General features: G+C 45.7%; 1 protein-coding gene across 3 annotated transcripts; it reads left to right on the top strand.

The window, feature by feature from the left end:
- Positions 1 to 28,605: 28,605 nt before the first annotated feature.
- TSPAN17 (tetraspanin 17) lies at positions 28,606 to 88,903 on the top strand. Of its 3 annotated transcripts, XM_069244557.1 has the most exons (9): positions 28,606 to 28,757; positions 29,491 to 30,688; positions 65,343 to 65,393; positions 68,895 to 69,041; positions 74,156 to 74,326; positions 81,345 to 81,470; positions 85,621 to 85,668; positions 86,019 to 86,135; positions 87,824 to 88,903. In XM_069244557.1, the coding sequence occupies exons 2-9, from the start codon at positions 30,536 to 30,538 to the stop codon at positions 87,887 to 87,889; spliced, it is 879 nt and encodes a 292-aa protein (XP_069100658.1). In that variant the 5' UTR covers positions 28,606 to 28,757; positions 29,491 to 30,535; the 3' UTR covers positions 87,890 to 88,903. The 3 variants fall into 3 exon arrangements, with proteins under 3 accessions (XP_069100658.1, XP_069100660.1, XP_069100659.1); XM_069244559.1 differs by lacking the exon at positions 86,019 to 86,135 and having other exon boundaries at positions 87,824 to 88,037; XM_069244558.1 differs by lacking the exon at positions 65,343 to 65,393 and having other exon boundaries at positions 28,618 to 28,757.
- The last annotated feature ends 55,276 nt before the right edge of the window (positions 88,904 to 144,179 follow it).

Here is a 144,179-nt window from a genome sequence, read left to right as displayed (position 1 = left end):
GCATTGCCCTTGGACTCCAATGGAATGAATGCATCTGCACCAACTTCAAATGGGAAGCCTTTTTACACCATATGCTGCTTTTCATACATCTCTCTGAATCCAACCTGCTGCTAATCATCCAGAGACTGCGATATCTTTCTGATTTTCATTCGCTTCAGAAGAAAAGGTCAGGAGAAGAGTCCCCACTCATCTTGCCCACAGAGAAAAGGCCATCAATTTCTGGAGGTATCCACCCAGACCTGACAACTGAGACTGTTGAACTATCACATTTACTCTTAGTGATATTTAGAAGGACACTGCTTCACCGACATTTGTGCTGTATTTGCCCATTTTGTTATGGAGTCTCACTTGTTGCAGGTAGCCCATTATAACTTTCCCTTGATGGTGTGCATATCATTGTACTTATTACCTGTGACGTCTTCATGTGAAGTCTGAAACAGATTATTAAGGGGGTGCATAGTTTTATTGGGTCGCACCATAATAACGTTTTTGCCTAGTGTCCTTGTGAATTAAGGTATAAGGGGTTTATGATGGACCTCAGATATTCAAGGGACTGTTACAGGTTTGTTCCCCTCTGAGAACTGTGACGATTACTCTTGTTGTAGGTGTCTTGTATCACCCATATTTAAAATGTATGCCGTCCCAGTGAAAAGGAGTGTAACTGTTGGACTTGGCCATTTTTTGCAGGGTTATACCCAAACTTTTTGCCCTCTTTCTTATTGATAAATGGTTTATCCATGATTGGCATATTTGATTTACTAGTAAATCCCTAGTAAAGTTCACTGTGTGTGCCCAATGCCTGTAAATCAAATGCAACTAGTGGGCCTGCAGCACTGATTTTGCCACCCACATGAGTAGCCCTGTAAATGTGTCCCAGATCTGCCACAGCGGTATCTGTGAGTGCAGTTTTAAAGTGCCATTTCGACTTTGCAAGTGCACCCACTGGCCAGGCCCAAACCTTCACTTTTACTACATGTAAATCACACCTAAAGTAGGCCCAAGTCAGCCCCATGGGCAGGATACAATGTATTTAAAAGGTAGGGCATGTACTGGGGTGTTTTACACATCCTGATAAAGAAATACTGCTAAATTTGTTTTTCACTATTGCAAGGCCTATCTATTCCATAGGGTAACATGGGGATTGCCTTGAAATATCTTTCACATATAGTTTCACATAGGGAGCAGATAAAGACAGAGTTTTGCATCTCTGACTCTCACAATTTAAAAATACAATTCAAAAATCAACTTCACCAAAAGATGTAAGTTTGAAAATGCCACTTTTAGAAAGTGGGCATTTTCTTACTTAACCATTCCATGCCTCTGCCTGGCTGTTGAATACAAGTCTGGGTCAGGGTGACGGGCTGTTTGTGTATTCACTCTAGAAAGTCACACAAAGGGAGCTGAGGTGTGCTCTGCATAACCTAATGGTCCATCACCAAGCTGAGCTAGAGTGGTGGGAGGAGCTCACATCTGCACCTGAATAGGGCTGTGCCTGTCCTTACCCAAAACAGTCCTGGACCCCCTGAAGTGTCTCTGGGGCCAGGGCAGGGAAAGGCAGGGTCTTGTGTACTACAAAGACTTCTCTTTGAAATTATCCCACTTCAGAGACTGAAATGGGTATAAGTACTGGACCTCTGACACCACACAGAACACTTCTGGATTAATGTTCTGCCAGGAAGAAGAGCTAGGTGCTATAGGAGGGAATGGCACTCTGTTGCTTTGTTGTGCTGGCCTGCTGCTTGCTACTTCTGTCCTGAGAATTAATGACTGAACTTTGAATCCTAGATCCTGCTTTCCAAGTTCTCAAAGGGTTTGAACTGAGCTTGCCTGCTGTTAAGAAGTCTCAGAGCCACAAACGACTTCACCTGCCAGTGCCTGGGTTCTCTTGCTGAGAGTTCTGGCTTGCCAAGTGGTGCTAAATCCAGTTCTTTGGCCCTTGGCAGTGAGCTCTGGTGCAACTAAGGAAAAACAAAGCAAATCGACTTCAGAGTGACTTCGGGACCTGTTCCGTTCTCTGACTCCGTGCTGCTGGCTTCCCCAGAGCCGGGGTCCTTGCTGAGTACAGCGACCGCAATCTCCAGCACAGGCTTGACGCTGCCAGGGTGCCTCCTAAGTCTTGCCACAGTGTAAGTCCCGAGTGCCGTGTCGCCAACATTCAGGACATCGGACTCCACCTACGGACCTGTGGCCCGAGGTGTGATCACGACACCACAAAGTCAATGCCTCGCATCTTGACCTGCTGGATTCATTGACCCTGCTTGGTCATAAGGAACCAACGCCTTGCCACTGACTCCGCAACACCTCCTCTGCAACCGTAAGGAACCGACGATACACCTCCCTTGCCTAGCAGTAAGGAACTGATGCCTCACCTCCCCAGTAGCAGAAAGGAACCAATGCCGCACTGGCTCCAGCTACGCCTCACAGCCCGACACCACACAATGTCTTAGTTTCTTTATAGTTTTCCACGGTTCTCTACCTGCTATCCGTGCGACTTCATGACCATCAAGAAGCTGTGATAGCCCCGGTTGGAGCTGTTGCATTTCTAAGCTCTTTACTAAGATTTCATCTTTGAAAATTTGTATCTTTACTTCTGTGTGTGGGATTTTTGTCATTTGCATTGTGTTTTACTCAGATAAATATTGGCTATTTTTCTAAACTGGTGTGGAGTACTTTTGTGGTGTTTTCACTGTTACTGTGTGTGTCTACAAATACATTACACATTGCCTCTGGGATAAGCTTGACTGCTCGTTCCAAGCTACCAAGAGGGTGATCAGGGGTTATCTCAGCTGTGTGAATCCCTTGCCCTGACAAGAGTGAGGGTCCCTACTTGGACAGGGCGCAAATCACTGCCAACTAGAGACCCAATTTCTAACAGTAACCAATGCTGCATAGTTTTTGTAACTACTATATCAATAAGCTTACATTTATAACTGCAGTGCAAATATCAACTTCTATGTTGTAATCATAGTACAGTAGGTTTAATAAATCTGTTTACACATGAAAACAATGTGACCAGGCTCACAAGGCAAATTTAATGAGGATTTCTCTCCCTGCAAACGTTTAAATAATGTGTTCTGGTTGAGTACTTTTGTTTATGGCTTAGCCGCAAGAAACAAAATCCACCATGGCATCAATCGTGCATATCTGCTCACTATAATATGCAATCGGTTGAGGGAGGAGAGAGAGGCATCACGACGCACTTGAGGCTTCGCATCTCCTGAATCATGCGCCCTCCCGACACTCAACACATGACATGTTAAACACAGAATATATACACTGAACCCAATTTTCAAAGGCGTTTCGGAGTACATAAAGTAAGACTTCTCTGGTGCTCTTTAACATACTTATACCTGTGTTTGTGAATTCGCTCCAAAACATCTAAAATGGGAAATCTGAGAAAATATTCATATACGGTTAGTACAAATAGAAAGAAAGATGTCCTCTTCGCACTTTGATTAACAGGGAGTCCGATAATTCTGGGCCTATTTACAGAGCCATGTATGAGTACTTAGTAGAATACGTAAAAGAATACTCCTGTAGTACTACTTCCCATACTCGTGAATGTTATCGTGAATTAGTCTCCAAATCATTATGAGAAAAAAATCCAGAAAAAGATATACAGAAATCAAACATAATATAAATGCTATTGCTGTAAAACGATGATGTACAAAGTGAGACTACATCATTTAGCGCAGAGAACAGTAAGCTCTTCTGAACAGAACCATGTGGTAAGTGCAACAAATTATATATTCAAGCAAAAACCAAGGTAATGAAATTAAGAGTTTTACCAACTACAGCAATACTGAAGGGAAAGTAATAAAGAGATAAGCCGCTGTATTGAGTTTCAACTTGATTCTAAAAAATTACAAACCTACTAGGGTGTAAATTCATTAGAATTGTTTGTGCTAAAAGAACATTTGGACAAAACATGTAAAAATACATGCTAAATAAAGGACTATAAAGATACTTGAAATACTTTGACACATGGGTCATTTAGGGGTCGCAGCTGTGACCCCCCGCCCCCTAGCTTGCCCCCTAGGAACCCCTTGCACTTCCTTTGGGATTCATGGGCCCCAAGGTGGCAAAATAAGTGCCCAGAATAGGGGCGCTCCACATTCCTCATTTTCAGCCCGTTTTCCTTTATATTAATAGTGAATAATATGGTATTATTCACTATTAGTGTAAATGAAATGGAGCTCACTTCGCTGGAATGGGACCTTTGGTGGCAGCTGTGGCAAGTACACGTTTGTAAATGTATGTTGTATGAGAGAGAGAGAGAGAGAGAGAGAGAGAGAGAGAGAGAGAGAGAGAGAGAGAGAGAGAGAGAGAGAGAGAGAGAGAGAGAGAGAGAGAGAGAGAGAGAGAGAGAGAGAGAGAGAGAGAGAGAGAGAGAGAGAGAGAGAGAGAGAGAGAGAGAGAGAGAGAGAGAGAGAGAGAGAGAGAGAGAGAGAGAGAGAGAGAGAGAGAGAGAGAGAGAGAGAGAGAGAGAGAGAGAGAGAGAGAGAGAGAGAGAGAGAGAGAGAGAGAGAGAGAAAAAAAAAAAAAAAAGAAAAGAAAAGAAAGAAAGCATGTGTGTGATAGAAACCTGAGTGAGAGTCTGTTGTGGATGCTTTGGAATGTTGATCACTGTCTGGAATCCACATGTCATCCAAGTTCCAGATGAGGTCACTGGACAGTTGGTGAGAGTGGACGTGTTTGTATTTGCTGTGGGTTGGTGGTATTCAATAAAGCTCATCTCGCAAAACCATTTGTCTGAGCTTAACACTGGCGACGAGGCGTCACCACCAACCCAGAACCCACGAATTTCCTACCTGAAACATCTTCTGTTACTCGAGATCGGCTGATCTGTGATTCCTGGCTTGAAGATTTGGGATTGGAGAACCGGAGTGGTGGAGTCCTGGCGGCGCCTGCAGCAGATATTAAAGAAAAGCAGCACCCTGCCACAGTGGAGCCTTGGCATACTGGCATTCTGGCTGGCATGCGCTGGAGGAGTACAGTGCTATCGTGTATCCGGCGCTGGTGATATCCTTTTGGGGATCTGTTTTATCAAGTTGTTTTTTTTTTTATCCCTGTTACATTTTTTTTTTCCCTCCTTGGCTCGCGAGCCTTTTAACGGCTCCTCCGACAGCTTCGCCCTGCGCGAGGAGCTGGTAGCCTTAGCGACGCGTCTCCTCTCCCTGGCAACGGGAGACGCGTGCGTGTAAACCTCGAGAAGCCAACAGTTTTGTTCTGTGTGCGAGGAGCGCAGATAGCGGCACAAGCGGCACACGCAGCCTTAGCGACGCGTCTCCTCTCCCTGGAAACGGGAGGCGCGTAGGCTCCGTGTGGTGCGGTTTTTGGAACACTAGACCGCTAACTGTATTTAAGTTATATCCTGTATGCAATTTTCTTATGTAATCTTCACTTTCATGAGGAGTTAAAATACCGAAGATGTTTTGAACATTGCACTTCTATTCATCTGATATTCATTTCCAGTTACCTTCAAATACTGAATTTTGTTCTTCTTTCAAGCCGAAGTGAACACGTTCAAGTACACCAGGATACTTACTTTTATTTTTGCTAGTGTTTTGTTTCATATCTTGCCGTTACCCACATTTATTTACCTGTTTTTGGTATTTATTGTTAATTGTGCTGTATAGTGAGCTCAGGATGGCTACCCCCATGTTGTCTCAACCGCCCCCCCTTTTTATCTGATAAAGGAGACCCCATTCTTCCTTGGAAACGTTGGAAGAATCTTTTTGACTCTTACCTTCTAGCTATTGGGGGGGAAAAATTCTCCCCAGCCAGAAAACAGGCTATTTTATTGCACAATTTAGGAATCGAAGGTAGAAGCATTTATGATAGCCTTGAAACCCTACCGGTAGGGGGAGGTGAAGGGGAGCCCAGAGATGTTTATGAAATGTCAGTAGCGATGTTGGTTTCACATTTTGAATCCAAGCTCAATGTTGTTTTGGAAAGGCACAAATTTTTTGCAAGATCCCAAGGGAAATCTGAGAGTGTGGGAAACTTTGTTGCTGCATTACGCACATTAGCACATACTTGTGACTTTGGCGATATCACAGATTCCCTCATTCGCGACCAATTAGTGCGCTGTACAAACAATAAGAGGGTTCAAGAAAAGTTGTTGACGAAGAACCCTGATTTGAAAGAAGCCATTGCAATTGTTGAGGGAATGGAAAGTACTAGCAATTGGATTAAGGAGATGAATGACCATGAGGAGGACAAGTTGTCCATGATACAAGCGCCCTTGACACGGGAAGAAGTTTCAAGGGTCAGCAGCGACAGCAAAACACCAATACCCACTCGGGAGAAAAGGAAAGAAGCCAAATTTCAGCATTGTTACCGCTGTGGCAACTCTGGACACACGGCGAACAGTTCAAATTGTTTTGCAAGGAATTCTTTATGTAGGAAGTGCGGGGAAAAAAGGCCACTATGCTAGGGTCTGCAATAGTGACAAGTGTAACGTAGATTCTATCGCTGATAACATTAACAAAATGATTTTGTGTATTGAACCTGAGGTTAAACATGTTGAGAACAATGGTGGTGTAGTGGATGTTGGGCCAGTCGTCATGCCTGAGTGTGCTATTAGACTTGACGGCAGAATAGTTACAGTTTTAGCAGACTCAGGATCTCCGTACACCATGGTGGGGGGACAGGAATTGGCGAGCAATTTTTGGGGAAGACCTCCATTCTTTAATTAAGCCTGATATCAATCCGATCGGTTATGGTGGTGTTAAGATAGAAGTAATTGGGTACAAGGTTATGAAGATCCAATTTTAGGACAAAACCACTGGGGGGAAAGTTTATGTAGCGAGGCGTGGAAATAATCTGCTAGGTTGGCGTCATCAGCGTGACATGGGGATTAAGTTAGACCCCAACTCTGAGTGCCAAGTTATGGTGGTGAATGTTGAGAATAACGACTTTGGGATTCTTAGGGAGTTCCCCCAAGTGTTTAGTGACAAATTAGGATGTTTAACTAATTTTGAACACAAAATTATCTTGAAGAAAGGTGCTATTCCTTCTGTGCACAAGGTGAGAAGAGTTCCTAAATTGATGATAGAACCACTCAGAGCAGAGTTGAATAAGCTTCTGTGCGCTGGTGTAATTGAAGAGATAGAATCGTCTGAGTGGTTGGCTCCCTTTGTCCTAGCACCGAAAGACAATGGGAGACAGATTTGCATGTGTGTGGATCTTAGAGATCTCAACAGGCATATATGGGTTGATTGTCAACCTTTACCCAATATTTCTGAAGACTTGTCTGGTTTGGGTGGCTCAAAGGTGTTTAGTGTATTAGATCTATCCTCAGCCTATCACCAAATCGTGTTACATCCCGATTCCAGACACCTCCCGTTGTTTGTGACACCTGTGGGAGCCTACCGATTTTTAAGAATGCCCTTTGGGTTGGCTTCCGCGGCTGCCTGTTTCCAACGGATCATGAAGAAGATCTTAGGTGAGGTCTCTGGCGTGTTATTTTTCCAAGACGATATCTTAGTCCATGGCAGTACTGTAGAGGAACATGACAGGGTTCTTAAGGAAGTATTGAGTAAGCTAGCCTGTTCAGGTCTTACTGTGAAGAAGGAGAAGTGCAAGTTTAGGGTCTCTTCGGTAACATACCTGGGCCATACTATTTCCAATGAAGGAATCAAGCCCAAGTTAGAATTGGTTGATTCCATTATACGAGCACCTCAACCTAGAGACAGAGATGGAGTAAGATCCTTTCTAGGTCTAGCAGAGTATTACTCTAAATTTATTGCCAACTTTTCGAGTGTAACCCAACCCCTGAGATCTCTCTTGAAGAAAGGGTGTGAATTTATTTGGACAGATGAATGTGCAGCGGCTTTCACTTTTGTGAAGGATTGTATTGGGAAGATGCGCACTTTAGGTCATTTTGATACACATGCCAAGACCTTCTTGTACACAGATGCCAGTATCAAGGGGCTGGGAGCGGTTTTGATCCAAAGAGTTAACCAAGAGGAAAAGGTAATTGCCTTTGCATCTCGATCTCTCAAAGGGGCTGAACAACAGTATTCTGTTATTGAAAGAGAGGCACTCACTTGCATGTGGGCAGTTAAGCATTTCAGATTTTACTTGTGGGGCTTACCTTTTATTGTGAGAATGGATCATAGGCCTCTTGTTCAAATATTTTCTTCTAAGAAAGGGGAAGAATTGACACCAAGGATAAAAAGGTGGGTTGAAGGATTAATGGAATATAATTTCTCTGTTGAATATGTGCCTGGGCCAAAGAATATGGTGGCAGATTTCTTGTCTTGAACGTCGATTGATGGTGACGACGAGTCTGAAGTGGAGGGAGAAGTTAACTGGGTGAGAGAGATGGCTGTTAGTGAAGATGAATGGAAGGCAGCAACCACCCAGGAATCTGACAGACATGATCTTGCCGAGTTCGTTGTGAGAGGATGGCCTGAGTACAAAAATGTTTCTGATTCTTTAAAGGGGTACTGGAATGTGAGAGATGAACTGTCTTTGAGTGGAGGTGAATTATTCCGTGGTACTAAGTCCATACCTCCTATTAGTTTGAGAAGTAAAATTGTCAATTTGGCTCATGAAGATAACTTAGGCAGGAATTTGACTAAATCAAGGTTAAGAACAGTATATTGGTGGCCAGGTTTAGACCGGGACGTTGAAGCGGTGGTGAAGGATTGTTTGACCTGTGCACGGAATGACAAAAGCAACGTTGTGGTGAAAGCTCCACTTTCCCCTGTTGCGGTTCCAGAAAAAACATGGGTGAAGTTAGGACTTGACTTTATGGGTCCATTCCATCTTCTACCTGCTAATGAGCGTTATGTCATGCTCTTAGTTGATTATACCTCGAAGTAGGTGGTGACTAAGTGTGTGAATTTTGTAGACACCAGAACTGTGATTGAGTTCTTAAAGGAAGAATTTTCCCGGGAAGGTGTGCCTAGTCACTTAATCACAGATAACGGCGTGCAGCTAACTTCTCAAGAAATGAAGTTTTTTTGGGATTCCCTAGCTGTTGTGCATTTGAGGGCAGCCTTATATTCTCCTCAAGCAAATGGCCTTGCTGAGCGCATGAACAGATTGGTAAAATCCTGTGTCCAAGAAGCAATTGAAACCAAAGTTTCTCTGGCGGATCTTCTAAGGGACCAGTGGTGGGCATATCGTAATACCCCAAATAGTATCTCTGGCATCGCCCCTTTTGAGTTTGAGGGGGAGGTCTGGGTGTACCAAAATGTCCCCTGCTTGGTTTAGAAATAAGTTTAGTCAAGGAGATTTTGACCAAGAGAAACTTAGTAAGGCATCTGATCGTAGGCAAAGTTATCAGTCTAAGTACAAATTGCGATATGATCACAAATATGGTGTTTCTGATGTTAAATGGAAGGTTGGTGACAAGGTGTTGCTGAAGGATCCTGGGTTCAGGACCAAGGGTAAGTCAAGCTTCAAAGGCCCTTTCTGCATCAGGGAAGTTAGGAAGAATGTGGTTGTCCTTGGTAATGGAGATGCGTGGAGCATGTCTAGATTAGTGAAATGGAATAACCGGGTGGCAGATTCCTCAGACTCTGAGGAAGATCATCTTTTAAGTAGATCTAAGGCAACACCATGCATCAAAGCCCCTTCCAGGTTTCGCTCCAAACCAGCGTGGTTGAAAGATTATGTAACCTGCTAATTTGTAACTTTTGTTATTATACACCTCTGTATATTGCGGGTACTTTTGATTTTCTTCACACTGTTTTGTTATGTTATTATACTTTTACCTTTCTGTTCTTTATTGTTCCCTTTCCTTTGTTTCTGTGTAATATTTTAATGTATGTAAAGGGGATGTGTTGGGGATGCTTTGGAATGTTGATCACTGTCTGGAATCCACATGTCATCCAAGTTCCAGATGAGGTCACTGGATCTGTGAGAGAGTCTGGACAGTTGGTGAGAGTGGACGTGTTTGTATTTGCTATGGGTTGGTGGTATTCAATAAAGCTCATCTCGCAAAACCATTTGTCGGAGCTTAACAGAGTCAGTGACAAGTAGTGAGTGAGATTGTGTGAGACTAGTTTTTGGCACAAGGCAATGCTTCACCAAACATGATGCACTGCCGGGCTGCAACGGAAATGAGAAAAATGCACCATATATACTATCTATGGTATATTATTTCCCTTCCTATGTGCTGGTGCACTTTTGGTAGCCATGCGCCAACACACAAACCCTTGCGGGATAGTGCAAGGGTGTGTGCGTTCTCCGAAGCATAGATTTTGTACTGGAAAAGTTTCCTTCCAGTACAAAAACTATGCTTTGGGGGCTTTTACCACATTGTATGTGCGCCGTGCAATGTAGCACATGTGCAAAGATGGAAAACAAAGAGAAAGTAAGCCATTTCTACTCATTACGCCTGCCTCCAAGAAAGATTTTGCCACAAATTCCTCTCTATCGAAGTTTGTAGACAGGGATTCGGGTCAAAACACATAGGAAGTTGCATGAGAATGCCCATGCACTACCCATGGAACGGCCACTTGACGCAAAATAACACAAAGCAGTGTATCCGGATTTTCTTTGGATATTAAATCCCATCCTAACACAAAAGTGACATTGTGCAAAGCATTAGCAAACCTGGGACTGAGTGTCAGTATTTTTAAAGTGAGATTGAGTGAATGCATGAGTGAGAATGATTATGAATGACTGCAATTGGTCCAAGGGGGTGCAAGAATGTGTGTAATGTGACACTCGCTCCTGGGAAAAAAAAAAAAAATCATGGTCAACGGTCATATGATGTCACTTCCTTTGATATCATTAAGGTCAAAGGGCATGTGGTGTCACTTTCTACCTCTGGCATTTTCATGAATCGACGCTCATGCTCCCACATATGGAAAATGCTGAAATCTATTCGAAAGCTATTGCGAACCCTTCGGATATATATATGTCCCATTCAAATAGAAATAAAGAATGCAAAAGACCTGCTAATGTATGTACGTCTCATCGCAAAAAATCTGAAACAAGGCATGACATTTTGGGGGAAATGTGGTGGAATCGAAAGCCGGCCATTATGTCCAGGAAAGTGGCTGAAATTAACTTGAGGGTCACTGTTAACACTATATACAGTGCACCTGGTACTATTTTCATGAAATGGGCTTAAAACCAAAAAACAGACGTTTTGCTTACATTACACGTGCCATTATAGTTGTATCGACACAAAATGAAAGTACTACATATGTGGAACTGTTCCTCCATCACTTCAGGGCCGTGGAATTATAGTGCATGTGGAATGTTTCTTTTAAAAATAGAAATTATTTAAATATCTTTTCGCCTGAAATTTAAGGAACGTATTTGAGCTTTCCACGTTGAAAAATGCTTTTAAACGTTGCGATTAGACATGTGTTTCAGGGCAATTTTTGATCAAATTACCTGATACCGTGCGTTTGTATAACTGTTTGTTTCCATGACACCGAGGATGCTCTGCTGAATGCTCAATGACAGGGATATACAGTTTAAGATGGAGGCTGTTATGAGTACATATGACATATATTTGCACTGACGCGTGTGCAAATTGTGCACATCTGATAAGAATCATACAGTAATACAATTTATTTTCACCATCATCACTAAGTGGGATATGACAAACATAAGGTTGGAAAATCATCCTTCGGTATTCGGTAAAGTTAACTTGAGGATATTGACATACAGATAATTTTTAACAACAGAAAAAAATGATATATGAAACGAAGTCCAGTTTGATGCATCCAGTTGTTAAGGAATTCCAATTCCATGAGTCAGACAATAATGAATGAACCCGCCCCCGGATGTGGACTTGCGGGATCCGATCAGTGCACCACGTATAACCGGATCCGCAGAGTAATTGTTAGGGTGCAGTGATGGGAGGATCAAAATAAAACATCCATGTTTTGGGCATTCTGTGTGAGGTAATGGACAGATATTTGGGCAATCAACAAAGATTTAACAATGTGTTCGGCGTGCAGTCCTTAATTTGACCAGGTGGTTGCAGGAGAGGCCCACCAGCACTTAATTTTAGGGACTGTTGCCTATTTTTCCTCAACAGACTTTCACCCAGAGCAAGAGAGAGAAAAAGAAACGAGTGGGAAAGGAGGGAGACAAATGGAATAACAGTGACATAGGGGAAACACAGAGATGAAAAGAACCCTGAAAAGTGGGATAAAGAGAGAGGCAGTGGCGTAAAGAAACTGGAGGGGTGCCCCCCACCCCTTGCACAGATCACGGAGTCTCACGGACCACTCTGGAGTCACTCAGGCCAGGAGCTGTGCTGAGGCGGGACCCCTGGAGCTCGGAGGCCCTCCTGCACTGCAGGGACCTTTGTTACCCCACTGGAGAGAGGGGGGTGCCTAATGATGGATTAAAAAGCCATGAGGTAGAATCAAGTCTATGCAGCCTTGGTATCCGGCAACCCGACCTTCGATAGCGCTGACAAATGGCTTTAAAAAAAAACTTTGGGCACTGCCACTTATATTACAAATTAGGCACTGTCTGTGTGGTCGTTTCTCCCGGTCCTGGGACAGCCACTGCTTACTGCACAGTTATGCGACTGGTAGTGTGGTATTTGTTTCTCAGGAGCTCAGATACTATTGCTACCTCACTGAATAGCAAAGTTACTCCTCCAGCCTAAGTAAGGATGAGCCGACAAGGTTTACTTCAAGAGGTGCTAGACTCATGATCAAGCCAGGGCTATATCTTTCAAACGCTACTGCTACCAAGATAGGATAGATCTCAAGATGAAGCACTCTAGCTTGGTTGCGGTAGTCTTTGAAAGAGATAGCTGTGGCTGGAACATGAGTTTCATGAATGTAACTACTCGTGTTGTGCAGGATCTAAGTTTCAGCTCTCTGCTGTCTCTTGAAGTAAGACTTGTTTGCTTGTCTAGCTCCCTATGCTGAGTTACTATGCATTGTAATTAATTTCTTATTTGTGGCTTCTAGATTACACCCCGAAATATTTCAATAAACCTTCAAGATTTATATTTTACTTCTGACTCTTGAGGATTTATTTCCCTAAAATGCTACTTATTGAATTTGGGTTGGGTGCTGTTTAGGGACACACTACCTCATGTATGTTTAAGATTTAACAACATCCGCGATCCTGCGTAGGAGTTTTATCTGGCAGGACAGCGTCAACAAAACTGTCTGTAAGGCAGAGAAGATAAGTCATCGGTCGTCAAGCTAACTAAATTAGCTTGTAACCAAACCAGACTTTCTCACTTGATATCTCCTCATTGATATGCAACACTCACCTTAAAGCAAAGGGAGAGGGTAACTCACGGACTGTGGCAAGCAGAACAGGACTGGCAGCAAATTAGATGTATGTTCCTCTAGACCACTAAACAACTAGAAGGTCCCTGGGGCACACTGCCAAGGGCAGTAGCCACACACCATAGGAAAGCACAAAGGCAACTGCATTTGTGATGTCAGTGAAATGATGTGCTGTGTGGCTCTTCAGTGTGTGCTGTCGGAGACCGAGCTTGCGCCATATGTTGCTGTGCGTGTGGCATCAGTAATAGGTTGTGTTGTCTGGACTCTTATGAGAGAGAACGAACTCTCAACTCTAATGGGCCTAGGCTTGGCATCTAGGGTCATTACCTATTTGAGCCCATATCGATCATTTTTCCCCTCCATCTGCAAATTCTTGGACACCTTTCCCAAATACATAATCCCATTTTCATCCACCAAGGAAACACTGTCTGTTTTTTTTGCCTATGATGAACTGAATGGTGGCACTCGACCTTGAGTGCTCAGGAACTTAAGAACATGAAAAAATGCAGAAACCGACGCCCAGATTCAAACAGGTGCCCTGTACCTGCATAATAACAGTATAAAGACACTAATGCTATGCACAAGTACAGCTCTGTTTTGGAACATATTTCTTCATGGCATACCCAGGAGCAAATGAAGCCACTACATACCTCGATGCAGAACAATACTTTACAAGTAGCGCCCCGATGCAAGAATAAACATCTTGCAGGTGACACCCACAGGTAAATGACAACATAACTATTGCTCCCTTATTGACTCTATGCCTTTTGTTTCCAGAGGCATAAGAGGAAACTATTTGAAGGTAGGGCCCGCTTGCATTGACACTTTACTCACAGCACCAAGGTGTGGAATTTAAAGATTATAGGAGGCATTAGGTGTAGTAGTGTTGGGGTTTACAGGCAGGTCTATATTTGCAATTGCACTGCACAGGGGTAGCACAGCCGCGGCAGTTATCACTGCGGAGGTAGCATAGTGATGTGGAGATATTGGACTTCCAAGCAGCACTCAGTGGCAGAACTGTTCTGAGGTGGTGTTAAATATTATTGGTTTGGAAAGATCCTTGAGGCTTCAAAGCAGCAAGGTACCCGTGCATAGCTACACTGGCAGCTGTGGCAGACACTATTTTGAGCAACACTCCAGTGACAACTGTCTCACTCATACTAGACAGTGAGCCTGGGGGATGGGATTCTCCCTAGTTCCCTCACCAGACAATGAACTAGAGACTTCCTGATACATCCAGTGTCCTCTGTCCCTGAAGCCCCCAACTCCAGCTTAAAGAGTTTTCAATGCCTGTAGAGTCAAAGAATCAAAATATGTTTGACCTCGACCAATGCCCCAAAGATATTAACCATTGAAGTTTCCTAGGTAGCCCTAATTAGCCAGGCTTCTGGAAGTGCAAGACCCCACAGCACTGAAACGATTTGACCGTGACCAGCCCATTCTGAGATAAGGTCATGTAAAACTGTGTACAATCAGACCACTCACCTTTGTACTTTACCCATACACAATATGGGGGGGAAACCCAAATCCGAACCTGCAGAATTAGAGCAGATGTTTTTCACAAAAGCAAATTTAATTTAATCTACGAGATGAACAGACTCATTTTGATCTATGAGAGCCACTAAATGGGAGGCGATGAAAAATGTAACCGGGTATTATGTATACTTGAAGTATTTGAGACAAGCAGGCAGCTGCAAAGGGAGATAGTAGAACTTGAACAGACGTTTGCTGGGATGTAGACCTAGGAGATAGGACTACAGGTTCTGACTTTGGAAATTACTGAACCACAAAGTAGGTAGGGCAGCTGTGGACCAAACAATAAACATATTTGTACACTTTGTGCTGACAGGCTACACAGAGAAGATAAGTCTGGGAAAATGTTTGCCAGGTTATTACAAAAAAGGAAAACGCTCAGACAGTTCTACAGATAATGCATGAAAGCAGAGAGACGCAATGACTCAAGGGAATATAAAAGCAATGTTTATGGATGACTTCCATTGTTAGTCTTTCCGGGACCTAGAACGGGTTAGAATTGGTAGCATAGTTAGAGTTGTAGGACCTTTTCCCTGAGATGAGAGAGGAGATGGACATGCTGCTTACTAGAGATAAAAGACCCCCTGCACTGATGGACTGGCCGCCGAACTTCATCAAATTGTGTCGTCCCCACTGCTGGAAAAGTGGATGGAGTTATAGGATGAAGCTTTAGATGTTAGGTGCTCAACAAATAGGATGTGTGAGGCTGTGATTGCAATGGCTGCTTATCAGGGCAGGATCTCACAGAATACAAGTTAAGGAGACCCTTCTCTATGACAAATCCATATGTGGGAATAATCAGTAAAACCATAGCGGCTAGACTGATGGGAATAATCAGGTCACTGGCACCTCACACAGCCGGAGGCTGCCAGGTTGCAGCAGCGCTGGCGAGGACAGCTGTTCATGACCAATTTCTCTTCCTGTGCCAGGGAGGCCCTAATTTGGTAAGACCTGGTACTCCGTTTGTGGCTGAGGACTGCAAGGTTGATGCTGAGGGGTGCTATGTGCTTGTGCGCAGATGCCTGAGTGGCCGGACACTATTGCTGGGGGCCATTTATGCACCAAATACAGATCAGGCCTCTTTCCTTTGCCAGCTATCTGGCCCCACTCTCTCGATGGAGTGACCTCCCCAGTCTATTGGGAGGTGACTTCAACAGTGTGTTAGATCCCCACCTGGATTGTTCCTTCCTCCCCGCTGCCTACTGAGCCCACAATGGTCAATGCGCACGCTAGGGGAATAGCTCCAGCATTGGCGGTTGTTGGACCTATGGCGCCAGCATAATCCTGAAACTAGGGTCTACTTGTTTTTCTCAGCTTAACATCAGTTACATGCACGGCTTGATAGAATACTTTGCATGACCAATCTGCACTCCCTGGTTCTGCGGACTGATTACTTAGGCCGCACCCACTCTGATCATAATCCCCAGCTTCTGCAGCTGGGTTGGGATGTATCCCCCGGTCATCCCCACATGGCGACTGTGACCCAAAGTGCTGGAGGATGCTGCATTCAAAGCATCGTTTGGTGCAGTAATCCCGGAGTATTTTGAACATAACGCTGGATCTGCAACGTCAGGGCTTATTGAATGGGAAGCGTTCAAAGTCTTCATACGAGGGCACTGTGTGGGTACACAATGGAACCTGTGCAAATCCATTGAACATGACCTAACCTGAGTGGAAAGGTCCCTGCTATCACACGAGCAAAGCACCATACAGCACCCCACAGACAACCGAGTGCTGGCCTCTGCTTGAGCGGAATATGTGTCCTTGCTAGAGAGACTGCAATGCCTTAATTTAATTATGCAACCCACTCAGCCCGAATACAAGCTGCAGCCAATTGGTCAGGCAGACTGTAGGCCTTGCTGATCCATCAGGAACAAGATTGCATCGGGTGAGACACACACTGAGTTCACTCACTATTACACTGCTCTATATCACTCTTCAGCAGACTATGCAGAGTTTTTCTCCGAAATCGCTCTCCCCTGTTTGACGGACTACTAACTGGAAGAATTGGATGCACCCCTTACATTCTTTGAGATACAGGACAGTATCCGCAAACTAACCACCGGCAAAACTCCAGGCCCTGACGGCCTCCCGTCGTAATTCTATAAGTCATTCTCCTCCGTGATCACACCTCTTCTTCTGCACCTTTACCAAGAGGCGCTGGAGAATGTGACCCTGCCTGCGTCACAGCAAGAGGTGCTGCTGGTATTCCTACCCAGGCCTGGTAGAGAACAGATGGCACTGGGCTCCTACAGACCTCTTGCAATGCTCAACACAGACTATGAAATCCTGACCAAAATTCTGGGGATGTGACTGGTGCCCCAGCTAGTTCACCTGACCAGAAAGGATTTGTGCCAGACCGCAGCACATCCCTGAACATTAGGTGCCTATTTAGGGTCATGAGATACTTGACACAGGACTGGCCTCAGGCAGGCTGCCTGGTGCTTGACCTGGAAAAAGCCTTTGATTCCCTGGAATGGCCCTACCTGTTGGAGGTGCTGTGACGATTCGGTCTGCGCCTTTCTTCCTGCGACTAGCAAAACTGTTATACACCCAACCTCAGCTTAGGGTTAAGACTGGTGTAACTACTTCTGACCAAATTGAGGTGGGCAGGGGAACCCAACAGGGTTGCCCCCTCTCCCCATTGCTATTCTCACTTGCAATGGAACCCTTGGTGGCCGAACTCCGCCAGTGGGGGGGAGTGCTGGAGCATCCCACTAGGGGATGGCCCACATACTGTATCCCTATAAGTGGATGACCTTCTTTTATAACTTGGAGATATTGACAACCTCCCAGTCGGAATTGCGGGCATACTGCAAAAATTTGCCATGCTCCCTGGACTACGGGTCAAATGGACAAAATCATGCTTGTTCCCTTTCAACTCTGACCTGCCAGACCTTGGCCTTTGTCTTTCTGGGGTGCACATTCCCTGGAAGCCTAGAACGTTCCGTTACCTTGGCATCAATATATTCCGCATGGAAGAAGATCTTAATGATGGCAACCTCAGGCGGGCAGTGACCTCCATCCGAGCCCAGATGAATTTCTGGCAAACCGTACGCCTCTCAGTGATGGGGAGAATTGCCCTCCTGAAAATGGTGGTTCTCCCTCGTCTGCTCTATTATTTTTCCAATCTTCCCTACTATGTTGAGGCCAAACTTTTTAGGGAACTGGAAACCAAAATCAGGGAATTCCTCTGGAACAAGAGCCGCTGTAGAATAGCGCTGAAGAAATTGTACCTGCCTCTGGAATATGGAGCAGTAGTATCTGGCCTCCCAGCTCCAGTGGGTGGTGAGGTGGCTCTGTGGTCGCCAGCTGTCAGACACTGCCACAAGAGCAGCGCCCTGTGCAATACCCGAGATACTACACCTCTTCCACCCTCTTGCAAAGCTGAGCACGCCTGAGGCACCCCTGGTGGGTGTGGCGCACCGCTGCTACCGCAGACGTTCGCGCCTCATGCATGTAACCCTTCCCTATGTGCCTGCCCTGGCACAGCTTGGGCCTGCCACGAGGCTCGCGGCTCACGAGCAGCGCTGAGTTGAGACCTTGGCACGTGGCAGAACTACATACACTGGGGGATCTATATTGTGAGGGCACACTCATCCCATTTGCCATGCTAGCAACATAGATGGACTTGCCACCAGCGCAGTTCTTATTATATAATTCCCTGATGGCGACACTATCGAGACACTGGGGAGACAAAACAGCTGAGCCGCTGACGCACTTATTGTTACAATATATGGAGGTCATTGGGCAAGGCAGACACTTGGTACGTTGGCTTACTGACGCCCTGCGAATACACACGGCCCACACTTGTGCTGCGTCTCAGCTGGGAAGTAGTACTGGCCAGGCCCTGTCCTGACAAAGAATGGGCTGTAGCATTGTCTAGCCACACGAACATTCTGCGCAATTCTAGGTTTCGCCTTATCAAGTTTTACATCCTTCACAGGGCCTAGCTCATGCCGGCTAAACTCAACAAAAATTTTCCACCGAATAAACGCCGCCTGTCCCTGCTGTATGCTGGCTGGGGCAGACTTGCTTCGTATGCTATGGTCTTGCCCCTCTCTAAACACCTACTGGCACTGCGTTACGGCACGACTGTCGGAATGTACATTGCACTTACTCCTGTCCTCATGGGAAGCCTGCTTCCTGGGCCTCTTCCCAAGATCCAAGAAGTACAAGGTCTTGTCGAGATTCCTAGATCTTGGTCTCTTGACAGCCAAATGCCTAATTACCAAGCGATGGAAAGCCATGGAGTCACCCACAATAATGGCATGGGAGAACTCTTTTGTGGTGTGGGCGGAGGCTGAGGGGCTGGTGCTGCGTAGGGAAGACAACCTGGTCCTACGAAAATACTGCCTGGCCCTGGTTGGGATGCGATGCTGGATAGATTGCGGGAGTTGGGGCGGTGGGTGGACACGGGAACTACTGTGATTGATGATGCATCGTTGACGACTAGATGAGCCACCTACGCGCAGGAATTGGCTGCTGTACCTCTTGTGTCGCTCAAATGCTGTGTACGTCCCTCCTTGCGGGGGATGGCTCTCTGGTGGATTGGAGGGGAGATAACCCCTTTAGTTACGTGGGAGAGAACTCAAAGAATGGGGTGTGCGGGGACTGCGGGGTAGGGGGTGGGCGGTGCTTGTTACGAACTCCAAGTTGTTAACTGTTCTTGCAGTTGTGTTGTTTCACATACTATTAATGCTGAATCTTTACCTTTAAATGATGCTATGTAACAAAACTGTTCATCGCGAGGGCACCTCAAGACAAATTGTAAACCGGATGCGTCTACTGCTTCCAGTAGGCATCTTAGTGACACAATATGCATGTTTCATATGCTTGTACTGCAACTCTGAATATGGTAAAAACAATAAAAAGATTCAAGCAAAAGAAAATCGAAGGCGTGCTGCGTTTCATCCCACTTTGGTGCTCTTTGCCACTATCCTTTAATGGGAAGAGTGGTATTAGAGACAATAGCGATGTCATCAAGATATATACATGGATTTTAGGAAGGGTAATGTTTGCTGCCCATATCAATATTTACTGATTATGATCGCAAAAGGACTTCTTTATTTCAAGTGTGACCACATCTGAGAGTACGACTGTCCACTGTTAAGCTTCCTAATGAGCTTGGAGGAGTAGTGTTGCCTCACTTCAAGTGCACTTTTTAGTCTCACAGATACAACAGCTGGTGATAAGGCGTGAAGACTCGTGTAAATTAGGAGTCCTCCCTCCTGGCTGGATGCCCTAGGGGACACAGTTGTTCTCTCCCAGAGATAGCTACAAGTCCAGTGACTTTATACTTGATTCATGCTCAAAATATGGGATTGGAGAGCAATAAAGACAATCCCATTGTCATCTGAGCCAGTGCTTTGGGATTGACCTAACTTTTATAAAATGCAAAGAGAGATGAGAGTCGATGGATGGATGGATATTTAGATAGTGGTTGACCTGTATACTGTCAACGTGTCGGCAACCTTTGAGGAAATGAAGGATCGATCTGATGTACAAGTGAGTTAGTTTCTGGTGGATGCTAGGCTGACAAGACTGATGACTCTTATGTGGATGTGGTTCCCTGAAAGACCAGTCGACTCGACTGCTTTAGCTGAACTACATCCATTAATAAAAGAGGACAGGGTGGTATTGGTGCACTATAGACCCTTCTGCACTGATTGTCCCCAAGTGAAACTTCAAATTAGAACAAAGTAGGGAAGCGACAACGAGGAACCAATTTCTAATATTGACTGGGACGGCAGATTTACTTATATTAAGAAAGTGACAACCAATAGTTGATTCAACTAAGTAATTTATACATTTTCATCCAGGATATATATAACCCTGATAAAGCATAGACCCTACCCCTCCCGAAGGGATGAATTCCCTAGTCGCCAAACCTCATGCATATGATACGATGCTCCTAGTTGTGAAGTAATATTAGAAACAAATGGAATCCCAAATTACAATGGTAGCAGCATGAGGGATAACTTATAATTCACGCTGGTGTGTCCTAGGCTATCCTCGAGATCAGAGAAAGGGAAGGAATGACTCCAACGAGTGGCATTATCCCTTATACTCACCAAGAAGCATAGGGTATGCATTGGGTACCAAGATGACTTGTCTGCCATTCGACTTGCGAGAATGGTTGCTGCCAGAATGAAGAATTAAAGGATGACCTGCAAGATTGATGAGATAAAAGTGGTGAATTGGATGAACGTGAGGAGGTGATGCCTTCCTCACAGTAATCAGGTTACGAAAAGAGCGCTTCCATGGTTTGAAATATTTGGGGTGAAAATATGTAAATCTGACAGATTAGAAGGAATAGCCGAATGCTGCCATGGTTTTAAATTCCAACTCCTACATTTTTGATGACCTTGTAATTAATGTGGGAACTTTCCCAAACTTACTAGCTCCTCAGCTAGCATCATCCAGTTTGGAAGAGTAGAAATGATTGGTGATTTGTTATTAATCTATGTAATATGACTATCTGGTACAAATTAATAATGCACCATGTAAATACTATCGTAAATTTGTGCTATATCTGTTACGTGTCATCATTTGAGTCTTTTGACCAGCGATGCAAGCAGACTTCTAAAACGGTGTCAGCTGCATTGTTCTATTTCCCATTATCCCTCACAAACAAGAGGATGAAACCTAATTAGGATAACAGCAAATGGATCCAGAACCACATGTTTAAAAGAATAGGTGCAGCGAGCCGTGTGAAGGACCCATGTCTGGGCATTGTGAAATCCTTCACTTGTGCATGATGCAGGTGTGAGCCTCCAGCATCTAATAATGGGAGTGGCATAGCTGGTCAGGGGTACCTTTAGTGCTATGGGCGAGCCCTACTGTTACATGATAGAGAAGGAGTGACATCACTGGTACAGCAGGGCTGTTTTGCGATGTTGAAAACAGTAGTTTTAATCAGTGATGCAGAGTATGTAATGGCACTGATGTAGGGAGGTTGTCCTGCCACTAGAGCAGGCAGACGTTTTACCTATCCCTCTAATTATTTTTTTATTTATTAACTCTCAGGTCACCTAATTCACTTATTTATTTAGCATCCTTAATATTTATTTCAGAAACGCAGTAGAAAGGAGTACACAGGACAATGTGGTAGGGTGGCTGGCTTTACATTGAAGTGATCAGCTGGGGTGTGGATTAATTGCACTAGTTGTAGCGGTACTATGCCATTGGTAAAGAGACACAGATCTCTGTAAACATATGCATAATTCAAAAACAGGGAGCAAGGGGGGGTGTAATCATTTGTGTCCTAATTGCATCAGAAGCCACAGCAATATTTTTTAAAGTTTCAAGGGGAAGGACTTTTATTAATGTCTGGTGGGAGAGAGTTCCACTACAGAGGACCTAGCAGGTAAAATGCACGGCAAGTAGAGGGGGCAGGGAGATTATGGCTAGCAGGTCTTAGGGTCCGCTTGGAGGGTAGCAGGAAAGGGTGTTAGAAAGGCAGTGCAATTTACACCTTGGCAAATAGCAATCCTATAACAGCTGAGAGGCAGCCACTTGGGAGTGTTATATTAAGGGGGAATATACCTCGGTAGATTATTCAAATTTTGGATGGCATTTAGGACCTTGTCTAGTGGGGCGAAGAAATCGTGGGGAAAGCCCACTGATTGGCTGTTGCAGTAGTCCCCTCTGTGTGCTACACCTATTGTGCTAGTGTGCTGAGTGAGAAAAGCAGAGTAAAATGGCCAAGAGTGCTGAAGGTAGGGGATAGGCCTAGGGGTAAGAGGTTGAAAGAAAATGGATTAACAAGAACAGTTGGCTACTTGTGAAAGTGCAATTTATATGGGGTGTTTGATGTGGTAGCTTGACTGGTAGCGGGTGAGGTGGTTATGAGAGAATAGGTAGATTGCGAGACGGATTAAACATGGTGGTGTCAGTATTTTGGGAAAGCGGGAGGGTTGAGTCATTGGTTTGTAGTTGGAAGGTGAAGAACCATCTGTGTTGGGTTTCTTCGGGTGAGGTAGAACCAAAGCAGATTTAAAGCATCACAGTTGTGAGTGGAGAGTTAAATAGAGAGGGTAAACTGTTTTAAACTGAGAAGACACTTGAAGAAAAGAGTCAGAGGTTTAATGAGCTGAGGGCTACAAGAACCACATGAAGAATCTGATAAATTGCCAGCTCTGATTATTGGAGTAAGTTCAGTAGGAGATGTTGATTGCCAGAGTGTGTCTGAACGAGGTGGGAGTGTGAGGGTAAGTAAGAAGATGGGACAGTGAGTAATGAAGTAAGGATTTCTCTTATGTTAGATATTTTGAGGAAGAGTAGGATGCAAAGCAATTATCTGTTAAGAGTGGGTGTGTGATATGAGTGCACGGTGGATTGAGCTGTGTGTCAGTCAGTGGTGAGTATGACGTTTAAGTGAGGTGATATCGGCTTGGAAGTAGTAGGATTTGGTATAGTCGAGGGTGTCAGACATTATTCTTAAAGCTTGTTTGTAGGCCTTCAGGTGCCATATATATAGAAGTGCTTGGATTTTAGGTTACAGGTGGTATATGCTAGGTGAAATCCAGTTTTGTGGATGTGAGACAGTTAGGGAGAAAGTGCACAGGGGATATGGCCAATCATATGCTTGTTTCAGAGTGCTATTAAATAGTTCAAAATAAAATTATGTAATTTTAAAGCGAGATAAAACCATTGTGTATTTGAGTAAGGAACGCAGAGAGGAAACAGGGTTATTTAAGAAAGGATCAGGAGCTGGAGAGATTGTGACCAAAATGTGGATGATGGTGTGACCACCACATGAAGAGGGGTCAAGAGTGAGACTGTGTTTTGGATATGACTGTAAGATTTAAGGGTTTCTGTAGATTAAATGCTGGTGTGGAATGTCCGATGATTAAGGATTGATCAGGGTAAAAAGTTGTGAAAATATTAGCTATTGTAGTTGCTGATTGAAAGAGATGTTGAATTTCCCTAGAAGGCCGATTTAAGTGGTTGGTATGAGTGATTCAAGCACAGTTCGTCAAAGAAAGGATCAGTTGTGCCTGAGGGTGGCTGATGGTCACTGTATTTACTTTGAAAGGGGCAATGGTAGATGTACAGCAGTGAGGTGGCACTGATGCAGGTACGAATTACTGCCACGTATACTGCAGGCTGTGATGTCAGTGGTATGGATATGATGTCCCTATTGAGTGTACCTTTTTACTCTACCTGTGCATGGTTACTTGCTGTTACTGTTCAAGGAACATTATGTAGTCACTTTTACTTAAAGTGTAACCACTAAAACTAGGGGCTGTGCTGTTTCTCTAATTGGTTTTGTTGGACCTGGCTCATTTGACAGGGTCACCCCCAAACTTTTTGCCTTCCTCCTCCTATTTTTTCTGACCTCTTTTTGCTGGCTCTAGGACTCTGAGCACTTTCACTGCTGATCAGTGCTAAAGTGCATTTTCTCTCTCTTCTAAATTTGGTATGATTGGCTTTCACCTAATTGGTACATTGAATTTACCAGTAAGTCCCTTGTACAGTGGTATCCCTATACCCATGGTCTGTAAATTATATGCTACTAGTGGTCCTGCGGCGCAGCTTGTGCCACCCACAGAAGTAGCCTTTCAAACCTGTATCAGGCCTGCTGCCACAGGGCCTGGTTGTGCAGTTTACTGCCACAGGGACCTGACATCTAAATTTACTTGCCAGGTCTGGAACTCCTCTTTTACTACATGTATGTCACCCCTAAGGTAGGCCCTAGCTAGCCATATGGGCAGGGTGCTATGTATGTAAAAGGCAGGACATGTGCCTGGTTGTGTGGCCTGTCCTGGTAGTGACAAACAGCCTATTTGGTTTCTCACTGCTGTGGGTGCTGCCTTTCTCATAGGATTGCATTGGAAATGCCCTACCATAGATCCAGGTGGTATTGTCTGATCTATGAGGGGTATCGTAGGCATGTTTGGTATGATTGTAATGGTAGTGAAAAATGCTGCTTACTGGTGTAAGTGGATTTTTTATTACCATTATAGAAATGCCACTTTTAGAAAGTGGGTATTTCTCCGTGCTTATGACTGGTGTTTTGCAGCTTGACTCAAGTCCACGTCTGGGGCAGAGTGACAGCTGGGCTTTGTGCATACTTTTCAGATACCCTGTCCACAGGGAGAATGGATGTGTCACAGAGGTGCATCTGCATATTGAAAGATCTTCCTAGGCTGAGAGAGGGAGCGGCTTGGCACACCTGCATTTGTAAAGGTTGTGCCCTGGCCACAAACAAAGGGCTCATTTACCCCCCACTGTTGTCTGGAGCCTGTGCTGGAGAAGAGATGGGACACTCCTGGAACCGGTCATTACTGGTTGGAACACCTCCTCCCCTTTTGTGGAGACTGCGCAAAATGAGTATAAGTACAGGGGGTCTTTCACCACATTTTGAAACACTGATGGACTACTGAACTGGACACAGGATGCTGCTGGAAGGTTTGCTAGGAACCGCCTTTGGACTGCTGCTGTTGTGCTGATCTGTGACATGTTGTGTCACTAAGAGGAACTGCCACTACCTGCAAACCTTTGTACTGGACTGCTTGCTTGGGCCATGCAACCCGTGCCCCATCTGTTGTCTCCAGGGGTATGGTGGTGTGCCCCGAGTTCCCCTGCATTTTTCTTCTGTCCTTAAAGCACTGGAAGGGCACTTTACTTTCTGTTACCCAAAGCGCAAGGAGCGCTCCATTCATTTTGTGGTGTGAGGGAAGCGCGCAACATTGGTTCTGCGTGGGCGACCCCACACCGGTGAGAGGACAGAGTGCTACCCTTTGTGTCCCTCGGAGGCTGCAGCACTGACATCAGAGAACCCCGCTGGCTCCACTTCAAAGTGCCCCATGAAAGGAGGGAGTGACTGCTGCCGCACTCACTCCCCCTGTGTGCTGCCACTGGTGCCTGGGTAGTGCGGCTGCCGGAGGAGTGAAATGTGGCCCGACAGTGCTCATCTGCCGAGCTCCGAAGGCTCGGACTGAAAATACCATAAGTCCCCTGGGAGGAGGAGAGCTGCATTCCTGGACACCACTGCAACCACGCGCTTGTGGGCAGTGGTCAGCACGGGCCAGTACGGAGGGGATCCCAGCAGAGGCCTCCCTGGCCCAAAAGGAGGGTCAAACTTGTCTGTGGGGGTCTGGTTGTTATCACTTGCAGAATGGGACGGAAACCTCAACTGAGGCCCTGTCCTGCTGTGGATCGTACCGTATTCGCCTTAGGAGTCGGGCAGCTGTGTCCGCTCTCTGATGCATGGAGGAAACACCGTATTTTATCATGAAAGGAGTGCAGGAGCTCCTAGGTTGACAGGGTGGGATTTTCCTCACCGTAACTCCTATAAAAGAAGAGCGGGCGTGCTACAACCTTCGCGTACAAAGTGTTTTTGCTGATTTACACGCTGCTTGGGAGGTGCATTTCTTTAAGAGATGATAAGAATCTGCATTTTGGCGATGTTTCATCTTATGTGCAGTTATGATGGTGTTTTGGCATTTTGGCATGATGTGTTTACTGCGCCATGTCTATTTTTGGTAATAATTATGACAATCTGACTACTGCTTGTGTTGCAGGATACCAGTAATCTATGTGTTTCATCTGACTACTGCTTGTGTTGCTGAATAACCAGTAACCTATGTGATTTATATGACTACTGATGGCTTTTGCAGAGGTCTAGTAACTGTGTGATGTTCTGACAACTGCTTGTGTGGCAGGATATTACTGACATGTTGTGTTTGGTCTAAGGATGTTTTATGCAATCCAGTTTATTTTTATATAACTTGGTGTTGCGTTTCCTTTGTGGTGTATTTATTGTGTCACGTGTGTTGTGCAATCGCTTTACACATTGCCTCTGGGATAAGCCTGACTGCTCATGCGAAGCTACTAAGGGGGTGAGTAGGGGTTATCTTGGGTGTGTAACTCCCTCACCCTGACTAGAGTGGGTGGATTCTGCCTGGCTTAGTTGCATACCCTAGCCAATCAGAAACCCCATTTTTAACTGTTTTGTTTCTGGGCTTGGCAGTTTGGCTTGTCAGTGGTGTAAACTATGCTGTCAATAGTGTACATCGGTCGTACTGATGCAAAACAGGTTATCATTGAAGGCAGCAAGTGCTGTCCCGGTCCTTGTTGGTGCCAGCAAAGGCTTCATGTGAGCCGGGTCTTTCTCAGACCCGACGGTAATTAAAAAAAAACATTAAAATTGGTCCCTACCAGCTCTCTATTCTTTCCCTTAGTCATTATGGCAAAAACACTGATTGAATACTGAACAATGACTGTAAGAAGCATACATAAGGTCAGCGATTTAGTTCCCATTCATATTTAGCATGTTTTACTTAATCTTGTTAAGGGTGTTAGCTGTTTCTATGATGTTGCTTTTCTCTATTTTGTGTTAGTGTAGCATAGTTACTCTTGTATAATCCATACTTTCAACTGAGTCTCCTCGAGGTGTTTCTAACTGATAACAAGATTGAGTGTTGTGAAGTGAAAGCTTAAAGCAGTGCGAGTTTCTTCTAATTGTGCCTGTCAGTGGGTCAAAAAGGTACTCAGAATTCATGGTCATCCAGTCCTTGGCTTTTCTGCAGAGCACACAGGGCAATGGACACATACTCCAATTCCAATTGTAACTATGCAAGAATGTGTGAAGAAGGAACAGAGTTGTCAAAATATTGACAAGGCGAAATTAAAACAAAATGCAGTGCTTACAGGGTGGTGGGTGCATTGCATATGTTAGGGGGTGGCAAGTGAAGGAGATGTGCCGTGGTGCATTCTGGAGGGAGTGAAAAGAGGCTGCTAAAGAGTGAAGAGATGAGGTGTAAAATATACAGATGGACGAGATGTAGTGATCAAAAGGACATAGATGTCTAACATAAAGCGAACATAATGGAAGAGACTGAGAATTCTGAAGACCTCTAAGCCTCTCACAGGCCTACAATGTATAATTCAGAGTCTCACAATTTCAGAATTGAAACATTTTGAAAATTAATTATTTGCAACAAATCATTGGTGTTCACTCGTGTATCTTAAACAGCTAACAACCACTGACCAGGCCAATCGTTGTGGCTAGTTTTTGTGTTATATATCTTGGTACAAAAGCAGAAAGCTCAGAGTGGACGCAATATACCGGAAGTGTAGTTTGGGTTTAAGCCACGTCCCTAATTATGTAGGCAACTTTCCTGTTGGAGACTCACCCCTGCCCCCAAAACCCACACACTCTTTTCATCCCAATAGCCCTGGACCGCCGTATGTGCGGTCACAGGTTGTGTTGTGGTTGGTGCAGACAGTGTTCTGGCTGTGCAAACGGGATGTGCTGTCACGTGACATCAAGCTGTGCTATCTCGTGCGCGCAGGCTGTGCTGCCATTGGGTGCTGTGACATTCTTCCAGTCAGACTGTTATGTCGGTGATGCAGTCTGGCTGAGCTGTTACTTGTGCGGCAGTCTTTGCCACCGATGGGGCAGGCAGTGTGAGCCAGTCACAGGCTGTGTTCTTTCACTCGTGCAGCCGAGATGCCCGTGTTGTTACTACTGTTCTATACTGGTTGTGGCGAGCACTCCCTGGCGCACTCAAGGTGTGATGTAATTAGTGCAGGCAGGTGTGCTGTCACCAGTGCAGGCTTGAAGTGCTGTCCCCGACTGTGGCTATGCTTTCAGTAATGCGGCCAGGTGAGCTGCACTGCAGTAGTATGTGTTGTCACTCGTGGTAACCGGATATGCAGTTATCGGCACAGTCAGACGACGCGAACAGGCTGTGGCTGTTAATGGCGCAGACAGGCAGCAGTAACAATTGAGTGCCTGTAGATTTCCTTCTTCAGGTTAGTGCTGCAGACCTCTGAAACCCCCTCCCCCTTGCCTGGGAGGAGTCTGGGAGCAGACACTGTAGGGGGAGGAGATAGGGAGACAGGCAGAGAGAGCAGCATAGACATGGCTCCCACATCCTCCAGGATGCGCCCGAACAAAGGGCCGTGCTGCTCTCCCAATGGTCCCCACAGCCTTTTCGCGTGAGACCCTTGCCTGCGTCAGCCGTGCTTGTGAGTACCGCCTGTCTGTAACAGCAATTCGAATTCCCTTGCCTGCGACCCCTCCCTTATTTCATCTGCAGACTGGCTCCTGCATGTTACTGCTCTGTGACCGCATCATGTGTATGCTTGCCTCTGCCTATAACTGCTTCCAGTTCACGGCTGCTCCTGCCTGCGATCTTCCGTTGCCTGTAACTGCTCTCTGTGTATGCGCTCTAACTGCTCCACACATGAGACTGCTTCCGCGATTGCTTCCTATCCGACTGTTTGTTGTCTGAGTCTGGCCTCCATCCGAAAGTGTTCCCTATATGGAATTATTCCATGTGTGTGCCTGTATCTTGTTGGTGATTCTTCCGTGTGACTGCTACCCACCCGAGATGAAATCCTAATAGTAACTGCTATCTAGTTGTGAGTGCTCCCTGCTTGCCAGAGAGTGCCCCCTAGCCGTGGCACATGTCTGTCTGCATCCTCTCCTGTCCTGTTTCTGCTCTGACTGCGAACCCTTCCTATACCCCTAAGTACTGCTTGCTAATGACTGTTTCTTACTTATGACTGTTCTCTGGACGCATATGCCTGTTTCCTGCCCGTGTGTGTGCGCGCCTCGTTCCACTCTTAGCGTGCTGTTTGAGTGCCCCTCTCCCCATAGTGTTTCCTAGCGGTGACTGTCGCCTGCTTAGATTCTGCATTAGCTCGGTTTGTGACTGTTCTCGCCTGAATGAACCGCCTGCACCTGTCCCTCTTGTAGAGCCTGCTGCCTGCGGAGCCCTCACGCCAGAGCCCGAGGAGCCTTCACGCTCAGAGCCTACTGCCTGCGGGACCGTCACTCCCAGAACTGCTTGCCGCCTGCGGAGCCCTCTCACCCAGCCTTGTATTTCGCACTTGCCCAAGTTTACACGTGCTTCTGTTGCCTTACTGTAAATCTGTAACTGCTGAGGCCATTGCTCTCTCCACAAAAAAACTACAGCCTAAACTGACCCATACCCGAGCATGTGGTGCCTCGGAGAGACCATAGTCCTCTTTTATGTAAGGACTGCCAACCCCTGCCTTTATAGCCTGTCACACGGTGGCCACAGAGACTGACATTCCCTGCTCCTCGAACCTAACACTCGTCCGCAGCCTGAAAGTCCCCTCGAATCCGAAACGCGTTTTAGCATTAGTCCTCCCCACCCCGACTCCTCTGAGTTTGGCATTCCTTCTCTCAAGGCCTGGATTACTTTCTCACAGCCTTGCGTTCTCTTGCTCCCTGATGCTTTCACCTCTTGGAGTTACGCCCTCTTTTAGAGGCCAACACTCTAACCTCAAGTCTGACATCCCCACTAGAAACTGACAAACACACACCTTAAGCCTCACACTCACGTCTCTCGGAATCTAAAATTCTATGTCTGACACTCTCTCCCCCTGCAGTTTAACATTCTCTGTTTCTATAGTTTGACATACTCCGAGTGTGCAACTGTAACACAAGCTCACTAAAGCCAGGCAGCTGCTATTTTGCACTATCACTCTCTTCCAGTCTGGAACTCTCTTGGCACAGAGCCTGCCAAAATCCGATAGAGTGCCCCTCTACCCTTCGAGTCGCCTCCTATCCTGCTCGGGGTTGAAAAGACAGTGCCATCTTCGGGTATAACCTGATACTGTTTTTCAGGGCCTGGCACACTCATTACGCTCACCTCTCACTCGTCCGGTAGCCAAGCACTCTATTTTCCTCTTCCTCAGAGCCTGACACTCTACCCTAGAGCACTGCAGCCTCTGTCAAACTTCGCTGCTGCCCCCTATCCTTTATAAGTTATTTTATGTGCCCTCCGATTGCCCCTCGTCCTCGCCCACCTCCTCCTGCCCCCCACATCTCACCCTGCACTATGTCAAGCAAGCAGCAGCCATACAGGGGGCCCGAGGTGAGCTGCTGCGTCAAGTATTCCCTCTTCGCCTTCAACATCATCTTCTGGGTGAGTGTCCCGTGTTGGTGTTATGGGTTGTGTTGTGTTGGCGGGAGGGGTGTGGGTGGCATCGTTGTGTATGGGGCGTTGTATACAGTATGTCGGGGTAGTTGAGTCCTTTTGTGTGTGTGTATGGGATGGGGGATCAGGGCAGGGGAGTCTATAGTTGAGGGGCATTGTTTTTGTGTGCTTACCTGTCATGTGACTTTGTCACGTGAGCCATCTTTCCCTTTCCAGGCTCTGCAGCTAAGGGATGCATGCCGGGACTTGCTGTTTTATGTTTACTATGTTCAGACACAAAGAAGCACCGGCATGTAAAGTGGATTATAACACTACCACTTAGAAGTGTCTCGCGCGACAAAGGGCCACCTCACCTCTGTGTGTGTGGTTTTCTTGCCAGAGGATGCGGGGTCTCTGTGTGGGGGGTGGGAACTGCACCATGTGCTGTTTCCCTGGGAGCGATATGCCTGTCCCAATAGCGTGCGAGCGGCTGTGCGCTGCAGGAGGGGGTGAGCAGATGTGAGTGTCTTTGATGTGTAGATGAGACGGACGTCTGTGTGTGTGAGAGAGAGAGAGAGGAGACAGCTTGTTCTATGTCGAGGAACATTTTTTTGTGTGAGAAGCTTGAGTGCTGGGCCACAGAGTGAAGCAATGCCCAGTGACAACTTGAGCTAGTCCTGGATTTTTTGACAATAGAATGTTGCATTCCTGGAGTTGTAGTTTCCTTTTCAATATTTCATGTTCTAAAATTCCAACATACTGAGTGCTTTTAGATTTAAAAAAAAAAAAAAAAAAAACAAGCACTGGCAAGGGCAGTCTGGCTTTCATGTGCTAATATATGCAAATAAAGGCATGCACACATGCGGTTTGCATGCATTGAACGAACAAATCTTTACCACATTAAAGCCAGACGTATAGACTTTACCAAGATATAGAGAAAAAATAGAAAAATTGTTTTCTCTACATAATGTATATGGAGATTGAGAACTGAATGTGACAGTGTGGTGATTGCATTCTTCATATGTAAAATGAGTCCTTCATGCATTCCAGTGAACACACTAGAGACGGCAAACGAGGTGTGTGAGAGAAAAACCCTCATGTGGGGAGAGTCAAAGGCCAAATTCTGGATGTTTTTAGGTATTGCTAATAGGCCTTGCCTTTTTTTGTACGTAATCTATGCAATTCCAATGGAAAAACACAATACACCAAACAGCCAATAGCACGAGGTCAGAGAAGCCAAACGCTACTCTATACGTTTTTAAGAACTGCTGACTGTAAGTCATGGACACAACTGCGCTGTCAAGTAAGACCCAATAAACATAGCCGGCTGAAGGTATCACACGTGACGGAGGGAGGAGCACTTTGCAGCTGTGTGGGAGCTATTGTGTATGGCGAGAAGCGTACGCTATGTGTGCGTGGGTAGTTTGCGATTTGTGAGAAACACTTGTATGTGTGAGGGAGGATGTATGCAGGGAACAGGGCACAGGCGGGGGCGTTGGGGGGTACTGTGAAAGGGTCACTGTACAGCGTTTGAAGCTCTATTGTTCTGCGGCGAACCAGTACACAGAGCCAAAAGAAGTTTGCTGGGCTGGCGCCGTCTGTGGGAGGATGGGTGCTTGTGCGTGTGGGAGCCCGTATTCTAGACTTATTTTCTCAGTCGTTGAAGTGAAGTTACGCTAGTGGTTTAAATGGGCCGGTACTGAGTACCGGAATGTTTTGAGAGGGATAGTACCTGCACTTCTTAAGAAAAACGTAATGGCTTTTATTGGAGAGCACCGGCACTTCTCTGAAACAAGCAGGCACTCTGATACAGAGTACCTGCACTTCTATTTTTCCATTTCAAGCACCGGGCCAGTCTAAACCTTTCTTCGACATTTACTGCACCGGGTCGATATGTGGCAGGTCGCAGCGAATAATTGATCCCTTCTAGAATAAATATTAGGGTTTGGCGCTTAACATGGAGTTCATCTGGAGACAGCGGTGGCTGTGCTGGGATGTCCAGGCCCTGCATGGGCTTCGTGTTTGAGCGGAGTTTGTTTGGAGTGGTGGCAGGCAGCCAACCCCCAGGACAGCAGAAGCCACAATCCTTTCGGGTAGGCGCTGGGACGAGGGAATTGGTGTGCCTCATAGCCAAAAACGCACACTAATGAGCCCAGAGGTCCGGTTGCACTGTATGTCGTTATGCATCTCTCTCGTGAAGATCTTTACCGCATACACCACATACCTGTACTGTGTAGACACGTGGCGCCGCGCTGCATGTAAAGACCACGCACAGACCTCGTCGTGTTGCAGCCACACTCGGAACTGCGTCACCGCAGTTCCGTCCTTTATTTATACACTCGTGCTCCGTGCCCCTCCCGGACACGTTGAGCACGTTAACATAATGCAGAGAGCCCGTATGGCTCTCTGCTCCTCTTTACATCTCCCCCATGTTTCACTCCACATGGAGAGGGCTTAATCAAAGGAACCTAAACGAACACTAACCTTTGTAGTACTACACACTTTTAACTGAAAAGATTAAACTAACTCGTTCTCGTTAATAACACATTTTTGACAATACCCCCATTAAGTTTCTAGGCACCCAGATCGTTAATGTCACTCACAGAGTCCTTTTTACATGGCCGGGGTTGTGGTACACTGTTTCCAACATTTATTTTCTTCATGCAGGGCATTTATGCTTGAGCAAAATGTTCACCAAACAAAATCTTTTAGATGACTACTCGGCACTGGATTAGGGCGTAAGTTATATCTTCCCCTTCTGGTGTTACCGCTTCCATGTTCCCGAGCCGAACCAGGTTCCACCTGGTCAGTCCCGGTAGGCTCCGGGTCATTCTTCCTCTCTTCACCCAGACTAGGTGACTCCTCAAAGATGTCCTCCATCTCCTCACTTCCACTGGTCAACTCTCGTAGACCAGCCCTTTTGAAATGTGACACATTTCTCGTGACTCTTTGTCTCCCTCGGGCGGCTGTTATCATGGATCCCTTAATGCCGATCACTTCCCACACCTCAGGCTCAAAAGGCGTTCGGAATTTCCCTCCTCCGCGCCTACATCTCACCACCACTCGATCTCCTTCTTGGAAACCCCTATACCTGGATCGTCGTTGGCTACTCGCCCTTTGGTTGGTAGCTCTTCGCTTGTTTTGAGTAGCTTTTATATCGAATGCTGGAGGTTTCCATTTAGGGTAGGCAGGAATGCAGTCGCGTGGAGACACTTTGAACATTAATGATGAGGGAGCACAACCAGTCGTACTATGTGGAGTTTGACGGTAAGCACTTAGAAATTGATAAAGACACTGTTCACTGTTCTCATGTTTCTCGACTCCAATCCTAAGAGCCCTATTCAGAGTTCGCATGAACCTTTCTACATCTCCATTGGCTTGAGGCCAATAAGGCATTATCTTACGATGACGAACCGCCAGTCCCTTGAGATAGGACTGAAACTCTTGTCCATGAAAAGGGGGACCATTATCCGTTCGGATTTCATCAGGCAGACCAAACAAAGCAAAAGTCTTTTGTAGAACGGGCCTTATATTTTCAAACGACGTCGACGCCACCACATCCACCACTGGGAATTTGGTATAAGAGTCAATTAACACTACCGTCAGTCTTCCATCTGGGAAACTCCCAAAGTCCATGCTTACTTTAGCCCACGGTTTCAGAGTAGGCGGTTCGGTTATTACTGGGCAAGTCGGAGGTTCTATAGACGTGATGACACACGAATGGCACTTTCCTACCATCTCATCCACCTGCGTATCCATTCCTGGAAACCAGACCTTAGCTCGTAACCTCGCTTTTGTTTTGGCAGCCCCTTGATGCCCTTGATGAGCCAACTCGATGACCCTTGACCAGAGACACTGTGGAAGCACAATTCGCCGTCCTCTTAGAATTAACCCATCACCATCCATAGACAGCTCCTCTCGCACCCTCCAGATGCTCTGCATAGCCACCTTTTGCACAGGGCATGACACCTGGGTCTTCTCTAGAAAGTTCTTCCATTGCTTGCGACCTAAGGCCTCTTTGACGGCATTCAACAGCACATCGTCCTGTGTGGCACTCACAATATCAGTCACGAGAAGAGCATTTGGACATGCCGACTGCACCACCATGCTCACAAAAACTTCCGTATTTTCTTCTTCTTGTTTCTGGCGGCCATCAACACTATCGGGAGACGGATGTCGAGACAGATAATCCGCCGGATTATTAGCACCCGGCCGATACACTACTGTGAATCGATACGGCTGAAGCAAAACTGTCCACCGCTCTATTCTTGGAGGTGCAAGACGCGGACTACCCATAAACAACGGGACAAGAGGCTTGTGATCGGTTACTACTGTAAACTCGTGTCCATACAAATACAGATGAAAATGGCGGCATGCCCATCGAATTGCTAGCGCCTCCCTCTCAATCTGAGCATATCGGGTTTCCACCGCCGACAACGCCCGGCTGGCGTATGCAACGGGGATCCACTCCTGATGTCGCTGTTCCTGCAAGAGCACAGCTCCCAGCCCAACGGGACTTGCGTCAACTACCACTTCCGTTTTCCTACTCGGGTCAAAATATGCCATCGTTGCTTTATCTAGTAAGGCATTTTTAATCTCTATAAAGGCCTGCTGAGCACTGGAAGTCCATTCCCACCGGTGTTGCCCTTTCGTGAGCTGTCTCAGCGGTTCAGACATGGTGGCAAGTTGGGGTATGAACCTTCCACAATAAGTAGCCATTCCCAGAAAGCTACGAACTTCTGTTGGGTTCAGCGGAACAGGGGCTTGACGGATAGCTTCAGCCTTCCTGGGATCCACTTGCAAACCTTCTTTAGAAAACACGTACCCAAAGAACTCTACTGAGTTTTGAAAGAACGCACATTTCTTCTTATGAAGTGTTAGTCCTGCCCCAGCCAATCTTTTCAATGTCGCTCTCAGATGACGATGGTGTTCTTCCCTCGTTTTAGAGTATATCAGAATGTCATCACTCAAGTTAATCACTCCTGGTAGTCCGGACAGCGTTTCTCGAATTGCATTCTGAAACACTTCAGCGGCTGACGACACTCCAAAACTTAATCGTTTGTACCTTCGCAACCCTACATGCGTCGAGAAAGTAGTAATGTTCCGACTTTCCGGCTCTAGCTCTAGCTGATGGTAACCGGCATTCAGATCTAGTTTGGAGAACCATTGGGCTCCGTTCAAATCGGCAATAATATCGTCCATAGTAGGGGTTATATGTCGCTCTCTCTTGATAGCCTTATTAGGCAAGCGCATGTCTACACACAGACGGATCGCCCCCGGCTGTTTGGGTTTCGGCGCTATCACCAACGGTGACACCCATGGTGTCGGCCCGTCCACCTTTTCAATGACTCCTTGTTCCTCCAAGGACAACAGCTCTTTCTCAACACTCGGGCGAAGATGAAACGGCACTCGACGATGTCGCAGAGCCACAGGGACTACATTGGGATCTATGTGCAACTTGATGCACCTTCCTTTCAAACGACCCAGACCTTCAAACAACTGCGGAAACTCCTGGAGAAGGCACTCCACTTGATTATCATGTACCTGACGCGCAAAGAACACCAACTCCAAAACTTCGGCCGTGTGACATCCAAGCAACGTGCCACGATCTCCAGCTACCACATAAAATTTCGCCTCAGTCGATTTGTTTCCACTAGTCACAGCCACTTCTACCGTGCCTTTAAGGGGGAGCGGATCTTTACCCCCATAATTGTATATTTTAGTTGCTGTCATGGTAAGTGGCGGGGCAGGTACCAGCTTTTTGAAGAGGGTTTCATCCATGACATTGACGGACGCTCCCGTATCAATGAGTACCGACACCAGCGTGCCATTGACATGGACCTCACTCATGGGTGGGGGTCTCCTTTTCCCCGGCTTTCCCCGCGTAAAAGATATTACAAAAATGTCTTCTTCGTCGTCCTCTTCACCAACTGGACCACTCGCCATCGTTAGATCCCTTGCATCCTCCACACTTTTCGATACAGCCCGGACATTCGTGTCCCTTCCTTTCGGTTCTCCTGGCTTGTTCCTCCTGGATCTGCACACCTTCGCAAAATGATTAGCTTTCCCGCAGCGATTACACGACTGACCTTTGGCTGGACACCCCGCATTCTGTCGATGTTCATAGCCACAACTCCCACAAACTCTCTCACCGGGTCTGCTGGGGTTCAACTTGCGAGGTGTGGCCGGACGTGTCTGGATAGCCTCTACTTGTTCCTCCTTGACCTGAACAGCACGAGTCGAAGAAGCAGCAGCCAACGACTGGCCTCTCACCGCCGCCATCGCATCAGCTCGCACTGCCGACAACTCATGTGACCTCGCTAAAATCAGAATATCGTCAAGGGACATGCCCTGTTGCCGAAGGATAAGCTTCCTTAACGCATTGGACCGACATCCTTGAATCATCTGCGCTCGGATTTCTTCTTGCTGGTTCAGTCCTGTGCACGAACTCGCTAGTTTCCTCAGTCGAGCGTAAAACATATCCATAGACTCTACTTCAGTCTGTTGCGCCTGTCTCAGTTTGAACCTTTCATAATCCGAGTTAAGTTGAGGATCAAAATATCTATTCAACGCCGTCACTGCTGCAGGAAAATCCGACCTGTCACCTGTATCCGGCAACGAATCAAACAACTCTTGTAACTCGTCTCCCCCCATCAACAGCATCACCGACCTGCGTACTTCACCATCCGTTTCTCGGGTAGCAGAAAAATAGTTTTCTAGGCGATTAATCCACAGACGCCACCTTGGCGCAGCAGTGGCGGGGTCAATCAGCTGGCTAAACGGTGGTAAAGAAGTAATCGAGGAGTGAACACTATTGTGGTGTAGTGGAGCTGGCAGACGGGGATTCCCTGGTGGTGGAGGGGGATTGGCATTATTTGCATTGTCTGGCGGTGGCGCACTCATTTTTACACCCCTTCAATGTAGGGTTTTACACGAGTCACTAATGTTCCTTACTTATTTTTCTGTTGTACAAGTCCTTTGTTTATTTGTTGCCTTTTTTTCAAAACACACAAAAAAAAACCTTCTCTCTTTTTTTTTTTTTTTTTATATTTTTTTTTTTTAACACGTTCCCATATACGTGTCAATTACAGCTGAGGCCCTTTCCTGGGCAGCGCTCAGCTTGCCGTTCCTCCTTCAGCACATCCGCTGCTTCCTCCAGCAAGCGGAGTGCTATATGCAGCCTCGTGGCCCCACGTGGCAGACACGCTGTCTCGCTTCCAGCAGAACCCCACGTGATGGACGCGCTGCTTCGCTCCGGCGAGCAGAGCGTCGTATCAGGGCCTCGGGACCCCACGTGACAGACGCGCTGCTTCGCTCCCGCGAGCAGAGCGTTTTTTTATCGTGTCAACAACCGCTGCCCCACGTGGCAGTCCACCAAGGCGGGGCCAGGCCGGGCTTCCAGCTACAGCTGCTCCGGCAGCCGCGAGGACACGCCCGACGGGGCGGGGCTGGGCTCACCGTCTTGGGCTTCCCCGACCGGGAAGCCAACCGCACCACCTCCGCCGACGCAGGACTCCGCACGAGGCGCCCGGGCACCACCCGCGGTCTTCGCCTCTTCTCAGCGCCGACACCGCACCACGTGGTCTTCTTTGTGTTTTTTTTTCCGGGACCAACGCTACACCACGTTTCAGGTACGTGTTATGCGTGAATCATCTCTTGACTTTCGGTTAATTGTAACACCATGTTCTTGGATCCCACTCGTCGCCATTGTAGACACGTGGCGCCGCGCTGCATGTAAAGACCACGCACAGACCTCGTCGTGTTGCAGCCACACTCGGAACTGCGTCACCGCAGTTCCGTCCTTTATTTATACACTCGTGCTCCGTGCCCCTCCCGGACACGTTGAGCACGTTAACATAATGCAGAGAGCCCGTATGGCTCTCTGCTCCTCTTTACATCCTGCACCTAATCCGCTGCGCTGTCGTTATGCCTCCCAACCTTTTCTCGGGACCGTGGGCCTCTACACATGAACTATCTGCCCTACTTATCCCTTCACCTACGCTCACAACTTCCTACCTACCCGGCAACTCATCGTCAGCATTGCCTTGCCAAGTACCTCATTTATTGCACTGTCTACCCGCCATGCTCAGGGATCTTTGCAGTATCCACTCGCCCCTCACTTTATCCTCTGCGCTGTCAGTCTAGCCCCTTTGTACGATCAGCCTGTCTTGTACCGCATTCTCTGCGCTGCCTGTCATTTCTGTAGCTTATCCTCGGTGCTATCAGCCGGCCCCGCACTCCTGCCTGCAGGAACCTCTTTCTCAGCACTGCCAGACTGCCCGCCTTGCGTGCAATGTTTGCCCCGGGCTATCTCCCGTTTTACTCCACCATGAGCTGTATCTCTTTCCTGCCGCTGCTCTTTCTCGCAGCATCGCCAGCTTGCTTGCACGTTTCCTTCACTCCGAGCGTGCCTGCATGTTGGCAGCTGCTTTATTACCAGCATGCCATGTCCCCATTACTTCGCGTTGCGTATCTAAACCGTACCCGCATACCCCGCACTTCTTATACCCCGCACTTCTTTTCAGTCTGTCCTATGCTTTCAGGTGTGTATGTGTTGCTACCTCGGTCCGCCTCCATATCCACTCAGTGCCACTTAATTCCGAAGAGCGTCTGTATCCCGCACTCTTGCTTACATCTGCTCATGTGCTGTGTATTCAGTTTCTATCACCCCGACCGGAGCGATTCGGGCTAACCCCAGTCCCATCATCTCACTGCTCCATATTAAACCCACCGAGTGTCCTGCTGACTACACGCCCCTCTCCTACAGCGATTTCTGCCAACACGAGCCGCTTCCTGCAACCCTCTTCCGCTAACCATTTCCGGCTTCCTGCTAATCCCCCTCCCCAGCCGCTTCCTGTTTCTCTCAAAAACTGCTGCGTTTCCTGCTAAACCGAGAGAGATTCTTAAATCCCCTACTGATACCTCACCTATAACTCTATGACGACAGTGCTAAGGAGTAATGCGGCGCTCTGCTTTCGCCCTAGATTGCAGTGCCCGGGCTCCCGGCCAATTTGTTTTTTAAATATTATTTCCATGACGTCACGTGGCTGATTTTACTACTGGTCATAGTTTGAGAGCGAGGCGGACCCAGTTAGTTACACCATTGGGAGAAGCTCTCCAACACCACTTTCATCCCAAAGCGATACACCTTTATAAAAAGAAACACACATCTCAAACCTTTAAAGGAGCATACATGCCAACATTTTACAATTAGAAAATCTGACATTTTGAGTGGAAAAAAAAAAGTGGTACTATATTTTCCTCATTGACGTACTTTGAAGCAACGGCAGACGGGTCATGCTAAACAGCTAACAGCTAAAATAAAGACAAACAACTGGGAGTATCCTGCCATAATAAGGTCTGTTGGCATGTGTGAAAATGTCATCTCAACTTCCACCATCCTCTCTGTTCATAGCCTCGGTACGTCTGCAGAGATGTGGGGTGGCCTGCAGACAATTCTTTTGGTGATCACCCTTTGAGCAACAAACCTTCCCTCCTCCAGGCTGCTGAGCTATTATGTTCCACGGGGTATCCTACTCCACTCTTGGCCTTATACCCTCTCCTCGTTTAGTGGATCACGGAGGGCACTTATGTCTTCCTCACTCATTGCCTGTTGACCTGATTCTGCCTGGGTGCTCTGCTTGTCCTCCATTCTCTGATGCTCCTGTGCAGCACTTTCCTGGGACTTTTTCAGGTTTCGGAACTTCTGGAAAAACGAGATGTTCTGGGTTACTTCTTTTCAGTCAATCAATCAGTAAATTTATAAAGCGCACTACGTACCCATGAGGGTTTCAAGGCGCTGGGGGAAGGGGGTGGGGGACGGAGGGGTGCTGCTACTGATCGTAGAGCCAGGTTTTGAGGAGTCTTCTGAATGCAAGTAGGTCTTGGGTCTGGCGTAGGTTGGGAGGGAGGGAGTTCCAGGTCTTGGCGGCGAGGTAGGAGAAGGATCTGCCGCCGGAAGTCTTTCGCTGGATGTGGGGGACGACGGCCAGGGCGAGGTTCCAGGAGCGGAGCTGGGGGTGTAGAAGCTGAGTCTGCTGTTTAGGTAGGCAGGTCCGGTGTTGTGGAGGGCCTTGTGTGCGTGGGTGAGTAGCTTGAAAGTGATCCTCTTGTCTACGGGGAGCCAGTGAAGGTCTCTCAGGTGGTGGGAGATGTGGTTGCGGCGGGGTACGTTGAGGATCAGTCAGGCGGAGGCATTTTGGAAGCGCTGGAGGCGTCGTAGGTGTTTGGCAGGTATGCCTGTGTAGAGTGCGTTGCCGTAGTCTAGTTTGCTGCTGACGAGGGCTTGTGTCACGGTTCTTCTTGTTTCAGTCGGGATCCACTTGTAGATCCTGCGGTGCATGCGGAGGGTGTTGTAGCAGGAGGAGGAGACTGCGTTGACCTGTTTGGACATGGAGAGGGAGGAGTCGAGGATGAATCCTAGATTGCGTGCATGGTTGGTGGGAGTTGGAGGGGTTCCCAGTGTGGTCGGCCTCCACAAGTTGTCCCAGGCTGAGGGGGTGGGTCCGAGGATGAGGACCTCCGTCTTGTCCGAATTCAGCTTCAGCCGGCTGTTCCTCATCCATTCGGCGATGGCTTTCATGCCCTCGTGGAGGTTGGTTTTGGCGGTGTGTGGGTCTTTGGTGAGGATGAGTTGTGTGTCATTGGCGTAGGAGATGATGTTGAGGTCGTATTGGCGGGCCAATTGTGCGAGGGGGGCCATGTAGATATTGAACAGGGGAGGGCTGAGGGAGGAGCCCTGGGGACGCCGCAGATGATGTCAGTGGCTATGGATCTGAAGGGGTGGAGGCGTACACTTTGCACTCGGCCGTGGAGGAAGGAGGTGATCCAGTCGAGGGCTTTATCTTGTATTCCGGCTTCAAAGAGGCGGGCTTTCAGGGTGCGGTGGCAGACTGTGTCGAAGGCGGCAGATAGGTCCAGGAGGATGAGGGCTGATGTTTCTCCGTTGTCCAGTTGGCGTCTGATGTCATCTGTGGCGGCTAGTAGGGTGGTCTCGGTGCTGTGGTTCCGTCTGAACCCTGACTGGGAGGGGTCCAGGATGTTGTTGTCTTCGAGGTGGCGGGTCAGTTGCGTGTTGGCGATTTTTTTTCGATGACCCTCGCCGGGAACGGGAGCAGGGAGATAGGACGGAAGTTCTTGGGATCTTGAATGTCAGCTTTGGGCTTCTTCAGGAGGGCGTGGATTTCGGCATGCTTCAAGCTTTCCAGGAAAGTTGCTGTTTTGAAGGAGATATTGATGACCTTCCTTAGTTGGGGGGCGATGATAACGTCGGCTTTGTTGTATACGTGGTGTGGGCATGGGTCAGACGGTGATCCTGAGTGGATGGAGTTCATGATCTTGAGTGACGTTGGTCCAGGAGGTCAAGTGGTTTGTGCGGGTGGTGCTTTCAGGGTTGGGGTCTGGCGTGGTTGTGGTGGAGAAGCTGTTGTGGATGTCAGTGATTTTCTGGAGGAAGTAGGTGGACAGAGAGTCGCAGAGTTCTTGAGATGGTGGGATGTCGTTGGCGTTGGTGCTGGGATTGGAGAGTTCTTTCACGATGTTGAAGAGTTCTTTGCTGTCGTGTGCATTGTTATCCAGGTGGTCTTTGAAGGAGGATCTCTTGGTTATTCTGATGAATTGGTTGTGCCTGCGGGAGGCGTCCTTGAGGGCTGTGTGGTTGTCGGGGGTGTGTTTGTGGAGCCATTTTTTTTTTAGTTTCCGGCAGTCGCGTTTGGAGGCTTAGAGCTCGTCTGTGAACCAGGTAGCTTTTTTGCAGGCTTGGTTGTTGGGTGGGTTCTTGAGAGGTGCTAGGGAGTTGGCACAGTTGGTGATCCATTGTCGGAGGTTGAGAGCGGCGGTGTCTGGTTCGGTGGGTGGGTTCTGGGCGAGGGTATTGGTTAGTTACTCTTTGGTGACTTTGCTCCAGTAGCGGCGAGGTGGTTGTTGGGGGCGGTGGTGCTTGGTTTGTTTCTTGAAGGTGAAATGGATGCAGTGGTGGTCGGTCCAGTGGAGTTCGGTGGTGTGGTTGAAGGTGACGTGGGTGCTTGTGGTGAATATAGGATCAAGCGTGTGGGTGGGTGTGGTGACGAGTTGTCGGAGTCGGAGGTTGTCGATCAGCGTGGTGCAGTTGGGGTCGTTGTTGTTCTCTAGATGGAAATTGAGGTCTCCGAGGAGGACGTAGTCCGTGGAGGGGAGTGCGTGGGTGCTTGCGAGTTTGGCGATGGAGTCCTTGAAGGGTGCTCGTGGACCCGGGGGTCTGTAGATGAGAGTTCTTCTGAGGGTGGTTTTGGGGTCGTGTGGATCTGGAAGTGTAGGTGCTCGGCGGTCTTGAGGGTGTCGTCCGTGTAGGTGGAGACTTCGAGGGTGGATTTGTGGGCGATGGCTATTCCTCCTCTGATGCCGTTGGTGCGGTCTCTTCGGGTGATCTTGTAGCCGTCCGGGATGGCTATGGCGATGTCGGGTGCCGAGGAATCGTTCCACCAGGTTTTGGTCAGGAAGGCCATGTCTGGGGCGGTAGTGTCGAGAAGGTCCCAGAGTGCGATGGCGTGTGGAGCGGGTGTTGAGGAGTATGCAGTGGAGGTGGTTGGATCCGGCTTTGGGGGGTTTCGTTGTTTTGTCGCAGGTGAATTTGCAGGTGTGGCAGGAGAAGGGACCAAAGGTGTTCCTTGGAGAGGATTGGAAGCAGTCAGTGTTTGGGTCAGGGCATTGAGGTCGTTGGCCGTATAGCGACGTCTGGAGGTGCGGGGGTCCCAAGGACGGGGGTGGCACTGGGCGTGGTCCAGGCGCGGACGGGCTCAGACGGGCTTGCCTCTGGCGTGTTAGCGTCGCGGATGCGCAGCTACCGCCATTAAGAAGGGGGAGCAGTAGGGAGGCAGGAGGGAGAGGCGAATAGGGGTGCAAGGGGGGGCAGGGCCGCAGGGACGCAGCGGCAGGGGAACGGTGGGTGAGCCAGAGCGGGGGAGCGCACAAGGGGCAAAAGTAGGCACAAAGAGTGGAACAAAAACAGATGGAGACGGCACAATAATAACAAGGCAATAAACAGGCACAAAGAGTGGAACACAGCAGATGGAAACGGCACAATAAAGAACAAGGCAATAAACCAGAGCGCAAAAAAGCAAAAGTAACAATGCAGAAGTCTAGCAACGGTTACCAGAAGCCCACTAGACACCAGGGATGAGGCGCAGGCGGGTTCCCCATCGTCTGGCTATTGCCCACAGATAGAATTCTAAGGGCAGCCGGAACTTGATGCTGGGTGGCAGCCTTTGAACAACACCAAGTCACTTGCTGTCGGATTGGATGCCTTTGCTCGACATTGCTGATTCATTTATTCATTAAGTAATTGCATCTAATTGGTATTTTGCCAGAAGTCCATCAGATCTGGCATCCAGCAGGAGTGCTGTGATGTTGAGTCTCTTACTATCCCCCCAAAGCACAACTGATTTGGAGTTTTCTGGGTGGTACTGTGAGGTCTTTGGCAATATCTTTTTAAGAACAAGCGTTTTGTCCGTTATACATGCTAATAATTGGATTTTGCTATGCAGACCACCTTGACTAAGGTATGCTTAAACTTTTCTGTTTACCCATTGCCCTGCGGCCACCTGGGTGTGATTTTTGTGGTGTATGATACCTTGAGAATGAAGTAGTTTGCTAACACCTGACTCTGGAACAGGAGCCCATTAGTGTGAAGTGGTCACACTTGGCTGTTGTGTTTTTTCTATTTTGGGGATTGGTTCCTCTGCTGCAGTGTTGTTCACAACCTTCACTTCTGGGTATTTTGAGTAGTCATCAATTATTACCAACAGGTGTTTGCTGTCAGGCAAACTCCAAAAGTCAGCACTGGCTCTGATTCAGGCACCTTAAGGTATTGCCTTAGTGCTGTTGGACACTGGAGATTTCTGTTGGCTGGTGGCCTAGCACATCCTGCACCCCTTGACCACCTGCTCCACTTTGCTGTATAATTGAGGAAACCAAACTTTTCTTCATATGAGGCTCTAGTCTTGACGATACCCTTTTTTGCCATTTGTGGCCAGGTGTACCACTTGCATCTTAATCTCACTGGGAATTACCAGTTAATTCCTACGGATAAGGCATCCATCTGGTGACACTGCAAGCTCATGATGTACTTGGTGGAGGAACGTCAGAATTTGTAGTACTTCCTCAGTCCTCCGAGTAAGTTACTAAGGGAGACCCATTGCCTGCCTCTCACTGCATGGAAGACCATCTGTAAGCAGTCTTCAGATTTCATGATATTCTGAATCCCTTCGAAAGATATTGGGGGAGTCTGCAACCTTTCCACTACTCACTTTACATACTCCTCAGTGTCCTGAGCTTAGTCTTCCTTGGGGTTTGCTGACCAATGGTGCAAAGACAGGAAGACTGCTGAATTATGGGATCCTGGTCTTAAATCCACCTTCAGTGAGTACTCCTGCAGTAGGAGTATCAATTTTTCAATCTTGTTGCGGGAAGGGGCGAAGGGAGATGGTCTTTGTTCCGTGAGGACCCCTGGAACAAGGGCATCAAAGATTTGTGTTCAGTGTACACTATGGATGGATGTCCATCCAGATTGAAGTAGAAATGTCCACAATCCCAGTATTGCCTCTTACTCTACTTGGGAGTACATCCGTTCTGTTGACTGCCCAACTTGCGTAGCCACCTGGGCTCACTTTCCGTAGGGTTGGCTCTTTGCTAACAATGCCCCTAGCTTGGTGGGACTGGCGATTCCCAATAATTCTCAGTCTTTGGCAGAGTTAAAGTGTGCCAGTGTAATTTCTATCCAGCGGTCACCCTTGGTCTTTTTGAACACTGCTTCCTGTGGCAGTCTCCCAGGACTAAATGCTATTGGCCTTGGTGAGTTCACATTTGGAAACCATAAAATGTCAAGTTTTTAATGAATCTCCCACAGTAGCTGACAACGTCTAAGAAGATCTGGGTGTCAGTAATTGAGGGTGGAGGTATCACCTTTTTTATAACCTGCACTTTGACTGGGTCTGGGGCCACCTAGGCAGCCGAGGAGTGGTATCCAGAGAAAACAATGTATTTTTGTTTTCAGGAATTCACCCTTTTCTTGATGGAGATCAAGGTAGCAGACCTTAAGTTTCTGTAGTACGTTTTGAAGGTGGGCATGGTGGTCCTCCAGGACCCTGCTAAAACCAGAATGCCACACTAACATTTATGACCCTTTTTAGATTTGCTTGGACCTCCTGAATATTGTTTTGAAAGCCTCTATAATTCTAGATTTGCCAAAGTTAAGTCTCTTGTACCAGAGGAAGCCAAGGTGGGTTGAAAATGTCATGATACATCTCAGCCTACAGTCTAGAATTATCTGTATGTACTCTGATTAGAGGTCCATCGTTGAGAATCAGCAGGTGCCGATAATTCTGCTGACCAGGTCCACTACTGTTGAGGTCAGATTCCTTTCACTTTTTAATGCAGTGCTTGGGAGGTGCATGTCACCCGGTTGTTTGGGTGTTCATGCTATGACAATCGGGGACACCTAGAACCTGAGCCATTCTGCCTTCATGAACTTTCTCAGCTCTTCTACATTTGGTTGGAGATGCAAGGCTACTCATCGCTGTCGTAAGGCCACAGGATGCATGGACTGGTCAATATGTAGTTGTGCCAATTACTTTTTCAGACACCCAATACCGCTGCAAATACTGTGGAATTCCTCCAGAAATATCTCTAAACCTGTGTCATGCACGCTGAATGAATATTGTATGAAGTGGCGCTTTTCTGCGATCTAGCAGCTGAGTAGCATGCAAGTCCCACTTTTTGGCCTCTGTTTCCCTGTTGTAATAGGTTATCTAGGTGGTGGACACCCTGACTACTGTGAATGGACTAGAGTGTCAATTTGCATATATTCAGACTTTCATAGACTGTTAGTCGTCAGTCGGGAAGACTAATGTGGGTGTCTTTGGCTAGGACATTGATGGAGGCCTCTGTATCTATAATGACCAATATCATTTGGCTGCATATGAGTACTTGTCTCCTTGGCAGAATTCTTGTGTATTTTTTAGGAATTGGTTTATAGTGTACACCTTATGTACTGTGCTCACTTGTCCATTGTCGTCATCCATGTTGGCCTATTCTGGTGCCCCAGAGCTTTGGGCAACCACGTTTACAGTTTTCTTCTTCTGTTCTTTGAGTCGATAAGAGGATCTGCAGACTTTGGCAAAATAATTAACTTTCCTGCATGCTAAGCATTTCTTGCCTTCTACCAGGCACTTCCAAGTTGAGAGAGGGGTCTTCCCCAATATCCACAAGGCCTTCTCGGCTGCATCCCATTTGTGGGACTGGTTCCTGTGGTATTTGGTTTATTGGAGAATATCTCACACAGGTTTTCTTGGTTCCAGGAGTATCTGTTCTCTTAATTTCATGAAGGCACAACCATAGGTGATCCTGGCATTTATTTAGTTTGTCTCATCATACACTGTGCATGTGCTCATCAGCTCTTTAAACAGGCGTAAAAGGTGTCAATGGAGTCATCTGAGCCTTGTTGTGCTTGGCGTAATAGAAGTGTTCATCATCTGGTTTGGGCGCTCTAACCGTGGTGACATATGTATGGGGGCCTGGCGTCTGGCAGGCTGCATATCAAGTTTGTATGTTTCTTCCTCCCACAAGGTGTAGGAGGAGTAGGCATTTCTTAATCTATCCCACCTCAGTGGCTACTAAAGACCTCCAGTCTCTCAAAGACTAATTTCCTTTTCCCAGCTTGGGCAGATGGTGGCCCTTACACTACAAAGCGGTCAGTTGCCAAGATGGATACAATTTCGGTGCTTTTTGCTGTTTGGGGTTAGGTCGATGGGGGTTGTCACTTGTACCAAAGGGATTTGTGTTTTTTTGTTTTGTTCATTGGTTCATACAATTTCTCCCCTTACCCTTCAGCACTGCGTTGTTGACCATGTCGTCTGCCTTGAGAACTTCTCCTATCTTCCTACCCCTTTGCTTCAGGGCAATGTTAAGGCCTAAACCTTGTCAGCCTCTGTGTACAGTCAATGTCATTGTAGTATAGCACTGAATGAACCCCCTCCTCATCATGCTCAGATCTATGCCTCTGATGTTTCCTCGACATGTTGGGGCCCCATGTCAGATGTTGCTCTTCTGGGCAGGTGTTAGTGTCCTGGGCACTGTTGTGCTGCACCAATATCAATGTGAGCATGGCGTGTGTGCACTCTTACTCCCTTTTGACAGCAAATGCAATTGCTGAGGTGTACAGCCTTGCAGGTGGGCCCTCTTGCATCATTTAATGTCTTGGCAGCTTTGATGATAAGTATTACTCGGCCGTCATTCGAGTATATTTCGGAGATTGACTTAGTGGGGCAGGCAATAAGCGAGTATTGCTACCCTCGTCGCCGGTTAAATGGTTCTGCGTTGAACCGTGTTTTGATTTGCCTGCACAAAAAAACACCCTCGCTGTGTTGGGTTCACAACTCCAACCTACAGTCCCAAAGGCGGGCTCCCAGGCACTTTTTAGGTCACAGCCTACCAGACAGAGCAGCTGTCTGGTTTGCTAAAGACATCTTGGGGGACTTTTATAAAGTTGACCTAAGAATGCATGCCGCTAGTTGATTACCATTGGCTTTGTGGTTTGTAACTCACACTCCTTGGCTTTCTATTTGCTGGCTTCATTTGCTTTAAGCTCTCCAAGTTCAGTGTGTCCCTCCTGTTGCCTAAACCGTGTTTTCTGTATCATTCTACAAAGTTGCATTCTGTAAGTAGGCCTTCATATCTTGTTCTTATCCCATCACATTTGCTGGTCATTCAGAGTCCTGGATCAAACGTCAGGCGCTGTCTCCCAAGGGCGCTTCTTTACTTTTCTTTCTGTGACTTCAAATTGAGAGGATTTATGTGACAATCTTGGTGGCTATTGGGGTGGAAAGAGTTTTGTTTCTAGCACACAACACCATTTAAATGAACCATGTAAGTATTTCAGAATATATCAGAATTATGAACACACAAATGAGACTAATTGTTTGTTATTTCTGAAGTGTGTTGGGAACAAATACTTTAATATGATCAAAACGAATCGTTAAACTAGACGATTCAATTTTCACACATTTTCGTCTCTGCACTGTATTGTTTTAATAGTAAAACTTTACATCTTTGCAAATGTAAAAGACATTTCAATTGAAAATGTGTTGCCTTTAATGGCAGTGTGCTACCACACCATGATTACTCCTCTCTATGCCTCTCCAAGCTACTCTGCACGAATCCACACTGCTTCACTGTACACCACTTCACTGTACACCTCTACTCTGTACCAATGTACGCTTCACCACTCTTCTCAACACCAGTGCACTCTTCACTACTGCATTTTACAACACGCCAGTCTAGGCCACACCAATCTTCTCTGCACAACTCCACTTTACGCCACTGTACTCTATGACTATGTAACACTGCACTCTATGCCAGAGGGTTTCAAACTGTAGGGTGAGCACCCCAGGGGTGGGGAGTTATGCCCGTGTTTAAGGGTGTGCAAAGGCCTCTAAATACTTGTGAAGGAAGATGGCCTGGAAGGCAGACATTTATTATTTGTTGTCTTTACTGGCTATCTTCATTCACATCCAGTGTTTTGACTACATACAAAAAAGCATGGCAATTGTAATTCTGATCTCATTAGGGGCGGGATCAAAGAGCTGGCAAAAATGAAAAAAATATTCTAAAGTATTTTGCTCTTTTTGCTCATGTTTGCACTTGGTTAAGTGAAAAATAAATGCAAATTAAAGTAATGGTGGGAGAGGCACTCTTTTTTTTTTTTTTTTACATAATTAAATCTCAGTTGATAAATGGGATCACTCCAAATGTCTGCCTGTGAGATCATGTAGTCACAAAATTTAATCCTAGTCGGCACAGTTTGGAAGAGTGACATGTATATAAAGTGCTAAGAAGCCTCAGCCGGTAACAGCAAGCATGAATATGTCATTATTTACAATTGTATTAAGCAAAGTATGAGCAGGGCCACAGGAATTATGTGGTAGCGGAGGATCAAATTATACGTCAGGGTTGATTTGAATTGAACAGCAAGAAAAGGCCAATTGTGTGGCATAATGTGGCATATTTTATGATAGTATTATTTCATTTTTTTGTAATTTTTACACATTTTAGCACTGCCTGTGCAAAGATTTTACTGGATTAACACCATTTCTGCACCCAAATACAGCAATATGCAATTGAAAGATGACCAGTCAACCTTTGTGCCGGGCTTGCCCCTGTGCAGAGACACATGTTGCCATGTTTTTAGTAACTTCTGTTCTAATTGAGCTATAAACAATTAAAATCTGCAGATTATGCATAAAATGATGGATTATGTGGCTTATGTTGAAAACGCTGTGGCCACATAATCATATATCCAGTAGCCAAGAGCATAAGGTAGGCTGCCACAAAATGATTTAATGTTTATCCTGGAACAGCCTCCCTACGCAACTCTTGACCATTACCTCGCTTCTGGAATTCCATTGGGCCCTCAAGACCTCGATGTTCAACTGAGTCGTCCAGACCAACAAGCGCCTGGATACCCTTCCTGGTGCTTAGCCGCGTTTTAGAAATCCTATTTGATTGATTGATTTGAAAATAAAAAAAAATGCTTTCAAACAGTACATTTTAGTAATAGGTAAGCAGACTGTACCTAGTGCAAACATTTTTATTAATCCACTAAAAGGACAGTTTCTCATTAGTGAAGCAGGCACAGTGGCATTCGAACTGAGAAGTGTGAAGGGCCCACTTCATCACAATTATGACTGTTTCACTTTACAAAAGAGGCTATGTGGCTCATTTCATTGCTAACTTTAGGCCTGAGGACATCCGTGCTGCAAAGAGGCGAGCAACCAATGGAAGTCCCTTTTTTCTGAAAGGGAGATAGTCTGTTTCAAAACTGGAGTGATGATCAGGCATGGTGGATAAGCGGTGGAAGAGATGAGGAGACACCCTGATTCTCACAGCCATAGCTATTATTAGTGCGGCAGTTGCATTGGGACCTAGAAGTGTGAGGGGCTGACAACTCCTCAATTATAGGGAGTAGTTGTGTTTTAGTCAAGTTCTCTTTGGTGTATTTGTTTTTTCAGATATTTCAAATTTAGTGTGGATTATGAGCTAAAGAAAAAGTAGCCCAGAAAATGAGCTCATACTCCCCAATCTCTCTGACCACCCTTGCTTCACCATCTCCTTCAAATCTTGCTATAAGGTTTTGGAGGATGAGCCAAAATCAAACCATTTTTCTTAGTGGGTCTCTGAGCAAATATGTTTGAAGTCCTCTGTTTTCTAAGCCAATGCACTTTACTCTGTAGCACTCAACTCTATTCCCTTGCACTCTATGCCAATCAATTGTACACCACTATGATCGACTCTGCACCACTGCACTCTGTCACTGCGCTCTATATCACTTTACTCTATCTACCCCATTTCACTCTACGCAACTCCACTCAACCCTGCGCCAGTCTACTCTACACCACTTCACTCTACTCTGAAACAATCTACTCTGTCACTGTACTCCACTCTCTGGCACTCCACTTTATGCCATTGCCCTCTAAGCCTTAACTACTGCACTCTAAACCAAAGCCCTCTACACAATTGCCCTCTGGCACTGCACTCTACTCTGCATCACCATACTCTATGCCATTGCTCTCTACGCCTCTCCACTCTACATTACTGCACTTTTACACTCTTCTCTGCAACACAACACTCTCCACCACTGAACTCTATGCAGCTCTACTCTGCAGTTCTGCACTCTATGCCATGGTACTCTATGGCAACATACTCTCCTCTGCACCGCTCTACACCACTGCACTCTGTGCCACTCGACTCTACTCTGCACCACAGCTCTCTGCATCATTCAACTCTGTGCCACTCTACTCTGCGCCCCCTCGACCCTACTATAAAGCACTCTCATCTATGCCACTAGATTCCATGACATGGCATTGTACGCCACTGAATTAAATGTCACTGCACTCAGTGCCACTATACTCTGCAACACTCTACGCTAATACACTGTACACCAGTCCACTTTACTCTATGCCACTCCAGTGTATGCCACTCTGTGACTCCACACTATGCACTCCAATACAGAACACTCTCTGTCACTCCACTTTACAACACTGTACTCCAACCTTCGCCATTTCACTCTGTGACACCCCACATCACTCTCCTCTATGCCACTAACTTCTAGCCATGCTGGTGAACAACAAGGCTAAAACACACTGACAAAGCCAATAGCTCTTGCTTAGGCAAGACCTATTGGCTTTGCCAATGCTTGTTGTTATTTCTGTGATGTCACATGGATGCCTCTACTACTGGCCAGCGTGTGGACATAAAACAGTTCGCAGTTTCTTCAATTCAAGAACTCTCCACGTTCTTCCCCAACATTAGAGAACTGGTCCTCCTTCCTTTTCAGTCTAAAGAAGTGAAGCTGTGTAGTACTGAAAGTCAGTGCTCCCGCAACTTTGGTTTATCTGTAGCCATTGCCCACTCTCTTTCTGCTCTCCCCTAACTGTACCCTCTCCCTATTAACTCTTTACAACTGGCTAATTTCTTGAAACTAGCTCTGCTCCTGAGGTACTCTGTATGACATTAGGTGTCAATCTTCGGATGTACACGCTTGTGTGACTCTCATCCTGTGAAGTTTATAAAGAGGCTCATTAGACACTTAGGGGCATATTTCCAAGCTCCTTGCACCACCTTAGCGCCATTTTTTTATGCTAAGGAGGCTTTTCTGCTGTGCCATATTTACCAAGAGGCTCAATGCTTTCAATGCGTCACTTTGTACATATGCATCAGGCATAATGTATGCAAGGGGGGCGTTCCGGCGCAGGGAGGTGCGAAAAAATGGCGCAGTGAAATTTACAACATTTCACTGCACCATTTTTTTCTGTAATTTTTAATACCTGCTCAGAGCAGGCGATAAAATGACGCACCCATTATATTCAATGAGCCTTCCTGTGCTTTGCTGCACTAGCATCAACATTGTTTACGCTACGGCAGTAAAGTGCCACAATAGCGTCAAAAATGTTGACGCAATTGTGCTAACGATTGCCATGAACTGTAAATAAGACGCAACCATGGTTTTGTTAGGCGCCAGAAGGGGGCCGCAAGAAAAGTGGCGCATCATCCACGATGTGCCACTTTCTTCCAAATATGCCCCTTAATTTTTGGTGCAGCTTGAATGCCACATCCAGGGCAGTTGGGTCCATGCGTGTAGTGTGAGTATAGCTTACTGGAAATTCAGCAGGAAGGTATCGCCATATGGTGCTCACTGACCCTTCCATGTGCTTTTGGGCTGTTAAATGTTAACTGGATGGTGGGTGGTGCAATGTTTTTGAAACTTGGATTTAACCTTAGGTTGCAAATCCTAATCTGATATCCTTCTCACATACAAGCCCTCTTACAGCTAAAGTCAGTGATTTCCCTCTGTGTGATGTGGACAGGCAGCGAGGTGTTAGGCGAGGAAGGCGCACAGGCACCTGTACTTTGATTTAGATATCTCAACCTCTTCACACACTGTCCCTCCCGGCTCCCACATCATGTGCTGAACCACGGAATGGGATTTTTATAGCTGAGTGGAAAGTATAGCCATCTGCATTTCCTGTTGTTACCAATTCTTCAAAATATACAGAGACCAAGCTTTAACTTCGCCCAGATGATTATCTTTCTTTTAACTCATGCTATTGGGTGTTAAGTGTCCCCTTCCTCCTCCTTTGTAGCCCTTGAATTGCAATGAACGAGGGAATATTTTGTATGTCCCAAGTTTAATTGTAACCAAAACCTCCTTGTGTTATCCCTTCCATCTTCCATCTTCCACATAGATGCTAACCTTAACCTCTTAGTCCCTCTTCCTAAGTAGGGAAGCAGTCCCAATTTGGCCTGTAAGCAATGGGCAGGTAAAGCAGACACACGCACGCATGCGCTCTCTCTCTGTCATTTATTTATTTTTTACTCTTAAAAAAAAAAAATGGTAAAAAGCAAGTGAAATGTAAGGGAGAAAATAGCCCAAAAATAAGGAATTACGGTAGGTATTAGGTGAAATTATTATATTTCAGGCACAAATTGAATACTACTATCCATGCCTCTCAAATTACTGATCCTTAAGGAAGAAGTGATTCTATGGGCTTGAATATCAGTGCTGTATTTCTGTCCCTTCATGAATTACTGCTTGGACCATCATTACCGGAGCTGTGTTAATACATGTCTGTGGACTGCAAATATTTTAGGGTTTGTTTTTTCCCTAGTGCGGTATTACCACCCTATTCTGAGTTTTTACTGGTGGGAATGGGGGGATAACACTGTAATACTGCATGTTTTCTACCATTCAAAGCTTCAAAATTCCACCACGCTTACCTGCCGAAAATTGAGTACGAAAAAATTCCAGATATTATGCAAAATATGCACGTCTATTCACAAGTCTGCCGTGGGTGCCTTTTTGTGTACAAGTCTGGAGGGTTATGCAGCTCTTGTAGTGAAGGCCTTTGTGTTAACGCTCAGTGCAAAATGGATGCTCCAACTGCAGAGTTAGATGAGGGTCACTTAATTGATATTCAAATGCCCATTGTGCGCAGGGTGCCCCTCCTACATGGACCTATGCTGTACCACTGTTGTAAATGCTGTAACCCCTCCTGTTTTTATGCTTATAGCCAAATCGTGGTTGTCCATACTTTATACACTTCTTCTGATGGATAAACATGTTTTAACTGTGTTTTTTGAGTGCTCATTTCACTGGAGAACTTGTCTCGTTTTTTTTTTTTTTTTTTTTTGCACCCCCTCATTGTCCTTGTGTAGCAGCCCGACCCCTCTGTGCATCAGTCATCTATTAAATGGACCACCTAACTAATCCTTTTCAGGAACGTCCACCTCCTTTTGGCTTTCCCTGTCCGCGGGTTTTAGGATCAGAACATCACATGTGGCTGAGACCTCATCTAAAATTTCTGACATTAAACTGTTTTGTCGACTCAAACTGACATAATCTGTCCTCCTATTCCTTCAAAGTTTCAGATTATTCTCACCAACTTTCATTTAAGATTGTTATTGTTATAATTAAACGCCCACATATTTGCATGAGTAAGGTATGTCTACCAGATAAAAAGTACAGTGCCCCTTTGCTTTGCATTTCCGTTTGTATATCCGTACATATGTGTACACAAAACATAACTTGTTTTGCTTGCCTATAACCAGGGCCAATTAGTACTACCTCTAACTCTTTACTGTGCTTCTTGCTAGCAGGAGCCCTAACCTCTCATGTCTTCCTTCTAAAATCTACCAAGCAGCTTCTTAAAAACACTGATCCTGATCGTTTAGTACAACATAGTCCATTAACCTTTAGCACTAACTTGCTTATCTCAAACTTAAAACTCTATCCAGTACCGCTTCAGCAAACCTGCCACCATTACCTCTGGCTACTACCCCTATATTGCTATACTGATTTCTAGCACTGGTATCTTAACAGCCCCTAAACTCTTCCTGCTCACCTCTGACTCTGTTCCTTACTGTTTGCAATCACTCCCCGACTCTTCCCTCTTAACTCCTAGTATGTTCCTTCTACTAAATTGTAACCCTTATCTATAGCAGGTAGCCTCTAACACCAATTTCATCCTGTTAATTCTGACATTATCCATACTTCTTAAATTGCACTCTATCACAACCAATGATTCTGACCCATAATTTAGCTCCGACCCTAAGCATATCCATCTCTAATCTTAAACCTCCGATTTAGTGTGGTACCAACCAAACACAACCCTAAAATCTAACCCCATTTTAGGTCTCGCCAAATACAGTGCAAGTAAAGTGTTAAATTAAAGTGTGCTCTGAGCCTGCCCATTTCCTATCACTTGTTGGCTTCATTCTCATTTGTTTGCTTGCTTCTTATGTGTGTGCTTTCTTTTTTTCTTTTTCTTGTGTTTGTCTCTCCCTGAAGAATAGACTCATTACTGCGTCCTTATGCTGCTTGCCTTTTCAGTTGCTACATTTTCCTTTTTAGGTTGCGCTACTCTTCTCGACATGTTGTTATCTATTCTGAGGGCTTTAACACGTTCATCTCACGCCCATCACTTTCATTGTTTCCTGAGCCTGCCTTTCAAAAATCCCTTGATGTCATTGGTAAATGCTTTACATTTGTCCCGCCTGGAGGCTGGTTTGTTACCACCTTGAGGACTACCCTATTACATAGATCATTGCAGGATTGGCCAAATAACTTCGTGTTGGCACACAATTTTTTTCTTTTGCCTCACCGCTTCACTCATGGCGGTATGTTTCTTCGTCTTCCTTGGTTTCGGGCATCTTGCTGTTTCATTGCAATATCCTTGGGGGCTTTTTTATTTATTTATTATTTTTGCTTGTATTTATAGTGTGAACTTGTTACAAAGGTATCACAGCACTTTACATGAGCACCAGTTACATTACACAAGAATACATTCATTTTTGGTAGCAAGTGGAGATTAAGTGATTTGTCCAGAATCACAAGATGTTGAGCCGGCACCCAGATTCGAACTTGTTCCCCCAGCTCCAAAGTCGGAAGCTTTGGCCCTTATGCCACATCCTCTCCCCTAAGAATCTTTGTCTGGTGTGTATTGGGGCAGTCTGGGATAACCCGTTTTTTAAATTTAGTGCATGGGGAAGTTCTGCCATTTCATAGCGCTGCAAAGCAGGTGCCACTCTTATGATGATTGCTATTATTAATTTGAGTTAAGCTGCCTCTTCTGTTATTCTCTTTGTATACAGTCAATGTTTTTAAAAGTTAGGCTGGTATTGCCAATATAGGGTAATCATTCCTTAAAGTTTAACACACAAATGTATGGCTGCCTCGTTTTCTTTGCTCAGAACTCTTCCCCCCCCCCCTCATTCTCAAGTTAAATGTCACAAAGGTGCCTCTTTGTGGCTTCTTTGCTGCTATAAAAGTTTAGGTAAACACAATAGAAAGGTTTGCATCTCTAGGGAATCAGAGGCAGTCTGTAGGAATGAGGAAAAAACACTCCCAAGATGTCAGCCTTGTTGTGTCCTCTCTCCTTCAGAGGTAGGCTCGTGAGTGTTTCTGTGGCATCTGGCATACGTCCGCTACACTCCAAACCAAAACACATAGGTAAAAGACATTGTCATTTACAACGCCAATAGCTATAACTCTCAAAATGCGAGACCTATTGCATTGCAAATGCTTGTTTAAGTACCCTATGAGAGAGATTGTGTATTTCAGCTCTTCCTTGTGTGCTTCACTTCCCCTCACTGTACTGTGTTCCACTCCCTCGCCCATGTGCTTCACCCCAAGACCAACCCGGCCCCCGCGCTATCTTCTCGCTTGTGTGCTTTTCCTTGGCCAGCTCCATGTTGCAGTTTTCCCTTTGATACCCACACCTTCTCCACCATCTTGATTCCCCTCACTTGTGCACCTGTTTTGCTGTGTTGGTTCCTTCCACTGTGTTGCTTCCCCCACCACTTAAAAACAAGGAAAGCGACTGTCAGTTTGTGGGTGTGCCTACGTGGTGTGGGTGCTTACAAAATTATCCGTCCAGTTCATTAAAAGCTTTTTTTTTTGCTAAATCTTTAGCTATGCGGCACAGCATCAGGGATGATGTTCCACATGCCTAAAGCCATTGGCTTTGCCAATGTGTGTTCTGCATTGTTTGTACGTTTCCATTACTATTTATGTAGTAAAAAAAACAAAAAAAAACTAGCTGTTGAGCAACACCACCCTGGACATTAATGGGGGTTAAGTAACGATGCCAAGATTGTGTATGTCAACTGGGTATTTAGACATTTTGAATTCCAAAGGTGTATGTATGCACACATGTTTACAATTTTACTCACCATAACATTATGCGGCTGCCTCAGAACCATACGCTTTTCGGTACTGATGCAGGAATTCAAACCCTAGTTTCAAAGTTGACAGCTTAGCCACTAGACCACATCTTCTACACTTCATCGCAGTTTCCTAGCACCACTTGCTTAGCCTTGCCCTTTCCCATAATGCTCCCTGCTATTGCCCACCCGGCGCAGATAGCTGTGGAGTCTGCAGTAAGTGCTTTGCACACTCTCTATCTCCCTTGTCAATATTATAGCAATTTGGTGTACTTTAGTGTGTGCAGCGGATCATGATTTCACCCTTTTTTGTGCACTTAATAAAACGACATTTAAATGACAGACTGTCTAATGGCTATAAAAAAGGCACACCCTCTGGATATCGTTTAAATACAGGAGTGATGCTCATGGGTCCGAATTCTTGCGTGGCATTGAGCGTTCCATGGCGCGTTGTTAAACCTGGAGCAGCAGGTGTGTGAGGGGCGCGCGCTAGAGAAGAAACTAACTATGTATAGCAGTGGTTCCCAACCTTTTGACTTCTGTGGACCCCCATTTTATCAATACTGGAGCCCGGGGACCTCCACTGAATCATTATTGGAATCTGGGGACCACCACTGAGTCATTACTGATAGCTGGGACCTAATATTACATTTTTTAAGCAGTCGCGGACCCCCTGTGGAGGCTTCGCTGACCCCCAGGGGTCCCCGGCCCACAGGTTGGGAACCACTGATGTATAATATTGCTTTACACAAGATGGTGCCGCTGGAAAGAGGTGAACGCTTATGGGTCCGCTGAAAAGTAATGCAAGTGTTGACTGCTAGCCTATGCTGGGGACGGCGAGTGTCTGGCTCAGAGACAGCAGCAGGATGATGGTCAGGGTGTTCTGGTACAGGCAGTGTACAGAGAGGGCGAGATGAGGAGGGCAGTGTGGAAAAGGGCCTACCTCCCAAGATAGGTGGGATTTCTGGAAACTTTCTCAACTGGAGTACGTGGAAGTATGAAATGCCGCGTGTGGGGGGAAGGACTGAGAAGTGCACATCTAGTGGGAAGGAAAACGGGGAAAGCGTGGTCACCGTGACAGAAAGGAAAAAAATAGAGGTGATGTCTGCATGTTGGAAGGACGCGCAGCAGGAGCCTGCAGGTTTCTGGGTGCTCAAGCGAAACAACAGTTTATTGCTATTCTCCTGAGGATGCTTGGCACGGAGAAGCTAGAATTCTCCTGTTAGTACTTGAAATGGGAAGACCAGGGAATGCTCCTCCTACGAGGTATGTGCCGGGCCTAACACTCTGTGTCCAATGCTTGAGGCGAGGGTGTCCCACTGTCAACGATAATGCAGCCACAGTGAGATGGACAACATGAGGCCACATTAGTCGGCAGACCCCTGAAAGGGAAGAATCCACCTAATATGGTAGACAGCAGTAGAACAAATCAATAGAACTAGCCAACGTAGATAGCCTGTGTGGAACAAACAAAGGAATTGCCTCCACCAATGAGAAGGAAAGCTTTGGGCATTAGTGCCGTAAACTGCGCACAAGCTAACAGGAGGGACCCCCATTGTCGATTTTGTTGCCAGAAGTGCAGTCTCTTTCCCAGTGTTGGGGATGTTAGTGAACACTTTATGAACCTTTGTAGAATACTGTTTAATCGCTGAGATATTACTGGATGTGGCCGCTCCTGAAAGAGGGGACCCTTCCAAAAGGTTGTGCTGCAGCATTGTACCTCCACTACTCATCAGTAGGTGTTGTATAGTTGAATCGTTGGGGCCTGGAAGACTACTTCAAACATTTGTGAGCAGAGTCTGAATTTCTTGCTGAACCTCAACCATGTGGATGGACAGTCCCCTGGGACTGAGGTATGCAGTTTTAGGAGCCAGCCTGTAAACCCTCTCTGGCAACTTAGAGGAAAAGCAGAACAATAGTACTTCTTCAGTAGCTTGCAGCAGCTAGTCTGAGTGAAGATGATGCATGGTCAGTAAGTGTGGATTGAACACAAAGTAGTGTGTAACTGAAAGCCTCTGTTTTTCCAGCACAGAAGAGCTATGTGTATTAGGAGTGATGTGCTGCCGGAAAAAAAAAGATTCTTCCAGGTGTTCTGGTTAGGCATTGTGAGATCCTGCACATGTTGGAGTCTAGCTAGACATTGTGTATGCAACAGCAGCAACTCTCTTCATGTCCTCCGTCCCGATGCACCAGAAGATAAAAGAAAACATATGGCAACGAAGTCATCATATACCTTCTCTCAACAAGGATGACTTTCTGCAGGAGCGTTCCTTCTCAGGCTCTTTTCAATCTGGTGTAAGTATGAGAACCACCCCTGACCTGCCTTTTCCCTTCCGATCACAGTTAGGTCAGCGGAGCAACTGATTTAAATCAGTGGGGATTTTTATTTAGGGATGAGGAATGTTTATAGAGCATCCTACTGAAAAGTATTGGAAGCATTTGACCTCTTTGGAGGTTAAGTCCAAGGAGAGTTACACCCCGCCAAGTTAGGTTGAGTTGAGACGCAGGGCTTTGCACTGTGGTCCTCCCAGGAGTTTCACTATGTTTATTTCTTTTATTTCTGTACTTTATAAAGTGCGGAGAGTTGGAGTGCTTTACAACGGAAGTAGTATGTCACATATGAATTATACATTTCAGCAATACAAATAGAGTGACAAGATGTAAACAATCACACATGCCAACATTTTAAAACTGGAAAGTGTAATATTTTGCAAACAAAATCGGGGGAGTGTATATACCCCATCTACCTATATTGAAACAGAGGCACTTTTAGGCGATAGACAGTTAAACTTAGCCATTTTTGGCTTTAGAAATCATGAATATGTAAGAAGAAGTGAGAAGCTAAATAAAGTATCATACAATATTGAGTAAGCTGCAATTCAAGGCTCCGTGCAAAGTGTCACTCAGCTACGACCAGTTAGCCAGGTCCTGAAGGTAAAAGAGAGGGGGTGTTGAATTAAGAAGGGAGTAAGAAGAGGACAAGAGGTGTGGAGGGACTCTAGACGGAAAGCAGTCCCCAGCAGAAATTGAGTGTCAAGCAGAAACAGGTTAAGCTGATTGGAAAGGAGAGATTAGTTGAAGTACCTTTCAAAGAGAAGGGCTTTTAGTTTGGTTTGGAAGCTAGCCAGAGAGGTATAGGTAGGAAGCCTGCAAGCAAAGAGTTCTGGATTCTGGGGTACTCCCAGAAAAGGACTGAGCCATAGTCCATTCCTTCTTGTAGGCTGGTGGCTCCGGATTATAGGAGCACTCCCTGGAAATGATTGAGCCATAGTGCATTCCTTCCTGACAGTTGGTGGCTCCAGTTTCCGGGAGCACTTCCTGAAAAGGATTGAGCCACAGTGCATTCCTTCCTGAAGGTTGGTGGTTCCAGATTCTGGGAGCACTTCCTGAAAAGGACTGAGCCATAGTCCATTCCTTCTTGTAGGCTGGTGGTTCTGGATTATAGGAGCACGCCCTGGAAATGATTGAGCCACAGTGCATTCCTTCCTGAAGGTTGGTGGCTCCAGATTCTGGGAGCACTCCCTGAAAAGCATTGTGCTATAGTCCGTTCCCTCTTGAAGGTTGGTGGTTCCAGATTCTGGGAGCACTCCCTGAAAAGCATTGTGCTATAGTCCGTTCCCTCTTGAAGGTTGGTGGTTCCAGATTCTGGGAGCACTCCCTGAAAAGGATTGAGCCACAGTCCATTCCTTCCTGAAGGTTGGTGGCTCTAGATTCTGGGAGCACTCCCTGAAAAGGATTGAGCCACAGTGCATTCCTTCCTGAAGGTTGGTGGTTCCAGATTCTGGGAGCACTCCCTGAAAAGGATTGAGCCACAGTGCATTCCTTCCTGAAGGTTGGTGGCTCCAGATTCTGGGAGCACTCCCTGAAAAGCATTATGCTATAGTCCATTCCTTCTTGAAGGTTGGTGGCTCCAGATTCTGGGAGCACTCCCTGCAATGGATTGAGCTATAGTCCATTCCTTCCTGAAGGTTGGTGGCTCCAGATTCTGGGAGCACTCCCTGTAATGGATTGAGCTATAGTCCACTCCTTCCTGAAGGTTGGTGGCTCCAGATTCTGGGAGCACTCCCTGCAATGGATTGAGCTATAGTCCATTCCTTCCTGAAGGTTGGTGGCTCCAGATTCTGGGAGCACTCCCTGAAATGGATTGAGCTATAATGCAATCCCATCCTGAAGGTTGGTGTCCTAGGCATGTGTTTATGCACTACATAACACTCTGCCTCTACCAGATTTCTTCAGCTTGGTTTCTAGGTGTGTGTGGCAGTGCTGGGGAAGTGCTGTCCGTCCAGTGAGCTTGCTGTAGGGCTGACCTGGGGAGAGGCAAGGGTACTGCCTTTTAAGTGGAGGCTTCAGGGCGGTTCTGGAGGAGTAGGGTTTCCATAGATGACATGGTAAAGGGGCTGTCAAACACAAGTGATCCAGGCAGTGCTGGGAGAGAAGTGCTGCAGTACCAAGATGCCAGTGCAGACTTTGTTTTAAACTTAAAAGGATGAAAGATTGGCTTTGTCCCTCTCAAATGAAAAACTGGTATTGTCGAACCAGTCATTTACTCCGATGAGGCCTACAACATCTCAAGACAGGCACGTTCTCTATTTCTAAAAGCAAACTCTATAGCCACACTTGCGGATAGAGGTAGTTTAAAGGTTACCCCTCCCTTCACCCCCAATCTGTTTGGTATTGAGAGCGAAATGTAAGGAAACACTAGATATCCTGGCAAAGAAGGAGCACTGCCGAGGGGGCTCAGGGCCGGTGGCAAACACAGTTTTAGTGCAAGATGTCAGACCAGTGCCAGATAGGTGCTGCCATTTCAGAGGCCGCAGTTTAGTCTCCTCAGGCCAAGTACAGCCTCTTCTGTGGTCATCCACGGGGTGAGATGAAACGCAGCCACGTGCTGCCACAACTTACCCACTCCATTGCCCTTTCCCCTCTGCCTACTTTCCTTCGTCCCTTCACTTAGTTCAGGGCCCGCTTTAGCGTATGTGGAGCCCCGTGTGACAGTCTTTGTCGGCTCCCCAATTGACCTGCGTCACTATGGATCCCCTCACCACCACCCTCCACGGTTGCCCATCATCTCTCCATAGCCCCTCTCACATGCATTTAATTTCTCTTATAGCGCGTCTCAGACCAATGTAGGGTGTCAGAGCACTTTACATCACACACATTTCTACCGAGACAATCACAAGAGAGTATAAATCAGTGTTTAGGAAATGTTACATAAGACAATAAGGCCTACGATGTATAGGAGTCACGTGACATCCGTACCACTAGACAGTGTTTTTTAAGAGTAGTTCATCTGGAGAAGTACAAACATAGGATTTAATGCATAACGCAGAGGTTGGCGTTGGTTTTACTAATAAAAAATTATTTCTATTTAAACAACCCCTTTTTTTTCAGCCTTACAAGAGAGGGGGGGGGTGGGGGAACCTAAAGTTTAAAACCTATACTGTGCTATTTTCATGCAATTCTTTGATGCGAGTTCTTAGCTCACTGTGCTATATTAGGTTTGTAACTTATGAACTGCAAGTAATAAAAGTATCTCTGGCAAAAGCAGTGACCCGCTGAGCTAGCTACATGAAATACAATACTGTGATCCACATATTACACATGCTTTGCAGCAGTCACATTAACCCCCTGCACTGCTTTATGATGAGTCAAAGCTGTTATTGGCCAAAGCTCAGAACTCTCGGGCAGGTACATTGATCACCAGAGCTATCTTGCCCGGTTCATATGTAGCATGAAAATTGCTAGGCACACACAGAGCTCCGAAACAGGTGCGTTAAAACAGCACCAGTCACACCACCCTAAAATCACCGTGACTTAGTTCCTCTAATTGTCCACCTAATCTGCTTCGTTCCTTACTTCATCCTATCACTCTAGCAGGGCAATACAGTACAACACACCACACTGCCATGCTGCCTCATGGGTTTAGCGCAAGTCCTGGCGGCGCAGGCCAGCCCCCCCCACCCCCCTCCAGCCCTAGGCCTATGCTTATCTGTGAGGCTTGCAGTGGCAGGTAATCGTCACCACATTCTGCAGGAGACCTATCGTTTTGCGTTCATTGCTAAACGTCCAGGTTTTCCCGAAGCTCAGCTGTGCACAAAATTCGTTTCGTAGTGCATTATATAGTGAAGGAAGGCTCCCAGCGCCATCTCGTCGCCGCTTTCTTCACCCCTCAGTGGCAGGGCTCCCTATTTTCCCGCAAGTCCCTGCTCCTGAAGTTGCTGCGCATGGAACGAATAAATAAGCTCGGATTTTCACTATTTTGTAAATTGTAGGATTTACAGAAGCCAGACCGGTTCTCACTTTCCCACTCGTGCACACATTTTCAGTTTAAAAAGGCCCGGGGGCCTTCTAAACGACTGGTTCCAGATTTTTATTCACTTATCTGATAGTACACCAAATGTTCCTGTCCGTGGAGTATTCTTAGACGTCAAAGCCCTTAAAAAACTGACAGAAAATGATGGAAATAAAGTACATATATGCAGAAAGATACGACAGAGCGAGTATAATGGGAATAATGATACATCTTTGGCGTTATTTCAGTGTCCTGGTTCGTTTCCTGCATGAAGTGGGATCTGGCAAAACCCTCGTGGGGGGTGGTCTTGACGTTGGCCTTGTATCCGACCAGAGAGCTGCTGTTAATCTCCACAGCTCGGAGAACAGACTATTCTCTGCACGAGTTCAGACAAAATGACATTTTATTGGAACCCAGTCCTCACAGAGAGGTAACTGCTTCTAAGCAGCTCATCTTCACTGTGGTACGGTCAGCCAACTTCTGTGAAATGAGGCCTTCCTGGCTTGTGCCATCATGAAGAAGTTAAGGAGGTATTTTGGAGCTAGACAGAGGGGTGTTGTACCTATGCGTGGAGGGGGAAAGTATCTATTGATTAATACAAACACTGCTCTTATCCTTTGAAGACAGGGCATTATACACCAGGCTACATGCACCAAATATCCCATGATAATTTTTCTTGCTAGTGCCTGGTTGCGGATTGATCTCCGCTTCCGTTCCGATCTGTCTCGCTAGATGATTATTTAACTGTTCTTCTTGGGATCATGTAAAAGTAATTCACAGGGATTTCTGGGCACTGGCCTCCTCTATCTCTGATCCCTGAGCTCACCTCCACATACAACTTTCAAGCAGACCACAATGGCCCTTTCACACGCCCCTCTCCATCTTTATCCCTTCACCCTTGCCTTTGAGTCATTACCTCAACTTTCCTTCCTAGCCATGGCTTTTGCTCATCTAGTAAATGTCTTTCTATGTTCTAAAATATATATTAGCTTACTTATCACACTTGTCCGTATCTGTATAATATGTTCTTTTCAGAATGTGAACCACCCTCTTGCTTGAGCAAAAAGCATTTGCTAGCATGGTTTACAAATTATTTAGTCAACGTCAGTTGAGGTAGGAGCCAAGTTCGGTCGCGGCGTGTGTGAAAGCCATTATTTTGTTGTGTGCCAGGAGAGATTTAACGCATATGTGTGTGTCTTTGCGTGTATGGGATTTGGCAATGGACATGGGTGCGTGAGAATAAAAAGGAGTCTTCTTCATGGACTTGAATGCTGGCAGAGAAGTTGTTACCTGGGCATGAAATAGGTAATTTCAGATCTCTTTCTGGAAGAGTTGTGGTCAGAGTAATGGACATGGCGTACTTCTCTTCTTGCGATTACTCTGGTCTGAGAGCCTTTCATGAGGGTCCTCTGGCAGGAAAGCAAAGAAGACGGAAAGGATGACTTTCTTTCTTGCGGTAGCACTAGAGGTCGGCAGTCATTGACTCAATACCACACCATTGCCTACTCCCACACTCCTGGTCAAAGAATAAGATGGCTGAGTGTTTGGTTAGTCTTTGTTATGGATGTGTATTGTCGCTTTTTCCGAAGCACTGCTGATCTTTGTTGTTTGCTTCTTCTGCAGTTGCTTGGGGCGTCTTTCCTGGCCATTGGTCTTTGGGCGTGGGCTGAAAAGGTAAGTAGCTTTATGATGGGTCCTGAGGGCATGGGGTGTTGGGTAGAAAGGAGCCTACGTTCCTAATAGATGGTCAAGAGGATGAAGGACCAAAGGTGACAATTTCTTTCTTTAAAAATATAGTTGCAGCGGTTTTGAGGGAGTTGCACATGGAGACTAAGGGCCATATGTACAAACACTTTTTCCCATAGACACAGAATGGGGAAAAACCTTTGCTACATCTGGCCCAAAGTTCGTGTTGGACTTTCAACTCGAGTTTGCAAGTCTATAGAGAACGAGCGATTTGTAACACAAAGGAGCAGTACCAGGAAGGAAGCAAAGAACAGGCCAGGGAGCGGACAATTTAAAGATTCGTGGAGCTTATACCTTGCTCCAGTCTCAATGCCCAAAAGCTCAAAAATACCTTTTAAAGTCATCTGTCGTACGTGTCTGTGTTGCAAATACTAGAACTATCGAGGCTGCTATGGTCATGTGCTAAAAAATAAAAACTGATTAAACACCCAAAAACTCCCAATCGTTGATCCACAGTCTGGTATGCACAAACACCCACACTCTGTTAACAGCAATACAAGTAATGTTTTGTTTAAAACACACACACACACACAAGATTGCTACACCATGGATGAAAAGTATGTACAGTGGCAAAAGGTGAACACTCTTACAGGTTGCTTTGTTTCCTTTGAGGAGTTGCGAGAATTTGTGGTCTATTCTAGAGCTACAGTTTCAAGGATTTTAGACCTTTGGAATTCCTTTCCTTCAAAATTTGGTTTTCAGCGATCTCCAGTTTACAAATCAGTTTGTGCAGAAATCTCACTTCTGATTCTAGAATAAAGTAACCAATTGAGATATGAGAATGATGTACATGGGTCTGATTTGCAGCTCTTTGAGTGAATGAGGGAGAAGCAATGCAGCAAGGGAGGGCACATTCTGAACGCTGAATTCTCATTTCTTTAGGCTGCGGCTAGAACTGAGAACCTATCGGTTTACACTGGTCTGCATTTGGCAAGTTACTGTGTGACACTAAGCTCAAGGGTTGCAGTATATATTGCATTACCACATTCACAAGTACACAGGTATTTACACACCCATCACTCACTGCCTGCCCTCACCGGATGCCAAGGTTAGGGGAGTGGAAGTAGTCATATGAATAGAGAGCAGGGCATGTGCAAGAATCTTTCTGGATACTCTTAATATAACCATGGTGTCTTAAAGTTTACATACCACAACAACAAATAGAATCAAGTAGATGCAGAACACATAGGCATTGTATAGCACAAGCACATTGTCTACCATTAATATTTCCTTCCAGAGCACAGGTTTCACACTGCAGACATCATTCACCTTTCACAATAAAACTAAACCTACCTGTGGCTGCCACCAGCCCATGCAATCTATGCAAATGTCACCCTCAATAAGATAATAGACCCACGGACAGGATGCCAGAACTTCTTGCAATGGGGCAAGCAGGAGCCACTGTGCCCAACAATGAGGGTTGAGGCATTTTATTTCTACTATCCTGTGACCTGACCTACTGTGGATTCTGAGCAACTGGGCAAAGTAGCTGTTCAGCCCTTGACAGTCAGCGGTTGGGCGCATAGAGCAGTTCAAGGCTTCTCCCTAGGGAGGGGTAGATACATGGGGCTGAACACAGACTCACAACTCAGATAGCATTTATGTATGAACATAAAATTAAATACAGCATACACAAATGCACCCCCGTGAGGTCAGGGGTCCCACTTCCCTCTCGCTTGTGGTAGTTATTATTCCCCATTCACTATAGGTGACATTCAGGTTTGGCCCCACTAACAGTTTGAGTCTCAGTAGTCCCACTCCACCTCTTTTAGAAAAGTCAAAAGTGACCCAGCACCAAAGGAGCCAAGTTCCCCAAGGCCTTTTGGCCCTTCAATAGTCTGCCCACATCAGCAGGGATTGCCTGACCGGAGTCTTCCAGAGGATCTAACACGTGCGTGTGGAGGATTCAGTGGCTGCCTTCAGTGAGTAAGACTCTCGGATCTGCAAAGGCAGCGGCTACATGTCCTCTGCATTTCTCTGATCTGACAGTAAGTTTACTTTGAGCCTTTTCATAGGTGGTGGGGGTTGAATTCAGCAGCTTCTGGTTCCGATCCTTGCTGCACTCTTCTCCTCTTGCAGCCCTACTGCTTGTTTGACAGTTGGGCAATTTTGTGGGTTTTCAAGCTCCCCTTCTTATATGTCATATTTAGACACAAATGTGATTTAAAGTCTGAGTCTTTGGAGTTTGTGTTGGGGCTGTCTTCTTTTTGGAGTGTCCTCTCCTTTCCAGAAAGCAGACACAGCAGGACCAACTTATAACCCAGCAACACAGGCAATGGGACTGACTAGAGGTTCACACCTGGATGTCAGCCACAGCGATATATGTATCAAAAGATTACCCCAAGTCCTCAGCCCTATTCTTTGATTCTTTTATCAACCCCATCTCCTTCCTGAGATGTACCCAGGCCCCTTTCAAGTGATTTCTCTGAATAAAGAGCACCCTTTGAAGTGTACTGAAGAGCTTGCTCTCTTTCCTCCAGTGTGTGTAACTCACTCAGATCAGAGGAATGCAGCAGTCCACAAATCTGTCTTGAGAGATTCATGTACCTCCTTATGCTCTTCCAAGCAGCTGTGTGTATCCCAAAATGGAACCCAGAATCGTCCATGCATTATACCATTCACACACACATAAAAATGGCCTGTTCAGTTCTTCTGGTCAGTGCATGGCATACTGCCACCACTGTTCTCATTTTACTCGAGTCCAAGCAAAGGCAGAAGCCTTTCACGATTATCGGGCTAGCGCTTTGCGGGTCCCTCCTGATGCAACAAGACTATCCATGAAATAGGGCTCACACATTCTTCATATTCGCCCAGACAACAAAAAGCAGCACAGGGATACAGACATCATTGCAGTTGGGGCTCTCAGGGCAGTGCTACATGTCCGTCACCATGCAAGAGACTTTTCCATTCCAACGCAGGGATACTCTGAGGTGGGAGATCTACCCTAGCCAAGTTCAAAATAATGCAATAGTGTTTGAAAATGTAGCATTGAGTAGGTGACAGATTTCCCATTCAAAAGAACCTGTTGTTTTAATGATGTCCTAATTCAGTAAAGGAAGGATATTGGGTGAGCAAGATCAACACTGATCTACAAAAACTACCACACATTCGAAGGCTGCAAAGAGCCAACCTGGAAGGGTCCTTTTGAGTTACTAGTCTTTGAGGTGGGGAAAGAGCCAGTGGCCTCTTTGGTTACTAGTCTTTGATGTGGGGAAAGAACCTGGGTCATCTTTGGTTACTAGTCTTTGACGAAGGAAATTAGGTATTGCATCTGAGTCCTAGTTCTTATCCCAGGAATTTCATCCTTCTGCCTTGGGTTGCTGCTGATACTGCCAGTGAGTATGCTGTCCCGCCCTTTGAGGTCAGTTTCAGTCAAGGACAGTTACTGCTCCTACTTGGATGATGGACATGTTGCTTTTCTCTCCACAGGGTGTTCTGTCCAACATCTCCTCCATCACGGACCTCGGGGGATTTGACCCTGTCTGGCTGTTCATTGTGGTGGGAGCGGTGATGTTCATCTTGGGCTTCGCTGGCTGCATTGGAGCACTGCGCGAGAACACATTCTTACTAAAGTTTGTGAGTAGCAACAACACCATTGAGGGAGAGGAAGGGACGTATTTAATGTTTGCAGACTGAATAGAACATATCACAATATGCTCAGGTTATCAAGATGGCTTACTGTCAAAAAAGCTTTCCAGTTTAAATCTCTGTATATACTTTTTTAAGGGCATACCAGTCCAATTGGTCCTATTTAAATGAACACCATTACAAGCTCATGATGCACATATTCGGAAATATTAGTTTAGGACTCGAACTGTGTTGTTTATTTGTCTTGGAATCCTTTGGCCATGTGGTCACCCTACATAGAATAAAAATGATTGGTTAAAACTAGCAGTGAGCCTAAAACCTAGAGAACAGAATTTTTAAAACTAACATTTTGATTAAAACCAGAATAAATTGAACCAGTTGTAGAGTCAAGAGCATCATCTGCCTTGGGGAAAATCGTATTTTCAAAACATACATAAAGCTCGAAATCTGCAGTGTGGTTTAAACAAACGGTCAAAATCAAAAGTATGAAGGAAACTGACAAAATGGTTGAAACGAACATTGAACTCATAGTCAGCAGTATGGCAGCTAGGAAGCAAGAGCAGCATGGTGACCAATGTCGGGCAGCTCCCGCTTGGGCCACAAGAAAGGATGGCATCGCTGTCCATGCGTGATTAAACGTCAGTGTCTGCATAGAGCAGAAGGGACCCCTAATCAGGAAACGTCTGCCCCCAGTACGTGGTGTAACACAGGTGGACGAGTGTGGGGAGCAAGACAGTTTACCTGTCCCACAGAAAGTCTCAGACCATTGGATTTCTTGAAGCTTTTTCTCTAATTCAAAAACTAAAGTCTGCAAGTTTTGTATACAAAGCTTTTGTCTGATCGAATCTGGTAATTCATGTCAAATCTCGCTTCTTTCTGTACTTGAAAGTTCAATGTCCCAATCGCTTTGCTTTTGGGGGTTGCAGTACTGGCAAGCTATTACCCTTTTTAAATCCGAAACAAATGCACTTAAAGTATTTTGACTGAACTCCTTGGCACTAAACTCTGGCAAACATGCGACTGCTTTGCTAACTGTTCTTGCAGATTAGGGGCCTGGTTTAGAGTTTGGGGGACAGGGCACATCACCATGTATGTGGCAGAGAACTGTCCCCCATACTGATGTACCGCCCGCACGTTTTAGAGTTGGGCCGACCATCATGTGTCCATCTTCGCCCCCGCAGACTCCTCCGTCGGAAACCCTACACCAGTAGTCTCTTAGATTCGGGGGGTGTCATTGTAGGTAGCGCAGGCCTTCCGTGAGTGGCTCGTCTGATGTATATTTTTTCTGTTCAGGACCGTTAGTGAAACACTGGTGGTCCCTAATAGCAAATAAGCCTCCTAAACCTTTTATTTTTCAAAAACAAACTCCCATTTTCGGATCTCTACGCGCAGAGATATCTAAATATGGCGGCCTCCTGCCAAAGTATACACCAGGGTAGGTGTGCTGATCGTATGACTTCTATTTGAATACTGCGGCTGCCAAATGTAGTCAGCCTTCATGCTGAAGAGTCCTCTGTTTGCAGTTACCTCCTGAGATGTGAATGTCTGCTTTCCCATGAAGCCCCCTAGAGAGGGAATTGTATTGCAAGTGTGGTTCCAACTCTTGTCTATTGTCCCGAAAGGATGCGGAGGAAGTGGGCTGTTAGCATGAGAGATTCCATACTCAGTGAATACATGCCCGCCAGTAACCCTAGTGCAGTGGTCTCCAAACGTTTTAATGCCGCACCCCCCCTCAGTTGAAAAATAAAAATCTTTGCCCCCCCCATTCAGAATTTTTTTTACAATTATTTTATAAAGATGGCAATGTTTTAATACATTTAGACCTATTTAAACATTGCAGATAAGTACTGTTACCTTTCTAAAAATGCAATAGCAAGCTTCTGCTTAAAACAAAGGCCTGTTATCTATATAATATAATGCTGCTTTTGGCCAGAGTCTGGCGCTCCCTTGGGGCACCTCTAGGGGGGGCCGTCCCCCTGTTTGAAGACCTCTGTGTGGAGGAGCACACTTTTCCAAGTGCTTAGGGTCGTGAGAGACAGTCTACCATGAGGGAAGTGAGGGGGTGACAAGGTTATTTCGATTCCTATAGTGAGCAGACGAACGCATTGCTGGGAGCATCAAGCGGATAGCTCATGGTTCCTGGCTAATTCAAGCGGGTGGGAAAGGTATTTTGGTTTGTTTTCTTATCCAATAAAACCTCTTTAGTGTTGTCTCGTTTCTATAACAAGAAGACATGGATCCCCTCTATTTTCTAGTGGCATGATCCAGGTTCCTCCTCGTTGTGACTGGGTTTTTCTCGTTGACAGCAGGCTCCGTAGGAGCTCTTTGCAAGGTATTTTTCTGCCCCTGCGTTGAGTCACTCATTCATTCAGATGGGTCCTGATCTGGACATCCCAATTACTTTACACAGTGACCCTACTGTGTGTAAAGTGTGCAGAACGTTAGTGCAATCATATAACGTTGTTTTCCTTATAAGAGGTGTAATTTCACAGACGTTCCCTCAGATGTCACTCAGCTAGACTGTGGATTAAAAACCGCCCGGTACCAAAGCGGAGACGCAATATTCCTCCTTATACTATACTCTCTGCGTGAAACACATTCCCTCGTATGGCGGCCATATTGCATTACATTCAGTTCTAACCACACATACATGAAGCATGCCAGAGGACCCTATTTTCTTAAGAGAAGGCTTCTCAGGAAATAGAATTTACAAAGGTGGAGAAACCCCCTCACACACCTATGCCACTCCGCAACATGTAATGTTGCCTCGCTCACCTCTCATATCTGCCTGCTTTTAAGTGCTGTCACTGTCGACAGAAAGCATTGCCCACCTAGCGGCATCCTGTATGCCAATCCAATGTTCATTGTTGTGCTGGAGATGCCAAGAGCACAAAGTATCCCAGTCGGGCCAGATCTAAAAACGAAGCACACTTGAAGTCTGTTTTAGGTTGACAAAGAGCACCCCTTACTCCTAGGCTCTGGGGACATAATGAAGGGTAGAAACGTCTTCACTAGGGATAACACAACTGCGAGGTACACATTTAAGTTCAGAAAGTCATATAAGGGGCGATGTTGTAAAATTCTATTATTCAGACATCAGGCAACAGATTTGCTTGGCAATATACTTTACGCTTCAGCTAGGTTGTCTTTTCATCTCTCTCGCTGTTGTAGAGACACTTCTAGCATGGATCCGAAGAGAACAGTTGAATGAATGCCAGACTCTTGTGGTTTAGAGATTAGTCACTTCTGCCCTCATTGTGGTTTGGAAGCGGTAGCAAGTATTGCAACCCATGTCCCACAGCCATTAATCTACTCAAAGAAAAAGATCTTTTTTTTACACTGCACAAAGCACCACCAGACCCTTCTCCACACTTTTTCTGTCTGGTGCATCATGTCCATAAACAAGTCCTGTCCAAGAAAGCAAATCTAAAAGCCATTGAGACCCCATGACTCCCTGATGGCACGTTGAGGATATCCTTAGGTGCTTCTGAGAAAAATGTGTTTTTAATCCTGATGAAGCTGCACAAGTTCTTACCCAGTACTGAAGCACATCAACGTTTCCTGAACAATGCATAGCCATGCATTTTAAACTGTTCCGCAGCACATTGGATTAAAGTTTGCTACTGTAGCCAGACACATTTTTACCCTCGCAGAGAACCGTGGACTAAGAAACCCTGTTGAAAGATCAGGGAGCGCCTAGATGTTTTTGACAGGGCTAGGCGGTGCAGCATGGTTACTCATACTGGGATGGGCCAGTGGTGGAGATCAGCCTTGGGGACAGTCGAGTAGACCTGCCTTCCCTTGCAGACTTGAATGGATGCACCAATGCTGAGAGTCCGGATGGATCAGAAGTATTCCTAAGACCTCACATCCGGTGTTCCTGGGAGGTGTCTCCTTCCTCCTTTTTCTAACATCCCAGGTTGGGTGTAGGACTGACTGTCTCGTTTTACTCGTGGTTGCGTTGCTCCATGAGTACAGATAAATGTTTTCTATGTTACACCAGAGTAAACCACAGTGAGGGAGCAGTAAATGCGGTGTTCACGTGGTTGTTTAGCAGTCACTGGGAGAAGAAGCATCAGATCATCCTGTCGGACCCCCACAGTACCGACCATCTCTGCTGTCTCCGACATCTTAAACCCCTGACGCAAAAGACATCATAAGGAGGACGCTTTGTGGGCTTGTGGGATGGTCAAACGACAGATTCCCAGTACCTACAGCTAGTCATTCCGAAGATATGGGCCAATCCCTTTATGTACTGGGTCTGTATGTAAGCGGTAAAACTTGCAGGAGCCAACAAGGTGCCTGTGGGGCTCGAGGCACTCCTCCCTACACAGAGGGAGCACGTATGCAGGCACGACGTACAGGTGCTAAAAGCACTCCGACTGAACTCCCTTTCACCAGAAGAGCAGGGTGTCTGCCAATCATTGCTGCAGCTGCCCATGAGCTCACTCTTCGCCAGTGTCACCTTGCTGACATGGAGACGTTTAGTGATCTAGTAAAGAATGCAGAATAGATGCACTCCTCTTCAGAGGTTGCACATGCACTCAATGTGAACATTTTTAATCTGCTCTTTTCTCTTTCTTGCTCTCTCCTCTCTTCTATTTCTCTGCCCTTTCCTTGCTTCTGTCCCCATCTTCTTTTTCTTCTCTTGTCTTCTTTCTATACCTTCTCCTTCTTACTCTGCTTCCTTTTTTTGCTTTTGCTGCGCCATTTCCGCTCCCCCAACCTCTCCACTCTTCATTCTTAACACTCCTTCCTATCCCCTTCTGCCATGTCCGCTCCTCTCTCTCTGTGCCATCACCTCCCTACCCTCTACTTTTCTCACTTCGCCATCCATCTTAATTGTGCCCTCTGTCCTTCTCTCTTCTCGTTTTCTTTACCTCACACACATTTTCTACTTCCCAATACACTCTTCTCATTTCTCTTCCTTCTTTCTCCCTTAATCTCCCCTGTCCCTCCTTTATCCCTTCTGCCATCTCACTCTCCTTTCTGCCCTTTTTCAATTCTCTTTTCCTTCTCCACATGCTTCTATCCTCCTCTCTTCCTTGTCTCCTGTTTGCACTATTCACCTCTTCACTTCTCCTTGCCTCACCGTTTTGCAGTTCTCAGTGTTTTTGGGACTCATCTTCTTCCTGGAGCTCACTGCTGGGATCCTAGCCTTCGTCTTCAAGGACTGGATCAAGGAGCAGATGAACCTCTTCATCAACAACAATGTGAAGGCGTACCGGGATGACATTGACTTGCAGAACCTCATTGACTTTGCTCAGGAATATGTGAGTACCTCAGAGTGGGCTGGCCAAAATGTATGTATCAAATGTCATGTTCATTGGATGCAAAGCCTATGAACCATTGTTCTGTGGCTGCTCTCGGATGTTCATCCAGATTGGATTTATTATCTTAATTACTTTGCATTCTGGAACTTGTGGTCATGTATTTCCGATAGCAGCCTTAGAATTGCATGTACCCTGATGTGAGCTAAGGCTCCAAGACTAGCAGGGAACCACACTCCTGACATATCACACTTCTCAGTAGATGCTGGTTGTCCATGGACAGAGGCATGATTGGTGTGTACATGTGGAAGAGTAATGTGAGTGTACACTACACTCTGATATGTTGTGTAGATGAGACACCTGGATTTGGAGGACAAGCCTGATCTCTAAGTTCTGCTAGATTCTTTTTTAAGGAGAACATGAAAATATTGTGACATTGGTGAGGTCTAGTTTGTAGTGAGTGGCATGACTCTGCCCTGAGATGGGCACTGGCTCGGCCCTTCCTACAGTGCTTCAATAAAATGTACTGTGCCTCACATCCTAACCTTTTTAAAGTCAGAAATGCACCCCATACCCCGAACACACAATTATTTTTCTTCACGCTAGAGAGGAGTATTCCAATGTGAAAAATCTCTGTAATTAGACCTTCAAGCACCATCCAGGTCAAGGCAGGCTTCCTGTTTCAGATGGCAGAGCACGAAGGCAGGGCGTGCAACTGACAAAGAAGATACCGAAGTAGGAATGATGCAAGACAGACATCTTGTCTGCGTTATCAGTGAGAATGTGTTCTGTGATGTAAAAATACACACTGTTGCCAGGCACCATGTGTTCTATCTCTATAGGAAGAAGTCTGTGCTACTCCAAGTCCCCTGTGCAAATTTTGCGGAAGTCAAGAGAGAGACAAGTGACTCCTGTTGCAGATTGCAGAAGGGCATTGACTCCAAGCAGGCAACATTTTTTTCAGCTCAAACAAAAGGCCATCTCGATTGTATGAATTGTCATTTCAACCTGTATTTTATGGCACTTTCATAGCAGTCACAGATCTCAAACCTCCTTCCAGACATCCAATGGTTCTTCCCCATGCCACCCTTACAGGACCGACAAAGGACTCTGTAATTACAAGGACTGAACGTGGATATGTTCTACTAGCCAGGGGTTGGCAGTCCAGCAGAATGTGTGTGGCATCCTGTACAGAAGAAAGAAATTAAGAGTAGAGAATAGCTTGTCATTTTCATGGACGTGTTGGTGTAAGAGGTGAGCCCACGAATGACCACTGAAAAGTATCTGCAGCTAGTTGTGTGCACTGTAGGAGCACACAGAGAAAGCTGTGGATGCTCTGTTAATTGTGACCGTCCTACAACCACTGTGAATGGTTAATGACGTATAAGGACTTCTTCTGCATAGTGCACATTTGGGCATTCTGAAGGGGAGATGATCGCAACCCTGGCACATAGGAAGCCACCAAGGTGTGGTGAAGATCAGAGGCAGATGGCAGAAGACATTGTGTTTCCTTAGATTGGAGGAAAATGTTGACCTGGTTTAAAGCCACGCTTCCTCCCTTAAAATGGATCATATATAATTGTGGTGATTAATAAGTGGTCCAAATGCCCAGCAGTTGACTTCAGTTGGTTCCATACTTCAGAAGTGAGGTTCTCGAAAATAGAAGTGGTGATAGCCATGCATGGAGTCCCCTAAGACCTCCAGTACCAGAATGGGCATCCATCAGGACAGAGAATTCCAGAAATATCTGCCCTCCACCAACTGATCCAATGGTGGCCTCAAGGAAATAGTGAAAGGTTCATTCTGACTGAGAAAAAAGTGCTCATAATCACTCATAGGCAATGTAGAGACAGATACATGGAAGTGTGTTTGTTTCTTAAAGGATATTGTATGACTGCACTTTTCTACACTATGCTTAACAGTAAATGAAAATAAAATGTTGGAATCTGCATTCGTAAAGAAACAGTAAAATAGTGTCCGAGGCTGACTGCTGAACCACTCTTCGTGAATATTGTGACCACTAAACCTACCATAATCCCAACCCTTGAGGAAGTAGAGTATGTAAGGCTGTCTTCCCTACTGTTTGACTACTGGTAACATCCATCGCACTGTTTGTGTGTGCCACGGTTTGGGAGGCCCATTAGGAAGCACAATGTTGTATCACTTGTCATGAACAAAGGATGAGGTGATTCGCTATGCCGTGGGCTGAGCTTTAAATGAGTTAGTGAGTGCGGGGTAGCTTCTTCTACCCCCGCCTACCCTTATTCACGCAAGTGACTCAAGTTTTAAGGCTACGTGTGAAGTTTGCGTCAGATTCAGCGTATGGGCTGCAGATTGTCCCTCTTTGTTGTCTCTGGAGGCGTTTGGATGTCTCTACGTTTTAATGACAGTAGTAGCCTAGCCCGAGGGTTTGGTTACTAAGAAGCTGTGAGACAAGATGGCTGTCAGCTTGAAATACAATCGTTTGTATCGCCTCCAAAAAGATAATCTATAGTGTGCTAGGTATCTGATTTTCTTTCCACCGCTTAACAGCGTCCTTTTTTAAAACGAATTGTTCAATTCATCAGACGCAGGTTGTTCTCCTCCTTTGTTTTGAATGCTCTTTCATGGTTTCCCCCCTTTGTCCTGCTCATATTTATGCCTTTCGTGTAGTTTTTAACCAATAGACCAGGATCTGGAAGGCAAGACTCCCACTGGGTTTCTACTGAGATGTAAAGAATTACATATTCAGTGCACGTCTTCTATAAGGCGTTTCTATCCTTGGTAGAAAGGAGCAGAAACAGCCCAGGACTTATCTATTATGTATTTGTTTAGCGCCTAAAATATTTTTCGTATTTCGTATAATAGTTTTTCTGAAGATCTTCACGTTAAATGTCTGCTTTCGTTCCAGGTAGCCTGTTTTTTTTTTTTTTTTAGCCTGGCCCTTCCCCCTTACAAAAAACACATGACCCCTCGGAGGCCCGGGTGGCTGCCTTCTCGCCCTGGGGCTGCTGGTGGCATTTTCGGGCCTGTCATCATGAGACTATTCCTCAGCCGGTATAGCCTAGGCCTGCCTGTTACTATGGCAACTGAAGGTCATGCTGATAACCAGTGGTAGCAGGAACTGCTTAAGGGAAGGCGGCAGCGCCCTCGCGTGGGTAGTGGAAATATTGGCGGCACTGATTTGCCATCATCCCGCTTAATCCTTCCTTATTGACCAACATTCCCTGCACAAGCTTTCTCTTTCCTTCTTTAATTTCCGTCGGAGCTATCCCTCTTCCATTCTATCCAGTCCTTTCCATCAGCCTTACATTATAATGTCCCGCAATCCCTCGCCCACAGCCCAGGCCTCATAATAGTCGGAGAGGAGGGCAGTTAACAAATGCAAACTGGAATTCAATTATTTATAATTCATTTAAAAATGTTATCGTGGCTTGCGATTGCGTATGTGTTTCATTGATTCTCTTAAGTGTCCACGTGACTGCTGTTGGGGTTCCCACCCGGCCGTTTTTACCCAGCATGACCAGTATTTTGATGCCTTTGTTGGTACAAAAATGAGGAAAATCACCTAAAGCCGATATGTTTCCCAATATCAGTGCAAACTTAAAACAGTAAATTTAAGAATAAAAAACTTTAAGATGTTTCCAGAGCAGCTTGATGATTCCCTAACTGAAAATTAAAGTAAACAAAGACAGAAAAACGGTTTTAGAAATGGTTGCAGACAATTATATCATGACGTTTTATATAAGTATCATGGCTGGCCTTTACAGAACCTTAATACGTGAACAAATTACTCTTTTTTTTTAATGGGAAGGATCGCGCTGTACAAAAACGCCAAAATAATTGTGTTATGTAGATATATGAAAAGAATATTTTTGTTTTCAGCTTCACTGTTTATAACTTATAAATGAAGTGCATTTTTTCCTCATGTCTGAGTTTAGAAATGACTGAAAGTGACAGCGTTTTTAGGACAGCTGTAGAATACGGGAAATAAATATGTAAGCACCTTTTACAAAGTAAATACAATGTGCTGGATGTATTTTTAAAGGGTTAAACAGTTGCTGTTAGTGCATTTGTTGCTGCGTTAAGCCATAGAAATAGAGGTGACTGAGCCAAAAAACTAGAGGGCTGGTTCGGTACTTAGAACCTGTGCACGAGTCAAGCCCTGAAAATACTTGCCATGTAAATTATAAACTGAACTGCTTGTAAAATATGATAGTCTTTTCAAATGTTCCAAAATGTGTATTTCTTCAGCATGTGGAAGCTTTGACATTTACACATCATGTTATAGCAACTGCACTGAGAAGTATTTTAGTAAAAGTGTTTTTTTTTTTTTTTTTTTTTTAAACATGAAACTTTAGTCCACTAAAAGGCTACATAGTTGTCATGTAAACCGTGTATGGGCCCAGGTTATATCAGAGTAACATTCATATGTTAATGCTTTGCTACTACCTCTTTTGTGGACCTTTTAGCAGTTTTTATTTAGCAGGAGTTCGACCCGAAGGTATTGGAGTGTTTTATATAAGACGCTGTTACATCACACAGGCCACCAGTCATTGCTTAAAGGAATGGGGACACAGGCCACCAGTCATTGTTTAAAGGAATGGGGCCACAGGCCACCAGTCATTGTTTAAAGGTATGGAGACACAGGCCACCAGTCATTGTTTAAAGGAATGGAGACCCAGGCCACCAGTCATTGTTTAAAGGTATGGGGACACAGGCCACCAGTCATTGTTTAAAGGTATGGAGACACAGACCACCAGTCATTGTTTAAAGGAATGGGGACACAGGCCACCAGTCATAGTTTAAAGGTATGGAGACACAGGCCACCAGTCATTGTTTAAAGGTATGGAGACACAGACCACCAGTCATTGTTTAAAGGAATGGGGACACAGGCCACCAGTCATTGTTTAAAGGTATGGAGACACAGGCCACCAGTCATTGTTTAAAGGTATGGAGACACAGGCCACCAGTCATTGTTTAAAGGAATGGTGACACAGGCCACCAGTCATTGTTTAAAGGAACGGTGACACAGGCCACCAGTCATTGTTTAAAGGTATGGGGACACAGGCCACCAGTCATTGTTTAAAGGTATGGAGACACAGACCACCAGTCATTGTTTAAAGGAATGGGGACACAGGCCACCAGTCATTGTTTAAAGGTATTGAGACACAGGCCACCAGTCATTGTTTAAAGGTATGGAGACACAGGCCACCAGTCATTGTTTAAAGGAATGGTGACACAGGCCACCAGTCATTGTTTAAAGGAATGGTGACACAGGCCACCAGTCATTGTTTAAAGGTATGGTGACACAGGCCACCAGTCATTGTTTAAAGGTATGGGGACACAGGCCACCAGTCATTGTTTAAAGGTATGGAGACACAGGCCACCAGTCATTGTTTAAAGGTATGGGGACACAGGCCACCAGTCATTGTTTAAAGGTATGGAGACACAGGCCACCAGTCATTGTTTAAAGGAATGGGGGACACAGGCCACCAGTCATTGTTTAAAGGAATGGGGGACACAGGCCACCAGTCATTGTTTAAAGGAATGGGGGACACAGGCCACCAGTCATTGTTTAAAGGAATGGGGGACACAGGTCACCAGTCATTGTTTAAAGGAATGGAGACACAGACCACCAGTCATTGTTTAAAGGTATGAGTAAAATTAAGTGATGTGCCCAGAATCACATAATATTGAGCCATGTTCCTCAGATCCAAAGTCGACAGCTCTGGCCTACATCCAGGGTACGGGGAGGGAGGCTGTCAGACGCCACATGCAAGCTCGGCTTATGGGCCCAAGGTACCAACAGGGCGGTCCTGAGGCGGAGCCAGGCTTCAGGCTTGAGCCTCTCTCGAGTATTCAGTGGCTAGCCCACCTCTACATAGAAGGGCGAGTGGTGTGCAGTTAAGTGATCCACATGTAACCCTCTCCTAAGCCATTCACTCAGATCAAGAAGAAGTTGCCAGTGTGGTGCAGGGTTAAAACATTCCGAGTCCACATCACAACCGTATGTGAAACCATTCTCTGTCTGCTGTCGCAAGCATAGGCTGTGGTGGGCCCCGGTGTAACAGCATAATCACCTCTCGGCCTGTAGTGGGCTCAGGCTACGAGGGTCCTCTCTCCACAAAGACAGTAGGGGGACGCTGTACATCGAATTCCAACCCCTCCTTCTGCCCTTCCAGCTGCCATCATCCACTCTACAGACCAGTCCCTATTCATTCTCTACCATGAATTCACGTTAACTCTTCCTGTTGTCTTATTGCCTTGATTCTGTGGTCCTTCTCTGATTTACCTCTAACACGGAACTCTCAACAGTCTTGCTCACGCCTTTGCTTCAGCCCTCCTTTTGCGAGATTTTCCCTTCTGCTCTGCCCTGTATTGTACTTCTTGGGGTTTTGTGGTACTGCCAACCTATGTGTTCTGTTTTTTATTCTGATACTGTAGCAAAATGTTAAGATTTTTATGACTAATAATGCATTTTTTTTACTCTATTCCAATCTCTAATTCGTCCCCCCCCCCCCCGCCCCAACTGTGTTCTTTACCTTGCATGGTGCGTTCTTGCCCTGCACCCCTCTCCCTGGTGTGCTCTAATTACCTTTCTCCACGTTTCTTCTGGTGTTTCCCACTTCCTACACCCCTTTTCTCACCATTCACCTCTGTTCTTATTTTCCTTACCCTTTGCCTCTTGTACCGTCGCATTGTGTCCTCTCATAAAAAAAACAAAAACAAAACTCTTGTCTCCTCATCCTCCTATCTTTCCTCTTCCTGCTTTTCCCTCCTCGCCCTTCCCCCGCCTCCTGTCACTCCGCGCCCCTCTTCTCGGCCGTGCTCTCATCTGTCCACACTATGCACCCCTGACCTTGGGCTGCACTACACCTGGCCCTGCCCCCCTGCTCCCCTTTTCTGCACCCTGCTCTCCTCGCGCTACTCCCTTTTACCAATTCATCTCTATCTGCTTCAAAACCCTTTCCTTGCCCTCAACCACCCTCCCCACCTTGTGCCTCTCTCCACTCTCGGTGACCCTCATGATCCCCCTTAGTGGTCCTGCTGTGGAGCCCATGGACCCAACGACTGGAACCTCAATATTTACTTCAACTGCACTGACTGGAACCCGAGCCGGGAGCGCTGTGGGGTTCCCTTCTCTTGCTGCGTCAAGGATCCTGCGGTGAGTAGGGGTGTGTGGTTGGCGGTACTGTTCGATGGTTGCACCACCATTGTTGGCGAGCATCTTCCTGCCTTAGCTCATAGGGCATTTATTCCTTTGGGTCTGATGTGGAAAAAAGTGCTCTTTTTACTCCAACCAGCGCTCTTTCTCTTTAGGATAGGGTGGGGGTAGATGGCTTGCATTTGTTAAAGGTTTGTGATTGTTTTCTATTGTTCTATTTTTATTTTTTTTCTTGGAGTTTTTTTTTTATAGAGTTTATATTATGTTACAGCTGCTTGACTGTACTACCAGGTTATAGGATGGGTTTCCGGCTCATAGTCCAGTTCTTCAGCTCATTGAGGCATCCCTTGCCCTCAAGCAGCCTCAGACGGGTGACTCTTCAGCCTTCTGTGGAACCTCAGCAGTTTTTCTTTGAGTTTGAGATGTAGTGAGCTGAAGCTCCAGAGTGTTTGTTTTCTTCCTTAAGCTGCTTCTCTGCAGCAATTACCAGGCATCACTGTTGTCTGTTTAGGTGGTTGTGTTTCAGAAATCTCAACTCCACTCACTACACCTTTCACACATGATCTTGAACATGCATCAGAGTTTGCAAGAAAATAAGCATTTCGTCACACACGGCGTATTATAGGGAGAATTTTAAGTGTGATGAAAAAACCTTGAGAGGAGTGTGGAGTCTCTAAAACGGACGTGGCCTACATAACTGTAGGCGTGGCTTAAAACCTAAACAAAATTTCTGTGATGTTTGTAGCGTGCCACCCGACCGGTATACTGGTGTCTCTCTGAGCATTCAGTTATTGCATCCACATATATAACACAATATTTGACAAACACCTAAAGCCAGCCAGGACTACTGGCTTTGTCCATGGTTGTCTTTGCGCTCTGCAGAGTCTCCTGGGACTGGGTGACCATATATTCTAGACTCCCTTTTGACCCACTGACGGGCACTGTGTGAAACTGGGGCTGCTTTCAGCCTCACCCTCCCGAGCTTTCAGTCCAGGCCCGTTGTACACACCTGGTGCCCACTCAGTTCAAAGTATGCACTGGACAGGAATAACATGCTACCCGAAAAAAAAACATCTTGAAAATACCCAAGACTCTTATGAAGTGAAAAATAAAGTAAAATATGTGAAATATAAACCGAAATTAAATAACTGACATGGATTAACATTGTTAACATGAATTGTTTAGAAATCATCAGTGTGTTTGATAGTACAGTTCAGGACATGGATATAGGACACTATACGGGCCCTTTTCAGTGTCAATTTTAAAAAACTACTGGGTCTGAGACATGGAAGGACCCGGCCCACTTAAAGCCCTGCTCTGGGGTGCAATGACCGGAACATGCCTTTAGGGGAGGATTCTAGACTATTTGGAAGCACTTATGGCCTGTATCGTGATATAAAGTGTGCAGTGGATGGAGAAACATCAGTACCCTAAACCCTAAAGATACTGTGGACAGATAATGTCCACTTGACCACCCTGACCATTATCGAATGACGTCCAGTGGCTACCAACCAGTAAGAGACTATTCCTTCCCCCTCGTTCATTCTTGGGGGGCAGCAACAGCAATCGGGGACACTAAAAGATTACCACCTTGTCCATTAACGTGGACATGCGAAATCACTCCCCTTTCCCCCGTTATTCTCATTCTAAAGATTGAATAAATCATAGCGTTTATATTGAATACTGTTCCCCAGGTTTTTGGCGAGTTATTTGGAAGGTCTAGCATGGAAATGTCTCAGTGTAGCACTCCATTCAGATTGCTGCTTTTGAATCCTTCAATCTGAGCAGTCTACCCGGGAGCCCAGCCGTGATCCAGGGGAATAAAGGAATACTCCTTTCTTGGATGGCCTTAAGGGCATAACGACAGATTCCCACATGTGAAGTATACATCTCAAATGGCGTTGGTGGGGATCGAAAAGCTACGTGCCACCCTCGCCCAGTATCCATTCTGGGACACACAAACACACCAAGTCCCAAAGCAGAATTCTAGGGATCTCTTTCTGCGGTGCCATATTCGAATAAGCGCAACATCTTCCATGCTTTTCTATGTCTCCAAGCCCAAATACACTTTATCTACAGAAGACAAATTACTAGCCCGTTTACCCAGAGTAATCTCACAAAGTCACCAGTCAAGCTTTGTCCATATTAGCCGGTCGACATACCGAATCAGTACTTTTGCAAGTAACCTTGAACGGTGAATCCAGCTTCCTGCAGGGAGGAATCCTCGAGCCCATACACATCCACCCTTAAACACTCCCTTTACCTCTCCATGAATGCCTTTGAGAGCCACAAATCTTCCGTACATCCCCAAAACATCAACCTTAAAAGGTGGATTGTGCTTTGTAGGTCAGGGCCCTAGACATTGCCGTGTGCTGTCTGCCAACATTCACTCCACAACCAGTCCTTGAAACCGCCTAGACACAATCAGATCTTTGGTGTGCGCTAAATGGTCCTCTTGAAGTTCAGTTGTCTGAAATAGCTAAGGCGGCCACTTGATTCTCATCTTGCAGATGTCTGACATTTGACGTGCCCAAGACGGGGGCGTCATTTCCACTCTCGATAAAGGGGCGGGCCTATCAACATTGAACACTCCAGCATTTCCCATGTCTCAAAATGATTTCTCTAGAGGTGAGATTTGATATTTTGCCCAGCCATCGAAAGACCCTTAATAGGACCAGAGATGCGAGAGAAATATTAAATCTCATCCCCGAAGGAATCGTTGTGAGTCGAGAAATGTCACGCACACGTGTTGTTTCACCTTTTATCACTGTTTCCAATCCAGACTGTCACTTGCCCTCTGTCAGTGCTTTCGGTGGACAGAGAGGGGCTCGTCAATATCAAGCCTCCTCCCGTACTTGAACATGTTGCAAAATGCATTTCGTATAGAAATTCAATGTATTAACAACTTGAAAGTCTATATTTTCTCACAAGTTTCTGGAGTACACTTCCTAATAGAGAGAACTTATTTTAAAGGGGACTTTTCCTACTCCACACACAGAAAAACACTCTTGTCTTTCACTAGCTGGCATGATGTCTGTATGTGCAGTTTTCACAAAAATGCTAATGGATACTACTTTTTATATGGACCTTTATTTTATGCACGGTGAAAAAAATAAAACAATTTGATTTTAATTTAAAATGGTTTGGTTAGATGGGATGTAAATTACCCTGCTTGGACTTCCCATCATTTATTGCTTGTAAATGGATGATCTGTGAACCAGTTCCAACACTGGGCTGGTGAAGGGTCTGTGAGGGGCATATTCAGAAGTGAAGGCCTGGAGTCGAAGAAACACCAAAGGCTGCCCAGCGTAATACCTTTTGTGCCTCTGCACAGACGCAGCCAGGGCACCAACAGAATGGCGGAGAAGAAATGCCTGAAAGAAACAGCTAAGTGCTAGGTTTCCTCCACTTATGCACCCTGGGCCTGGAATGAGAGCCCTGTATTTATCAGGACTGCTCCTGTCCTCATTCAGTTCAGGCAAGAACTGAAGGCAGATCGCTTGAAAGAACACAACAGCCCAACATAGTGAATAGTACTCATTACCTCTCAGAGCCAAGCACTTCGGACTGCATTCACTCTCTGATTGTATTACGCCCTTCATCCTTGTATAGCGCCCTGTCTCGGTTCGCACTATACAAATACTGCACCCATCCCTCCCTCTCATCGCAAGAAGTACAACTGTCCTAGCAGCCACAGTCCCTGCTTAGTAATCAGAATTGTGTGTTCAGGAATCACACGTGCTCTAGGGGATGTCCGTCTCATAATCGGGATGTTCCCCACCTCGGTTCAAGCCCTTGCAGGAATGTATGGCATATATGTGCCATGCTAGGCCAGACGCTCTTAGGTCCGTCTCTGTAGCAATTTATTTCCAAATTTAAGCAGTTGGTGCTGTAGTTGAGAGACAAGCTGAGCTAGTCCGATATTTCTGCTCAGAGAATGGTATCTTAGGTATAGGAAGGCGCCACCCAGAAATAACAATTGTTAAGTGAAATGTTTATTTTCATTAAGTGGTTCTGTATAGGGTGACTTAAATATCCACAGTGTTGGGGGGAGGCATTCGTAAAAAGATTAAGGATTAAGCAAGTTCCACGTCCCTAAATGAAGACCCTATACGTCGCAGTCCATTGATATTTTCTCTCTGTTCCTCAGGAGGACGTGCCCAACACTCAGTGCGGATATGATGTCCGACTTAAACAGGTGAGCCCCCGCCTGCTTCAGGGGATAATCAGTCACCACAGTTTTCAACGATTACAACTGGGCTGTGGAAACTGCAACAAATTCCTATGCACAACTCCATTTGTATACCGTGTTTCCTAACTCTCGCCCCATGTCTTCCTCTCTGCCACCTTCCTTCCTTTAATGCCCTAGTCTTTCTTCTTGTCTGTTGGCGAGTCTCTCCGTTTTCCCCCCTTTCCCCGCCCCTTCACCCACTCTGTCTTGCTGACCCTTCTTTTCTCAGACACGCCTCCTTTTCAGTCTCTTTTCTGTCCTGTGTTTGCTCTGCCTGCTTCTTCTCTCCTTCTGATCTCTTTTTTTTTCCTCTGCAGGAGCTGGAGCAACAGGGTTATATCTACACCAAGGGCTGCGTGGGACAGTTTGAGAAGTGGCTGCAAGATAATTTAATTGTGGTGGCCGGAATTTTTGTGGGCGTAGCGCTGCTTCAGGTATCACTTGTCTGAAAGCCACAGCACCTAGGGATCAACTCACATCATAATGGGTGTGGGCTGTTGGGATGAGTGAATGAAGCATGAAGGAGTGTTTACCTTTATGTGTAGCAATCCATGAATCCAACCATGCGCTGTCCATGACTGAAAACCTAGTGCTGCATGTCCATCGGATGATTTAGGCACTGGCCATTCGCCGTGATGCGCCGCTACATGTACAGCTATTAATGCAGATGGTATACAGAGCACTTGAGAGCAAAGCAGTCTCTTTTATTTTTACATACCCACCTGTTTTAGCCATGCCCCCTAGAGCTGTGGTTCTTTTGCACGTACCCCTATACCTCCCCATAAACCTAGTTCGTTACCCAATTTCACCCCCAGAATTACCGCCAGGTGGAATTACGCAACTGAAGTTACACGTGTTTCAGGGTCCGCAATTGTTTGGTTCACAAATTTTGGACCAGATAGCTATGTAGCTGGACCTGTCTTCCCTGTTGCGTGACTAAGAGCTGTGGATAGAGGCACAGTTTGGCCCATGGCCGACCCCTGCAGAAGCACTGGGAGAGCTAACAATTCTCCCCCCAGGCAGGCTGAAGTCTGCAGTAACCCCAGACCTCCTAATCCATCTACACTCCCCCATCAGCCCTCTCGATTACACTTTCTGCCTGCTCTGAGATAAGAAAATGTCAGCAGATGTCTTCTCGGAATGGGAAAAATGCTTGCAACAGGGCAGGGAATTTCTGAGGCCAGGCACAGTTACTCCCCATTATGGAGAGAAACCTGAGGGTTTACCGGAATTAGTGGTTAATGGACTTTGGTCCAGATATAGACAGGGAACAATTGCACCTAACCAACTCATAACGAGGGCCTATGTGAGGAAGCCTCCTTATGTGCACCCAGTCCTTTTGGAACATAATATAAATCGTGATAGACCAGCTCCACATCATTCTTACTTAAACACTCTTCCGTGTGAAAGTTAATTCCACCTCCTGTCAGTGCTTCATCTGCCAAGGCGCCTCTTCAATGACCTCCACTTTTCTCAATGCGTCCGGGACCCACTGCACATCCCTTTCAGTTACCCCACTCTGTTTTATAGTGGTCACCTGCCCGCCTTTACACCTGTACTGTTCTTCTCAGTTCTGGTATTGTACCACATGTAGATTGCATGCAGTTTGCTACCCTCTTCTTAGTGTCTCAAGGGCCTTGCTTGCATATCATTCTGCGAGACACTGAATACACACATTATCTTCAGCTCTACTTAGTGCTGTGACCCATTCACTGCTCATCTTTAACCAGCTTAATGCCTTTGCTCAATCTTCCTCCAGCCCATTTGTCTTAAGACTTATAGTTGTTCCTGTCCTCTAACCTATGAACCTATCCTTGATGCTTATGCCGCCAATCATACCTGCCTCTGCCTTGGCTACCATTTTTCCTGCACAAGCCGCCCTTCTTTACTCAGGGACCTGCATGCTTTCCTCTCCTGGCTGCCGGTGAATCTCACTGATTGTCTGAAGTTTATAACCCAGCTATTGTTCTTTTGCCCCTGACTGTTTGTGCATTGTCCCCTTACTGTCCCAGTCTCCTCTTGGGGCTTTCTGTGATTTACCCTCTTTCTCACTGCCTTGCTGCTGGGCTACCTTTAGTCTACAGTGTTTACATTAATCGTATTTCTACCTACATTCTTTCAGATCTTTGGCATTTGTTTGGCACAGAACCTCATCAGCGACATCAAGGCAGTCAAAGCGAACTGGTGACAATTACAGCAACTTCCCCCCACCCCGAGTGTCCCTGAGATGGTATGATGACTCCTGGGCATGATCTCTGGTGAAAGAACACTACACTAGAACGTGGTGCAGGACCACCCGTGACCACTGTTCCTGCTGCAAGGACTGCACACGTGATTTGAGATGTTCCTCAAGCAGCACCCTAGTTTGAAGGTCACGCAAACGATTTCAAAGACGTGCCTCGGTCGGCATCACTGCTGCTGGTACACCGAGATGGTGTGAGAAGTTCACAGAGTTCATGCTTCAGGAAGACTCTGAGATGTTGCAAGATGCATGTTGGGCAATATCCCTGCTACCAAAAGACCCTATGATGTAAGATGATGCGCCTCAAATAGGCTCTGTGGTGCAGAAAGAGAGCTGTAAATGTTGGAAGGTGATTCTGGAGGACAGTCACTGTTGTTTGGACACACAATGTGAGATGTTCCTCAGACGAGGACCTTCTTATTGTTAAACTGAAGATGGTTTGAGATGATGCTGGGACACAGCCACTAGGACACCAAAAAGGGATGCAAGTTGGTCCTTGGAGACTTTGATGTAAGCTATTCCATCGGGGGATACCTTCTGCAGGGACACCTGACTGGAGTATAAAAAGAACATGGAAGGCTCCCTGCTTCTGTGGTAATTAGGGTATTCAAGAACTGATGCAAAACCTTAGAAGATCGTTTAGGCCTCAATGACAGCAATGGTCCTTGTCCCAAGCACAATTTTCCAGACGGTGTCCATTTATAAAGTATTTTAAGGGGTGGGAGGGAAGGTGCGGTCTGGGTGTCACCTGCTGTATTACGGATCGTTTCCAGCTTCTCATGTCTGGTCCGTATTCTTTGACATTCTGTATTATTATTTTTTTTAAATCCGTGCACGGACTGATTGGGAGAAGCCCTTAATGTACATATTGTATGGCTCAAATGTGAGAGCGCAGTGCCTGCTGTGCTTGTATGTGTCTGTATTTATAAATATGAAACACAATGAATGTGAATCGCTCTACTCCTGCTCATATTAAGTGGATTTTTTAATGAGTCAAAACGTTGACATTTATTCCATTCTAAGGGTAAGTCTGTCTCTGTTCGTTTTCCCATAGATGGAGCTTGTGACGGGAGCACTGCCTTTGTAACTATTCACCTTCATATTTGTAGGGGCCTCTCTCGCACCCTAACAAAACCCATTCAACCATGGAGCTCAGCTGGTCTTCGTTCTCCCATGCCTTTTCATCTTTTCTCTTTAAAATCCAGTTAGTTATCTCTACAGTACCCTGTCTCAGGTTTAGAATCGCTCTCTGGAGCAGCAAAGAAGGTGAGGCCTCTTTACAATGCATTGTGCAAAATCGACTATGCAGGGATTGCAGAGGGCACTGAGGTATTCAAAAGCTCAGCATTATTCCTGAGCACACAGTAGTTTCAATTTATAGCTTAATAATATGGAAATAGAGTAGTTTTGTCAAATATTGTTCATGATGTTCCTTCAATACTTATCAAGCCTCTGATGTTTCAAAGTCTTCTGATCTGAATGGCTGTTTAAGCGGAATAGTCTGTAACACTGCTGTGAATTCAATCTGACTGCTGGAGTGAAGCTTTGCTGAAATCGCCTCTGCTCAGCGGCGAAGAGTTCCCTATGAACAAACAGGCTGAAAACATATGTTTGCAAATGCATGGACTACAAAATACAGATTGCTAAAATCGTGTCTACATATTTCCACAATACAAAAAGTCCAAACATTATTCAATTCCTGAGTTCAACCCAAATTGATTCACACATAATATAGGGCTGTGCCAATGTACTATTCTAACTCCAAACCTAATTTATTTGGGGCTTGTGCTTGATAGAGGGATTTGGTCCAGGTCGATTATTTTTTTAGGGTGATATTAATGTAAGGCAGAGATTTTGGTGTCTATGTTTCAGGAATCTATAGTTTTGCAAAAAAATGTTCTGCGGTCTTCGGTGAGAACTTTCAGATATTTTGTTCCTTCTCTTCTTCTGAGCCTTTTAACATCCACTCAACCTTCATATCCTCTTGTAACCCTTGAATGTGGGCATTCAGGAGACTTCGATAAGCTCTACACTTCTTTAAGGTTTGTAGAGAAATGCATGCTGGAGATGATTTTGTTCTAATTTTGATCAAAACATGTTCCCTTGTCTCTTTTCTGTTCCTAACTCATCTCTCAAAACGATTACTGTCAGTCTTTGGTGCAGCATAGTACACCAGGTATCACTGGAAGGTGGGTCCTTTATACTAGCCATTTATCTGCATAAACTCGCAGAAAAAGTTGAAACTACATAGCAAAAGCCATGTGCATGTGAATATCCTCTACATGACCCTCCCAAAAAATCTCTGCAACGTAGCAGACTCTCATACCTCCCGCATATCACTAGTATGCTAGTTTCTCTGGCAGATTGTGCTGTACCTTTCTCACGCTTTTGCCAACAGGGTTTTGTTCTTGCTGTTACTAACATTACAGATTTGGATTATGCCTTTTTATGGGCGAGCACAAAGTGCTCCGTCCATTCTGTAATCTCTCTTTGGGCTTCCAACCACGTACATGTCACATCAGTCACTTTCATTGGTTAGTGGGCTTGCCTTTTAAAATCCGCTTGCTTTCATTTGTGACAGGCATGCATACGTCATGCCTTTTCCAGTGTTTAGCCCACCTACACAGCACCGGTAAAGTACCAAAAACATACGAGGCTCGATGTTTTCAGTCTGGAGCCCGACCTACTTTATCTGTTTATTTTCTACGCAGCGCGATTGCGCTGCATTTTACATAGCGCGATCGTGCTGCGTTTTTCTTTTGCTTTACAACGCTAATAGCTCTAACTCAAACAAATGCGAGGCCCGTTGCATTGAAAATGCATGTTTAGTTGCTGGTAGAAGATGATTGCATGTTTGGTGCTTCTTAGTCCATGTTCATGGACGTCAATTCACCGAAATGTCAGGGGTAGTGATTGTGACATCGCACGCCCCTTGACCTCCACTTTCACTTACACACATACGCACAATGTCACACTTGCATACACTCTCACATAAACACACACTCACCCGCAAGCACACACACAGAATACATTTAAGAAAAATTTTTTTTTTTACTTACCTCAGCTGCCATAGAAGGGCATATTTCAGCTAATGGTACTCCGTTTTTATTACACTATAATATTCACTGTTAGTGTAATAAAAAAATTGACAAAGAAAGTGGAGCCCCAGGTGACATCCATAAGAACGAGCTGCCACTGTGTTCTGGCACTGAATTTGCCACCTTTGTGGCCAGTGGTCGCAAAGGGAGTGCCAGTGGTCGCAAAGGGAGTGCCAGTGGTCGCAAAGGGAGTGCCAGTGGTCGCAAAGAGCAAGCCAGGGGTCGCATCGAGCTAGCCAGGGGTCGCATCGAGCTAGCCAGGGGTCGCATCTGAGACCTCTGGCGACCCCTAAATGATGTCCATGTCAAGGTTTAGTAAACAGAAAGGTTGTTCTAGGCTGAAACCCTGCAGTAGGTGGCTCTGCATCCAATTGAAATGTTTAATAAATAAAAGGCGGTGAGGTTTTCTGGATATCCATCACCAAAATCCCACTAGCAGGAGCTGAACTTAGAATACAAAGCACTATTTGAATGCATTTTATTCTGCAGGCACTTTTTCAAATTTATTTTATGTAGGTTATTTGCTAAGAGTAAACCTGGCCTTAGGGGCAGCAAAGTCCTGTGAAGGGAAAGGATAGAGAAAGGAGATGGGAATGACACTGTTACAGACGCTTACCCCATGTCTCCATGAGTGTGCCATACAAAGAAGGATTCTAATTCAATTATTCAGTAGGGTACATCTATATAGGGTCACACCATTTAAAATATTGTTTCTAGGGTATACATTTCAGTGGCTATTCTTAGATTTTCCAATGCAAGAGTATGACCAGGTTACTTGTCTTCAGGGGGCTCTCACCAGAGAAGTCCTCAGATGTATGAATGAATAACTGGAAACAGCAAAATAATTGACGGAGACAGTCTTGGGAGTGGTGAAGTCAATTCAGAGCTTGGCCGCACAGCAGGACTGTCAGTATTTTCAAGGTCTTCCCTTATTGGCTCTATAGAGTTCTAGATGAGTGATCTGGAGGGGGGGTTAGGGTTTGGTCTCCAGGGATCATACGCTCTTGGCAAGATAGTCTAGATCAGAGGTCTCCAAACTGTTTAAGGCAGTGCCCCCCAGCTGAAAAATAAAAATCATTGGGCCCCTTCCTCAGAATTTTGCACAATTATTGTATAAAGATGCCAATGTTTAAATATGTTTAGACCTATTTCAACATTACAGTTAAGTACTGTTATCTTTTTAAAGATGCAATAACATGCTTCTGCTTAAAACAAAGTCCTGTTATGTGTGTAATGCTTCTTTAGGCCAGAGTCTGGCTCCCTCGTGATCATTTGAGGCCCCCCCAGGGGGGCCCGCCACCCATTTTGAAGACCTCTGGTCTAGATTATATATGCGTTGAAGCCTCATAGATGATTCAGTAGGTTTCAATTTGGTGCAGGCTAGCAGGAGAGGCTGTGCAGTTTAGTAGGGGTGATGTGGTCAGTTTGAAAGTCTCCACTGGTTGGACAGCAGTGTTTGTAGAGGTCAGCAGTACAGAGGCGTAGTGCAGTATCTAGTATGTGGTTTAAAAGGGCCTTCCCATCATTACTGTGAGAGTGTGGGTAGTGGTGCGCAAGTTGGTTGAGGACAAAAGTGGAGAAACACACATGCATTCTGGTCCAGGGCAGGACACTGGAATGGGAAGGAATGGGAACATCACTTTCAAATCAACCTACGTTTTCGTCCTGCAGCACTGACCATTCGTCATGATGTTGAACACAGGTAATGGTGAGGAAGACAAAGGAGTGTAAGCGTGCTGCTTGCTCTAGAGGATGTGCTCATAATGTGCCCAACTGAGGTTTCGCTTGATTAAGCATGCTGTGGTGTACATTTAATGCATGAATCTATGAGAGTGTTATCTGTTATTTGTCCCTAAATCATGCTAGCGTAATCTTTCAAAACTGCAGCAACAGTGGCTGCTATGAAGTACTGCAGCCTCATAGAGTAACAGGACTGTGGCAAGCTAATTCTTCTGAAGGTGTGGTAACAGGCATGTTTAAAAAGCCTCACCATTTAATTCCACACTGTCAGAACCCTTTCATGGACACAGGGTAAGCAGCAATACAGGACCTCACCTCAAGTGCCTGGAGCGGATCACTGCTGATGTGCTGGGAACTGGCCCGCTATGGCACTGTGACTTTGGTGCCAAGCACACCCTTTCTGCACTTGACTATCAGGGTAGCGAGGAAGAGTAGTCCAAGCCTTCTCAGTGAGGTAGTTTGAAGGGCATAGTGTTAGAAATGGGATCTCTAGTTGGCAGTGGTTTGCATCCTGTCAAAGTAGGGACCCTCACTGAAGTCGGGGGTAAGGAGGTCCCACAGCTAAGATGTCCCCTGCTCACCACTTCGGTAGATTGACACAAGCAGTAAGACTTCTCTCAGAGGCAATGTGTAAAGTATTTGTACACACACACACAGTAACACAGTGAAAGCACCACAAAAGTACTCCACACCAGTTCAGAAAAATAGCCAATATTATTCTGAGTAAAACAAGACCAAGAGGACAAAAACAACATATACAAGTAAAGATGATATCTTTAAATGGTTAACCTTTTTAGCACAAAGTACCTGGGATGTGACAAAGACTATGCAGACCGCAGGGGAGGTGAGGCACAGAAAAAGCAAAGCGATGGTCGGTTACCTTACTGCGCAGGGGAGATGATGCATCGATTCTTTCCTCGCAGATGAGGCGATGCGTTGATTTCCAGACACGCTGCCTTGGTTCCTTACTGTGGTGCGGGGTCGATGTGAAATTGACGCCCAGGGACGATGTGTGAAAAATTCAGACGTGCTGTAATGGTGGAATAGATGTTGCGTCGATTCTACAGGCGCTGCATCAATTTTTCAACTGCAAGACAGGTGCTGCATCAAGACTGCAGGCGTTGCATCAGTTTTACAGCGGCAGCGTGTTGGTACATGGATTTTCTTTTTCAGGTCACCAGCTTATATTTCCAAGGGCCCAGAGACTGGAATTGGCACCACTTGGCAAGTTAGGACTCTCAGTAGAAGAGCCCAGGCACGGGCAAATGAAGCCTTTGATGTCCCTGAGACTTCTTAAGAGGAGGCAAGCTCAGTTCAAGCTTGTGGAGAACCTTAGAAAGCAGGATGGAGAAAGCAAAGTCCAGTCCTTTCACTCTCAGCACAGAAGCAGCAAGCAGCAGGCCAGCACAGCAAAGCAACAGGCAGAGTGGCAGTCCTTCCTACAACTTCCAGCTCTTCTTCCTGGCAGAATGTCCTCAACCAAGAAGTGTTCTAACTATGTGGAGTCAGAGGTCCAGTACTTATACCCATTTCTGTCTTGGAAGTAGGCGAACTTCAAGAGAAGTTTTGTAGGGCATAAGACCTTGCCTTTCCTTGCCCTGACCCCAGACACACTCCAGGGGTTTAGAGAATGCTTTGGTGAGGACAGGCACAGCCCTATTTAGGTTCAGGTGTCAGCTTCTCCTACCACTTGAGCTCAGGAAAACCCATGCTTCCGGCACCCACCAGCAGTGCCAGCCCCAAACTCATCCCCAATGATTCTGAGGTGGAACGGCTCCGACACCAACAGGGTCCATTGTTCCTAGGTCATTGCCTGAGCGTTATCTGGAGCAGCCAGTGTTGGGGTTACAGGAGGAGGGGGGTCACTAGATCCTTTAGAATACCAGTTAGAGACCACAAAGTAATTGGACTGGTATAAGGAACTAGGAGATGCCAGTGTGCTGGACAACTCGCCAGATACTGGCTTGCTCCCTACACATACCATGGCTGTGGAGGAGGGAGCATCTTACACAACGGTGGTGAAGAGGGCAGCAGAGGTCCTTCACCTCCAACTTCCCTCTGTGGCAGTCCAGACTAACCCCTTAATGGAAGCGCTTCAGCCTGGGGCTTCCTCATCTGAACCCCCTATTGCCCTTCAATGAAGCTCTGACTGATGTCCTGCTCACAACTTGGTCCAAGCCAGCACACGGGCCTCTGTGAACAGGACAAATACCCGTCACCATCACCCTACCACAGGTGATCCTAGTTTCCTCACCCAACACCCCACCCTTGAGAGCTTGGTAGTCCAAGCCTCAACTTCCCATGGTGCGTTCCCTGCCCCCGCCTCCCTGAAATGGGAATTTAAAAGGCTGGACACCTTGGGTAAGAAAATGTTTTTTTCCACCAGCCTAGCATTGCGATCGGTAAACCCTGCATGCCTTTTGAGTGGTTAATCCTATACCCTGTGGGGTATGACTGCACAAGTGCTGCCACGGTTCTGGAGGAGGCACGGGCCATCCTCTTCTAAACAATGAAAGATGGGAGAGAAGCAGAAAAGTTCACCATCAGGTGTGGTTTGGACATGACTGACTCACTGGTTAGAGCGATTTCGTTGACGTCTGGATGAGAACATCTGGCTCTTTGCGGGATGTCCAGGCCAACCTAATGGATATGCCCTTCGATGGTACTCGTCTCTTTGAGGAGAAGGCAGACTCCGCGCTAGAGAGCTTCATGGACTTGTGGGACATGGCCAAGTCCTCTCAGTGACAACTCGCCCCCAGTCTGCCTTTTGCCCCTTTTGTGGCTATGGAAGGGGCGTGCCACTGCACCAATCTATGCCAGCCACCGTCCAGTGCAAGCTCCCCAGGCTGTGCAAGGATGTGGATGAGGTGCATTCAGACCTGTAGTGCTGGTAGCAGAAGTTGTACGCCACCAGCCCCTCGGCACCTGCAGCCTCTACGCCCTCCTACTCTGGTTTGGCAAGACCATGGGTACCCAGTTGGAGGGAGAATCAAACCTCATCTCTTCCACTGGCAGTCCATTACATTGGACAAAAGGGTCTTGCAAATCATTCAGAAGGGCTACATCCTTGCTTTTCCAGTCTTCCCTTCCTCCTATTCTGCCAATACAAGAACAGCTGGCAGAGGATAATCTGTCTCTGCTCCAAGAGGAAGTTACTGCTCTCTTGGCCACGGGAGCTATAGAGAGGGTTTTATCAGAAGTAGGCAGTGGTGGTAATTCCTGATACTTTCTGATTCCCAAAAAGAACGAGGGGCTTCGCCCTATTCTAGGTCTCCAAACTGTCAATCTCTTACTCAAAAATGAGAAGTTCAGGATGCTCCCTTTGGCTCAGATCTTGTCTGCCCTAGACCAAGGAGACTGGCTGGGAACTCAGACATGCAGGATGCGTATTTATACTTCCCGCTTTGCCTGCCCACAGACGTTATCTGACATTCAAGGTAGGCCACGAGCACTTTAAATTCACTGCTCTCTTTTGGCCTTACCAGCACCCCTCGGCTGTTCACCAAGGTGATGGCAGTGGTTGCAGCTTATCTGCATAGATTAGAGGTGTCAGTCTACCATTATCTGGATGACTGGCTGTTAAAGCCAGGTTTGCCCCAGAGAGTTGTCTCCCCCCTTCAGGCTAAGGCGGATCTCCTACATTCGTTGGGGTTCTCTACAAATGTGCCGAAGTAACACTTGACTCCTCAGACGCTCCCTTTCATTGGAGCTGTTCTGTACACAGTGCAGCATCAGGCTTACCCTCCCGAGCAGAGAGTCCAGGATATTCAATCTGTAGTACTGATGTTTCAGCTTCTATCCTGGATTTCGGTGAGAATGACTCTGAGGCTGCTGTGCCTTAGAGCCTCCTGCATTCTGCTGGTGAATCATGCCAGATGGCATGTGTGAGCTCTACAGTGGGACCTAAAGTTCCAGTAGGCACAGCATCAGCAGCATCAGGGGCATCTCTCTGACATGGTCCAGATCCTGGAGGGAACTGCAAAAGACCTGCAGTGGTGGCTGGCGAACCGCAATTGGGTCAAAGACAGACTCCTCTCCCTTCCCCAACCAGATTTGACAGTAGTGACAGGTGCGTCACGTGGAGTTGGGGTAGCCATTTGGGAGAGGTGAAGATCAGAGGACTCTGACCTTAAGGTGGAACCCAAACTCTACATCAATTTGCTGGAGCTCTTTGCAATCCGGCTAGTATTGAAGGCATTTCTTCCTTTTGTCAAAGCGAAGTTATAAAGGACAAAACCACCGCCATGTGGTACTGCAACAAGCATGGGGTTCTACCACCGAACCTGTCATCTCTCCACCTCCTTGTGTGGAGAGTGAGTGGCAACAGTTGATAGCGTTTGACTTTCCTTCCAAAGTCTGTAACATTCCAGCAGCCAGGTATCCCTCTACCAAGACAGTATATACCTGCCAATGGCGAATATTTGTAAAATATTGTACAGAAAAGTCTATCGACTCACTTTCTGCCTCTTTCTGATATTCTTCTCTTCATTCTTACCCTTGCCCAGCAGGGCTCTGCTTGGGAACTCTTAAGGGTTATCTCTTTGCTCTGTCCGCCTTCCTTTGGTTGCCTGACCAACTCTCTTTATTTAAGTCCACTATTGTGAATAGGTTTCTCAAAGGGCTTGTACATATGTTTCTCCCTTGCCCTTTATCATGCCTCAGTGGGATCTTAATTTAGTCGTCAAATATCTCATGTGTGCTTCCTTCAAGCCGCTGCACAATTGTCCCTTTTGGCTGCTTCACATCAAGACAGCCTTCCTAGTGGCAATAACATCTGCCTGAAGGGTGAGTGAGCTGCAGGCTTTGTTATCCAAGCCTCCTTATCTCTCTGTGCTCCCAGATAAGGTGGTGCTCCGCACCAGGGCCTCTTTCCTGCCGAAAGAGACTTTATTTCATTTGGGACAATCTGTCACCCTGTTAACAGCATTGTTTCATGGAGTCTCGGTCCTGGCTATATGCCAGACAGCAACGTGGGTGTCTCTGCACATGTGTACAAAACACGACTTCCTGGAAAGTCAGGTCCACAGGGTTGGGCATTTCACCCATTCGATCCTGCAGGACTTAGTATAGAATATTTGTCGGCAGCCCATCGCCAGGATAGTATGGCTTGGGTATCTATTCAAAGATAAGGAATCTGAGGCAGAGGTCTCTATCAGATGAACAAGTTATGCTCGGGAACGCATTATCTGGTAGAGATAATATCTAGCTGCAGATTCCTTACAGACCCACCCATGCCTCCCCACTCTGCCGACAGATTTCTGGGGCTAGGGTTGCTCCCTTTTCAGTCCCCTAGTTCAGACACACATTTGTCACTTCACTTCTTTGCTCTGCTCTTCTGGAATGGAAAGTCATGAAAAGTAACTGACGTGCATAGGTGATTGTAATATCACTTCCAATGCCAATGACACCAATGCCAACACGTAAAATCAAACAAAGCCACCTGATGGCACGCAGAGGTACTGCTCATGCAAAAATCTTCCAGATCCAGTGTGACGTCCGGGAAATTCAAAGGAAAGGAATCTGTAGCTAGATAGTGTCTCTACCTGATAATGCACTACCGAAGGTAAGTAACTTGTTCTTAACTTTCTATGGCTCTGTGCGTGAACACAAGATTACATTATTAATGACCACTTATAAGGCACACAGAGAACTGACTTTGGTTTTATTTGCTAACAAACTTGCACTCATTTCATCCATAGCAAGCAATTTGTAGTTGTTTGCAGCAGATGTGTAACTCACTGAGCTTTTTTGTAGCAGGATTGGAACTGGTGACCTGCAGATCATTCAACTATGCATGAAACAAATGCATTAAGCCCCGCTTTCTCATCACAGTCATTACATTTAAGGGTTAACCCTCCCACAGTTGTATCTAACAGGAGAAGCTTAACAATGTTTTTCATGTGAAGGTGTAGCTTTACCTGCTCAGGCACACCCCATATGTTCCGGTACAACAAAGCATGGTTAGGCATATCCCTGCGTGGTCTCAGTAAGCAATGTATGCCCCAGATATAGCCCCAAATGTTGAGCTGCCTATGTCATAGATCAGTGGCTTCCAACCTTTTGACTTCTGTGGCCCCCCACTTTATCATTACTGGAACCCAGGGACCCCCCACTGAATTATTTGAATCTGGGGACCCCCCCCCCGAGTCTTTACTGAAAGCTGGGGACCTAATCTGTAAATATTATTTCATTTTCTAAGCAGTCGCGGACCCCCTGAGGAGGCTTTGCAGGCTCCCAGGGGTCCCCAGGGGAACCACTGTCATAGATAGTATAACCCTACTTAAATAGTCCAGAATCATGTACAGATGTAAAGCCTCCTTTACATAAAACAGCCTTATAGACTAGTTGACATAGACCCTTGTGCCATAGGCTTACAAAAGCTGCATTTTTTTGAATGCAGCCTTATACATATGGAAGTAGCTGTCATCATAACATAAGTTCAAGAACAGCTCTTGTGTTCTTAGGTATATTATCGCATAGCCCCACATGGTCATTATAGATTTATATGTGCAGATGTGTTTTTGTCAGTATACCCCTCAGTCCCACCCAACCTCTCTTACTTTAAAAGGGACGTCAGTAATAAGCCTGTCCTATGCCTAGTGCAGCTTCTGGCAGTGGGGAGCTGTTGTGGAGGCCTCAGTGGCATGGCGTTCTAACAGCAATATTAGACTCCATTTCATGCTGGTTTAGTTTTTCCTCCTTCTACAATGACCTGGTGATGATATGGGAGAGAGTGGAAATGTTCCCCTCTTTCCATCATTTTAGCTCATATACTGGAATGGTTTCTCATTGGCAATCGGTGCTGGGGTATTCTTGGAGTAGGAATAAGACTAATTTGTATACAGCAGGTCTAGAGTGGCCTAGTGGGTGAAAAAGACTGGAATGTGGCTGAAGCAGTTGCCTGCGGCTGAGATTAATTTAAACATGTTTTCCCTCACTGTGTTGTTTGTTGCAGTATGTGCTCAATGAGTAATGGATATAGCTTGACTTGAGTCCTGTGCTCTCTGTGCCACAGGACTCAAGCTATACATCAGTGACCTGACCTAAGTAGACCAAAACTCGTGGGGTTTGCCTTCCTGTCTGGAAGGGGCTGTAGTTCGTGCTTCAATATTCATTCCTATTGGCACAGGACCAATTGTGATTTACATATGGCAGGTCTCTGTCTATAGTGTCATAGTGGTGTGAAAAAGATGAACTGAAAAGCAGAATGGAGCAATTGCCGGTTTCTGAGATTAATTTAAACATCTCTTCCCCTACCTTGCAATTGACTCCCTGAGTGTGGAGGATGTGTCTCCTGCTCACTGTACCACATGACTTGAGCTATACCTCAGTGATAAAGGCTAACTAGACTCGGGGTGGTATGTGATTGCTTGTATTTTCTCTTGGAAGTGACCTGGCCTAGCAGTTCGGTGTGTACTGTGCTTATTGGATCAGGACCAAGACTGATTTACCCATGGCAGGCTTTTATATAGAGTGGCATAGCGGGTGAAAAAAGTTGGAATTGACTGTAGCCTGATCAATTGTCAGTGTCAAAGATTAAGGTGGTCACTACAAACTCTGTGGGGAAATTCCACCAAGTTCGGTGCTGGCGGTCTAAAAAAGACCGCCAGCGCGTTGAAGACCCCCAGCCGCATAAACAACATTCCGCTGGACCGGTGGACGAAAACAGTGTTTCTGCCAGCCGGCCCAGCAGAATGCAGGGCCTGTACATTGACACTGGCTCCACATGGAGCTGGCGGCAATGTAGCAGTGTCCATAAATAGGGCAGTGACATGCGCGACGGGGCTGTGCACGGGGGCCCCTTCACTGCCCATGCCAAGTGCAGGGGCCTCTGGGGCACCCATTCAGCCAGCCTTTCCCTGGCGGGCTAAACCACCAGGGAAAGGCTGGGGAAAAACAGGTACATTATCCGGCGGGCAACGCTGCTTACAACGCTGCCCTGTTGGATAAGTAACCTGGCGGTGGCGGAGTTCCGCCTGTGGCGGTCTTGCCATGAACATTATATGGCGGTCCGGACCACCACCACCGCCGGCATGGTGGTCCGGACTGCCATGTTCATAATGACCGCCTAATTCAGGCATTCCTTCCATCACTTGTATTTTTCTCATTGGACATTACCAGGGCAGCAGGAGATAGTGGATTCTGTTTTTCAAACTCAATAGTCTGCTCCTGATGTCTCAGTCATGATCTCCAGGTCTGTGGTCGTTATTGTAGCACGAACAGTGAGGGTCATAGCAGAGATGGAGAGGAAGGAAAAGAGATTGGAAGTAATGCCAGAACAAGGGAATGGAGAGAGATCAGAGTAGGAGAAAGTAATGGATGGAAAGAGAGTGAGTGCAGCGAGGAGGCGAGCTGGTGTGAACATTTTTTGCCAGGTTTGCTTATGGTTCCCTGTTGCACCCCAGTCCAAATGCAGAAAATAGAATGATGAGGAGTTAGAGGAGAGGAATGGAGGAGAAATCAAATTCAGAAAGTAAATCTATGTTTAATGTAATCAAGCCGGGGAGTGTAGTATTCCATGCTGCCCATGTGTTCTCAGAGGCCGCTGATACAATCGTGTGTCCAGGGATAGCACCTTTTATCACCACCTAGAGTGTGGTCCCCCGGCTCCAGAGTAGGCCGATTAGGCATTAAACCACGCCCCTCCTCAACATGTAGTCTGAGAAATAGTTCCACTGGATCGTATTGGTGTTGTCATTCTTTCAATCGTTATTCTCTGTCTGAGTTATGTTTCCGGTACTGACGTCGAGGAGTGTCAGAGTGAATTCAGAAACGCGTCAGGTGGTCTTCATCAATTCACTCCCTTCCTCTGAACGTCCCTGCGTGCGAATCCTGTTACAAGCAATCTCATGAAAATCTTATAAGCCAAAAGGATCCTGAATTCCCTATTAGCCCAATCGCACTTCCAAACAGACTGTACTAACCATTCTCATGGGTCTTTGTTTTATCGTTTTTAAATGCAAGTTTGAGATGCATTCACCAGGTAGCGAAAAGCACAAGCATGTGATTTTACGAAAGATACTAAAGAGCACAACGAGTTTAATTCGACCAAAATAACAAGTCACAGCATACATAAGCGAATGGCTACCAGTGTATAGAATTTCTCACTTAATTTCCTTTTCTAGTGTACACGTTTCAGCCCCAACCCTGTGACTTCAGATTGTCTGCAGAGTAGAAAATGCATTTTGCAATTGGAGAGCTAAATTAAATGTACAAGTGCATTACATCTTTTTTTCATGTAGCAGAGGAATCCCTTTCCCTACACTCCCCTGAAAAATTGGAGGTGCTTATGAGTGTTTCTCCATTCATTGCACCACATAGCTACTCGAAGTAGGTGACCGTTTTGAAATATAATAGCTATGGAAAAAGATAATAACAATATTTTGGATTACAAATTTTATATGTGTAATCCTCACTTTCTCCATCTCACACAACTCTAAAGCACACAGGCACCAGAGCCAACCTTTGTGGATTAACCCGGCTGATTTAAAAATGTTCTCATGTAAGAACATGACATCTTTCTGTTCCCATTGGATCACCTAGCTCCTCTAAAAACATTGACTTACTACTTAAACTAACAAACTTGTCCCTATTCCCTGCAGGAGACTCAACGAGTGCTTAATTTGTGATTACATAAGTGCCAGGAGGCCACTGCAGCTTGCACCCTCCATTGCCCCTGCCAGAGCTGCCAAGGAGAGTACCAACACACTGTTAAGCATCACACTGTTCCAAGTGTGACAATTCCGACTATTGCAGGCCCCCAAAGCTCAAAGAATAGACGAGGAGTCCGTTATCAGTCATTTTTAAGATATATTGAATTATCAAACATATGTTCTTGTTCTCGTCTTGAAATTAGACAAACAGCACCACCATGTGGCAGACAATCAAAGGTGCTGGTGTTGACAAATAAGTGCTGGTGTCAAGCACTGGAAACTACCTGCTCAAATTAAGTATTGCCAACATCTCTTTCAAACCGAAAAAGAGGAGCTCAATCCCTCATCTGCATGGTGTTTCCACAGAGAGTAATGTAAATAAAAGAATAATTCACAAACTAGAAAATATCTAATGCGACTCCCAATTTCTGCCACCAGCACAGTGAAAGATGCTTTCAAAGCTAACAAATAAGCCATTACGTTAGGAAAGACTGAGTTCCTGCTGCAATGTTCCTAGACCCAAAACATGGAGTGGAGCACTCTTCAAATGTGTAACTATTATTTTTAAACCCCTTCCTTCCATCTATCGTTCCTCACTCAGGCCAGAAATTGAAGGACACCAACCATTTCTATATCAGCATTATTAATCTTAAGTTCGATAAGTATCAAATCAAATGTCACTTCCTCATGTGATATTCCAAAAGGGCATCCCTTCTTCCATAGACCAGTACAGAAACAGCCTTGATCCAGAGGCTTGATGATTCACTCTGTCAGCGACAGAGGTCATCCCTGCTTATGCACTCATGTTTTTGGGTCGGCCTGTAGCACTTGATATTATGGAACACTCTGGCCCGTATTTATACTTTTTTTGCGCCGCATTTGCGTCGTTTTTTGACACAAAAACGGCGCAAACTTGCAAAATGCCATTGTATTTTGTAGGTTTGCGCCGTTTTGCGTCAAAAAGCGGCGCAAATGCGGCGCTAAAAAAAGTATAAATACGGGCCAGAGTCCTCTCACAGGGTGTGTCTCGGAAAGTGATGTCTGGTGGTTCTCAGGCAACCTGTCAAGGCACCAGTAAGCCCTGTAAGTGGAGATACATGGCTCCATCTCCAGTCCTCGTATATTGCACTAAACCTTCTCAATTTATTGACAGAACCTCGGTGTGCACTGTGATTGCTTAATATGCACTGGTGGTGCAGGTGGTTGACACCGCCACTAATTTTTTTTCCTTCTGATTTTTCTGAAGAGCTTGCCGCTGGCACTGCTGAATGCGGGGGTTAAGGAGTCAAAGCTGCCTCGTTTTGTCTCTCAGGCTCTCTTTCATCCCTTCTTTCTTTGTCACAGTGTTCTTAGTTTTCTCTTCCTCCTTTCCTCATTTATGTTTTTTATGCCTTCCTCATTCGTGATCAGAGTCAAAGCCTGATGATGAAAACTGCAGGCAGGCCCCTAAAATGTAAAAAATGTGCGGCGGTGCCCCCACTTGCTACCACTGGCACAAATTAAGGATTGATTTCCAAAGATAGCGATCATTCTACCTTCGACTGCAGTTCTTTCCCATGCATTGTCTCATGAACAATTTACTCCAATTCCACTAATGTTCAGTCTCTGACACTTCTACGCCCCATGTTATGCCCTGCCTTTTTTTATGATGCTGAAACATCAACCTTTTTTACAGTACGCAGCATGTTCAGTGCTGGATTACCAAATAGGCAATGTAGGTACCGGCCTATGGGCCCCACTCCTTTTAGGGGCCCCACCTACAATGGATCAAAATGATATTGATTTGATCTTGAAAGAAAATTACAATCAAGCTTTCTTAAATTGTTTCCCAAAGATAGAAAAAAATGAATCAACTCAAAGAAACAAAAACTTTACATTAAAGACTCTATGGAGAAAATACTGTATTAAAGTAATATACCCATTAACAACTTAAAGCACATAAACCTTAGACATCAGATTCACGTTACTGTTTGTCTCTTAAAAGCTCATCTTCTGTCAGTTTATAAAAAAAAAATCTGTGCAAATTGCATACGTGAAAGGGTTTAGTTTTGTGTAATAAAGTTGGTTTATTAAAGTTATTGGTTGGTAAGATTAAAAACGTACTAGGAGATAATTTGCGAGGGCAGAAATTTTAAATGCCTAGGGGCCTCCCAGGGTTTAACCCGGCACTGAGCAAGCCTTTGTATCTATACAACTGGTCAGACACGGCCCGTTCTTTAGGAAAGAGGGACCACCCCCTCCCCACCGTTTGCCCCTCATGAAGAGTGTCTGTCAGGCTGAACAAAGGTCAGCCAGACAGACACTCTTTATGTTCAGGTCAGGCAGCCAGGAGCAGATATGCACGATTTGCACAGACTCCTGGCTGCCTGACCTGAACTTTGCTGGGCTGAGGAGGTCACAGCTCCTATGGGCGTGACCTCTTTGGCTCAGCAAAGGTGCCTCAAGGCTTTCCCCTGGGTGACGAGGGAAGCGTCACCCATTGACTTCGACCTGGGCGCTTCAGGTTTAAGCCCTGAGGCGCACAGGGCGATTGTCAATCAGTGACACTTTGTCACAGAGTAGGGTGGGGTCAGCAGTCTCACTGACCCCATCCCACTGTGTGAGGAGGGTTGGGGCTGCTGCCTTCCCTCATTGGCTGACCTAAGGTCAGCCAATGAGGGAAGGCTGCAGTCCCAACCCTCCTGGGACCTCCAAGTCTGAAGGTAAGTGTGTGTGTGTGTGTGTGTGTGAGAGACCTTTTAAAATGAATGTTTGGTGCATGCATGCATGTTTGAATGTTATGAGTGTTGTTAATGGATGTGCGTGTGTGTGTGAAAGAATGAGTGTGTCTGATCTTTTAAAATGAATGTTTGGTGCGTGCATGTTTGAATGTGTTGAGTGTTGTTAATGGATGTGCGTGCGTGTGTGTGATCTTTTAAAATGAATGTTTGGTGCATGCGTGCTTGTTTGAATGTTACGAGTGTTGTTAATGGATGTGTGTACGTGCGTGTGTGTACAAAAAAATGTGTGTGTGCCTCCCGCCCACCCCGCCCCGCTCTGCTCCCTCCTAAAGCTGCCGGCTGCCACTGCAACTGGCGTTGACTCCTTGTTACCCTATCACCTTTTGTAGTACATCCAACCCGTTGTATTCCTCCATGCTATGCAGTACAGTCCCCCCCCCCCCCCCCACCCTCTGGGGCTGGCTCACGTGTTAACCCATCCACCTAATAAAGTCATTAAATAATTACAGATTGTCACCTCAATTTCAATTGAATCTTCTCGTCTTTACATGAAGACATCTACTTAATACTGCTGAGCTAAGGGTGTCTGTATCTGCTACTAAGCCATGCTGAAACAGCTGGCCTCGCGTCAAACTCAGCTAAAGGTGACATGTTCATCTGAACATGCACAGAACCATCGAGAGTATTTAGCTTTAATTGTGCGTCTCCGCCCTCCATCTTGTAAGTAGCCATGTGGCGCTCTCTGTATCACAGGGAGGCGTTTTGACTACTAGTTCTAGCTCGTCACAGGGTAAGCAATACTGACTGCCACTCCGTGTTTTTGTCCTTGTTTGATAATATAATTAGTGCATCTTTGCGGTAAATAATGGCAATTAAGTTTAGTCAGTGCACACAAAATCCTCAAGCTCCGTGGCAGGCACCAGCTCAGAAAATACTAATAGGACTTGTTTTATTGTATTATTGCGGTTTTATATAACGGGTAGATGGAATTGGAGAGTTAGGGCGGGAGTTTTCTAAAACATAATATAGTTACAAGTGTTCAAACATTCAGAAAAATGTATATATATATATATTTGTGTATATATAAATACATATCACCAAGGTGGCAAACAGTTTATACCTCCTACCTTTGTGCTGAGGTGAATTTGTGAATTTATTAGCCGGACCACCTGGCAGAGAAAGCAGGATCATTTCACATTATTTAAATATATATATATATATATATATATATATATATATATATATATATATATATATATATATATACACATATAGATTCACTTAAAAAACATAAGGTTGCATTGCAAGAGAGCGATTTATAGTTATCTTAGGGCACAAGTTATAATTACTTGTGGTACCTAACTATAACTGGTGAATTTCTATGGTTTTGTACGTTTAAAATGTGAGCCTAACTATAACGTTCCTGTAACCTTTGTTTTTTTGAGTGAATTTCCATGTTTTGAAAAAATTATATTTCCTAACTATAACGATCCTGTTGCCTTTGTTTTTTGCAGTACATATCTATATTTTTTTTAACATATTGTAATTTTCATTACTATACGTTAATCCAACCACGGTGGCCTTCACCTGTGTGCAGGGGAGGTTGCCTGCAAGACCTGATCTGCAGTCAGACACTCTGGCCAACAACCCCTAACCACCCAACCCCATGCTGTGCACGGGCCTTTGGCCGTGCACAGTGGGAGTTTGCCCTGCCCTCTCTGGGTAAGAGAATAGATGTGAGAGGGTGTATCTGGGGGTGAGAGTGGCTGTCAGGATGTCTGTCTGGGTGTGAGAATATGTACATCAGTGTTTTAGTGGATGTGTCAGTGTGTGCAGGGGTCTGTGAGTGGGTGCATGAGGGTGTCATTGGGTCTGTGAGTGGGTGCATGAGTGTCCGAGTAGGTTTGTGAGCGGTTTCGTAGCTGTCTGAATGGGTGTGTGAATGGGAGAAATCAATTGAAAGAGACAGAAAGAGAGAAAGGAAATGAGAGAGAAAGAGATAGAGCTTCTTTAGGTTTTCATGTCTGATATACTTTAGAATTAGATATTTGTGTCCAATTAAAAAATGTCATTGCTATTTAAAAAAAAACTATAATATATATATATTTTTTTTATTTTTTTATTTTTTAAAAGAGGGTAATAAGACCAGTTGGACTCGAACACCCAATGCGAAGGGCTGCGACCTTCACATTGAGCTATGAGGTTTTTTTTTTTTTTAGTAATTGTTTTTTTGCCCTTTAAGGGCTATTTAGGACCGCGATAGAGCCCTCAAGGACTCCCCTGCAGCCCCTATATATCTTTTTATTCACATTTTTTTATTGTTTTTTTTTTTTAAAATACAAAGCCCTTTACTGGCAATCTGGCAGTGCAGGGGAAGTCCCAAGGCCTCCCCGCAGTGCCATTGCTTCAGCAAGCATGGAGATACTTTGACAGCACTCCATGCTTGCTGAAGCATTTCATCTCTGTCCCCTGCACTCGTGCCCGGGACAGAGATGAAAGTTTCAGTTTTTGACTGTGGGACCTGCTTTACAGGTCCTGCTGTCAATACCCGAAGTGTTTGCTGTGGGTTGGCTGCAGCTGCAGAGCTAGGGGGTGGTGGTCCCCAGGGTCACCTGTGGTTCCACAAGGGGGGCCACGTGGCCCCCTAAAATGTTAAGGTAGCGCAGGGGAGGTAGTGGTCTCAGGGATTAATGGGGGTTCAAAATGGGCTCCCTTACATTATTATGTATGTGCCCCGGGGAGGTGGGGGGTGATCCCTGGGGCACCGGGCTCCAAAAGGGACCCCCTTTTCTTTTTTAAAATATTTGTCCTGGGGGGGTGTGGGTCCCCGGGGCAGAGCAGGGCCACGTGGCACTGTGCAAATAAATTACATTTTGCCCCGGAGGGTGGTTTTTCCCTGGGGCACAGGGGCCACAAGGCCCTGCATATTATTTTTTATATGCCTGGGGAGGTGGTGGTCCCTGGGGCAACGGTAGGGGGGCAGATGCTCCTGTGTATTATAACACAGCCCCGGGGAGGTGGCAGTCCCCAGGGCTTTGGGAGGGGACCAGGAGGTCCATCCGCATTTCTAAATAAATGCCCCTGGAACTTTGCCCAACCGGGGCCTTTATGATAATGTAGAGTGGATGACCGCACTTTAAAAAAAAAAAAATATTTAATAAAAAATGCTTTTTAGCCCTGGGTGGTACCTTTGGGACCCCACCATCAGAGCTAAGGGGTCAGGATGTTCGTACCCTGGCCCCTTTTGTATTTTATATTATTTTTGGGGGGACTCCGCTTTAGCCGAGTCCCAAGATGGCTGACAGCACTTCTGCTGCTGAAGTGTTATCAGCCAATCAGATCTCTGCACGAGATCGGGAGGGGTCCCTAATGCTTTGGGTCCCTATATATACAAATTTTGATTTTATTAAATTTCTCAAAAACTACTGAACGGATTTACACCAAATAACAAAAAGGGCTCTTTCTGGACTGAGAGCTACCTTTCTGGTGTAATTCTGTACAGTGTTTTTTGCGCTATATCTGTTTAATTTTTCCGATGGGAATTAACATTGTAAATGCTCTAAGTCTCACCCCCCATTTATCTCAGCCCCTGCTTGATGGATCACCCCAAAACTTTCTGGACAGCAGCTCACATGACTGTTGAATTGTTTTGGACCAAATAAATAGGCAAGCAAAAAAACAGCTTTTTCTATAGAAACTAGGTCCTAACTATAACTACCTAGTGGCGAACACCACTAGGACATATATATATATATAGAAAGATATATATATATATATATAACTACCTACTGGCAGTTGCTAGTAGGTATTTATAGTTAGGATCATATTTCTATTGAAAAAAACATTTTTTGAGTTGCCTATACCTTTGGCACCATTTGACGAATCTTCAGTAAATTTTCCAAAAGAAGTATTCCTGAGAATCTTGTATACAGGGGAAGTTTCAGGGTGATCTGTATAGCAGGGGCAGAGTAAAAGGGGGAGGGTCAAAAAAGGTGAGTTTCCCATTTTAATTCTCATAGAGATTTTAGACACGACTACAGCACAAACTGCTGGACAGAATCACACCAAATTGGAGAGAATGGTGGCTCTTGGTCCAGAAAGAGTGCTTTTTGTTATTTGATGTAAATCTGTTAATTAGTTTTTGAAATATTAAAAGAAAACTAAATATAGATATCTAGAGGCTTGCAAATCTACCTTCAGCCTATTTGCGAACCCTCAAGCCACAGAAATGCTCTAATTGGCTGACTCCAACCTGATCTGAAAGTTGCAGCCGCCATTTTCTATAACAGGGAATGGTCTCTGGGGCTGAAGTGAATAGAAAAAAATTTGCAGGCTGGGATTAGGGTCAGGGTGGAGGTACTCTGACCCCATGAATGAAGTGGGGAAATGATATTGTGACAGGTTAAGTGTTTTAAAAACAGGAAGATGTTTTTTTGTTCACAACTCGGATATTTAAAAATCTGCCGTGTGGCATCACTGAGAATTCACGAATATAGGAAAAAACACAAAAAAACACATTGACACACTCATCCACCCACTCAAATAGTTGTGGAGATACTCAGAGAGGCACCCAGGCAGTCACATACCTAGTCACAGACCCACTCAGAGACTCATGCACCCACTCACAGACCCACTGAGACACTCAAGCTTACACTCACAGACACACGCATGCATCAACTCACAGACCCACTCAGAGACTCACAAACCCACACACAGACCCATTCAGACACTCATGCACCCACTCAAAGACCCATTCAGACACTCATGCACCCACTCAAAGACCCACTCAGACACTCATGCACCCAGTCACAGACCCACTCAGGCTCACATACTCGCTCAAAGACCCACTCAGAGACTCATGCACTGACTCTCAGACCTACTCAGACACTGACGCACCAACTCACAGACCCCCTCAGGTCACCACACATCCACACACAGACCCACTCAGACACTCTGCATCCACTCACAGACCTACTCATACACTCACACACACACCCAGTGACACACCCACTCAGACACTCTCATACCTAGTAAAAAACGTACTGAAACACTGATGCACTCACACACACTCACTGTCAAGGTTTACTGGTTACAGTTAGGAAACAACATAAAAAACCTTGGAAATGCACTAAAAAAACAAGTGTTACAGGGACATTCTATTTAGGAAATAGAATGTAAAAAACCTGAAAAATTCACTGAAAAAACAAAGGTTACAAGGACGTTATAGTTAGGTACTGAATTTACTCTCACAAAACCATAGAAATTCAGCAGTTATAGTTACCAGCCCTAGCTATAACTTATGCCCCCGCAATCCTCTGCTTATGACCTCACATATTGCATCACTCATGACATGGTCAATGACATAACTGATGACATCTCAAATTACATCACTGATTACATCAACCAAATACAGACTCTTACATCCCATCCACACACCCACACAAACCTCTCCTACACCCACTCACACCCTCACACAACTACTCACATACCTTTTCACACATTCCTACTGCTACACAAAAAACAGGTACTCATAGTAAAATAAATTCACACACTTGCTCCTTTGCTCATGCAGTCAGTTACACACAGTATTCACTTTGCCTTAAAATTACTTTCACACTGACTTATACAGCCATAAAACCTGTTCAGATAGGTACACAGCCCTCCTATACAGGTAATATAATCTTTACTTATTCTTATATACAGTCCGTGACTGACTCACTCACAAACCAATACTCATACACCCATTTACTCAACTATACAGCAACACATACACCAAATCATACAGACATATAGCCTCATAGACAATAAGTTACTCACCTATGCAGCTACTTCTACACCCCCTCACTCATAAAACAAATAAAACCAAACACCTGCCCATACAATTACTTACACACCCAGTTACTCACATACATAGCAAAACATATACTCTTCTACACACTCACTGATACAAGTAGACACTCAAACATACATTCAATGACACACTGAATCACACATGCAGTCACTAACACACCCACTAACTCACTTGTGTAGATACTGACACACTTCTAACTCACTCAAAGTGCAACTCACACAAACCCCTAAATGAGCTATAAACACCAACAGTCACTAAGCTACCACTACAATTACTGAGAAAACCACTCACTCACAAATAGAACTACTCACACATCCACTTGTTTACCCATACACTTACATAGAACTCCACATACTTAGTAAAAGAGCTACTGACACAGCCAGTCATCCAACTGTACAGCCAACTCACACAGCCACTCGCATACACATGCAGATACACCCATATCCACTCAGATGACATAGACTACAAGTACTTTTACTGATCAATAGCCCTGGAAGAATACTAATATAACATATGCAGTACCTAAGTATGCATCTTTAACTGACGTAAACATTTTTTACACACTTACACAAACTGGATGATGTCATCAGTAATATCATTTTAGATGTTATCAGTGACGTCACTGACGATGTCATGAATGATGTAAAATGTGAGGTCGTAAGCAGTGCATTATGGGGTCGTAAGTGATAGGGCTGGTAACTATAACTGCTGAATTTCTATGGTTTTGTGAGAGTAATTTCAGTCCCTGTAACCTTTGTTTTTTCAGTTCTTATATATATATATATATAAAACAGATATGTTATAGATAGATAGATTTACATTATTTCAATTAAAGTATGAGCAACAAGCAAAGGTTCTTTATGGATACAACACATAATAGCAAACAGGTAATAAAAGTATGGGTTTTCCAGGATTGTAAGGGTAATGTTGACTGGCAGTTCCTTGGTGGTGCAGTATCGGAGAAGTTGTAAGCAATCATGGGCAAAGTGGGCTCTGGTCCAGGGCCCTAGCCTTTCAGGCAGCCCCCTGATAGAGCCAGCTCCCTTCTGCAGAGTCTTCTAAATACCGTTTTACTTTAAATTATTGTTAATGTGGGTGATGGGTGAGGTGCCATTACAGATATTGTGCAGAGAAATGTTGTGTTTTTTGTTTCATGCAACATCCACAAAAGGGTTCTTTTTACATCAAAACAGCACATGATATATAAGAAATTGGAAGGTGTCACAGAGATTATTTTCAGCAATATTATTGAGCTGCTGCTGTTACAATATTGAAAAGACGCCACTGTCCCTGAATATCAGATGTAAACATATTATGAATTTGGACGAATGTACCTGTGCACTGTGAGTGACCCGGCCAAAAAGGGCATGAAAGAACTGAACTATGATCATAAATTCAAAGGTGTTCCAAAATAGAGACCCACACATACGTTTGGCCCAGGGCCCCTAAAATTATTAAGATGTCCCTGTGCTGTATGTCAGGAGGGATTGCTTGATGGACGTTTGCACATCATTCTCTATCCTTTTTCTTTAGCAAACGTAAGTTTCGTTTGAGGTTATGCAATAGTGAAAATCAGGAGCAAATTTTCAATGCGGTGTTGTATTGCGTGAACTCATCAATTAGGGCAGCACCATAAACATCATATTTGCCACTTGAGTGGCAGACACACAATCACTGTTGCAAACGTAAATAATGCATAATACAAACCATGATGCAGCATCGTGCTACGGTGCAAAAGCTTTCAACCAGTACCTTGCATGACTTTTCTACTCAAGGCATGACGCCGAGTACAACTATCTTTATGCAAGTGAGCCTTGAAAGGTACATCATGTCATCAGTGTATTTATGTGTCAGGTTTTCGCACAGCACAAACCTAGGCAAAAGGCACCAGTGTGTAAGATAGGGTTAACGCCACAGGTGCAACTTATTGGAGGGTAGCCGGCTTTTGATAATGAATGTGCAATGTTACTTCGTGGTGATGTACAGTTCTTCAAACTTGTGTGTCATCAGCAGGGGCAGTGCCGATGGATACGGGGAGCTATCATGAGTGCACAGTTGGAGAAGGACTCCTGCTTTGTTTTTTCTTTTTTACAAATATTCGCCGTGGTCTGATGGTGTCCTCACTGCGAGTGTGCCGAGGACCACCGCAAATGGAGAACTTGTATGCAAGATGACCAGGGGTGCTAGTCCTGATGGCTTTGTAAATGATGTAGTTGGTTTTGAAGATAGCGCTGTCCGGCAAACGGAGCCAATTGAGTTCCATCAGGGTGATGTGTAGGGTGACCAAACATCCCAGTTTTGTCCATACATTCTTGGTTTTTCAAGGACTGTCTTGGGGTCCTGACAGTTTTTGGCAAAACAATTACCTGTTCTGATTTTGAGAGAGGGTCAAGTGAACATGCAAATTAATCACAGTGTCGTGCTAAATGATGTTTTCACTGCAGTCTTTCAGTTTTCTGTGACACCATGGTCAGTGCTAACATTTTGTCCTATTTCTGTCAGGTTCATCACTTTGCTTGTTCTGAAAATCTGGTTCCCCTAATGATGTGGGGATACTTATGCTTGTCCTTGATGATGCCATTTAGGAGAGTCACTGTTGAATTTGAGAGCCCATATAACAGGGCATTATCAGTGTCAGAGATGTAGCTAATAATGGTGCACCAAGTGCAGTGGCACAGAGGCCTAGGTGTGTGATGGGCTCACTAGAACCCAATTAATGTTTTTTTTATTTCTACCAAACCATAATATGGTAATATTTCCTTTATTGCGCTAGGACCCATGAAACACTTGATGTGCCACTGGCTACCAGCCACACCTGAGAGTACGCAAGCTTGAATAGCTGTTCTGAACTCAGATTACGGGAGGAATGGTTTTACTTTCTTTATGAGAGACAGCTTATACCAGTCTGGCTTGCTTTTCTTGGCACTGCTTTCTTTAATGGTAAAGTCGGTGCCCAGGGTGAATCCAAATGTCTTAGCACTGGGGGGAAGTTACAGTTTGAAGTTATCCTGGTTCATGTTGCTGAACCATGTCTAGACCACCTGGAGCTTGTTGTTCTTAGCAGGATTTCTGTTTAAATGCGCATGAGATTCACATATGTGCTGGACATTCACGTCTGGATGCCATGCAGGTAGTATTGTGCGTCTAGAGTGAAGGGACATTTTCCAGTAGAGTAGTGAGCGATGTCCAAAGGGACTCCGTGTAGAGGTTCAGGTGATGGGAAACCAGTGGACTCCACAGTTAATTGGGGTCTTCTGGCACTCGGAGGTATCCAATTGAGCAAACTGCTGTTGGTTGGGTAAGTAGGAGGATAACTAGTAAATACCATGACAGTTAATCCCATTTGAGACATCAGGATGCAGGTAAGGGTGGGATGATCACAATTTACTTTCTGTTTGTTACCTGCATTACCCATTAAAAAAAAATCAAAGAATGTCACTGACCTCAACTTTTGCGCTTTGTTTGAACTTACTTTCATTTGGTGTTGACATTTCATGCAACACTTGTTGAGCTACTTTGATTAACTTTAACAGATATGGATTTATGTTGAGTACTGTGGGTCTGTTTCTGATTTCTAAACAGTAACACCAACTTTGAATGCATAATCCTGGGTTTGTTGCAAAGCAGCACAGTGCCCCTTAGCGCTTTATTTCAGGACAATTGTGATGCAAAAAATAATTTGCTCACAGAGGTTGATTATGCTATTGATAATGATGCTGTGAGTGCATGAGTGCCTACACAAACTTTAGTAAACCTGAGCCCTAGGGTCTTGAATGTCCCTGCCATACCTCTTTGCAAACTTGTGAGTTCTGATACATTTCTTCTTGTCTTTGCTTTCTATATTCCATTTGCAGCAGATTCTTTACTTTAATAGTCCCCTGAATTTTGAGCTCCAACACTTAGGAAAGCATGTGCTGTCACATTCTTTACTTCTTTCTCATAAAAATCGTAATTTCTTAGCAACATAAAAATAGAAATGCTGTCATTTTCAATTCTTTTTTTAATTGCTTTTAAAAATAGTGGGCATCAGCTAGAACATATATTACATGCATGGGATTTTAATATAGCTCCTTTGACATGGCGTAATGACACTGGCACTTCAGGACTAAGGGCCTGATTACGAGTCTGGTGGACCACCATGGCAGCGGCGGCTGTCCGTCCGCCATCGATGTGACGGTCGGACTGCCGTATTACGAGTATGACGTTGTACTAACAGAAGACTGCCAGTGATTCGCCAGGTAGGACAGACCGCCATGGACGAGAGGAAGCACAACAGGCCAGGGAAGCTTGTGTTGCCACCGGACTCATTACGAGGTTGCACTCCTCCAATGTGACTCTGGCAGTCCAACCACCACGGATCAGAAGGTGTAAACGGACAGTATGAAGGAAGAGACTCACCTGCAGGCAGACTTACATGTCCGGTGCCGCTATGGAGTCTTCACAAATGTCAAACAAATTCATCCAGCCGTGGATTGCAACAACCGTAAGTGCACACACCTACCTGTATCATTAACTTTCAAAATATTGTGTTGCACCTGCTTACACAACATGGGGGACATGCCACAGGCAGCAGGTGCACGTCTCAACCCACACACACACACCCACAAACATACATCAATATGGACATGCAGACAGTCACTAAATGCTCCTTTTGGGCAGCACACACACACACTTCAACTCAACACTACACAAATACACACGGCCACACAGCTCAGACACAGGAACAGTGAAGGTTACACAACATTGCCACACTACTGGCCAGGGGCTCTACACACATGCAACACACATATGTATCAAAGCGGCATGGAACACAAACAACACCACCATGAAACAACCCTGCAATGACACACACATCACAGCACAATGGAAGCGCAATGGCATGCACTAAACATAGAGAGACAAATAGACAAAAGAAACATGACAACTATACCCGCAAATATGGGGAGGGGGAGCTTCTGGGACACCCGAGGAAGGGGGCTGCATTGGTATTAATATCACCTCGAACAGGCCCCTCACACAACATATGCACAGGAAATGGCCCTACATGGGTCCAAAGGACAAAGAATACTAAACAACACTAAGCCCAAATGTCATGCACATCTGCACAATGGGGAGGGGAAATAACCCTACAGGAACTAGCTGCAAGAGGCTCACATCTAAATGGACACAAGCACAGGCAAATTCAAACACAGCAAGCACAACTGAACACACTCCATGTCTGCACAAACACAACTCAGGATGACACACATCAGATACATACAGAAGCTATATCAGGGGGATAAGTCACAACATATACCCTTCTCTTGGGGGACACCAGCACTGCCCACAAACTCACATACTGCAAACAACAGCACATGGAGCAGCAAACAGGCTCAAACACACACAACTGCAGGCACACAGCACAAATCAATCAGGATCAACATAATGCTGTTAAAGGATTTGCAGGACAAATGTGTACCCCAAAAAACAAATTGTTTGGGTTTGTTAACTTGGAAACATCTTGAAGTCCAACGGCCATTGGCCAGTCCAAAATAGTTCAAATATAGCACAGTGTTGTGCCTAAACTTGACTCCCAACTGCCATGGAACCTTTGCAGGAAGGGGCATCAAAGGGGCAGGTAGACACTTCAGGGATTATCCAGGGTGGGTGGTATCGGATTTGGAAGGGGGGGTTGAGCTTGGAAGAGGTGGTCTTCTTGGGTGGGGTACAATTCTTCTTGGGAGTGGTGGGCTTCTTCTTGGTGAGGGAAGGGGTATGGGTGCTTGCAGGGGGACAGAGGAGGCTTTGGAGGTAGAAGGAACAGCCTTGGAGCTGGGTGGGGTTCTTCTGGGTGTGGTATGGGAGGTAGAACAGCGGTAAGGTCAAGCTCACAGAGGAACAGTTTTTTGGGCACACAGGGACAGTCATCAGAAGGGGGTGGGGACTTGGAGTTTGAGGGAGTGGTTGATGTGTAGGTGTGGATGTTGTGGGAGCGTGCTTATGGGAAATATGCTTGAGTGTGGTGGGTGTCTGTTGGGTCGGTGAGTGAGGGCGTTTATGTGTCTTGGGCTTAAGGGGTGGAGGTGCTCGGGAATGCCTGGGTGGGTGGGTGTCTGCTGGGGTGGTGACTGCAGGTACGGTGGATGTGGTGGATGTATGTGTGTCTGTAGCTGTGGAGTCTGCGGGTGTGGTGCTTGTGGTGGATGTCTATGGGTCTGCTGGGGTGGTGTTCGCGGGTAGAATGTGTGTGGTGGCTGTGTCAGTGACTGTTGTGGTGGTGTCTGTAGGTATGCCTGATGTCGTATGTGTAATGCTGGGGGCGGTGGGGTTGTCAGGGGAAGTTGTGACTTTTGTCATGTCTGTAGGTGGATGTTGTTTATGTGCATGCTGGCGTGTCTTGTGGTGCTTGTGTTTGTGTGCGCTCAATTTGTCTGTTGAGGTGGATGTCTTGAGATCTATTTGTGTGCTTTTGGGTAGGTAGGGGAAGGGGGATTTGAACTGGGAAGAGGGAGGTGGAAGGGGGAATGGAAGGTGGGGGTGACTGGCTGCCGTCAGTGTGGAAACCAGAACCTGAAAAGATCTCTGTAGGCCAGCCATTGCACCATGAATGCCTTCCAGGGACGTGTTTTTTTTGTTGCGGTTGTGTTGACAGTCCCTGGATTGCATTCACAATGGCTGATTGACCCACAGAGATACTTCTCAGGAGGTCAATAGCCTCCTCACTGAGAGCAGCAGGGGTAACAGAGGCTGGGGTGCCTGCGACACAGGAGACACCCACCCTCAGACACCAGCTGATCCAACACCTCTGGTGAGAAGGCTGGGGCTTGCTCCCAGAGGTGGTACACAGCAGCTTAGATAGTGGAGGTCTTGTTGGCAGCAGTGTCAGGAGCCAAGTGAGGAATTTTGTAGAACATGGAAGTCACGTCTGCCATGTAAATGGCCTTCACCACCGGTGGACACAGCCCTTGGCCTACGTCCGCCACTGGTATCAACATTAGCCTATGGCTTTGTCTTGTCGCGGTTGCAACTACCAACCGCCATGATGACTTCCTCTGGCAATCGTAGGCAGTTCCCATTGTCCTGTACAGTAGGTCAGGCATCTGCCATTTCAGAGGCCTATAATGTGTTATATAGTTCCAAAAATGTGTCATACCTCCGAAATAGTTGGTTTTTCCATCATTAACTGCTTGCCTTTTCCTGTCATGTAGCTCTCACTACCAAGACACCATTGTTGTACATTGCTAGACATATATGGCGATTTGTATTGGGGCACAGCCACCCCCCCGCCCCATGACAAAGGTCATTTTAATGCTTGGGACATAAAGTCACAGTCGGAGAGGCGTGATTTGTTGCACAATTGTTGATGACCAGTTACATGGTATGTACACATGCATGGCAAAGCAAGGGGGTGACATGTGACTGTTGTGTGATTATCAGTTGTGATGGGTACTGTGTATCATGTCCAAACGGTAATACAAGCCTTGTCACATTTTAACATTGACATGCATCCTGTATGCTGCAAGGGACACATTGAATAATGGCAGTACACATGTCTGTAATTGTCAGGATGTGTGGACTAGGGTGTTTATCCTACATATTGTGAATGTTAAGCTTTGCTTGCTAAGGCAGCCTTGAATTTTTCACTACCTTGATTATCTGCAGGGTATGTATTAGTCTCATTGCAATGTAAGTGTATCCACTGATGCTTGATATGAGCATATGGTCATAGGTATACATTTCCAAACTAAACTCCTTGTATTATTAATTATCCAGGTACATTCACCATGCCATCCTCATGTGGGCTTTTCAGAGTTGTGACGCTGGCTGGTATCTGATGCTGCTCTGGCATAGGAAGAGGACATGGATCGATCCAGGCAATGTTAGTCACAGATTTAGGGGGAATGAGTCCTGCACCAAGGCAGATTGGACAATGTGTGGATAGAAATCTGAAGTTCAGGATACACCGGTTTGATGTGGTGTGTTGGACAAGTTGTCACATGTGTGCGATCATATGAGATAAGTTCTAATCAAGTTCAATCCATACATTCTGCCTTCACTTTGTGTTGACAATGATCCTGTACGACCTGTTTGTAGCTGTAGATGTGTTTCTCATTGCAGGCCATAGTGCCTGTGCCACAACACCGACATAGGTTGTATCATACCCACAGATGGTTTGCCATTGTAATAGTATGGACCCATGATCAGGGACTATTGTACTGCCCTCTGTGCCTTGGCTTATGTAATGTTGCCAGATCATGTTTTGGTATGTGATAAGGCTTAAGCTGGTGACAACATCCACTAATCTGTTAGCCTATTCTACGGGACACAAAGGCCTTCCTTCTGTGGTCTGGGGGACAGTACTTTGTCATATCTAGCCTTATTCTATATGGTTCAGACATTCTTGACGATGACAGTCCAGGCATTTTGACAGCCTATGTGCTGTACAGTGCAAATGTTTGGTGTGACCAGACACTTGTATCAGTGTGTTGCTATTAATCCTCAGCATGACACTACCTGTGACACACCTGTGTTTATCACAAGGGCTTACATGAAAAACTGATGCTGCAGAAGATGAAAGTTAGGGAATCAGTCATGGTGGATTAAATCATATTAGTAGATGCCACAATATTAGGAGTCCAATGTCCAGTGTCCTACTACCATGGAAGAACAGTCAATGGAGTAAATAATTGGCACACAAAGGAGTGAAATCAGTAAGCGGTCACTTGCTGGTTGGTGTCTAGCCATCTGCATCTCCTAGAGTCTTGGATGGACGTCACCACTTGTGGGGAGTTCTGCAGCTACAGAGTTAGGGGCATCTGAGGCAGGTGTTTACCCCGACAGGGCCTCCCTTCCAGTGGCTGCCACTGATTTAGAAGGTCCTAGTGTTGCCGGGCCAGAGAAAGGGGTGTGGTCTTACTCATGGTCCCTGATCAGGGCACTGCTAATCTTCCTGAAAACCCCTGATTGGGAATCCAGGATAGTGTTTGTGGCCTCCCAATTACTTTTCCAATGACTCTTGATGGATGTCCCTCCCCAGCTGCTTGATTTCCCTGAGTTTGGTAAGTACCTGGCCCATTACGCCTTGGGATTTTTGATAGGCTTGGCTGATGGTGTCTTGGCCAGGACCATCCCTCTCATGCACCCTACCACCACGTGTCTTTGCCCCTGGTGCAGCTTGCCCCCTACCACTGGTTCCAAGACCATCATTGTCATTGTGGAGGCTTGTTGCTGTGACTCAGGATCCTGGACTGTGGGGCACCAGATGGTATTCACTGTCTTCAGGACACACGTTGGAGGGTGAATGGCTGCCTGAGTTGTAGATGCAACCGGGCTGGAAGGAGTCAATGTGGTCATTGTAGGAAGCTGGCCTGGTGTGTGGAGGGTAACTATGGTGCTTACACCTTATACCAGGTCAAGGGTTCCCCTGTTAGTGAAGTGTAGGCAGTGTCTAGAAGCTAGGATCTCTAGAGGTAGCTGTGGATGAGTAGTCAAGGCTTATCTAGGAGACATGGAAAGCTCATGCTATACCACTGTAGTCACACAGTACTTACACACATGAAAGAACCACACAGTGTAACAAAAATAAAGGTACTGTATTTTAGTGACACAATTACCAAAAAGTACTAGATAGGCAGCTCTCAAAGAGGAGGTAAGTAAACACACTAAATATGTACACTAGTAATCAGAAATAGACATAAAAAGTCATAGGAAATAGTGCAATAGTAATAGACAATAGTGACCCTAGACGGAGCCCACTCCATATATTAAAAAATGGAATACGAATGAAGGACCCCCACCAAGGTAAGTGGAATCTGTAGAGGGAATATGGAGGAACTACAACCCCCAAAAGGTAACTACCACAGGGCCCCCTAGCGACCAGGAAGAAAGGAGTAAGTTACTGGTTTTTCCTCAAACCACCAAAATACTGAAAAGAAGAATAATGCACCACCCAGACAAGACTGCAAGAAACCAGCGGTGAATCCTGAAGAGAGAAGACCTGAAAAATAAGGGGACCAAGTCCAGAACTTGTGGAAGTGTCCGGTGGTGGCAGGAGCCACTACCCACCCGTCTGAGGTTGCAGGAGTTGGTCGGCCGTAGGACGAAGACGATCAGCAATGCAGTCTCGGAGTTGGTGAAGAGATCCTGGAGGATATAGTCGATGTCCCACGCCAGATGAAAGATTGCAATCTGTCTGTGGCGTGGAAAAGCCACCTACAAGCCTTGGCAAAGGCAAAGATCGTGGTAGACGAAAAGTGGAGCTGCCAGGAACCAGCAAAGTCCAGGGGGACTTAACCCATGGAGGGGAGCCCAGGAGACCCTCAACAAGGCAGAGAGTCTATGGAAGAAGAGGCAACCCCAACAGGAGACCCATGGCTAGAGGGCTCAGAAGACGCAGAGGAGCCTATGCAGTACAGCTGAAGAAGGGTCCCTCACCGCAGGAGAAGCACAGAGAGTACTGCGCATCACAGTAAAGAGTGCTGGGGGCTAGGGCTACACAGAGCCTGAAGATCCCTTGAAGGAGATGTCAACAAGCCTTGTTAGCTGCAAGAGACCTGGTGCCGGGGTTTCTGTCCTGCGTGGGAAGGCAAGGGCTTACCTTCACCAAAGTTGGACAGCTGGCAGAGAGGCCCAAGTTGACCACTTCAGACCACTGTCCGTGATGCAGGATCCATGCAGCTCAGGATGAGAGGAGATCCATGCAGCTGGTTGTTGTTTCTGTTGGTGCCTGCAGATGCAGGGGAGTGACTCTTCACTCCAAGGGAGAATCCTTCTTGCTTCTTGTGCAGGCTGAAGACTTGCTACCCTCCGAGGATGCACAGCTGGGGAAATGTTGCAGCTGCTGGAAGGAGCCAGAGAAGCAGTGTTGCAGGGAGAAGTAGTTGCTGTTGCTGCAGATTGTATGTCCCTGTGGAGTCCAGTTGTTGTTCCAGTGGCCAGAAATCACAGTAAATAGGGTAGAGGAGTCCTGCTGGAGTCTTGCCCATAGAATCTGAGGACTCACCCAAGAGGGAGACCCGATGTAGCCCTGGAAGGGGTATTGATCACCTAGCCAGGTGACCACCTATCAGGAGGGAGCTCTGACGTCACCTGCCTGACCTGGCCACTTAGATGCTTCCAGAGGCCTCTGCCCATCTTTGTTTCAAGATGGCAGAATCAAGGAGCCTTCTGGAGGAGCTCTGGGCACCACCCCTGGGGTGGTGATGGACAGGGGAGTGGTCACTCCCTTTTCCATTGCCCAGTTTCGCGCCGGAGCAGAGACTGGATTTCCCTGAACTCGTGGAGACTGTTTTTTGCAAGGAGAGCACCAAATGTGCCCTTCAAAGCATACCAGTAGCTTGGGAGGCTACCCCTCCCAACCCATGTAACACCTATTTCCAAAGAAAGAGGGTGTTACCCCCCCTCCCAAAGGAAACCATTTGTTCTGCCTTCCTGTGCTTCAGCTGTTCAAGCAGCAGGAGGGTAGAAACCTGTCTGAGGGGTGGCAGCAGTTTCAGTGTTCTCAGCTGCGCTGCTCGGAAAACCCCATGAAGCTGGTAGGAGCAATGCTGGGGGTCCGCTAAGGAGCCCCCAGAGTGTATAAAATCATACTTCCAATACTGGCAACAGTATTGGGGTATGATTCTGACATGTTTGATACCAATTATGCCCAGGTTTAGAGTTACTATTATGTAGCTGGACATAGGTAGTGACCTATGTCCAGTACTTGCATAAAATGGTATCCTTGCACTCACGAAGTCCATGAAAATAGAGATGGAGTTCGTGGGGACATCTCTGCTCATGCAGGGGTGCCCTGTCACACAGGTAGCTGCACCCTGTCCTATGGGCAAGGAGGGCCTACCATAGGGGTGACTTGCAGTGACCTGTTGCAGTGACCTGCAGTGAAAAGGGTGCATGCACACTTTCACGCAGGCTGCAATGGCAGGCCTACAGATACACTTTGCATGGGCTCCCTATTGGTGGCATCATACATGCTGCAGCCCTTGGGGGACCCCTGGTCAGAAAGAGGGTACATTGCCAGAAAGAGGGTACATTCCTACAGTCATGGTGCGGCTCACTGGTGTCATCTGACTAGGTTGCCCTGATGGGCCAGAACCATCCTCAACGTTCAGACGTCCAGGAGTGTTGTTGTACTGAGGGCTTCATCTATTGGGATAGTGGCAGTCTCTTCAGCAGTCTCAGTGTTCCCAGTGGCAGCTCGACATTTTGATATGAGAGACACAATGTTACAGGTTGTATTGTGACATCTGCCTCCAATAGTTTACAGTGACATTTAGCTAATGCCGTGTAAACGTTAGAATGGCAGGTTTTCCTTATGTGACAGGTACAGTTGGGAAAATGTTGCAGTTGCTGGAAGGAGCCAGAGAAGCAATGTTGCAGGGTGAAGTCGTCACTGTTGCTGCAGATTGTATGTTCCTGTGGAGTTCAGTTGTAGTTCCAGTGGCCAGAATTCAAAGTAAATGGTGCAGAGGAGTCCTGATGGAATCTTACCCGTCGAATCTGAGAACTCACCCGAAAGGTAGACCCTAAATAGCACTGGAAGGGGGTTGGTCACCTAGCCAGGTAACCACCTATCAGGAGAGGACTCTGACATCACCTGCCTGACCTGGCCACTCAGATGCTCCCAGAGGCCTCTGCCCATCTTTAATTCAAGATGGCAGAATCAAGGAGGCCTCTGGAGGAACTCTGGGCACCATCCTTGGTGTGATGGACAGGACAGTGGTCACTCCCCTTTCCAAGAGAAGGGACTGGAGGTTCCTGAAGTGGTGCAGACTGGTTTATGCAAGGAGGGCAGCAAATGTGCCCTTCAAAGCAAAGCAGTGGCTTGGGGAGGCTACCCCTTCCAAGCCATGTAACACCTATTTCTAAGGGAAGAGGGTGTTACCCCCCTCTCCCAAAGGAAATCCTTTGTTCTGCCTTCCTGGGCTTGAACTGTTCAAGCAGGAGGAGGGTAGAAACCTGTCTGAGGGTGGCAGCAGCTTGGGCTGCTTGGAAACCCCCAGATACCTGGTAGGAGCAATGCTCAGGGTCCTCTAAGAGTGCATGGAATCATACTTCCAATACTGGCAACAGCATTGGGGTATGAGTCCGACATGTTTCATACCAAACATGCCCAGGTTCAGAGTTACCATTATGTAGCAGGACATAGGTAGTGACCTATGTCCAGTACTCAAGTAAAATGGCATCCCTGCACTCACGAAGTCCATGAAAATGGAGCTGGAGTTTGTGGGGGTACCTCTGCTTATGCAGGGGTACCCTCACACACAGGTACCTGCACCCTGCCCTCTGGGCTAGGAGGGCCTACCATAGGGATGTCTTACAGTGACCTGGTGCAGTGACCTGTAGTGAAAAGGGTGAATGCACCCTTTCACACAGGCTGCAATGGAGGCCTGCAGATACACTTTGCATGGGCTCCACATGGGTGGCATAATATATGCTGCAGCCCATAGAGGATCCCTGGTGCCCCAAGACCCTTGGTACCTGGGTACCATATACTAGGAACTTAAAAGGGGCACCAGTATGCCAAATGTGGGGGGGTTTGTGGTCCAGAAACCGAGTTTATAGGGAGAGAGAACAGTCACTGGGGTCCTGGTTAGCAGGATCCCAGGGAACATAGTCAAAAACATACTGACAAAAGGCAAACAGTGGGGGCAGAAAGATGGTACTTTCCTACAGTCATGGTGAGGCTCACTGGTGTCATCTGACCAGGTTGCCCTGATGGGCCAGAACCAACTTCAACGTTCAGACGTCCAGGTGTGTTGTTGTCACTGAGGGCTTCATCCATTTGGTAGTGGCAGTCTCTTCAGCAGTCTCAGTGTGCCCAGTGACAGCTCAACTTTCTTGTGATATGAGAGATAATATGTTACAGGTTGTATTGTGACATATGCCTCCAATAGTTTACAGTGACATTTAGCCAATGCCGTGTACACGTTGGATTGGCAGGTTTTCCTTATGTGACTGGTACATATTCTATCAATTGTATAGATCTGACATTTCTGAGATAGACCAATTCAATTTGTCAACCAGCTGCTGAATGTATGAGTTCACTAACACTTGAGAGGATGATCATAGACTTACATCTTGCCAGCAGTGCAGGCAAAACAGTCGCTGGGTAGGATGTAGCTTTAATCCTTTCAAGTTCTAGTTGGCTGTTATGGAGGCAGACCCTGGACATTGTTGTATATGTGATTGTTTTCAACATCTGGTCAGTGCACTGCGAATGTGTCTGCTGCAAATATCATTCAGGTAATGCATCTTGAGACCCTTAGTTCATGGATTTTTTTGGGTGCACACGGTTTTTAGCTGTCTTTCCTGTCCACAATAATTTCATCTTGGCTTAGTTGCTCAATATGGATCTAGGTGTTTAGCCACATCACAGAGTGTACCATGTTCTGTCTCTTGGTCCCTCCCAGGTGAGTAATGTTCATTTGTGAGTTCACAGACAGATGCGTTGTGACATGTGTACAGTGCCCTGGTGTTTGGAGTTACAGGGACTGTCCCTCCTGCAATTTACAGTAATGTTACACCATGTACTACACAGTATACATACATTATCCTCCTAGGTGTGTACACTTCCATTGCGAGTTCAGGAACAATGGTATTGTGACAGATGCACACTGGCTTGTGTTTGGATTTTGTGAGATGGAGCCCCCTGGCCTTACCAGTCATGTCACTCCTGTAATTCATGCAGTTGTTATATGTCATTCCCCAGGAGACTACACGTCATGTGTGAATTCCGAAAGAAGGGTATTTTGGCAAGTGTACTGGACTGGTGTTTGGAGTGACAGTAAAGGAGGCTCCTGTGAGTTGCAACCATGTAACTCCCTGTATGAAACATACTATGCTGATGGTTTCCTCCTCCCGGGTGAGTACACTTCAGTGATGATTTGGTACATAGGGGTAGTTTGGGAGAGGACACAGTATTGGAGTCTTGATTTGGGGGAGCAGTGCTTGCCATGAGTTGCAGTCCCATCACTCTCAGTGCTTCACAATACCTGACAGCTGTCAACTACCCCAGTAAGTACTCAACATATGAACTTTGACATACTGTTGTCTTAAGGGAAGGGGACACTGTTCTGGTGTTTATTGTGACAGTAGAAGTGCCTTCTGGCCTTAACAGTCCTGTCAGTGCTTGTACTATCTACACACTATACAGATATCAACCTCTCTGGTGAGTACCCATCAATGGTGAGTTAAGGAAAAAAGGTCATTTGTACAGAGGACATTGTGGTGGCTGAGTGGAGTGATAGTAGCAGTGCCTCCTGGCCTTAGCAGTCCTGTCAGTACCTGTACTAAGCACACACTATACAAATGTCATCCTCTCAGGAGGGTACACTTCACTAGGGATTTGCCAAACAAGGTAAATTTGAGTATGATACACTGGTTTTTGTAATTGTAGAGCTGTGCCTGCTGGGAATTGTAGTGCTGTGAATCCCTGTACTACACACAATGTACCCATCTATTGTTAGCCCAGGTGAGTCTAGTTCACTTGTGAGATGCCAGGCAGTGGTCTACGGACAAGTGGACACTGGGCTGGTGAGTGGGATGACCATAAAAGTGGTCAACAGTGAGTAGTAAGCATGCTTGACAATACAATTTTGTATGATATTGTAGTGTTGTGACTTACAAGACTCCACTCCCCCAGTATTTCTGTTAAGCCCTCAGGCTTCAGAATGGACAAGACCTTCTCCTCCTGGAATGTGAGTTGTAAGGGATGAGGTTGGGGACCACCGCCAGTCTTCTGGACTGGAAGCCTGTGCCTGGATGCCATGGAACGTACCTTCTCCATGAGGTTCTTCCACCTCTTCCCGATGCCGTCCCTTGTGCGTTGGGTGGTGCCTACAGAATTCACTCTGTTGACTATCCTTTGCCACATTTTCATTTTCCTGCCGATAGGAGTGTGCTGAATTTGGGCTCCAAATAAATGTGGATCTACTCTTATCATTTCATCCACCATGACTCTTTACTCATCGTTGGTGAAACGGGATTTTTTCTGGGGTGACATGGCGGTGCTAAGGGAAAGGATTGAAATTAACAGGTGACAGTGTGTTTGTGAATTTGGGAAGTGCAAATGGATGTTCCTGGAAAAACAATGTGAAGGGTGTGGTATGTGATGTGAGAAAAATTGCAAGGCTTCCTATTATAATTCTATATTTTGTTCTATTGTGCAGTCTGGCTACAGTGTTTTTCATTGTACATGCAAAGGATTGTGGTGTGTGAAGGGGTGTGTTTTATAGTGTTCTTTGCAGGTGTGTCGAGTGTGGCAATGTGTCAGCTGTGTTTTCAAATCCATCCAATAGGGTGTTCTGGATTACTATGGTGACTGCGAACCAACGTGGTTCAGACTGCCATTGGTTGACCGCCGTGGCTTAACCGCCTCTGCGACTTTTGACTTGTAGTACGGTTGGTCGACAGGCTGTTGGTGATGGTGGTCGGCCCACCTATTTCACGCCCTCCACAGGACTGGCGGTCTTGCATTTTTAGTTAACTTTTGGGGGCCCTACCTGTGTAACTCGCAAGATGGCGGTCTGTATGACTGCCAACATGGCAGTCTTTTGGTGGCCTCCACTATGGTGGTTTGGCGGTCAAACTTGTAATGAGGCCATAAGTCCTCCCAGGCTCAGGCATTAGACCCTAGTCACAATTTCCTGCCCTGGACCTAAACAGAAAGTGTGGGGGAAGCCGGACACTCCAGTACAGGATATTGCAGGTTGATCATGGGTGGAGGTGAGCTCCCTCAGGGTTAGATGCACAAGTATTCGATAGGACACTAAGAAAATAAAGAATACTGTCACAGTACCCGTGTCAGTGTGGTCTGTTTACACTGCACCCAGACATGAGAGCTGGCAGCAAAGGTGCAATATGAAGCTACATGCTCTTGCTGACACACAGGATATCTGAGTTTTAGTGATAAAGGCATTTTACCTAATTTGAAAAAGACCTACAGTTGGAAAACTGTGAATAGTTGATGCAACATGTTGGCTGGCATCTGCATGGCTACCTTAAGAAAACCAGTGGTGGTATGAGCATGCAGTGCAGGACTCCATGAGTGGCAGAATGGTGGAGCTGCAGAGTATGACATGCGGTGGGGGCCAGGCGCAGTCAGTGCTAGGACAGACAAGCACTGATGTATGTGAATTAAAGGAAAAATGAAAACTTAGGCCCATATTTATAGAAAAATGACAGGGCGCAATGTTGCGCCAAAATTGGCAGCACCGCACTCCGTCATTTTCATCATGCAGGGTGCGCCATGTTTAATTGTATACAGTACACCACTGTGTTGTCCCCTGCGCTCGAGCTAAATTTAGCTGCCAGCACCAAAGCAGGCATCCTTGCACCATCGTGCAAGGATGTCTGCATTGAGAGATGTGAATGCTTATGTGTGGGAAGGTGTCTCTTACTTCACATAAACAATCACTAATTCCGATTTGGCACTTCTGTGTGTGCTGCAGAATGCAGTACACACAGAAATGCCAAATTGTCATTTTCAAATGATTGTTTATGTGCAGGAAGGGACACCTTCCCACACATAAACAATAATTTCTGGCATTTTGCTCTTTCTGTGTGTGCTGCAGAATGCAGCATGCATAGAGAGAGCAAAAAACAAGGAGGAATAAAAGTGTTCCACCTCATTGCACCTTGCTAACGCCACCCCTGGGGTGGCGTTAGATTTTGGCACTGTCTCAGGTTTACGAAATCTCATAAATCTGATGCAGCATCACGCCCACAGCAACACCCATTGCACGCCCCTCTGATGCAGAAAACTGCGTTGGAAGGGCCTATATTTACAAGGAGGCGTAACACCACAAAAAGGGGCGTTACACCTCCTTGTAAATATGGAGCAGAGGTTAGCGCCACTGGAGCGTCACATAAAGTAACGCTTCAGTGGCACTAGGGGCTCCTAAATATGCATTTTAGAATCCAAATTGGAGGAAACCAAATTATGGAAAACCAATTTCAAGGAAAGATATTTTTAAGGAATACAAATAAATCAACGTTAAAGGAAACATTTTAAAGGAAAGATCATTTTTTTAAAAATCCAAAATTAAAATAAACATGAGTGGAGTTTAAGACTATTGAGGAGTTATTGGGTTTAGAGATGGATAACGTTTAGGGGTGGTCAGTGTTTTTTAGGTATCACGAATGGGTGGAGTTCAGCACAAAAGGGGAGTTTAGGGTTTAGCAATAGGCAGGGTTTAGAGGTGGCGAGGGTTTTTTAGGTATCACTAACGAGTGGCGTTTAGGGATGGTGAGGGGTTTTTAGGATTCATGGATGAGTGGAGTTTAAGGGTGTGAGGTTTCTTTAGGGCTCAGGGATGGGTAGAGTGTAGGGGTGTTGAGAAGTTTTAGGTTTCATGGATGGGCGGAGTTTAGGGCTGGTGAGGGTTTTTAAGTTCAGTAATGGTTAAAGGTTAGGGGTGATGAAGAGTTTTTAGGGTAGGATTGTGTTGAGTTTAGGGTGGTGAGGCATTTTAAGTATTCAGGGATGGGTGAAGTTTAGATGTAGAAAGGGATTTTACCGTTCAAGGATGGAAGAGTTTAGGGGTGGTGAGAGGTTTAAGGAGTCATGATTGGGTGGTGTTTAAAGGCGGCAAGGGTTTTTTTAGGGTTCAGGGATGGGTTGACCGTGGTTGCGGTGAGGGATTTTAAGCCGTCAGAGATGGTTTTGTATTAGGCAGAAAAAGGGAGTTTTAGCACTCAGGAATGGGTAGAGTTGAGAGGCAGTGAGAGGTTTTACGATTGAGGAATGGGTGGAGTGCAGGGGTAGAAAGGACTTTTAGAGTTTAGTGTGCAACCATTGTATTAAACCTTAAAACATAAGCATGCAAATTTGGCCATGGCATTTTACGAATTTGTTTCTATGAAATCCTAGATGCCATTCATTCTCAAAATTTCCATTAAACAGTTTAGGTGAAGTAGCTCCTCGGCAATGGTATTCCAGGAAATCCTTTTGCAACCAGCAAGCACAACAGGGAACTATTTGGCCCCTTGAAATTACCATTTGGAATGCAGCTCCTCAGACCCCAAGATCTCCTCCCTTGGCAAGTTGTAAGGAAGTGGCAGATATAGGGGGATAAGAGAAGGCGTAAAGAACTAAATAAGTGCCTGCCTGGCATGGCTCTGCAGTGCGGAATACACAGAGCACACAGCGGGGGTGGACAAACAGCAATACCCCTGTGAGCAACAGCGGATTGTTTACAAAAAGGTGCACCCACCCAATCCACTCAACACCTATAGCGAGTGAAGAATTTGTCAGAGGCCTTTTTACTCTGTCTTGTGAGAGAGGCAAAGAAGCAGACAAGGCCTCTGTGAGATCTTGAGGACCGAAGGAAGACGAGATTTCATGACAGGATATGCTATTTCAGACACAGGAATCCGTAAGAAATCTTTGGGACACCATGTTGGAATCAGGCGCTTAGTAAAAAATTATATGTTAGCATTTGAAGAATCAGAAATTATCCATAGAAAGCAATCAACCTTTTTAAAATCAGGCAGCCCACTGGAAAGAATTGGGCGAGCATTTTCACATGGCAGGGTCAGAGTGTGGAAACTTTAATTGAGTGAACTAAAATGACAGAAACATTTATGGAACCTCGATTTTATACCCAAGTCAGGAGTATGTTGTGTCGTGGAGAAATATTTACGAACAAATAATTAAACACCAAGGAATCAAAAATGCTCAATGACCAAGGACGAATGTCCATAAAATAAATATACAAATGAACATACAAGAAAAGAGAAAGGGGGTGACTGTTTCACTGAAAAAGAGATACTAAGAACACCTGGTTAATTACGGTTGGCAGGACGTCTATTATAGGTCGTAGGTTGCCAGTTGAGACCACTACTATCATTTGGAGAGAGGGCATAAATAAATGAACGAATTGTGAAGTCCAACCACCATGGTGAGAACAAGCAGCTTATCATTGTCTCCCAACACAGACTCACACTTCAGATCTGACAAAAGGAAACTAGGGCCCATATTTATACTTTTTTAGCGCCGCATTTGTGTCATTTTTTGACGCAAAAGCAGTGCAAACAATTGAGGCCCATATTTAAACTTTTTTAGTGCCGCATTTGCGTCATTTTTTGACGCAAAATCGGCGCAAACTTACAAAATACAATTGTATTTTGTAAGTTTGCGCCGATTTTACGCCAAAAAACGACGCAAATGCAGTGCTAAAAAAGTATAAACATGGGCCTGTATTTTGTAGGTTTGTGCCAATTTTGCGTCAAAAAAACAATGCAAATGCGGCGCTAAAAAAGTATAAATATGGGCCTAGGAAACTTGTGTAGAATATTATAGCAGAATGAGAGAGCACATACAAAGAAGAGAGTAGAAATCAAAGTAGGTCTCACAAGCAGTCTTGGGAAGATAAGACCTGAAAAGGAAGGACAGTCATTCTTTGATAATGAAATATACACATTCACCACACAACACGAAAGCCGAACCTGAGTGATACCCACTGGACATGGGATAAGAAGGACGTGCATAAGGGACAAGAGGCAGACAAATAACTGAGCAAAGCAAGATTCACTAACTGCAAGGCATTAGACAAAAGGTGCAAGCAAAAAAACACAGAAAATCCCAGCCATCAGGTGGGGCAATTACAATCACAAACGATTCCTCACGAATGTAGGAGTAACAAAAATAAACTAAAGCCCATATTTATACTTTTTTAGCACAACATTTGCGTCATTTTGTGATGCAAAAGTGGCACAAATTTGCAAAATACAATTGTATTTTGTAAGGTTGCGCATTTTTTGCGTCAAAAAGCGGCACAAATGCGTTGGTAAAAAAGTATAACAATGGGCCTAAGTAACTCTCTAGCAAGCGCCATCATGCCTGAAGAAACAGGGTCCTGCAATATGAATCCATACTCAGAAGCGCCATTTCAGACTGGCAAAACAACCAAACAAAGCCTGCTGCTTAGGTGGAAGAAGCAGTTAAATTCTCTCGATGACTTTCCCAAGGCAGCGGGTGAATTAGAGATAAAGAGAAGCTGCGACTTCGGACTGAGTTAGTAGGGCATGTTAATCAGAACATTTCCCACAAAAAAGATCAAAAGTGACATTAGCTTAAGGAATCACTTTAACGTTTAACCCCAAAAAAATGTAGACCAAGAGCGTCGCATTTTCAACTCATCACATCAGGACCAGTTGCGTCACTAAACTGTGTTGCAATGCTGGACATCCTGGCAGAATTTTACCCTTGCAGTACATACACAGCTGAGTTCGCCATTTGACTGAGGAGCATTGAGGGCTGTATAGCACTAATAACCCAACATAAACTCATCAAAATCCACTCTCCTTACAAGAAATTCTCAGGAGGGCAAGGCCCGATGACCAGGCCAATGACAAAGCAGGATTTCTCAATGTGAAAGATTGTTGGACCTGGCAGCCTTAGGGTGGTCATCCACCGACATTTTTACTGCCTCCCTCCCCTTTTCTGACATTGTTTTAATGATTTTAGGACTCTGCACACTTTACCAGTGCTAACCAGTGCTAAAGTGCAAATGCTCTCTCCCTTAAACATGGTAACTTTGGTTCATCCCCAGTTGGCATATTTGATTTACTTATAAGTCCCTAGTAAAGTGTACTACATGTACCCCAGGCCTGTAAATTAAATGCTACCAGTGGGCCTGCAGCACTGATTGTGACACCTGTAGGAAAGTACCATCTTGCCTGGCATGTTACCTCCATTTTTACTTGTGTGTCAGTTTGTTTTTGCCTGTGTCACTGGGATTCTGCTAGCCAGGACCCCAGTGCTCATAGTTTGTGGCCTATATGTGTTCCCTGTGTGGTGCCTAACTGTATCACTGAGGCTCTGCTAACCAGAACCTCAGTGTTTATGCTCTCTCTGCTTTAAAAATTGTCACTGCAGGCTAGTGACCATTTTCACCAATTCTAAATGGCACACTGGAACACCCTTATAATTCCCTAGTATATGGTACCTAGGTACCCAGGGTATTGGGGTTCCAGGAGATCCCTATGGGCTGCAGCATATCTTTTGCCACCCATTGGGAGCTCAGACAATTCTTACACAGGACTGCCAGTGCAGCCTGAGTGAAATAACGTCCATGTTATTTCACAGCCATTTTACACTGCACCTAAGTAACTTATAAGTTACCTATATGTCTAACCCTCGCTTGGTGAAGGTTAGGTGCAAAGTTACTAAGTGTGAGGGCACCCTGGCACTAGCCAAGGTGCCCCCACATTGTTCAGTTTCCTCAGACTTTGTGAGTGCGGGGACACCATTACAGGTGTGAACTACATATAGGTCAATACCTATATGAAGCTTCACAATGGTAACTCCGAACATGGCCATGTAACAAACATGTCTAAGATCATGGAATTGTCCCCCCAAGCCAATCTGGTTTTGGGGTGCCAATCGCATGCATCCCCGGGGCTCCAGCATGGACCCCGGGTACTGCCATACTAGCTCTCTGGGGTTTTCTCTGCAGCTACCACTGCTGCCAACCCTCAGACAGGTTTCTGCCCTCCTGGGGTCTGGGCAGCCCAGTCCCAGGAAGGCAGAACAAAGGATTTCCTCTGAGAGAGGGTGTTACACCGTCTCCCTTTGGAAATAGGTGTTAAGGGCTGGGGAGGAGTAGTCTCCCCCAGCCTCTAGAAATGCTTTGAGGGGCACAGATGGTGCCCTCCTTGCATATGCCAGCCTACACCAGTTCAGGGATCCCCCAGCCCCTGCTCTGGCGTGAAACTGGACAAAGGAAAGGGGAGTGACTACTCCCCTGTCCATCACCACCCCAGGGGTGGTGCCCAGAACTCCTCCAGTGTGTCCCAGACCTCTGCCATCTTGAATTCAGAGGTGTGAGGGCACAATGGAGACCACTGAGCGGCCAGTGCCAGCAGGTGATGTCAGAGACCCCTCCTGATAGGCTCTTACCTGGTTAGGTAGCCAATCCTCCTCTGAGGGCTATTTAGGGTCTACCCTGTGGGTTTCTCTTCAGATAACGAATGCAAGAGCTCACCAGAGTTCCTCTGTATCTCCCTCTTCGACTTCTGCCAAGGATCGACCGCTGACTGCTCCAGGATGCCTGCAAAATCGCAACAAAGTAGCAAGACGACTACCAGCAACATTGTAGCGCCTAATCCTGCCGGCTTTCTCGACTGTTTCCTGGTGGTGCATGCTCTGAGGGCTGTCTGCCTTCACCCTGCACTGATAGCCAGGAAGAAATCTCCTGTGGGTCGACGGAATCTTCCCCCTGCTAACTCAGACACCAAACTTCTTCATCACCGGGCCTCTGGGTCACCTCTCATCTCGATGAGCGTGGTCCCTGGAACACAGGAGCTGGATCCAAATGACCCCGACAGTCCAGTGGTCCTTCTGTCCAAATTTGGTGGAGGTAAGTCCTTGCCTCCCCACGCCAGACAGTAATCCTGTGTACTGCGTGATCTTCAGCTGCTAGGGCTTCTGTGCACTTTTGCAAGGATTCGTTCGTGCACAGCACAGCCCAGGTCCCCAGGTACTCCGTCCTGCATTGCTTACCTCGCTGAGTTGACCACCGACTTTGTGGGACCCTCTTTTGTTGTGTTGAGACTTCCGCCATGCTCAGATTTCTTGAACGCCTGTTCAAGTGCTTCTGCAGGTGCTGTCTGCTTCTGCATGGGCTCTCTCTGTTGCTGAGCAGCCCTTCTGTCTCCTACTCCAAGGGGCGACCTCCTGGTCCTTCCTGGGCCCGGGCAGCACCCATTATCTTTAACCGTGACTCTTGCAGCTAGCAAGTCTTTCTGCGTGGAAGCAACTCTGCATCCTCCAGCACGCCGTCGGACATCTTCTGACCAAAGGAGAAGTTCCTGCCATCTTCCGTTGTTGCAGAATCTTCGGCTTCTTCCACTCAGAGGCAGCCTTTTTGCACCTTCATCCGGGGTTTAGTGGGCTCCTGCCCCCCCGGACCCTGTCGTGACTCTTGGACTTGGTCCCTTTCCTTTGCAGGTCCTCAGGTCCAGGAATCCGTCTTCAGTGCTTTGCAGTCAGTTGTTGCCTTTGCAGAATCCCCTATCTCGACTTTACTGTCTTTCTGGGGTAGTAGGGTAACTTTACTTCTACTTTTCAGGATCTTGGGGGGGTATCTTGGACACCCTTAGTGTTTTCTTACACTCCCAGTGACCCTCTACACACTATAGGAGGCCTGGGGTCCATTCGTGGTTCGCATTCCACTTTTGGAGCATATGGTTTTTGTTGCCCCTAGGCCTATTGTGTCCTTTTGCATTATAGTGTGTTCTACAGTGTTTGCACTACTTTTCTAACTGGTTACTTACCTGATTTTGGTTTGTGTGTATATTTTGTGTATTTTACTTACCTCCTAAGGGAGTATATCCTCTGAGATACTTTTGGCCTATTGTCACTAAAATAAAGTACCTTTGTTTTTAGTAACTCTAGTATTGTGTTTCTTATGACATAGTGCTATATGATATAAGTGGTATAGTAGGAGCTTTGCATGTCTCCTAGTTCAGCCTAAGCTGCTCTGCTATAGCTACCTCTATCAGCCTAAGCTGCTAGAACACTACTAATCTACTAATAACGGATAACTGGACGTGGCACAAGGTGTAAGTATCACAAGGTACCCACTATAAGCCAGGCTGGCCTCCTACAACACCCACATAAGTAGCCCCTTAACCATGTCTCTGGCCTGCCATTGCAAGGCCTGTGGGTGCAGTTACACTGCCACTTTGACTTGGCATTTAAAAGTATTTGCCAAGCGTTAAACACCAATTGTTCCACATATGAATCACCCTAAGCAAGGCCTTTGGTAACCCATAGGGCTGGGTGCTATGTAGGAAAAGGCAGGACATGTACATGTGTGTTTTATATGTCCTGGTAGTGAAACACTCTTTTCCACTACTGTGAGGCCTGCTCGTATCATAGACTAGCATTAGGCCTGCCCTCATATACTTTTTGAGTGGTAGATTCTGACCTGAAACTGGTAACCAGGTCATATTTAGTATGGCAAGAATGGTAATAGAAAATCTTGCTTTTTGGTGAAGTTGGATTTTACATTACTATTTTAGAAATGCGACATTTAGAAAGTGAGCATTTCTCTGCACTTAAAACCATCTCTGCCTTACAGCCTGTCTCTAATCAATGTTTGGTCTGTGCTGATTGACAGCTCCCTTGTGCATTTCATCCAGACAACCACAAACACAGGACACTCAGTCACATCTGCATTCATCTGCATACTGAATGGGCCTTCCTGGGCTGGAAGGGTGGCGGGCCTGACACATTTCAAAGGCCAGTGGCCTGCCCTCACTCAAAGGACTGATAACCCCCTACAGGGACCCTAGCAGACAGGAAAGGGCTAAAAGCAGAACGTGTGCACTTCAAAACCACTGTTTGAAGTCTCCCACACTTCAAAGGCTTTTTTGGGTATATAAACTGGGTCTCTGACCCCCACCAACTAAGACACTTCTGGACATGCACGTGAACTCTGTCAGAAGACCTTCTTGGCTGCCCAAAGGAATCTCTGTACTTCTTTGCTGAGAAGGACTGCTTCCCTGCTGTTGCCCTGCTGCCCTGCTGGCCTTTGACTGTGCTGGAGGACTCTGCCTTCCTCAGAAGTGCTCCCCAAGGGCTTGGCTTGAGCTTTCCTCCTGGTCTGAAGTCTCAGGGACAGCAAAGACTTCAACTACTAGCTTTTTGCTAGTACCTGACTTCAGCGACGCCAGCAACGCCGCAGCCTTCTCCCACCCTGTGGACTTCACTGCATGCAATGACCGTGGCCTGCAACGCAAGACCGACGCCGTGACACTGCTGACGTCTCTCAGGGTCATCGCAACACTACGAAGTCAACACATCATGTTCTGACAGGCCGGAACCAGCGATCCCGCAGGGTCACAAGGAATCGATGCATCGCAGATGATGCTGCATCATCTCCCCCTGCATCCGGACAGAATCAACACCTCGCCTCTACTTGCTTTGCAGCGTAGAACTGATGCCTCTTTCCTCGGAAGCCATAAGGGACTGACGCAGCACCGACTCTGGCGACACCTCTTTCTGACACCATGCAATGTCATTGCTCTTCGTTTTCAAAAGGTACTGTACCTGGGGGTCCGTGTGACTCTGTGACTGGCACCGGTGTGGCAGATTGCTGGGAATGACTCAGTCAAAGATGCCATGATAGCCCCAGTCAGAGCTATTGTGTTTCTAGACACTTTAGTTGGATTTAACCTTTAAAAGTTCATAACTTTGCTTGTGTACATTGGATTTTAATAGTTTCAACTGTATTTTATTCTGATAAATAGTCTCTATTTTGCTAAATTTGTGTGGTGTCTTTTTGTGGTGTTTTCACCATATTATGGCATAAGTTCTGCACAAATACTTTACACATTGTCTTCTAAGTTAAGCCTGACTGCTCAGTGCCAAGCTACTGGAGGGTGGGCACAGGATAATCTGGATTGTGTTGTGACTTACCATGACCAGGATTGTGGTCCCTACTTGGACAAAGGTGTATACCTCTGCCAACTAGAGACCCCATTTCGAACAGAGATAAAGACAAGAAAGAAGGGGTGCACACTGAAAGAGGAGAGCGAGGCAGAACCTTGGTTATCCAAAGGCTAGGACAATCACAGAAACTTCAAAATGTCATAAATCTCCTAATGCACCCACCTTCAAAGACACCTCTGATGTGTTAGGCAGTGGCACATTCCATGAAACTCACACGGAAGATGCATGCTACAAAAGATCTCTTAATACAACTACATCCCTGAAATATACAAACAAAATACACTGAAAAAGGATACAGCAAAGGGTAGATACCTGAGAGGCACCAATTGATGCCCTGTGAGAATAATATACACAGGATTTACTCAAACCGAAAAGACAGAGCAAGAAGCATCCATCCATCATATCAACAATCATCATTAGATGGGGAAAATAAAGGACATGTGCTTGTCAAATCCAAATAAAAATACCAGCATCAGTATGCAAAGCTCTTGCATCAAAGGATTCAAGAGCGGCGTTGAGGTGTGCAAACCAGCAAAGAACACAACGATTCATGGAACACGTAGTCATGGTCTGCTAAATTGAATTAGCCTCAGGGAGCATGTCATCACCATCTAGGGGATGAATGCAACTGGACTACATCAACCACCATATACACTTCCACCAACACACCCAACACCTGCTCTCTTTCTCTCTGGCCCTCGCACACACACTCAGAGTCCGGCACAGCTGCAGTTGCTGCCACTCTTTTTCCAACATCACTGCCGAGGACTGGAATGAGCTACCCATCCCCTCCGAACTGCACCCTCACTGGCAGACTTCAGAAAGAGCCTCAAGACCTGGCTCTTTGACAGAGACATCACATCCCAGCACCCAGATACCCCCAGGAGTGATAGTGACGTGCTCTACAAATGACTGATTGATTGATTGATCAGTCATTGGGTAGCATTTTGTAATTACTAAAAATTATATATAGAAATTAACATGCAGTAAATCTAGGTAGGCCTAAAAATAGGAAAGAAAATACATTTATGTTTTCAGCACAGTCCAGTAGCTGGAAACATTAAGAAGCAATAATTATACTCTTTTACTAAAGAATGCTCCATCAAGCACATATTTTTCTTGATCTGTCTTTATTAACCTCAGTAAAAAATATATTATGAATAACTGTGAGAATTTGTGTAGCGATATTACAAATGAACCATGCTATGAAATATCTATTTCTATTAACCTTTACAAGCCCATAAGTTCATCTAATGAATACAACTGTTAGAAATACCACAAAATATGTTTCTCTATGAATAAAAGGATTAGACAAAATGTGTGAGAGATGAGATGATGTTTTTAAAAAATGCATTACACTAACCATGTAAACCGACATCCAGTAGATATTTTAGCTGCAATATCAGTACAATTTGAATACAAAATGTTTCTTAGCTGTTGTGTTAGAAAGATTAGCCAACCAAAACCATCCTGTTCTAATGAAGACATAGTTCCTGATTGGCTGAGTGAGGGTTGGAAATGAAGAAAGAAGATAAATGTTACAAAATTGTTTTTTTATAAAGTGCATGTTCCTAGAGAAGTGCGGAAAGCTTCTTAGCTGAACTTTAGGCATTAAGAGGCACAACTCATTCTTAGTTATTCTGATATTCTGCTCTCTTGCAAATGCAGTCTGATATACTGCACAGACTCTATACGAGCTACTTTATTTTACAAACTTAGGGACAGATTTACAAGGTCATAGCGCCTCTTGGCACCACAGTAGCTTAATTTTTTTACACTAATGTGATGTTAAGGAGGCCATTCTCCTTCGCCATATTTACAAAGTGGTGAAGTGCATACTTTGTGCCACTTTGCAACCCCTTGCGCCAAATTATACCTGTGCCAGGCATATTGTATCCAAGGGGATGTTCCCTCGCAGGGAGGCCCGTAAGAATGGTGCAATTAAATTTACAACATTTCATTGCGCCATTTTTACCATCACTTTTAATGGCTGCCTAAGGCAGATGTGAAAATGATGCACCCATTACTTATAATGGGCCTCCCTTTACTTTGCAGGATTAATCACTCAAGGTACCACAATAGTGTCAAAACTCTTTGATGCTATTGTCTTAACGTGCGCCATGGTGCTTCATATTGTAAATATGGCACACAAATGGGTTGTAAGGGTGGCACTGGGGGAACAAGAAAAGTGGAGCATCAAAGCTTATGCACCACTTTCTTGTAAATAGGTCCCTTAGTGTCTAATACAGAACTTATCCAAACTGCTGAGAAAAGATAACTTGCCTGTGCCATTATGGGTCTGCACAAGTCTACAGTTAATGAAAGGCATCTTGTGTATTTGAGTTAAAGGGGTATGGAAGGATATGTTGGCAAATATGAGGAGAGCTAGTGAATGGATGAGAAAGAAGAACTCCTTTGAAGAGCTCCAGGCCTAGGGAGGTTCATGGGATGAGAGTCTAATGGGAGTTGCAAATTCCAAACTGTGCATGGAAGATGGAAAACTTCTAGTGATGATGATGCGTATTCTCTAAGATTCTACAAGGTCTAAAGTGGTGTACAGTTAGTTAGGTGAGGTGGACCCTTTCTACCCTTTAACTATAGCAGATTCCTTTGAGACTTAGAGATAAAAAGTGCTCTCTATTCTTACTTTTGTTGAGTGGCTTCATGCTATACACATCTCTCATTAGCAGAACTTCTACTGAGGCTTCTGTTCTGCTGACACTGTTGACTATAATACAAATCCTTGCATCTCCGGAGAAATACTTAGGTTTCCCTTTAGCTTAGTTAGAATATTTAGATTATGTTAACTTTCAAATGATCAGACAGGAGGATCACAATTTGGATTCTCACCACCAAGTGCTGTTTCTTAATATTTGTATTGCTGTAACATAAATACTTGTATCCTTTATGCTTGTACAATCTGTACAATGCTTTACTTCACCTTTGGTAATTCTATACTCATATAGTAGGTTTCTGAGAATCTTTTTTTTTTAATCTGACCTTAAATTTGTAATACATCTTTGAACTTGAATTTCAGATCCAAGATTTAATGTGTGACCAAATGGATTACACTGGCAATGTGATTGAGACTACTTACCCTTCAGAACTCCTAAAAAGGTCCACCAGAATCAGAGAAATTACGAAATTGGCCAGGTACATTTTCACTGCAATTTATTCACTTTAAACTCTACTGAGGTTACAAAAGCTTTCACATCTTTGATTTAAGAACTCTTAATGAGTTCTTTAGCGAAATGTACTTTGAGTTTATTCTTTGTTTAGACTAGAAGATAGATTTTGCATGGAATGTGCTTCATGTATTGTTCTGCTTATATTTGATATATGATTTGAACTGCTAATAAAATGAGCAACTAATGAACTTTAGAAATAAAAATACTAAGGGCCTGATTACAGTCTTAGCAGACGGGATTACTCCATCACAAACATAATGGATATCCAGTCCTCCGTTTTACGATTCCATCATATCCTATGGAAATTGTAAATGGGTGGCCAGAATATCTGTCACGTTGGTGACGGAGTGTTCCATCCTCCCAGATTGTAATCATGCCATAAATCTTCTACAAAACTCTTATTATTGACTTAAAATAACAATGGGGGTTATTCTAACTTTGGAGGAGGTGTTAATCCGTCCCAAAAGTGACGGAAAAGTGACGGATTTACCACCAGCCGTATTACGAGTCCATTATATCCTATGGAACTCGTAATACGGCTGGTGGTATATCCATCACTTTACCGTCACTTTTGGGACGGATTAACACTCCTCCAAAGTTAGAATAACCCCCAATGTTCTTAAATTTTTGAAATTTGTAAATATTTTGAATGCAACCTTTATTTGTCTTACAGAACACCTCAAAGCTTCGTCACCTGGGGTCCAGCAATAGTGTGGAAATATAGGATGTTTACTTGTAGGGTTTCTGTTCCGCGCTTAAGCAATCACATCATATTCAAAAGAATGTTGCCACAGCCAAACACCAAGTTCAAGAAAGCACTCCAAAAGTCAGTAACTGAAAAAAATATCTGACTCAGGGAACCTCTTCCATTCTGAGAACAGCACACTTTATTGTAATAACTCAATGCAACCATGAGTCAAAGACCACAATGCACCATGTCAATTCAAGCCACATTGAAACATGAAATAATAGATTACAAACTCAATGAAATGTATACCTGAGGAGGTTTACTCATAAAGAAGGTTAAAAAAAACTACCACAGTGTCCTCTGAAGAAAGTTTGATAGCAAATGGAGATATGTTGTCAGGTGGACCCCCAATTCAAAGCTAAGGATTATCTATTGAAATACCATCCACAAGGGACACCACACAGAAACCCTCCAACCTGACTTTTTTAACCGTCAGAACCACAGCCAATGAAAAACCTGAAAAAAGTTTGGGAAAATAAGGTGGAGTAAGAGAAAAAGAACAAGAGAAATGGAGGAATCTTCGCAGCCAGGCCAAAACGTAGTTATCAAGATTTCCTCAGTCAACCTAACTCTGTTTCAAACAAGGGTAATAAAAAAGGCAGTGTCTAGGAAGCCAGGGCTCTGTAGAAGTAGCTGTGGATGAGCAGCCAAGACCTCCCTAGGAGACATGCTAAGCTTATACAATACCACTATAGTCACACAGCACTTATCACATATGAAAGAAACACACAGTGTTACAAAATAAAGGTACTTTATTATGGTAACAGAAAACTAGATTACTTATAGGCAGTCCCTCCAACTGGAGGTAAGTACACACTAGTTTTATACACAATAGCAATTAGAAATTAGCATAGAAACAACAATCGTTGATAATACTTAATGAAAATAGTAATGGCCCTATGGGAGGGCCAATCCATATACTAAGAAAGTGGAATGTGAGATGCAGTCCCCCACCCAAGGATGTGGAGTTGTTAGAGTGGGCCTGGAAGAACTAGGAACCCCAAGACGAGAGCACCGGAGTGACCCCCAGCGACCAGGAGAGCAGAGGTAAGTACCTAGTCTTCCCAAGGACTAACAGGAGGAATTAGAAAAAGGATTGTGCAAGAACAGGACCAGTCTAGAGGAAACAAACAGTAGATTCTGAAAGAAGAGGACCTGCAAAAGAAGAAGGCAGAGTCCAGTCCACGATAGAGTGTCCGGGGGGGCACGAGCTGCTACCCACCCTTCTGTGGATGAAGAACCAGGTCGTTGAGGAAGAAGAAGATCAGCTGTGGAGTCCAGAAGCTGAAGAGGAGTCCATGGAGAAGTGCAGATGGTGTCCCACATCGGTCGTCAGGTTGCAGGTTGCCAGTGGTGTTGGAGAGCCACCAATAAGCTTTGCAAATGCAAGAGGAGCAAAAGAAGAATTACAAGGCTGAAGATGACCAGCAAGGCCCAGGGGACTTGACCCTTGTAGGGAAGTCTGGGGTGACCCTCATCAGTTGAGGGAGTTAATGGAAGCAGTCACAACCCCCACTGCCAACCCACTGGCAGCAGGCACAATAAGTAGCAGTGAGGCCCAGTCAGCACACATGAAGAGGAGTCCCACGTTGCTGGAGCAGCAGAGAGGAGACTGTGCCTAGCAGAAAGAAGTGCTGGGGGGCAGGGTGTGATGATATTAATGGAGTTTGACCAATGACTTTGTGTTTCACCACTGCGCATATTAGTTGCTCAATGTTCACCAGTAGCACATTATATGTTTTGTTCAGCCTAGCCGCCTATTGGCTTTGATATGGCATTAGCCATTACTTTCTGTATTCAATTTAGCCACCTATTGGCTTTGGCATTGCATTAGCCATTACATTCTGTATTCTGCCTATTGGCTTTGACATGCTGTATTCAGGTCAGCTGCCTATTGGCTTTGACATGATATTTGACATTGCATTTTGTATTCAGCTCAGCTGCCTATTGGCTTTGACATGACATTAGACATTGCATTTGATATTTAGGTTAGCTGCCTGTTGCCTTTAACGTGGAGTTAGACATTGCAGTTGAGAATCCAAGCTGTATTTTTCCAAGCTGTGTTTTTGCACAAGACGAACCAAACTGTTTTTATCACAGTAGACTAGACCTGATAAGAGAGAGTACATATGGTGTTTACCTTCATGCTCAGGCTTGGGAAGAGGAGCAGTCTAGGAGATCTGGCCAGTCTCCAAAGGCTTGCGTAGTTTTCCCGAGTCTGAGAGGAGGGGGCACGCTTTTGTAACTGATGTCTCAGGGCTTCAGAGAATTAGATTGCTTTCTGCCTGACTTCGGACTGGAACTTGGCACCAGTTGCCAGTCTCCCGTGTGGGTAGATAAATCTCTTTCTCGCAGTTGACAGGAGTCATCAACTTGCAGACCCCAGAAAGATGAAGCTGTAAACAGTTTCTCACACGGTGAAGTATTTGTTTTGCTTTGCATTCAATATCTTATATATATGTAACCTGCTGTGTACATTGCAAATATATTTTGTTTTCATTGAACGTGTGCTTGAAATCTATTAATTCGTCTCTCACGAACTTGTGGTTTTAGAAGAATTAACAACAATAAAAGTCTTCTTTGAACTCAGAAGTGCATTCTTGATATGTTCTGTAAACTCTGAAAACGAGATAAGAAGGAAAGCAGAACACAGGGCTACTCAAAGCCTGAAGATCCCTTGGAGCAGGAGGCAACAAGCCTTGGTAGCTGGAAGAGCCATGGTGCACAGGGGTACTGTCCTGCAAGGAGAGGCAAAGGGTCACCATCTCCCAAGGTGGAAAGCTGGCAGAGAGGACCAA

The sequence above is a fragment of the Pleurodeles waltl genome, chromosome 7 (assembly GCF_031143425.1).
Source record: "Pleurodeles waltl isolate 20211129_DDA chromosome 7, aPleWal1.hap1.20221129, whole genome shotgun sequence".
NCBI lineage: Eukaryota > Metazoa > Chordata > Amphibia > Caudata > Salamandridae > Pleurodeles > Pleurodeles waltl.
This window is presented reverse-complemented; position numbering and strand designations above follow the sequence as displayed.

Excerpts from the sequence above, each read along its gene's own strand:
- TSPAN17 (XM_069244557.1), top strand. The coding sequence starts at position 30,536 with ATGTGCCCTCCGATTGCCCCTCGTCCTCGCCCACCTCCTCCTGCCCCC. Across the intron at positions 30,689-65,342 it reads CCTTCAACATCATCTTCTGG|TTGCTTGGGGCGTCTTTCCT; the intron begins GTGAGTGTCCCG and ends CTTCTTCTGCAG. Across the intron at positions 81,471-85,620 it reads GCTGCGTCAAGGATCCTGCG|GAGGACGTGCCCAACACTCA; the intron begins GTGAGTAGGGGT and ends TCTGTTCCTCAG.